This window comes from Takifugu flavidus, chromosome 13 (genome assembly GCF_003711565.1).
Source record: "Takifugu flavidus isolate HTHZ2018 chromosome 13, ASM371156v2, whole genome shotgun sequence".
NCBI lineage: Eukaryota > Metazoa > Chordata > Actinopteri > Tetraodontiformes > Tetraodontidae > Takifugu > Takifugu flavidus.
Window position 1 is genome coordinate 5,457,532 of NC_079532.1, and position 144,179 is coordinate 5,601,710.

The 144,179-nt window shown below is 45.5% G+C and overlaps 1 protein-coding gene and 1 long non-coding RNA gene across 4 annotated transcripts; one reads left to right on the top strand and one right to left on the bottom strand.

The window, feature by feature from the left end:
- The first annotated feature begins 15,995 nt into the window (after nt 1-15,995).
- On the top strand, nt 15,996-79,854 carry lingo1a (leucine rich repeat and Ig domain containing 1a). 3 transcript variants are annotated; one of them, XM_057052238.1, is made up of 3 exons: nt 15,996-16,362; nt 45,089-45,234; nt 76,127-79,854. In XM_057052238.1, exon 3 carries the CDS (start codon nt 76,139-76,141, stop codon nt 77,984-77,986), a length of 1,848 nt encoding a protein of 615 aa, XP_056908218.1. In that variant the 5' UTR covers nt 15,996-16,362; nt 45,089-45,234; nt 76,127-76,138; the 3' UTR covers nt 77,987-79,854. The 3 variants fall into 3 exon arrangements, with proteins under 3 accessions (XP_056908218.1, XP_056908217.1, XP_056908219.1); XM_057052237.1 differs by lacking the exons at nt 15,996-16,362; nt 45,089-45,234 and adding an exon at nt 62,069-62,562; XM_057052239.1 differs by lacking the exons at nt 15,996-16,362; nt 45,089-45,234 and adding an exon at nt 62,806-62,830.
- Nucleotides 79,855-118,296: 38,442 nt separating this feature from the next.
- LOC130536542 (uncharacterized) lies at nt 118,297-119,247 on the bottom strand. The gene is made up of 2 exons (XR_008953403.1): nt 118,544-119,247; nt 118,297-118,445 (listed from the first exon to the last, which is right to left on the bottom strand). It is a non-coding gene; the product is annotated as an uncharacterized LOC130536542 (long non-coding RNA).
- Between the last annotated feature and the right edge of the window lie 24,932 nt (nt 119,248-144,179).

The window sequence follows — 144,179 nt, forward strand, 5'->3', positions numbered from 1 at the left end:
TCACATTAACCTGCAGAAGAAGCTAAAGCTTCCTGACCAGATTAATTGCGCCGATTTCCTCTCTGCTCCCACCACTCCAGCGACACACAGACCATCATCGTGCTCTGATGAGATTGAAAGGCCTTTTGCTTTTTGACTAAACATGATTTGTGAGGCGCAGATGAAAGCGATGCCTCGGCTGAATGTGAGGAAACGCGCGCGGAGCCCCTCGACAACGGCATCCAATCTTAACTAATCCCTGGAGTGAAGGAGATTAGAGAAGTCGACGGTTTTACTCCGCAAATGACGCCGCCGACAAAAACAGCAAAGCCCCGTGAATCCCAGATTTTCCTTGGGAAACAATGGCAAGGTCATGTGTCGTCCGCTGCTCGCTCCCCCGTTAGTGCCGCGCTTCCTGCGGCAACAGGAAGTCACGCCACTTGAAAAAGCGCCGCAATTTAACCTCAGCGTTGAATTATTAGCTGATTTCCGAAGAGCTGCTTCCTGAAGCCGTTGGTCTATTCAAAACAAACGGAAAGCTGCCGCTTGGAGGACATTAACGCGGTCACGCACGGCCGCCCGGGGAGCCAACAACGTTCCACGCTAGCATCATGCAGAGCGTTTATCTCCTTTATGGCGTGCACGCCGGCTCTTTGGTGAGCGGTAATTTAGAGCGGGGCCTGTGACAGGCAGAAAAACACCTCACATGTTTTCAAAGCTGATACGGCCGAGCTCGCCGAAGCTCCCCTGTTCTCCATCTGTTTCCAGTGGCCTTTCGATATGCACAACCCAATCTCTTTATCCAGGGCTCCCTGGCACTGGCGTTCTGCAGATGTCCCCATAGGCAGGCAGGCGGGAGCTCTTCACATCCTCCCACACTCATCCACATATTGGAGTGGTGGGATGTGGCCAAGGAGATGCGCGGCGGGACGGATCATTTCGGAGCGTTGCATCTGGAAAAATGGGACAAACTCTGGGAAAAACTCACTATATAAACCAAAAACAGGCCTCGTCGTGTAGCATCAGAATCCAAACAGAGGAGCACGATGTGACATTCACGGGATGAAGGTGCGACCGATCCATCTGAAGCCGAAGTGTCTGCGGGCCGCCATCATCCATCTCCCTGCGGGGCTCACCAGGTCATAGCAGGACACGCCGCTAGCATCAGCGCTAACCGCTGCGCCACCGTTCTGACGGCCATTATCACTTCCAGGCAGGACTTCTCTTCTCTTTCCTCTGTTTCCTTCTGTTTCGCTCGCGAAAGTCCACCGAAGTTGCCGTCACAACCTGTGGGGAAAGACACACGACACGCGCAATGGTCACCGCAAGTGAACATCGTGAAGAAGGAAGCCAGCCTGCCCCTCGGGGCAACAGGCTGAGGCGTGTGTGGATTGTAAGGCAACGACGGCTGCTATCAGCCTTTCTTTGACCGAGCTTCAAATCGAAGCTCTACGGGGGTGTTTGAGTTCTACACGCCTTTGTGTTGTGGGTTGTTGTTCATCCAGATGTGGCTGCTCCGGGTTGTTGGTGCTCACTGGGGCCAGCCACCCTCACAACGGATTCACTGTTAGCGTTGTTAGATGTTTTGGATGAATGCGTCCGCCGCACGGGCTCGGCAGTCATTAGAAAGCTCGGAGCAACGGGGGCTGGGATGTGCTCACTTTGCTTTCTGCTTTAAATGAGTTTGCTGAGATTCGATCGCGGCTGCGATTGTGAGTTTTCTCCTTTGCCAACCCCGCGTGACAACGACGCCGTGTCCAGCGGCTCTTTCCCGCTCTCTGGGCTTTCAGGTCTTCGCCAAAAAAGAAAGAAAGCAGAAATGCTGACGGAGCAGGTCGTGCCGGATGTCTTGGAGTGTTTTTTTAAAATTTGGAATGCATCAACGGCAGCAGGCACGAGGACCCAAAGTGGACAAGGCTTCACCTCCGATGGTGGACAGCAGGGGGACAAGGACACGGCGATACGACGGACGTCTCCCTTCATTTCATGCTTGAAAACGGAGCTGCCCGTGCATGCGACAGTCTCGTCAGGTACCGTCCCAGTTGGTGCCTGATGAAGGGACAGGAAATAATCTCCATCGTTCATCTGAACCTAAAACCGGGGTAAAAGGTTCAACACGTTAAAAAGTTGAACTGGTGCCCCCCGAGCACGTTTCGCGTGTCCCCTGCTGAAGCGTGCGTCCCTGATTGGCTTATTTAAGGGCCAACACACATGGCTGAGTCGGCATGTGCAAACAGGCCTGCAGTCAGCCCCGACTTCCTGTCTCCCTGCATCACCGCAGTGGAAGAAATCGGAATCTTATATAGTGTGTAAATGCAAATTTATGGGCTCCAGTGAGTGTTTTTCCTCATCTGAAGGCCTGGTAACTATGGCAACAAGACACTTGCTCCTTGTTTCTGTGGAAGAACGCAGGTCTAATCTGATGAAATTGCATTTTCTTGATTACTCATCACATCGGCCAGAAATGTTAACGCTCAGAAATGTTCATCAGTTTGATGAAATTCTGTCAGGACACCTCAATATTTTATTCTTCCGCTGTCCACAGGACAGAATTTTAAGGGCTCAATCTAATCCAAACCTATTTGATTCGTCCTAAATGTGCAAATGAATGAATTCCACCCTGGTAACCAGATTATCTAGGTGATGAATGCCTTTATAGGACTGAGGCAGATGATTCTCTGAGAAGTTGATGAGAAGTTCTCTGACATCTGGGAGAACCAATGAGGAATCCAACGCTCCAGCAACACCAAACAGACAGGAGATGAACTCCGCTATTGTTCTGCTTCATCTCCTGTTTGGCTTCACGCTTCGGTTTGGAACCCTGAGGAGCAAGAGCAACAGCCATGATGGAAAAGAAAGAGAGGAGCCTGTCCTGAACATGATGAGGCAATGAGTGTAATTAATAATGTAGAATCATTGCGTGGGCCACAAAAGGGCCTATTTAAGTCCCAGCTTCAAATAAAAACATGACAGGTTCCTGTAAGGTCACGCTTCAGCACCTTCACCTCTGTCGGTGCTTCGGATTCTAAAAAAAAGGTGTCTTCATTATCTGCCGTGTGAAAGTCTGACAAATGGGTTGGAATCGAGCCGCCAACAGTGATGAGCCGGTTCTGATGACAGGGCAGAACTGTGGGAGGCTGATCTGCTCCTGCGGCCCGTTCAGAACCGCAGGCTCCAGAAGCCACGTACAGATCCAAACAAACAAAAAGTGACTTATTTAATGTCATTAGGGGATCTCAACTATAAAATGCTGCGCAGCAAAGCAATTTACATTTAAATTCAGTTCTTATCGGACGACACATACAGAACCCTCTGTAATAGCATGGAAGTAACAGCAGCCATTAATAATTCCTTTAATGGACCATGAAATAGTGCAGGTCTGCTCAGCTGGTAAATCAGCTCCGGACTGGTTCACTGATCACTTCTGTCTCCAGGATATTGATAAGAAAGGTGTGTTTTTTTGTGCTAAAGATAGCATTAGCATTTAAGAAAGTGCTACATCGCAGCTTTTGTTGCAAAGAGAAATGAATTCTTGATTCCACGTCTTCAATACTGCTTCTTTACTCTCGTGTTTGAATGTGTTATTCCGCTACAAGTAGAGAAATAACGGAGCTTTGTGTGAAGTTTGCATACGTAATGAGACGAAACACCCAAGGAAATGTCTGACTCCGGGGGATTCCGGGGGACTGGGAATAACGAATCCATTCCTTTTGGAAACATTGGGGGAAAACACACTCCTTTCAAGCAAGATACCACTTTCTACATCATCCAAACCAACTCAGGAGTTCACACACACACACACACACACACACACACACACACCTCTATAGATGTGAACCAGGAGGATCGGTTCCTATATGGAATCAGCACACTATCAAACACCACTTCCTGGGTAATGAAGGGTGATCTAATTGCTCACAGGCTCCTGAAGCCGTTCTCGGCTTCCTCTGTGATTCCATCCAATTTTCCAGCAGAAGCAGCCAGTAAAGACAGATCGCTGCGCCTCAGGCAGAACACAGATGAAATATACACCGATGTTACCTGTGTGCAGATGGGCTGTTGCTTGACTCTGCGAGCACAGGAAGCTTAAAGAGATGCTGTGGAAGAGTCCAAGACAAACTGAGAGATTTCGTTTTCATAGAACTACAGAAAACAATGATGCAGAGATCTTATTACCATTTATAAACGGGGTGCTATTACTCCTCCGCTGCAGTAGGTGGCGATATGCACTCTCTCAGCTCGGTGTTGGGCCACTTCTGCTGAACTTGTGAAGTCAGAGAGCGCAGCGAAGCTGGCAAACGTCTGATCCTGTTCCGTCCCACTGGTCTGAGCCGCTCAATCGCATCTGGATGTGTTTAAAAGCTCTGAATTCATCAAGCTAAAATGTTTATCTGCAACCTTAAGGTCCCGTTTTAGTTCCTTTGGCTCCTCCGGTGGGAGGTTTGTCTGTTTGGTCTGGAGGATCATTTGTCTGGTCGTCTGTAGCTCCGAAAAAATAATAATAAAAAAGACTTATTAGAAGAATTAGCAAACCCTTGGACTCAGCCCAAGTTAGCATTTTACAATTCAGTCATTCCATTCATTTCTCAGCATGATTCATAAAACACAGTGTGTGTGTGTGTGTGTGTTTGTGTGTGTGTGTGTTTGTGTGTGTGTGTGTGTGTGTGTGTGGTGTGTGTGTGTGTGTGTGTGTGTGAGTGTCTGGGTGGGTGGGTGGGGGGGGGGGTACATGCGATTCATCTAAAGCAAACCTTTTACTGACACATTTGGTATTTCCCATCTTATTATTGGGGCTGATTATAATTCATAGGCTATATTAAATGTCAGAGAAAGGCCAGGGATTGTTATGCAAATGTTAAGCATAGAATGTTCTTTCATTCTCACTTTTTTTCCTCCCTCCTCTTCCTCCCGGGTTGCAAAAGAGAAAGCAGAACACCAGAAACAGTTTAATCGCGAGGACCCTCGGTCGGTCTGGGAGGCGCCCCCCCCCCCAGCCCCCCGACAGGCGTCCGCGTCATTTCACATTATCTGTACAATCAGGTGGAAAAACTGAAACAAACACGCAAAAAAATGAATAAATACAATAATCGCTTCACTGCAACTGCTTTGATGTTTTTAAAAAAAGTCTCATTCTGTAGCTGGCATCAGATTAAATGGAATCCAGTGGATTTATCCCTCAGTGTTGCTGATTCAGAACACAGAACGGTGATGCTGCCAGATGGCATCTGCAGCAGCGGCTCAGACTCGGAGCACTTTGGTTCTCGTGTTCTCCGTTACTGATTATGCACGGACAGGATCCCAACTGTCAAAACAGAACCCTGCGTCAACGCGGGCAGTCGGAACCGCTAGAGAGACACGTTTCCCTGGAAAAGGTCTGGATTCCTCAAACATGAGCCTTGAACGTATGAGGAGCTGCTTTCCTACACGCTGGAAGTGTTTGAGTAGAACAAAGCAGAACAAAACAGATCAAAGAGACCAAAGGGAACAAGGGGCCACGGAACATATTTAACATACTTCTAACTTCGGTGTGAATAACCTCTTGAATCCGGCAACATTCCTCCTCCGAGTTCATCCGTGTGTCTGATCAAGGGGAACGAGCCTGGAGGCTGGGTTCAAAGGTCAGCGCACGTTAGCTCGCTACTGTTTCATTCTCCTCGGCTTCCTGTTCAAAAAGCCCCAAATGTGCTGCTTTTTTTTCTTTTTCCTGCCACCTCCAGCTCAGTTCTTGTCTGTCCTCAACTGAGCTTCCTGTCATCACCGATTCCTAATCTGATCCAGGCTGCAGGGGATCTCATGGCTTAAACCGTTCCGCTTCAGCGTTTGGAGGGTCATGGAGATGCGCTTCGCCCCTTTTTTCGATGGAGGATTTTTTCAAGCGCACAGAAGCCGCACAAGGGGGCGATACCACCAGGACGCTTGATTTAGAAATGCTAGCAGGTGTGTTTTCCTGTGGCGTCAAGGTCGGTAAATTCCCCTCATATACCGTTTGAAGTCACCACCTGCATAATGAGGTCAGGGTTAATAACTGTGTAACTGATGTTTACGAGCCAAGGTTGTTAACATTTCTGTCTTCGCTGACCCGTAACTGCTTGATTGCTATTCAGCTCGCAGAGGTTAGCATCGAGTTAACGTAAAAAGCATCTGCTAACCACCTATAATTTTTCCATCCCTCCAGTTGTGCCCATCTTTTTTATGAAAATGATGATTCCCGCCATGACCTCAGGTGAGTTTCTCATCCTGCGGCTGGGCAGAGATCACCCGATAAACAAAGTCCGAGTAATTGAGGAATTAAAAAGGAGGAATTGGCCACTGACTAGCTGATTAAAGGCCAAGCGGAGAGCTGATTTATTGGCTTTTAATTTCAGCGTCAGGATCATTACCATGAGAGGCAGCCAGTCATCACATAGGGTTACAAGCCTTGTTTGGCTTAGGAGAGGACGGCTTTAGAATAACAATGCTCTTTTGCTACAATTGCTCGCTACTTTCTCCGCATCATTATGAGATCTTAATAGAGCCCAAATGAACAATGAGGGGTTCGGTAGATTTTCAATTAGCGGTGCCGCCAAAAAGGTCTTATGGTTGCCGTTGCACAGCCAGCTGCCCCCTATAATGGCTGGGGAGGGGACAGATGCAGATTGAAGCGCGTGGACTAGGCTGGTGTGGTAAGATGTGATGCTAGTGCAGGCAAACGACTCAAAATGTGCGAGTGTGCTGTTCCATCACAACCCCACCCTCCCCGTGGCATTTAATCCCCTCCCTTTTACCTGGTCACTATTGAGCGCTGCATGCTGCTGCTGCCCCTAACGTTATGCTGTTGTGCTGCTCTGCCTGCTGCTATTTTGCCCCTCTGTGATGTTCTCTAACCCCCCAAACTCCCCAGTGTCCTTCTGTGGGCTCTGTTTCCACGACCTCTGGGGAGGGGGGGCTGATATCTAGGTAGACTATTATCAGGGAATGAACCTGCTCCTTGTTGGTTGAGTTGTCTGACTGACATATAGAGCTTAGCATGCTAAGCTATACTATACTTGTTCACTAGTCAGATATGAAAACAGGATGTACAGATATTTAAGTGGCTGGAACTAAATGATGTTTTTGGTGGATCAGACAGAACATGAAGGATTTATGACATGAATTCCAACTGTCGGATGTGCAAAAATGATTGTGTCTCATTCTGGGGCTAATTTCTAATCATAGCAGCATCGAAGAATCGTCCTTTTGTTTGATGAGCAACCTGTAATTTCTCTGAAACTCACTGAAGGACGTGATCTCTCTCCTCACCAGAAGATGCAGCCGGGGTGAGTGGATAGTTTGTCTGGTGTAGCTACACCAGCAGTTTCATGAGGTAAAGTAACCTGGTGTATAAAAACAAACATCTATTACAAGAATTTATTGTCTTAATATGTTTAACACAGAGCCAGAACCACAGAGAGCAACAGCCGAGCTAATCCCCTTTAAACACTGAGGATAAAGACTGTATTTAACCCAAAGTCAAGGTACACCTAACCCCCCCCCCCCCCCCCCCCCCCCACACACACACACACACACACTTCTGTATGTCACCTATGAATGGAAGCCTGTTTTGATATGTTTATGTAGATACAAAAGACACAACAGGAAGCCTTAATATCCTTCGGAGAACTCTGAGTTGGAGCAGTCTGGAACAAAGCGGCATTCTGATGTGAATAAGGAAGCAAACCTCAGCAGGAGGACCAGCACCGGGTCCAGGCTGACCTCAGAGGAGCCTTGTTGTCATCACTACCTGGACCTAGAACACACCGGCTCTATTTTGGGTGAGGGAAGGATGAGAGGAAATGAAATAGTAATGAACAATAAATGCTAAACCCACGCTGATATCCAACCACCACGAAGCCTCACAGGTGGAGGGTCGATGCCAGAGTGGGTGTTAAACCACTGGGGGGGGGTTGTAATCTCCAGGAGAACATGGGACATCTGTCACTGTTGGGTTCTATATGTATGCAGAATCTATGTATCCGCTATAGAATGAGAGGAAATATGGATAAATGTGTTTACATTAGGCCCTGATGATTAGTCAAACTGTTGCAGGATCTTAAATGTCATTTCCTCTTCCAACTACACAGAGGGTAGCACGTGAAATGGTGCTTAATGTGATTAATGCGGCACAAAAACACACCCAGAGCAGCGGCGTGGGCGCACGTGCACGTTTCTTTACCTCTATAATCAGACAGGAAATGATGGACGACACCTAGAGCTTAATAATATGCAACCGAGCTTTGAGGCCTAATCAATCTGGAATTTTGGGGTCCAGATTATTCTTTTTGATAAATGTAAAATGTCTCTTTTATTGTTAATTTCATCACCGGCTACCTTTTTTGTCATTACAATATTGGAGCGAGAGGCATTAAAATAAATAAATCATTTGTGAGTCTTAATGAAAGCTGGGAAGGCGCCGAACAGCCGCCGCCATCAGTCACTTTCTGTGTGGCTCACACCGACTCGGCCATTACTAATTGATTAGGACATAAAGGATGGGAATGCTTGGTGGCCCCGTCGTTTCCTTCTCCTTCCGTGCAGGCTGATATCCTGTGGGAGGCGTCCACAGCGATGACTGTATAAATTAGCATGTGTGTTCGCGTGTGTACGTCTCTCCCTCGCTGTGCGTGTCCTCCACACCCCGCGACGCTTGAATGTGCCAGGCAACATAACATGAGAAGGCCGTTTGAAGCCAAGCAAGCAGCTATTCCGCAGCTCTGTGACGCAGCGTCGCCAGTTAGCATGTCTGGAATCTGGTGAAAACGTTCAACCTTCATAAAAACTTAACTGGACATTCTTTCGTTTTACACCAATAGTTACCAGACTCAGATTCTTTACTATAAAAGGGAGATTTAGGCTGTTTGGAGGGACTCGAATGCTAACCCGCAGAGCTAAATGTCTAATCTCAGGTAAACACAACCTTAAAATACCTTAATCTGGTTCAGTATTCACTCCTAAACCGCCTTGTAAATTGTGAGGACTCGTCAAATTGTCCTCATTTACCATTAAAATGTGCAGTTCCCACTTTGTAACATGTACAGGAACACACTCACACACACACACGCACGCACACACACACACACACACACACACACACACACACACACACACACACACACACACACGGGTCCAGTTGAAATAATGCCATAATGAGCCATCTGGTACCAAATGAACACGAGCGGTGGATTTAATCTCCTCTCAGTCTGGAGAACATGGGGGAGAGTTTATAGCGTCGCACTAACATGCCTTTAACGTCATTGTCAGCATAATGAGCCCCCCCCCCCCCCCCCACGCCCCCGACATGATGGCTCTGCTGCTGGGGTCTGGGGTTAGCCTTGACCTTCCGTCCTGAGCACTGCAGCACTGACCTCTCGTTGCAACTGGTCGTGAGTGGAAGGACCCCGGAGCACAAGTGGACGCTTGGGAAGAGAGAATCCCCCCCCCCACACCAAAAATCAAGATAAGTCATGGTGGGGTAAATACTAGCCAGCATAACTTTAGCTTAAATGAGTTTCGGTCTCCCTACGTCCCAGGCGGCACCGGTCCAGGGGTTGTGGTTTTAGCGTTGCCATAGGCAACAGCAGCTGATGTAGGCTGTGAATATTAAGCAGTTTTGGAGCTGCTTATATGCAGACGAACTCGTGTGATTCTGTAAATAAACTGGGTCATTCGGGTTCAAATTGAACAGACGGCATTTTGAATAGCAACAAAGGGTTTGGATCTTCCCCGTTCCCAACGCCAAGGCTGACTGGAAAGGTAGCATTTGCTAATTCAACTAAGTAGTTTGTTTATTTGTTGTTATTATTATTAACTGCCATCAAGTTGACTGAATGGAATCATTGAAATGTTTAACATCAGAGACAACTTCCTGTCTCAAGGTTCTCCTCCAGTCCGCCTGATGGCAACGAGCACATCGCATTATTTAAATCCACCTGCGTTAAAATTCAATATTGTTGCTCCTAAAGCCAGAAAAGCTAAATGTAAATGTCAGCTAAATGACATCATCCGTGAACTGTTTCTGCTAATAAAGACACAGAAATCTTTGCCAGAGAGCCAAAGGAGGAGAGATTTACGCATTTAAGTGGTTTTACAGACCCTAATAAAGAACCAGACTTCCATCCAGTCTCATTCAAGGTCAGGAAAGAATATATGATGTGTTTTTGATGAACCAGCACAGAGAATACAAACTTTTATGTGCCAGAAAGTATCCTCAAATTCCCTTAAGACGGCAAACATTAATGAGAATGACCCTTTGATTAGATAGCAATGCTAACGCGCTCCACGCCGCATTAAACACATGACAGGCCGCCTGTAGCAAAGTCACAATGTGCCCGGACAGGCGGGAGAATAACGGCGCCTGGGAGTGGGCGAAATTTGTGATGATCACCGCTGCAAGGACGAGCAGCATCGCAGGGCTGAGCGCCGTCATAATGTCTGCCGCGCCGCACCTGAGAGTGCACTCCGATGCTAGCCCGCAAATGACCGGCCATTAGCGCTTGGCGGCTCCGCCTGCAGCATTTCAATGTAAAAGTGACATTTAAAAGGAAGCACGTGACGCTGCTGACCCTCAGAGAGGCGTAATTAGCTCCCCCTTTAGCATTCGCCGCATAAGGCATTTGATCAGTAAATGTCAATTATCATGGCGGCTTCATTCAGAACGTAACCTTCGGTTATCTCTGTGAGCATTAAACGGAAGGGTGCCTTTAAGAATAGACTGACTTTATCCCCATTCCTGCAGGTCGCTCTAACCTTCAGATGTATCTGCAAAGCATTTCTTCAATACGCAACATAAATGCACTGGGATTATTGGTTAATAAGCCACACATATGGATCAAAAGGACCATCACTGGACTGGGACTGAGTCCAACGTGCGCCTGGCTCTGTTGCTGTCGTGTTTTCCGGTTTGTAACGGCATTAATCTGATCTCAAATAAAGTGCAGTTCTTGCTAATCCACCAGCCACATTTCATTAGCATCTGCACACGGTGGCTGCAGGTCGACAACCTGCAGAACATGTGTGGAGCGCCTGAGGAAGTTTGGGGGCTACTTTGAGTTCCAGCTGGAACATCTTCCCTGTCTTTGCTGTATCCATCACTGGTGATTCTCTTGATTTTCCACCTTTTCCAGTTTATTCCGCTGTTGCCATAACAACAGGGGAGCTATATGATTCTTCCTCCGAAGGTCCCGTATCCCGAACCAGACATTCTGAAGCTATGTTACAGTCAACACAGGCGCTACATTAACCAAACCTCTTCAAAAAGCTTCTTTTGCCTCTGTAGTAGGTGTGTAAGTCAATATCCTTATTTAAAATAAGATGTATTACAATCTTAGCATCACATTACAATGTAATTACAGATTTAAGCTGTCTTCCATGGACGTGCGGCCCACCTCGTCTCTCTGGGTTTAAGCTAATCTGCCTCATGCTCCGCTGATATCTGCGCTCGGCTGTGACGTCGTGGTGACGGCCAACCAGTTGTGGTTCAGACCGGCTGGTCCAGAGTCCAGGAAGAAGATGATTGAGAGGGAACCTTCACACATCTGTTCCAAGCCAGGATCATGTCCTCTGCTATTGGAACTGAAGCTTGCGTCTCTGCTGGGAGAGTCTAAATACACGCTCATCAGCGGAGGGGATGATAATCTGGTTTGTTTTGCTCACTCTGCATTTAAATGTTCCTTCATTTGCTCAGTGGAGAGTGACATCTAAAGTCCCGAAGCGCGTCGATTCCCAAAATTGATTCCCCCGTCACTCTGTTTAACAGACAGCGCCTGAACACCTCACTCAAGCTAACTTTTAGCCATGTTTTCATTGAAATGTGCATGTGAAGTGATATATGGCAGAATTCTTGCCTGTGAAAACAGGAGCAGTTGGAGGAAGTGGGCAGCTGAGAGCTGAGAACATCACACCATGAAGATCCCACAGTGTGGTCATGAATGCGGGTTAGAAGGTTATAATGAGACGGCGGAATATCAGTGGATTCTTCCACCACTGTGTGTGAGCTCTTGCTCAGCTTCACAAACAAAAGCAGCCACTATAACTCCGTTAGCCTGAATACAGACTGAAATATTATCATACTACAGCTGGAAATGCTCCCGTCTGCTGAATTATTAAACATCTGAGTCTGTTGGTATTTGTTGCTCAAAAAGACCCAGAAGTAAAGTTCTCCCCTGAAATGAGCATTTCGGATCTATTTATCTGTTTATTAGAGTCTAACTTTGATGACTGACTTCATTCCCTTTGTGGGAAAAGCCTCTTTATTCAGTTTTATTCAGTAATGTTCTAAATAACAACAATAACAATCACTTTCCCAACATTCTCCCAACTTACATGTGCGCATTAAAAGCAGGTTCAGTCATGAACACTGAGATTTGTGGCACCATTTGATTTGAATTTCAAACTTTCTCGGTTCCTAATGTGACCCCAGCTCCTGCTTCCTCCCCCAGACTGCAGAGGAGCTCATGAGAGGTGGTTTTTACCTCCAGGTTAACACCTCACGTGTTTGCTAACTAGCAGCCACTAGCAGTGTGACTGCTGCTTTAGTTTAGCTTCCCCAGATGTAACATGGGCCGTTTTAGAGTGAGGTAACATAGTAGCAGAGCAGCAAAAAGCCTCATTGTAGATCACAAATTCCTGCACAGCAACGATCTAAGGACATACAGCTGACGGCAGGCAGCCAAGGCTAGCAGAGCATCACGAAATGGAGCAGAATAGACGTAAAAAGACCATAATCAGATCAGAGACGCGCAAACAGAGAGAGCAGCGGGATATATTTAGGCTACAACTGAGATATCTCTGACTTACAGACAAGAGTGAGAATCAGCACAATCAATATTCATCTGGAGGGAAGATCCACGAGCAGAGATGGTTCTCGGAGCAGCTGTGGAGCTGAAAGCGCACGTACGGATGTGAAGGACAGGGAAATTACCGGGGTTGGAGACCTTTTTCCTTCTATTTTAATCAGAATTCCCCCGTCTGTCAAGAGTTTTGCACTCATGTGTTGACGTTAATGTAATCAGTCTTCACGTGCGTCGCCCTTCGCTGTCACCTCTGACCCCCGATGTCAAGGTCAGCTCAGGAGGCACGTTCACGCCGCGTCTGTTGCCATCTCTCGGAGGAACGTCGCGAATCTGTGCGGGAATGATGTGAGCTTGACTGGCGACACGATGGTGTTGAATCGATGCGCGCGGCCATCGGGGGCAGGGATGTTATGGATTATTAAAACTGCAGGGTGAGGGGTCGCGTCGGCGGGCAAGGTGAGGGCTGCGACGCCGACGCGGGGATCCTTCGCTCCACACGCCAGCCTGTTTTCAGACCGTGGAAATCACCCAAACCGACGGGCGCTAATAAGCTGCGAGACAGCGCTAGAGCAGCCGCTAACATTTACAGCGGGGCGAAGTTAAACAGGCGTAAAGATCACGGCTACTTGTGTTTCCAACCTCTTCACAGCGAGCTCAGGTGGGGCCCGACTTTGTTAGCAGACATAAACGAAACCTTCAGCATTTCCTCTGTGGGAATCAGGTTTTCACATGCTAACGCCAGCACTGCAGCTTTAGCCGTACGTAACCATGCAGACGGGCAGCTCTGGATCTGCTCCTTTAATACTCAGTTTTACATGATGACTTGCTTTTATTGTCGTGTTTCAGTCCCTGCTTCAGGTCTCCTCTGCGATGTCGCCCAGCATGAGCTACTTGTTCCGGCGTTGAGGCGTTGGACGTGCATGCAGACGCGCAGGCGGGCTGATCCACGGGGAAATTCAGGGACCGAAGACTTCTGGGGGTCACAAAGAGAGAAATGCTGTCATCCACAGGAGTGGGACCTTGTGCTCGCACTCCCAGGGGGAGCTCTCTGCGAATGCCAAACAAGAGCAGCAGGAATACCTGGACGGCAGCGGGAGTGGGAACGCTGGAAAACTCCCATGTTTGCTGGAGGTCCTGCTCAATAATACATGCTTGTGTGATTGGTAACAAGCGGCAGCTCTGCAGAGGCACCTGTGCGCATCATAGAAGGATATAAAACATTGATATACTGCGTTTATCACACATCCGGTGAGGAAAGAAGCTAAAAGTGCTGTTTAATGGGTGGAGGTATCCATGGAGACACGCTCAGTCCCGCTTCCTGTTGGTAAATATTAACTTCACACTGTGTTGTGCTGTTTATTGGCCATCATTGGGTCTCCGACGTGGACTGATTGGTGGTTCTGCTAAAGCCTGTCGCTCCAGGAAATTTGCTGAATTAGAGAGGAACTCTAATGAGGGACTCACACTCTGAGGAACGTATGCCAGCGTGAGCCTCCCTCCACGTTCCCCTCTTTAATAGAGCGGACAATGAGAGGCGTCTCCCTCAATGTTCTGATCTCATCATCATCTTTGCTTTTGTGGTGGCACTAAAGAGGCGCCGCCGAGTCATTTCCATCCAAATGGCTCCTTTCACACGAGGCTGAAGATTTAATATTTGATCACTGAACCTTCCCAACCACTGTTGCTCCCCTGCAGATGTTAGCGAACAAAAAGGAAGGTGGGGTGAGTAAAGGTGGAGCGACTGGTGCCCTCGCTGTTAAACACGGTGGAGCTGTGCACGGCGGAGGTGCATGTGAGGAGTGACAGGAGCTTTGGTGCTGAATGCTCCAGGGATGCAGATTTCCAGCATGTTGGTGTGAGGTGATGGTGAAAACCTCCGTGAAGGGACGATTCTGGGATGGATCCACTAACAAACCTGTTGTTGTTGAAGAGAGTGGCAGTAAACGACACTGTCAGCGTGGAGACATCATTACTGCGGACAGTAATTAAGTCTGCCTGATGAATTTAGATTAATTAAAACCCCTACAGTCTCTGCCTTCATTACATGCAAAACACTTTTTCTGACAGTTTCAATTAGATGATTCGATTTGGAGGGAATGATTCCTGCCTGTTTGTCACGTGTATCAACCCATGTTGGTTTAAAAAAGCTGTTTTCTCCGTCTCTCCCTCCGCTCGGAGTCCCCGGAGAACGCTGGTGAATCGATACCATTAACACCAACCCGTCGCTGGTGTTACAGCTCGTCTACAGGCAGCGAGACAACCAAAACGGGAACGCTGCGATGGTCTCCACCAGCTCCCACCCTTGAAGAAACAGCATGTGAGCCTGGAGGACGGCCGTCTTCATCCTCTTAGGTCCCCTTGAGGTCCACCCAGAGGACAGATGTCCTCGGACTCCTGCTCACCAGCCTCCCCCTGTTCACCAGCCTCCCCCTGCTCACCAGCCTCCCCCTGTTCACCAGCCTCCCCCTGCTCACCAGCCTCCCCCTGTTCACCAGCCTCCCCCTGTTCACCAGCCTCCCCCTGTTCACCAGCCTCTCCCTGCTCACCAGCCTCCCCCTGCTCACCAGCCTCTCCCTGCTCACCAGCCTCCCCCTGTTCACCAGCCTCCCCCTGACCGCCTGCACCTGGAGGACAAAGGTCACTCAAAGGTCAAAAGAGGTTTAGCCAGAGAAGACGGACGGTTTGAAAGAGGCAAGAGTTGAAAACCAACCTCTGCTGTCGTGGTGTCGCAGCTAACTGGCTAACTGGCTAACTGGCTAACTGGCTAACTGGCTAACTGGCTAACTGGCTAACTTTAAACCCAGTTGCGCTAAGTTAGCTTCGCCACGTACACATTCATTACCGCAGCTTTTTTTCTGATTGCTCTTTGACCCCTGGATGTCATGACACCTGTATGTTCCTGTTCCCGGGGTGGGTTCAACGCACGGCTTCACGTGCACGCGCTGCTGCCCAGATTTAGCTGCTAAGCGTCACCTTTGCGGCGGAAGACAAAGGAAGATCCAGTTTCGCTCGCTGCTACGGTTTGGTGCACATCACACTGCAGATGGGTTTATCTGAGCACGGAGGAGGGAGGGAGGGGGGGGCGCTCTCCGGCTCCCTTCCTCGCTCCCGTCCCTCCGAGTCTCCGGCTCCCTTCCTCGCTCCCGTCCCTCCGAGTCTCGTCATTCCGCGGCTCCTCCCTCCACCTTGCTGTTCTCCAGAACCCGTCCCTTCAGCTGTGACTGTCTGACTCTGTCCTCCTCCCTCCCTCCCTCCTTCCTTCCTTCCTTCCTTCCGCCTCAGTCTCTCAGCCTGGCTGACATCGGATACACCCACCTCGACTCGCTGTGTGAGCCACATGCGTCAGCTTGTGTGCACGTGCGCTCCCTCAGCTGGCAGGAAGGACTAATAAAGTGCTCTGGACTTGGATATCCGATGATTTCTATTTGCCCAGTTGCCATATTTGAGCAACAGTGCAAAACCTAAGTCCCCTCCTCTCTGCGCAGCATCTTGATGGAATCTCCGATCCCTTGGAATTAGTGAGCAGTCGCTGTGGGATCCAGCCGGCAGTTTCAGGATTCCCGTCCCCTCCGTTCTGGTAAGGAAGCGTCTTTCTTCCCTTCATCTTCCCACCTGATCCACGTCTCACAGTGCATCGACAGGCGCCCGGCGTGGAGCTTTTTAGGACGGGGAGAAGAGGAAGACGAGGGTGGGCTGCCCGGGGATGGAGTCTGGAGAAGAGAGGGGAGCGGGAATGTGTGCCAACACCAGCAGCATCGCTCGGGCTGCCCGGGGCTGCAGGGAGAAACGGTCCACTATTGATCTGCCGTTATTTTCAGCTCCCAACCCTCAGAGACAACTTTGTGCGGTCTACCTGACAGAGCAGTGAGTGCGGGCCATCTGCTCAGACACCTCAGGGTGCTTTAAAGCAGCAGATAACTGGATTCATCATGCATGAGGATCCACTCTGGGGGGGGGGGGGGGGGGCTGATGCCGTATTATAATGGGCTCAAGACGCTGTCGCACAGCGGGTGGGGATTACAATCCCTCCTTTGATGCTTCTTTGCATATATGCAGGTATTATCACAGAGTTCACCTCAGCTGAAGTGGAAGGAGAAATTACCCCCCCCCCCCCCCCCCCCCCAATCCTCTGATGGGGCCTCTTGGCGTCCACACTGGCTGATTTCTGAAGCGCTAATGTACAAATTCTCAATTAGACAAAGCTACTTTTGTGGGGACCAAACATGACTGTGCACCTGTCAGGGGTTGTTATCAACCCCGACCCTGAGAATACCCCCCCCCCCCCCTAAAATCCTCTCTTTGTCGGAGGACTGAGGTGAAGTTGCTATTTTCATCACTGCTTTTGCATAACAGATCGGCGCCTCTCCCTTTTATCTTCACCGCTGTCTTGTTATTAATTCTTTGCTCCTCTTGCCTGGTGAACTCTGCAGGGAGACGGTGTTGGGGGGGAGTGGCGGGGGGGGGGGGGGGGTGATCGAGAGGAGTGGGGGCTGGAGGGATGAGATTGGACGGTAGGGACGGGGACAAAGGCACAGAGATGGTTAGCGTGAATAAGATGCCAGAAAGATGTGAGAGCTGCTCTTGTGCTCAGGTTCTTATTGGGGCGGGGCGGGGAAGGGGGGGGGGGGTGCGGGGGACAGGGAGGGGGGTGAGGAGCATGTGATAGGCCGTGGCCTCTGTTTCACACATGCCTGGCTGCGTTTGCTGTGAGCGACATCAATATTTATCACGTTTCCCCTTCCAGAGAGCGTGATAACGGCCGGGGCTGGAAAAATAATAAAAGATAAATCCAATTAGCTCAGCTCGGGTCGACCCTCCGTCTGTTGCGGTTCGAATCCCCTCGCAGCACCTGGGCAAGGTCAGCTGGGTCAGCTGGAGCCGCTGGGTCAGCTGGAGCCGCTGAATATTGAAGGAATGCTTGGTTTTCCCCTAAACTGAAGAGCTTTTCTCATTTATGCGGCATCACTTTGGCTACATTGTTATTGATGTGATATTATTTGCAGATCTGATGAACAGATCAGACATTTTCAGTCAGATTAAGTACAGCAGAGATTTACGGCTTTTGAGCGATTCCTTTAAATTTGACTTCACTTTTATTTAGTGAAAGCTTTATGAGGGTTTTAAGGCAGATTGACTAATAAGTATCCCAGAATGCATCACTCTTAAATTCAGCTATGATAATCCACTTATTGGAATCATTTATTTTGCTAATTAAATAAGTGCACCCCCCCCCCCCCCCACACACACACACACGCACGCGCACACACACACACACACACTCTTTATGTAGACATTGCAGGAACTTGCTTGCGTAGGTGGTCCACCAATGCTGAAGAGGACGTAGCTTCCTTCTGGTCAGTGGTTGTCCTCCTGGAGCCTGCCGGGGGGTCCAGATCAGCATAGAAGCGTCCACAAGCCGTTGTTGGGTTCCTTTCTCCTGGAGGTGTGTGCATCAAGTGCACCAGAGTGGAGGATTTGCTATGGTTGGCTCCATAATGCTGCACTTTATGTTGGACCTCCCCATATGATGGTCTTTGATGTAGTTGATGGTCTTTGATGTAGTTGATGGTCTTTGATGTAGTTGCCCATAAAGCATCTGACAGGGCAGCTGACTGCCAGGCATCTGGATGTGGCCTTTGTTTGGCTCCATGCAGATTTGTCGCTGTGGAGAACACGATCCCGCCAGGTCAACATCCTTCAGCACCGAGGCGGTGGGTCTGACATCGATAAACCTCCCAGGCTCCCGGTGGGACGGGGGGGTAGAGACCTTACGTACGACATGACCTCAGCTTTTTTGTGTGTTGATCAATAGACCTAACGAGCGGTTAATGGAGGACATCTATCTGCATGGTGGATGTTGCTGACCAGTGTCTTGGTCCACTTCTACGTCCATATGGGGGAGACGGGTGCAGTGAAGGTCAGAAGGTTCAACGCAGCAGATGATGGATATGAAACGGAGGTTTTGGGCAGCAGGAGGAGCTCCCCACAGAGAGCACTGCTGAAAGAGACTTTAGCTAAAAGAAATGAAATGTCGCGTGTGAGAGGAAAAGAGACAGAGACATTTTGAAGATGATGATGATGATGATGATGATGGTGGTGGTTAATTATCACCAGAAGGGTCCGAAATGTGAACTTAATATCTCTGGACAGTGATGGAGAGGGGAAATAAACTTTAAGGGCTTTCTGAAGACTTAGTTCGATCCTAATTTTATTCATAAGCCCTAAAAACTCGGCTTAATCGGAGTTTCACGTGGTCCGATTGTGCGTGCGTGAAGACACCTGATGCAGTTACAATTTATGAGTTAACGTGTGTATTCACGCGCCAACGCAAAGCTTAATACGTGTTTTTTTCCTTGTTTGGAAAGTTGTAACAAAACTAAAAATCCAGTCTCATAATCTGGTGAGCTGTGGCAGGATTTACCCCCCCTCCCCCCACCCACTGAAACTGTGTGTGTGTGTTAACACTTTGTAAAGAGTTTGCAACAGTTTGTGAAGGTGTAACTTCAGCATGATGCACATCAAAAGGGGATTCAGTTCTTTCCAGTCATGAAAGTCTGCAGCGTCAAATTCTGCATACGCCCGGAACATCAAGGCTGTTCTTTCAGGATTAAAACGTGGATTTAGCCAAACTCTGCCTCGCCAACCTGTTTGAAGCACCGAGGTGTGGACAGGAGGAGCGGAGACGCCCGCCGTCAGATGTTTGTTGACTGCTGACTGCGGGGGAATCGGGCTTCATAAATGCATTATGGGAGGACAGGAACAGGAAGTTAGAACGGAATGGGGGGGGGGGGGTGAGACTTACATGATCGGAATATTCCATCCCAAAAATTAGCCTTCAATGTCAAGTTCAATTATTTATTGATCAAAACCAAAAGGAAAATCGCTGTTATTTGAAAGTGTGAGGAAAATATCACCCCGCTGCGATATGAGCAATGTACATAAGCACAAGCTGCTGTTAGCGAGGTTAGCAGGAGACGCTCGGGCCTTCGTTCAGTGGGTAAAAGCTGGCGGTGCAGCGGGTGACAGTGGCTGAGTCACGGGGCTTGTGACTGGCGGTCCACCCACAGCCAGGAAGTGTTTCCGCCCATCACCAAATGAGACGTTAACGGCTAATTTTTCCCTCAACCTCTGAGGCAATTATTCTCCAGACAGTTAGCATGTAGCGGCCATTACCGATAGAGGCTCTCGATCCACCGTGATGCATGAAATGAAGTTGGCAAATTTGTCGCGCGGCTGAAGTAGCGTGAGGGGGTTCGTTCAAGAGCCCCCTCACACAGCCTTAAAAGAACCTGATGAACTAACTGTGGTTAGAAATGTTACGGTTTAATAAAGTGGATGTTGTTATTGACGATGCAGGATCATATCACCAGTAATCGCGACATTATTGTGAGGAGGATTCTGTTTGTCTGTGAAGATCTGGAAACATCCGCGGGGACGAGAACATCAAACCTTCTTTAATATATCAAACAGTCCGAACATTGTAATGTGGAGATGCGTCTGGCTAATTTGATCCCTCCTTAACGAACTCTGGCTCCTCTTAAACAGATTCGTGCTTGCTATAAATACGGGGCCTCACCGCTGTGTTGCTTGTATTAATCATCATGTGAGCATCATTATTGGAAAATTCACTTTGATGCACATGAATAATGGATGCCTACACTTCCTGTGCTGTGTGTACACATCCAAAAATGGAGGCACGGCGGCCGACTCCGCTTGCGTTCATTAAAATCCCATTTGGGAAAAGAAAGCATCAGCTTCCTTTCTTGTGCATCACAGGGCGGCGTAACAATGTCGACGCTAGAGCGAAACCAAGCAAAAGCTTCTGACTCGCGGAGGAACGGGAGTGATGTCTGCCACAGAGGAGACGACTGCGCTTGCTAGCAGCCGGCTGCTTTGTTTCATTACCGACGGCTGAAAGGACAGACAATACGGCCGCACTCCAGCTCATTAGACTTTATTTGATTACTGGCACATATCTATATGTGACTATAGAGGAGGCTCTGAGGGAGACGAGGGGGAGGGGCTTGTTTATTTTTAGCTTCAGTCTGAAACTGTAGCTCCTAATGGTCCTGCATGAAACTGGAGGAGGAGGAGCAGGAGGAGGAAGAGGGGGAGGAGGAGGAGGAGGAGCGGAGGAGGAGGAGGAGGAAGAGGAGGGGGAGGAGGAGGAGGAGCGGAGGAGGAGGAGGAGGGGGAGGAGGGGAAGGAGGAAGAGGAGCGGAGGAGGAGGAGGAAGAGGAGGGGGGAGGACCAGGAGCGGAGGAGGAGGAGGAGAGGAGGAGGGGGGGGAGAGGGGGAGGAGGAGGAGGGGGAGAGGAGGAGGAGGGGGAGGAGGAGGAAGAGGAGGAGAGGAGGGGGAGGAGGAAGAGGAAGAAGAAGATGGAAGGAGGAGGAGGAGGAGCGGAGGAGGAGGAGGAGGAGGAGGAGGGAGGAGGGGGAGGAGGAGGAAGAGGGGGAGGAGGAGGAGGAAGAGGAGGAGAGGAGGAGGGGGGAAGAGGGGGAGGAGGTGGAGGAAGAGGAGGGGGAGAAGGAGGGGGAGGAGCAGGAGGAGGAGGAGGAGGATTGCCTCCACCCATCCTCACCTTTAGCCTCTGCCTTCATTTGCTGATGCATAAATCATTCAGATGCTAAACTTGTCAGCAGTTCAAAACTTGCACGTTTATCCACGTCAGTAACTTAAGATGTTTGATCCACCATTTGAAAGAGCCACATTTAGCAGGAACAAAACAGCGCAGGGCTAAAATTTCATATTTAGAGACAGAAAAGTGCAACTTTAAGCTCAATTTGAATCTAATCACATGACATTTTGCCCCCCTCCAGCCGACAGTCAGACCTACGCTGAATAACAAAACATTACATTTAGTTACACGTGTGTGTGTGTGTGTGTGTGTGTGTGTGTGTGTGTGTGTGTGTTGGGGGCGGGTGTTTGGGAGGGACCATCCCCATAATGGCCACCACTGGATTATTTCCCAGCCCTCCCAGTCCTGGAGTGTGAGCCACAATTGCCTGAGAGTGAAAGCACTGACAATATTTATGACTATCATGGATGAATCACCCAGAACTCTATTTTTGGATCCAAGCAGCAGGGAATGGCTGGTGAGAGGGGATCGTGGGAAATTTGTTACTTATAATTCATTATGTGGTTTACTGGAGCTGGAGAGGAAACATGGCCTGAGGTTTCAGAGACATTAAAGAGATCTACAAGAAAACAGTAAAGTCACCGCTTGTGTTGATGATGGAGTGATTATTATCATTATTCTTATTATTATTATGGTGTTTATTAGTGCTCTTAACCTTGATTTGACGCAGAAGTTGTTTTTATTGTCACAGGAATAAAGTTGTGCACAGGTTTTGAAGGCAACATTAGCGGCTTCATGGATCCACGTCTCGTTTGACAGCATCTTTCTGCAGAACGGCGTTTAAACAAAGAGGAGCCTCGCACGCACACGCGTTCACAATGACACTCGTGTTGGGAGGGAAAATATCATGCTGAGGCTTTGTGTTTGTAATTTGGAGTTTTTATCTGCTATCTGCAGCTTTCTGGGAAAACACACTGACACTTCATCTGGTGCCACTTCAGCCGCAGACACAAGGGTACGAGAACCTGACATGCATCTGAACCCAGAGGAGCTCATGGTGACCGTAACAAGTCAGGTGACAACTGCGAGACTGGACAGGAAGTAACAGTTCCAGACTTTTAGGGCACACTAGGCAATCATAGCAGGCCCAAGCACGTTTGGCTAGCAGAGCAGATAATGGAGCACAGCACTGACGCTTGCCCTCTCGAGAGACTGAATGGAGGATCAGTCACATCTATACAGTGGGCGAAGAGGCAACTGCTTGGCTGAAGGACTTTATATCCACTGAATAAATGAATAAATGTAGCTAGCATGAGCACTAGCATGAGCACGAGCCCGGCACCCTTGCCTGGCTCGGTGCGGATGGAGGGGATTTCTCCAGATTTCTTGTATGTTGCTCGTGTGGAACTCTAGGTCCTCTGTCCCGATGACTTCACTGTCGTTCAGGTGAGTCTGCAGGTTAAATTTCTGCTTCTTGTTCATAATAATTAGAAGAAAACCTTCATCCCCGGTTCAGGTCTCAGCGGGGGCTTTGAATTCCCCCTCAGCATCGCAGACGCTCGACAGGAGGCTCCCTGAGATATTTTGTGCCAGTCAGTCTGGACTCATCAGTTGTATCATCGTTATCCTCTTCGGCTTCACTGGTGAAAGTGCAGAGATGGCGGCGGTGGGAGGATCCACCTGATAGCTTATACAGCCTGCTCGCTCAAATGAAATGAGGCAATATGTATGCTGTTTGTAGTCGCCAGCAAGCAGCAGAAAGTGGGTTATTTTATCAGCACATCTTGACTGCATTTGTGTCTGACTCTGTCTATTACCGATAATGTGAGGGAGCAGCGCGGCGTTTTTTGCAGCGCACACAGGTCAGTTTAAAAAGGTGCTTGGCGCTCAGGAAACGCAGACCTGCGCCGCAATCTCCAGCCCGCCTCTCCGTGTGCACACATGAAAGGCGGGCGCGTTCGTCGTAGGTGGCAGTTGGTGACGAGTGCCGCCGCCCGCTGGGATGAAGTGAACCTCGCGGCATTACAAGCACTCAGCCTCTGCTCTGGCAGGAAGGGGGGGCTGTCAGAGGTTAAGAGAGGGGATTACCGCGGGAAAAAGGGGTCCGAGAAGGAGGAGAAACTGCTGTCATCGGCTGTAACAACCTTAAGTAGGCCAGGCTCAGGTGAACTTTCCAAACTAAAGCCAAATTGGAAAAAGGCCCAGAGAGTGGAGAGTAGCCCTTCGCCCATGTGGAGGAGAGAAATGTTACATCAAGGTTCTGGAGATTAATGTTATCCTTTTATTATTATATAACAGGTTAGAGTAGAAAATGACGCACAAATGTGGCACGTCAAAGTAACAGCTCTAGTGGTGTTGGAAAAAAGCTCAGGAAATGAATTATTATATTATTATTCTACATGTACTATCATCAAACTGATTAGCATTAGCATGAAGAGACCATAAATTAATGCTAATTCAACTGCATTCTCATATACAGGTAAAACATCATCATGTGTGCTGTTCCCATTTGAAATATGCAAGTACTACCAAGTACACTCCAAGTGTCCCGATGTGTCCTTACTCCACCCATTTCCTGATGTATTGTGTGGACTCCGGACAGCTAGTTATCCCACAATGCATTGCGTCTTCAAGTGTGTCCTCCAAAAGCTCACAAGTGTGTACTTAAGTCTTAAAAAGTGGGAGGAGAAAATGATGGAATCTGACAGAAAAATGTGTGTTATCCAACACGTTTGACACGTCGGCCTGTTGTCCACGTGGCGGCGTGTCAGTATTCAGAGGAGCCGCCTACTCAACTCTCACTGACGTTTCATTTGCAACCAAAATGAGGCGAACCTTGTGCGAAGGCTTTGCCCCCCAGCTCTTGGACTCGTGCTGTAGGAACAGATCACTCTGTAGGTTTACAGGAGCTACAACCGTTAATCATTCCAACAGTGGCACTTTTACAGCGTGGCACCATCCACCAAGACACTGAATGCTTAAAAAGTTGTCACAAGCAATTAAAAGTCAAATTGGAGCCACCTTTTGAGAGGGTCTTCAGGGTGGAAGCAGGAGGAAATGACAAAAGTCAGGTCCAATTCCTCCAAGTGCAGTTGGATAATGGTTTGGGTCCAACTGAGAGCGGTAGAACCGTCCTGTTTATGAGATAAGAGCCGTAAAAGTGCAGTCAAAACGTACGTTTCACCCGTGAGTTTTCATCTCCTCTGAAACGACTTGACTTAGTTTCAAACAGCTTGTGAGGTCTTCCTGATGTCCTGTCCTCTCCAGAAGCAGCTCCAGCAGTGGCCAAAACTTCAGTTACTGCAAATTGTTTTTCCAGGCTACAAACTGGCAGCATAAAAATGGATTTGTCTCCGCTGGCCGAACGCACTCATTGATTGGGACTTTTGGGGGATTTAAACAAGATCAGCTCCAGCTCAGCTGGTCCCCTAGAAGTGTGACAAACAGCAAACACAACTGATAACTAAATCACTTTAACATTGAAGTTAAGACGTTTCCAACATTTTATTAAAGGTGCAAATTGGTGTTGTAAAGATAAGATAACAAGATTAGGATTAAAGGGTGAGTAAGCAATAAAACAGATTCCCTTAAGAGTATTTTTTTAATCTTTAACAAAACCAGGCTTTATTGTGCAAACTGCAAAATAAAGGACAACTATTTAACCACCACAGGGAATTTTCCTGTTTCAGTTCAACTAATTCTGGCCTTGATATTATTTATGGTTGTGCTGGCTAGTTTAGCACTGCTGACTTTAGTTAGCAGTCTTTAGTTAGCAGCAACTCTTCTGGTCTCTACACGTCATGGGGGTGTAACGCTGATCGGGATTGGTCAGAGAATTTAAGTGGGCGTGGTTAAAGCCGAAAATTGGAGATGTCATGCAGATGTTTACGTGGATAGAGTGAAAATATCGAAGACACTTAAAGTCGAGAAAAGAGGGAAAAAGGTTGAAGATTCCATGTGAACGTTCGAAGCTTTTGCTTCAGAGCCGTAAAGATGAAGTAGATCTACTCCGTTTCATCGGCGCAAGGCTCATGGGGAGGTACTCAGACAACACAGATTTACTATCTAATTGCTTCCCTCAGACAAACAACTCGGCGTGTTCTCCTAAAGCAAATCTGCTGCTGTATTTACTCGCATCTGCGGCTGATGGAAGATAGAACTGGAGGATCTTAAGGCTTCCGGCTGTGTTGCCCACAGCTCGTAGTGAAACTACAGTTAGCTGGAAACGCAAGATGGCATTAACGAGGCGAGGGCGGGCTGTGATTTGAGCTGATGCCACGTTGTTTTTAGGCACTCGGACTGCTCTTCGTAACGATTATGTTCTCATTTAAAGCAAACCACTGAAGAAAGGAAACCAAGTTTGAGCGAGAGGAAGCGTCACTGTGAGATCACGCGTTCATATCATTTTATTCCAAGAAAGAGAAATAAAAATAGAGAAAGACGTCATTTGTCTGCACTAAACACTCGCGTGGGAAGAACAAAAATCCCCTCCTGGTGCGTCAAAGGCAGACGCTGTTTTCATTTGGAGTCACCTTGCTGCGTAGAGAAAACATTAACGCAGCCACGATATTATTACCTCTGCTCAATCTCCCCAAATGTGTCCGTCTTTGGTGATGCTATCACTCCCCCGGTGGATTATCTACCTTTGCCTGTGATCTGGAAGTGCTTTACGATATCAATTTGCCTGCTGTTTCATTTCTGCAGGAGACATTAGCAGCTGCTTAAAACACTCAGGGAAGCTGCTTCTTTATTCATACCAGCCCGGGCGACGCTAGTCGTTTGGTAGGAGAGGGGTATTTTATTGGTGATAAAAGATTTGCACGAGCGAGCGCCTGTGATGGTCTGTCATGTGAAATATTGTAGTCATGGGCAGCCTGACGTGTTGCTGCAACTCAGCGTTGCTCTTCTGGTTCTGGCGTGTTTGGCTGAATATCTTCAAATAAATTATTGGTTTCCATGAAGCTGCACAGAGATGAGCAAATTTAATAGTCTTTTGTGCCTAATAAAGGACAGTATAATCCACCCAAATGTGCTCTTTATGGGATATTTGGGTGTGACAGGCTTGACATTAATTTGATAAAACCCCAAAGCTAATTTCTTTATACCTCTTAACAAAGGAACTTCCTCTTTAGCCCACGCTAACCCCTGATAAGGACACTTGTGTCTGCTCATGTCACATCAAGCTCACTTTTCGTGTCACCTTTTGATGTCATCCTGGATCATGAGGATCAAGGATCAAACCCAACCCGCCGGCCCTTCACGTGATTATACCCCTTGTTGGAAGTTTTGTTTTAGTTTTCTCCTTACCTTAAACGTAGCTTTCACCTCATTATTTGTCTCCTTACTGAGCAAAGATCCTCGACCGGATCTCGGAATTTCTGAAGCTGCCTGAAAAGGACTAGTAAATATTTCAACGCGTACAAGCCCACGTGAGCCTGGTCCTGCTCAGGGTTTCTTCCTGTTCAAATCCTAAATCTGACACGGCCGTATGTGAAGTCATGGCAGGAGCCCTCGATGAGCCTGTTAGAACAAACATGTCATTGTCTCCTCATCTGGACCTGTGGGGTTGTTAATACTGTCAACAATGATGTGGGGGTGGGCGTGGGGGACTAATAGGATGGAGTTATATTGGCTGAGAGGAACCACTCAGCATTCCAGCTGTGTGGGGGCAGCGTGGGATGGCTGATGTTGGCTCCAGCAGCACCGAGTGTCAGCCTCGGCCTACCTGTGGCCGGTTTCATCCTCCTTCCTGCTTATTTATTTATACATCTTGGGTCCACTTCTTATTCTCTGACAGAACCAGAGTCCCAACGAGTGGGAGTTCTGCTGCAGAGGCTTAATTGATTCCTCTTCTAAACAATAAACACTTCTCAGTGACCCACATGTGACTTATTGATTTACACCCCCCCAACCCCCTGTTGAAGCCCCGCCCCCCTTCCTCGGGCCTGAGTTTACTGAATTATCAGGGATCACATGGAGCGCTGCTATCCTTCTGATCTACAGCCCCGACCAAAGGCCCTTGACCTTTGAAGGAGATTTTCATCACAGGGACGTTCATTTTCTCTTTGTGATTGGCTTTGATGTTTACTTAAAGGGATGTGCATTTTATTTAGAAGGCATATAAATATAAAGCACAGATAAACCTGCAGCCGGAGCCCCAAAACAAGCAACGGTGTCAAGAAAACTTCGCTTTGAACAGGAAGAAATCTTAAGCGGGACTGGACTCACATGGGGTTCAAAGGAAAATTAAGACGATGTGATAAAGAAAATCAGCCTTTATATTAGGAGCACTGCGGCTGACTTTAAAACAAATTTTACTTTTTGTGGTTGTTTACAGTTTCCTGTTGTCATGTTGGAAAAAGTTGCACATATTGTCGTTTCCTCCTTAGCGTGATGTTGATGGCTGTCCTCTGGTGAATAAGCGGCCTAACCCCTCCAATCAGCTCCACATGGAGTAATTGCTTTGTCATTTCTCCCCAGAATGATTACACTCAGCGGGTTTCATTCATTCCAATCAGACGCCGCTGCCACAACGGCGTTGGCACGTTGGAGCCCACCGCTCTCCTGATATGTGATTAAAATAAAAAAGAATAAAATTAGAAAGCAAGTAAAATGTTGGATTTTGCCACTTTTGGATACAGATTAAAATAAAACACAAAGTTGCCAAAAACCCATTTCAACTATGTCGTCATGCTGTGTTAACATGAACTACCTTGATTAGAAAGTAATAATAAAAGACCTTTGAGCACATATGGATCAACATGAAGTCATTGCTTCACCCCCCCCAGGGGCTTCCTGGCTCAAGGGGAAATCTGAGGACAGGTTTCTGTGCCTCTGGCATGGTGGCGCCCGGTCCTGGGCTCCGACACAAACCGCACGCTTAATTAGTCACACCTCATTCATCCGGCTGACTCAAGGTCATTGGAGTAATTATGTGCAGGTGGGGACGGTTATGCTAATGCAGCGGCGTGAATGGCGTCTGCCGTCGTTGGGTTCCAACGCTAGTGACAAAGGAGGCTGGATTCAGGCCTCGGCGCCGCCGCTTTCACATATGATGTCTTGTTGTAGGTCGGTGCGAGTTTGCTGAAGCCATTTTAAACAGACTGTACAGGAACAATAAGTGGCTAATGATAAATGTGTGCATCCAAGAACGCGGCCACATATGAGCCAGACGGACTGTGGTGTGTTTCCCCGTCCGACCCCAGGAGATGCAACGCCGGCCTCGTCGACGTCGCTTTCCAATGTCCACACAGCGACTTATCGGAGGGCCCGGTCCATTAGTTCACGGACTGAATTACCAATATTTGCAGCGTTATCTGTGGTTACCGGGACCAAGTTGTTTGTCCTCGCAACTCCCACGTGTTCGGTCACCTTTGGCGAACGCACACATCTCACATTTGGCTGCATATTCCATTTGATGGGGAGGTATGAGGAATCCCACAGGCTCAAAGGTGTCTTGAAAAACAGTGGCAGCCTTAAATCGGACCGTTCACGACAACAATCGGGGAGACAGTGAGCTGGCACCCTCCTCTATAAACGCCAGATATAGATATGAGTCAGTGTTTAGAAAGTTTCCCTTTAAAGTCCCCAAAGCAAAAAATCCTGAAGTGTAAATTTAGACACGGCATATGGTGAGCATCAGATAGTGGGTCCAAAACTAACACAACACACACCAACAGCATTCTGAATGCTAACTGAAGGAGTAGGCACGGAGGCTGCGGGCATCTTTGGACTTTAAAAGGAAAATACCTCTGATGTTCTTGTGTCTCCATTTCACATTCATTATCGTGCAAAAGCTAAGCATTCCCAACATTCACAGGTATCGTTCCAGTGATGCGTGGACTGGCAGCCTCGTCTACCTGAAACTCCGACTCTGCCGCTCTCGTGTTTTAATCGCCGAGGTAATACCCCGAGAAGTGGGGCAACGGGGGTATTTCTCCTCTGTCGCCTCTGAATCGCTCGGCTTTGACATTTTCCAGCACTGAATGGATTCCAGAGGAGAAGGATGATTTCAACTTCAGGGGAATTTAATTTAGAAGCAGCCCCGATATAAGTTTTAGCACAATAAAGCCATTAGCTGACTGGAGCCCTTTTTTCTCTCTCTTGTAGGAACTGGTCTGTAACGGCGCCACTTCACACTACTTTAATCACTCCACTTCTATAGAAGTTCCAGCTGTAGTGCTGCTTTATTGCTGAAGTTTGATTGCGTAATGAAACACTTGTTATGGCATGTCTGACTTTAGTCTCTCTGACGCCGAGCTGCCGGATTAGCAGGTCCGCAGCCTTTTAATTAAAGACTAAAGCAGACAAAGGGAAAAGTGAGGCACAACAGCGGCTTGTCAATTATTTATTGACTTTTGACTCACAAAGTGCCTCTCATCCCTCCTACACACACACACACTCACACACGCACACACACACTGTGCACTATCCACACCCTTGGCCAGCGGCCCTCTGTCCCTAAACACCCCAAACTTTAACCCCTGAAGCCCTAAAGAGGCAATACTGGGAGTGTTTACATTATGAACAGATTATCACCCATGTTCACACAGGCTAAGAGTCATTCTTTGTAGAAAAATCATAAAATAAATATAAATATGAAAAAAAAAAAATATGAAAAAAGAAATAGTGGGATGTTCCTCACTATCAGATTCCATATGGTTCAATAGTGGCAATATTCCATAATGTGCTGTGTATTATGCATGGATATCATTTAATCATGCATAAGATTATATTTGTCATCAATAATTGGATTGATATTCATTCAAATGCCTCAATCAAACATGTCCGCTGCCTGTTGGATGACTTTCTTTGACAAATATACAGTTTTTGACATTCTAGTTCCTTCATGTTGCTTAAAGGTGCAAAATTGGAACTGAAATAACACATCTTAAATATGAATAATTCATATATTGATGATTTAGAGTAGGTTTTCATGTTGCTAAGGGGAGAAGCAAGATCCTACGTGTTTTATTAGTTTTCAATTTCAGAAGTCATCAAGTCTCCTTCTTTCTTTCTGCCAGCATATAATTAGTCAGGACTCCACTCGTCTGCTTTTTTCCCCTAAGAAAATGTACATTTGTGTTCTGTGTACCCTACTTCTGCTGTTTTCTCCTCTAGTTTCCATGGCAACATGGCAGGGAATGAAGGACGAGCTATTGGCTCCAAAGTTTCTCTCTGCACTAATGGAAAGGCTCCAGGAAGTGCACAGCTCTTCATGCTATAGATTAGTAAGGATGCTAAAGAGCAGTCATGCTAACCTTATCTACGTCCACATGCTACGTGTTCTTTTATATTTGCTCAAGAGAAATGAAGCAGTTACTGTGCTGACTGATGTGGCTGGAGGAGTTCAGACCCACGATAATGATCAGTTCTCCACTGTTAGATGTTGTTGTTGTGCTATTTATCAGAGGTGGAGGAGAAACCAAGCTGAAGTAAAGCGGGGCCACAGGTGAACGCGTCGTCCACCTGCTAGGACACAAATGTCGCAGTCCCAGCCGGAGCCTCTTCAGCTCACCATCAACTGTAACACATCTCCTTGTGCTCACTTGACTTCAAAAAGAAGAGGAGTGACCTCCGTGAGCCGTCTGTGCCAACTTTTCATCACAACTTTGGCTCCTGTCTCAGTTTCCCACATCTATATGTCGGCGTCGGTGTTTGTCCACCTGCCCAACGCGTGTTTGCACAGCAGCTTCTTCTGTTCTGCTGATATTGCCGTATGCATATATTGGAACGCGTCCTCTGAACCGGAGCCTGCTGCCGTCTCTGAGCGCATATGGGACATATGAAAATCCTTATTACTTTTTCAATGCCCACATCCGTGGACCTGTGGGATCTTATCGAGGTTCCCAGGATCCTGCAGGAAGCTGCAACGTAAATCTGGTAATAAACACGCCGGGAAACGTCCAGAAGTGCTGATTTTGAGCCTTGCCACAGAATAATAGCATCTGTAAGAGCTATACGTTTCAATTTAATAAAGAACGAGAGGCTGGACGACATCTGCTGCCTCCGACACAAAGGCCCAGTCGAATCTATCGGAGCAGAAAAGAGCAGAAACAACTGTGAGGCAGCGCACGTCCATCAGACGCCGTCACGCCGCCGAATCAATACGAGCCACGTAATCAGAGCCAGCACTCACCGGCGTCGCGAGGAGCAGGTTGGATGTCATCCTCTGCACTGTGGACGCACAGCAGCACTCGTGGCTAAAAGCTATTAAGGATTTAGAGCAGCAATTTGATGCTGTGGGGGAGACAATTTGGCGGGGCGCGCAGGTTAAATATTAGTCAGAGTGGCAGTTTGAAACGAGCTCGAAAAGGACGGAGATGATCAGGAAACATTAATTAAAAGTGATGGATGTCACTGAATTCTGAGGCGATAAATGAACCCAGCGACTCCTCGGGGCGCGTCACACATCCTCAGGGCATGAAAGGAAACACTCCGCTCTCAGAAGAGAACCCGGAGGACCCAGCGAACCAGCAGAAGGCTTGAAAAAATGTTTCTGTGCTGCTGGGTCGGGGCCTTTGTGAGGGTCACCTGACCCCTTAAACAGCACCGATATGAAGACGACAGCCTGCAAACGGCAGAAAACCCTGAATGTAGAAGCCAAATAGAAGCGGTGGAGTCGGATACGTTTTGGAGGCTGTTTTGCAGGATGGGAGAAACTGGAGAGGCGCGGAGGGAATAGAGGGAATTCTTTTACTCTGCTAATGTTTACAGTTTGTGAGTATAAAAGTCCCTCAGATGCTGAGAACTGTCTCACATATTGATTCAAGATTGAAGTCTCCATAAAAACCTGTTTATGTTCTGAAGCAGACCGGGATCCTCCTCTGGTTTGGACTTTTAACGCAGCGAAGTTCCTTTTCAAGGTGAACGTAAACGAACCGCAGCAACAGTTTTTTTTTTTCCTGCCTTTTTAATTGAATTTCTTGGATTTGAAAAGCCTCCCCAGTGTTGGTCTAATTTACCACCTGGATGGTCGAGCGAGCCCTCACCAGGTTTGTGGCTGATCTGATCCGGCGAGAATAAAGAACTTTATCTTTGCTGCAGAACGTTCCAGATGATATCGACGGCGTTCCCTCTTGAGCGTGACATTTTGAGGGAATTTGGCTCGAACGCGACAGTAATGAGAGTGGGAGGGAGGGAGGGGAGGGAGGGGGAGGATTCATTTTAGTCAGAAGCTGTGCCATCGCTTCATCATTCTGCTATGTTTTCCTCTCCTTTGCTGCTCTCCTTTTTTAAAGATATCTTCTAATTTACTGACTTTTTTTTCTTTTTATTTGACTGTACGGCTTTGATCTTGCTCCTACCTTGGAGCCCGTCATTGGGCCAAATCTCAGCATTTTCCTCCTCTCTGTTCGGTCCATGACCTCGTCTTTCTTCCCTTTATATAATAAATTTGCTCTTTTTTTCAGGGCACTGTCAAATCCAACCGCGAATCTTCTGTCTGAGTAGAAAGGCTACATGAAAAGACCAAAAAACGTTTTCCTGGAACAACAACAGTTCATCATTCGAGAGTTTTCTTTTGCTGTGGAACATCTCAGTTGTAGAAACACGTGAAAACTCCTCACAAGTCTTTTTTTTTTGTCACTGCTACTTCAATGCAGGATGTATACTCAAGTTTTTATGAAAAAAGAACCAAAAACTTGCCATTGATGGATCTTAGATCTTATTCCTAAAGTACACTCTTATTAATAATAATTATTATTATTTGTAGTAGTAGTAGTTTTTAACATTTATTGAATTTTGACATTTTTGATTGATACAATAGAACAGAGCGTGTTTCTTGTCATAACACTTTGGGTTTTTGAATTGTTTTATAGCATTAATTACTGTAATGCTTCTATTCATGGTACCTGCTGCTCGCAGATGCAATATAGACCCACTGTGTTTACGAAGGATTACAGTTAGATCATTTTTATTTCTGCTCCTTGCGGGGGAAGGCAAGGTACACCAAGTAATCTACCGTATTAATATCAAACGCAGGTACATAGTCGTATGAAATCTATTACATTTTCGAAGTAACTTGCTCAACACTGCAAAGAAAGTTAACATTTAAGCGTAGCTGGACTATATTACTATATTAGCTGCTCAGAATGATGGCGTTTGTGTCCAGCCTGAAGGGCCAGAACGTGATGGACAACACTGCAACATATGTGGATTGTGCTTAATGCGGATCTTTGCATGCCAGCCTCAGAGTGCCGAGGCTTCCTGCCTGGGAGTTACTGGCAGGATCATCACTCACACTCCCACCTCTTTATTTTCTACCTTAGCTGAGATAAACACATGAGATGTCTGGTGAGTTCAGCTGAGCTTGTGTGATCCAACACTCCAAAGCAAAGTTCAGAAGGTCAAACAGTCATAGGTTATGATGAATAAATGATTCTGGCAGCCGCGGCTGGACTTGTGCTGTATCGACTCGTCTGTCCTTCTTAGTGTTTCCCTGCTTCACATATTTGTTCTTGGTGAGAAAACACAGTAGATCCCATAAATGCAAATGGAAAAGCTGCGGAAAGAACAACAACAGAGAGTTTTGTTAAAAGGTTTTTCTTTTGAGGAGCAGAGTTCTTTCTCTAAAAGAATGTCAGCGGCTGCAGCTGAACTTGCTAACGTCTGCAGGCTGGATTTGTCCCTCTTGCCCTGTCGAACTCGCTCCAGACCTCTTGCTGCCCTCTTGCCTCAGTCAGCATGTCAGTCGGCAGATAAAAAGGCGCCGGCCCACCCGGCAGCGTGTCAGAGCTGATGCTAGCATACTCTGAGAAAATGCTCTTCTCAACTAGCAGCAATGGCTAACATGTCACATCCGCGACAGATCAGCCTCATAGCGGGGTGGCGGACAATTAGCATCCCGATTGAGGATTTAGCTCACGGCGGGGAGGTCAAGATGGCCAAGAGGTTCTCCTCATCACAGGGCAGCAGGCTGAGACATCTTATTTATCCAGAGAGCAACGGCAGCAGCAACTGTGTGCAGGGAAACAGAGACTGGGTCAGCGCGGGCTGACTGCAGTGGCGTGCAGCTACGGCTTGAGTCTCCGGTCGCCCTGAAGCTCCAGCTGCAATTACTGCAATTTTCAACAGTCAGATAAATGACTGTTATTGGAGAAGAGTGGTGCCCAAAGAGCCTGTTGGAAACGAGAGCCCGTCTGGAGCACCAGTCCGGTTTGCTTGTGTGCGGAAGAGACGGATGGTGTCAGAGTTTATAGAGTAAGGCTTTGATTTGAGGGGGTCCGAACAGACAGAGGAGAAAACTCCGCGGGACAAGCGCTGAACCTCCGTGACGGATGATGCTCGTCTCATAATTGTCCTGATCTGCCGGCATCACTTTTGGTCCTCATCACAGGGGATTTGACATTGTTTGGGTGTCTTTAACGCAGCCCCGAGGACGCGCATGTAAAATCCACTCGCCGTCCGACACACACGTCTGACTGACTTGAAAGAGGCGCAAATGAGGATGCTGTGCCGCAGTTACCGTGACGGCGGCGGAGCCAAACAGGATGAAAGCCAGGCAGTTAACATCGCTGACATCACCGTGGAGCGGGGATTGCGTCAGTGCCTTCAAACAGTCCTGACAGGATTCAAACGGAGGGGGTGTTTATTCTGCTCAGGAAACCGCCCTCCTGGGAATCTGGTGACGGTGCAGCAGCAGAAACAGTCCCTCAGTTTTTGGCTTCCTCTCCCACTTCGTTAAGAGCGGGAGTAGGTTTGTGCTAAATCAAGTATTGCTTTGTTATTAGTAAATTGATAAGTGGGGGGTTCAGTCGGAGCCAATGATATTTAAAGATCTGAACGAACCCAGAAGCGATTGTTGTGGGTTCTGCAGTCAGCAAATCCATGCAGTCACTGACCCAACAACTTGTTTGCATGATGTAGGAGTGCCAAAGCATGTAGGCGCTGTGCTGCCTTCAGGTGTCGGTCACTTCTGCGTTCCTCTTCTCTGTTGGCTCTGGTGTTTAAACACACCATAAATGGACTCTACAGGAAGAGGGACAGAGGGGGTGGGTTAAAAAATGATTGATTTTTGTAAAATAGCACATTTCAATGGACTTTTTGAGATTGAAGTCATCAATGGACACCTGAACCAAACAGCAAATCTCAGTTGTGCTTCACTCGAGAGGAGGAGGAGACACTCGAGCCTGAGAGTCACCAAACAAATTAGCATTTGTTGTCTTTTGCAAAAATATGCAAATCTTCATTAAACCCTGAAAATAAACGGTCCACTTGAGGAGATGAGTGTAAAGCCGTCCCTGCTATAGCTCAGTCGCAACATTAAAACGAGGCAATAAGGTGGAATAATTGAATTTGCAACATGCACAGGTGTCACACACTCATTTGTATGTCTGTCTTTGAGTCTTGAGTTGCACACATCTAATCAGTGGGAGTGCAGCTTCCCTCTCTTGAGGCTTTGACGTGAGAACGGTTTAAGACACTTCATCCTGTGACATTCCAACCAAAGATTTGGCTGAGACAGGATCTGAGTTCAAAAGGAGCTGAAGACGTGTTCCTGCTGAACTTCTCCTGTGCCAAAAAGAGTGACGCTTCCCTTCCCACCAGCGTGCTGCTGCAGAGCCGAGCATGTCAGCCCTGCCGGATTTTGGTGATTTTATCCAATTTAAATGTGTTTTAGTTTGAGTAATTGGACGATAACGTTTAATGGGTTCTGTCAGACTGGAACAAATATTCTGTGATTAATCACAGGCAGCGTAATCATCTGGGAATCGCACGTCATTAATATCAGAGAACTCTCACACCTCCTACCAGTGACGACTGAAACATGTTCGCAGTTCTGAACCCTTCAGCTATAATGCTGCGCTCCAGCCCTAAATGTGCAGGTAGATGAGGGTTAAAGTAACATTAATTCGAGCGGGATAATGATCAGTAAATGGGTCCCTAACGAGGATCGTAGTAATGATTCATTTACAGTCAGCTGATGAAAAAGCAGAAGCAACTGATTGATTATTTAATGACCATTAGATTAAGAGTCTAATGTGGAAAATGAAGTGCTGAGATATGATTGATCAATAAGTGTTAATTGAAATCCCTTAACTGTACTGATTAAAGCCTCTCAACTTTTTCCTTTAAATCACAATTCTGGTTTGACCCGTGTTGGAAAAATCTGCCTAATGTAAAATGAGGGAATCTCCTCCTCTTACATGGAGCCACTTTACACCCCCCCAAGCTAATTATTACACTTGGGGGTTAGCCCGAGATAATTAGAAGCACGTTTGATGAATGCACTGACGGAAAGGACGTCCGTCTGCATCTTCATCAGGTGCGATCGTATTGATCGGGGTGGGTCCACTCAGCCGAGCCCAGTTTGATTTGAGCCGATCGATTGGAGGTTTGACGCCTCTGCTGTCCTGCTGAACAGCTCGTCACTATCTGTTCATATCGGCGTGTGTTTTCAGTGACAAATCAAACAGATTAAATTAGAAAACAGTAAAACTATACAGTAGTGAAATAGATAGTGAGTTAGTTAGTTTATTCCTGCTATATTTACTCAGAACTGGAGGTGACAGCTATAAAATGTAACATTGAAATCTGAATTTATCGAGCTTCGTGAGATATTTCATATTGTGTGATGGATTAGCGTGAGGGATAAATGAATAATTCCTGACAGAAAACTACCAAACTGCCAAATTAAGTCGCTGGAACCCATGTCAGAGCGAAAGCCATTCAAAGGCATCAGTGTGTGCTTAGTTTTGGTTGCTGTGGTTTTCTGTTCTCTCTCTCTCATCCAGCTGTTCTTGCTAATCACCTGTTTGGCATTGATCAGCTCTCCTCTACTTAGACCCTCCTTCCTGTGCCTGATCTCCGGTGGCTTCCTTCTGTGGCCTTTTTGCCAACAAATAATAAAGGAAAACCCAAAAACATCCAAAATAAATGAAGGAAAAGCAGTTGAGAAGGAACAATTTGTAGCAGACTATCAAACAAACATGGCGGTAGGACGCGTTTTTTTCCCAACGAATGAATTTTGGAACAAATCTATTCATCTCCGCTGCCTGTGTGCACCATCTGGATTAATTAGAAGGAGACTTCAGCTAGTGCTGGACTAAAACAATCAGGGAAGTCATTAATCTGGAGTAGGATCTGAGTGGGCTTCACCCGTTAAAACACTCTCTTTATGTATTATCCACAGCCCTGAGAGGTCGCTCATTCAGGAGCCGAAGAAAAAGCTGAGGGGATGTTAAATGAATGAAACAAATAAAATGGCAACATTGATGAGACATCTGCAGCGGTCTGCTGGGCGAGGTCTGAATAGGAAACCACTCTGTCGCCCTCTCGACCCTTTCAGAGCCAAAGTAAATACCCAAAACTGGAGCTTCCTTGGATAAAAATTCCAATTTCTTCTCAGTGACTTTGGTTGGCTGGAAACTCCTGAGGGGCGTGAAGGTGACTGCAGAGCAGCTTCTGTTTGGTCGGGCCTCTCCTGCTTTTGATGTATGAATCCCTGCTACCCCCGGGCTGCAGCGTGTACGCCTTGTTTTTCTTGCACCATTTGTTGTGCCTGTTGTAATGTTAAGTAATGTCAAACACACACACAAACACACACACACACACACACACACGCACACACACACACACACACACACCACACACACACACACGTATGCGCGCACTGTCTCGCTGCAATCCAGAAAGTCTGGCTGTCAGCTCCTGTCAGCCGAGCCTCCCAGCAGACGGGTGACAGTGTGCTTAATGTTGCATGCTTCACTATACTCCGATTTTCAGAAATCCATCAGGTGATTAGGCGTCCACGGCGGAGAGGAGGAATGCAGCACAGAACCCCATTAGCCCCTCCATTTCCTGGAGGTATTGTTATGAAACCTCAGCGTTCTCTGGCTAAATAATTGAAGCCTCATTTGCGCAGGGCCAAATGGAGGATAAGGACGTCTGGACAAGCTGCTCTGGTCCTTCTCTCCCCCATTTGCATGCAAGTTGGCCCTGTTTCCGCAGCGTTTCTGATAGCCAAGATGCCCCAGATTTAAATGAACAAAAAAATAAAAACACAACGTGATTAATGAAAAGTTCATATGCAGTTTGTCACTTCTGGGCTTCTGTAGAAAGACGGAAAAAGATCCGCCTGGTCATAAATGCATCACCACCGAATGAAGACGGACCATTTTGATGTGTCATGTTTTTAATCACACTCAGTCCCCAACTGTCCTGGACTTTTAAAGACCTTCTGTCTGATAATAAACGCTCATCTGAAAAACTCTATCGCCAAGACAAATCCTTTTAACGACAGCAGAGGCCGACGTTATTTGATGTGTCAGTCAGGCTGACGGACAGTTCTTATCTGGCAGTGATAGAGGTGCAGGCCGAGCCCCCCCCCATTTGGACCCAGGCAGGAGGAGCAACCCAGAGAGTATTTCAGGGGTTGATCTGTTGCACATCGCAGATAAGACCATTGAGACGGGGGAGGACAAACCTCAGAGGGTCCTGGGTTCACGGCGTGGGTCTCTGTGTACCTTATTAGGTAATTGTTGCTTTTGTTAATGAAACCATTAACCCCACTTGCTCCATCTGTGAGTTCCACATTTGGGTTTTAAATGTGACCTTTCTGCTTCTAAACAAGTCAGGGACGGCCTCGGGACACGGCGGCACCTTCCAATCCCTATCAGAGGGGTTGTGAGGGCTTAATGTGCTGGACTGGTGTTTTTTACCGTAACATAATGATTCGATAATGAGTTTGGAGGGCACGGAAAAGAAAGCGTCACACCAGCGGTGATCGATGACACAGTAGCAGCTCGAGATCCTGAGTCAGCAGAAATCAGTGCGCGTTGCTAACCTGGTTGAGGAGGCTGCTTCATGTCTAGTGATCAAGAAGCACGAAGCAGAAATGCCACATTGTTGGAACCAACGTCATGTTTTGTATCAATGATCTCCGGATTTATCAGAACAAGAATGAATTATTTGATCCCGGTATTGCCCAGCAACCAGGATTCCGACCGGAGGCCACTTGGAATCGCAATATTCTGACTGTGGGTCTGTAATAATGGTCCAGAGTTTTAACGAGTTTGGTTGGTCTCTCGGTGTCCTCGTTAATATTCATGAAGGAGCTGCAAGCCCACAGGAGGACAGGAACTCTGTAGGTTTCTTCTGTCACGACGGAGCGAAACATTCAGTGCAGCGTGCACGGAGAGGACGCATTAATGAGCAGAATTACTGTGCACTTTAAATGCATAATCATGTTCTTCCGTGTAATGAATGATCCCAAAGTTCAACATCCCATCTCATTTCCAGCCTGTTTCTAGACAATCACTGTTGCTCCCTGGAAGAATCCGTCCCAGCGGAAAGATGGTCAACTTGGATGAGAAGTCGGGCGATTTGTGTCCTCGGGGTTTTGGTTCTGATGCTGACCCGCCAACACTTCTGTTCTTCAATTTCACCCTAGAATTAGAAACAGGATGTGTGTGTACGTGAGACTTCAGTTGAAATGATTCATGAAATCATTTCGACATCATTTTCGTGGACACCCGCCATCTTAATGATATTATAATTACACATTGAAGATTAATTTGCTTGCGTGAGGTAAATGATTTGATGGATTGCTCGTAAATTGCCATGACAGTGGGAAAATGGTAAAAAATGAAAAGCTCCAATTTTCTTCTTGTGGGCTGAAATGACCAAATGGTCCTGTGACAGGTTTGAGCATCTCGTGACCTTTGACAGAGGCTGCAGGGTAAAACCTGCGGAGCACGATGCACATTAACAGCAAGTACGGTGACACTTAAGATCACATAGAGGATATTGTGTTAATCACAGCCTGCAATTAAGTGATGAATTACTGTTCCCTTTAATTACAATAGAGCCGGAACTCCTTTCACGCCCTCTTGTTGAACTGCTGCTCTCTAATAAGTGACGGAACTACTGTTAAAGGCTTGATCTTCTATTATTAAAATCCCATTTTCACCACCTCTTTTGCTGAATAATTCTATTGTGTTGTGCTTTTAGACCGAGTCAAGTGCAATAATTGGTAGGAGTCATTGATTGATGCGTAAAATATGCATTAAAAAATTAAATAAAAGCCACTTTCCTCCAGGTTCATGGCCCAGTACCTGTTGACCCGAAAATCCCAGGTTACTGATGGAGCCGACTACTGATGGAGCTACTACACTTTTGGTGTCAAGCTCAGTATAGTTGGGTAAGGTCACATAGTAGTTACGCTGCTAGGAAGGGGTTTATTACCATCAATGATGGTTAATATCTAGAGAACGAAAAGTACCAGTATGACTGAAGGTCAAATAAAACCAATTACAGTAATGGAAGTTATTACTGAGGGGGGACTCTCTCTCTCTCTCCCTCTCTCTCTTGTCCAGATATTTTGAGTCTCACTCCTCAATTCAGACAATAAAAGTCTATAAAATTAATCTCAACTCTAATTGTAATCATGCTAAAGTGCTCAGATCCAATAAAACACCCAGTTCCACACACTCTTCAGCAGAACCAGATTCCTGCTATTTTTCCCACTCTTCAGTCTGATGTTTAGATACTGAAACACAGGAAAAAACCTCCCACAGATGTTGTTATTGACCTCTGCTTACCTTGTTATTTCTGATATTGTTGCTCTTTTATATCTTTTTTTTTTTTTGAAGTGCTGCATTCTGGTCAGCACAGTTCACCTTTATTAAAGCACCGACTCATGTTGTTGCTGCATTTTAAAATGGAGTCCACAGGAACCAAAACACCAAATTCGACCCTGGTTCCATCAGAAAGGAACATGCAGAGATTACACCCGTCTGCTGGGTTTGCCAATGGAACAAATCTGGAGCTCTGATTTCATGAGCGACTCAAATTGTTAGTGAATTATTGATAGATTTTTAAAATATGCAAGCCAAAATAATTTCACTGTTGAAACTCTGAATGCACCCTGACAGAGCTGGCTGAAAGAAAATAACAAGCTGCACCGTAGAATGTCAAGGCTGAAGCTATTGCTTTAATGATGGGAGCTGGTGGACCTGCCTGAGAGGTGCTTCACTGGGACCGTGGATACCTTCAGCTCTGGTCATTACTGCTCTGCTCAGAAGAACGGCACAAAATAAGGGGTGAAGAGGGAAAAGACAGACAGTTGAAGGGAGATTTTATTTAGAGAGACTTTCTTCGGTGGATTTTTATCCACTTCTTGTAAGAGCAATGATGAATGAGAATAAAAACGCTATTGTGGAAGCATCGATTCAGAGTAACACTGTCGGATCATATTATATTCACCAAATACAGCTCACATGAGCTTTAAAACAATATTGCTTCAGAGGTCCTGACTGTTAATTTCACACTGCAGGTCAACTATCAGTCCCCGTGGTGCTGTTGGGAGTTCAGTTTCTTGCTCAGAGGCACCTTGAAGCCATTAGAACAGAACCATTGGTGAGAGCATTACAGTTAGAGTAGCAGCTAACATTATTGCCTCACTGTCCCGGGCTCCAATCCCCCAGGACCAGGGGCTTTTCTGTGTGGAGTTTGCAGATTCTCTCTGGCTGCTCAGGTTTTTCCCACAGCCCAAAGATGTCTGTCTGTTATCCCTGTGATGAGCTGCAGCCTTGTCTAGGGTGAACCCCCACCCCGAGCCCAAAAGTAGCTGCTTAGTAACAGGAAAAAGAGTTATAGTTCCCAGTCAGAAGGGAATTACCCCAGTTTCCTCTCACTCCAATTACAGTGCATGTCTCCACGACAGTTGTAGATCAATCACTTTTATTGACGGAACTATGATTAACTGTCTGATCAAAACATGGCTTGATACATTTTTTTACCCATATTGCACGACTGTGTTGTCAACAGTCCAAATAACAGTTTTTACTCAAGTAATTCTTAAAAAAACCTTACTATCTAATAAAAATATATATAATTTTACTTGATTTAAGCAGAGAAGGAGCTCCCTGTAGCTGCTGCTACAGAATGAGTTTGGTTTCCCAGCTCAAATGTAATCAAAGGTAGCAGATTTTGGTTTAATTGGTTGTGCGTTGCCGCCTCTCCTGCAGGTTGCTTTGGTTGCTGCTGCTTCCCACCTCCACCTGTTAAGCCCTTTACCCAAGCATGTTTGCTCATATCCAAACACATCGTTTCTTCAGCAGTTCCATTAAGTTATGTTCTATCCTCAACACTCCCACCACCTCGTATCAGTATTTTGTCGCTCTGCCTCCTGACTGCAGAACACAATGCAGGGCTCTTCTACAAGCCAGATTTAACTTGAAATACTCCGTGAAGCTTTCATGATCCAGAATACGTGACTTCATATACGGTACGAGCTTCGGGTGGAAGTATACAACCCTGCAATATAAAGTTCTGCTTTATGCCTCCAGGATGTGTTCCATATGGGTGAGTCCACCTGTCAGGTACCTTGTGGTGAGAGCTAATCCTGTTGAAAATAGAAAGGTTTTCTGCCTTGGGATGGAAGGTGAGGGTGCAAGAAAGATGTGAGTGACCCAAAGAGTCAGTCATCCATGTGTGCCAAGAGAGATAAGGTAACTTTCCATAGATGTAGGGAACAGAAGGAAAGGGGAGGGGAAGGGCTCCTAGCTTTAGTATCAGACATCTCTTGCATGATGAGAGATGAAGCTGCTTCATGTTCTTTAATAAATGACTACCGTATATACATACACACACACAGACCATTTGTTCTTACTGTCAATGAGCTAAGCAAGAAAAGCGTTGGTAGCTGGTTCCAGATGATGTGCTTATTCCTGCAACTGAGCACTAGCTCCTAAATTTTGATCTTATTATTCTCTGTGTTGATGTGTGAACCTCTGAGCGTTCTCACGTGTTGGATCCACAGCCCAGAAGAAAGGTGTCATCTGGGAGCTATGCTCAGGGCTGAGGGGAGGAGGTCAGAGTACTCTGGTGTGAGGGGTGGGGATGTCAGAAATCTTCACCACCTGCACTCGCTCTGTCTTCACAGGATCAAAATGAAGATTAAAATTATTATTTTATTTTTTTCAAAAGTTTAAAAGTTAAGTGATGCCCAGATGGTGTTTGTTAATGACTCAGAGCACTTGTGAGTGAAGATTTCAACACAAGCTTCAGACATTATTAAAATATGTGAGCTTTGATATGTGAGCTTTTGATTTGTAGAAAAAAAAAAAATAAAATTTCAATGTTGTTAAAGGAGATGACATTGGTTTTGAGGCTATTTTTAAAGACTGTCGTCCCCCGTGGCTCCGTTAATAATACGTCTTTAGCTGCCTTCGGTCTCAGCTACATTTCATCATAAAATGAAATAGCTGTGATACACCAATAGAAAAAACAGTGATGCTCTAAGAAGTGAAATAATCTTTGCATTCCCAAACTGACAGCTTTTAAGTGGAGAAACAATGGGCCAATTCCCTCATCGGGCACCGCTGCGCTGTCAAAATAGCCAGCAGGAGTTTGGATGACAAGTAGCTTCTTGCACATTAGGAAATAAACATGAGAAGAAGAAGAAGAATCAGAAGCTTTTATTTTTTCGCAAGAAAAGCAGCCATGACATCTTCGAATGAGGACTCATTGCAATTCTTCCTCCATATGCGGAGACACAGACGTCTGCTGGCCTTCTCATCACAGGTCCTCCCAAGGGTTACCAGCACTGCTTTTACATGAATAGGCAACCGGGACAAGCTGACTCTACCCGAATGTTATGTAGCTATTCATATGAGACGGGATCTGCTGTAATGTCTGAGGATATCTTCTATTTTAGGGTCCACAGGGGAAGAACCCCGCAACATCTTAGCAGTTGAAGGTGAGGCAGAGCTGACCTGATGCAGGGAAACCTGGATTTCACTCCTAGTCAGCTGCTAGTCAACCACCTGTTGACATCCACAATAACTGACACCCACAGAATTGACCCCATGACTTTGAAAAACTCCGAGATTCACAGGATTTGGGTACTGTTGAGATCAGCTCTGTGTACCATTGGAAATAGCACCTTCTTGTCAGTGTAGCTACTGGATTCTTGCTTATGCACCCTCAAATTGCCACTGCCAACAGGTGGGCAACAAGGTAGCACAATGTATGTGTGTGACATTTGCAAGGACTCCCATTACCATAATGCATCCCCCACTCGCTTGCCCTAACACACTGGGTGTCTAACAGTTGCTCAGGCGATTTGTGTCCTTAATTCTAACCACCCACTCATTTTCTCCCACTTTTCCCTTGACAGGGTCCAACTCTAACCCTAACATTAAAACAAAGTCCTTATTTCACAGAAAGTCCTCAGTGGAGATCTATGTAGTCTGGTCCTCCCAACATAACCTATACAAGAACACACAGACACACGTAAAAGTTAGAACTTCCTCTATCTTCAGGATTGGATATTTTGGCCTTTAACTGGCCACATTTGTCACTAAAACTCCTCCCATGCTAAATAATGTGCTTTAAAACTATGCTTTTCTAAATGTGAATATCAACAATTTCACTCAAAGCTCGTTTTCTTATTTATTTTTCTGTAATGGAGGAACAAATTAACAGACACTAGAGATCGCTATGGCATGTCTGAAATGTGATTATCTCGCACCCACAGAGAAGGAAATGGAAAATGTGGTTATGAGCTGGTCTCGGCAAGCGAAGGGGAGAAATCAGAACGCAAATACAGTTGTGGCCCTTTATTGACTTCATTTACATTCAATATAATGATACATCTAATACAAGAGGCATTTTTATATGAATTACATATCATGTGTACAATCATCATCCTAAACTCATAAACACATTGTACATTTTAATCACTTGTTTTAACAGCAATGACTCCTTTCCCTCTCACAGGTAGCTGGAACATTAAGGCAAGAATGCTGTGAGGGTATGTGGATTAAAGGGAGACGTTACCTACCTCACACCTTCAGCTCCCCACTGTCTGCACTGTAAGCTGCTCCAGAGGCCCTTGGGAATCAGCAGGCCAGCAATCACCACCGGTGAGTGTTATTGCGAAACGTTCCTGCTGATCCCTGCGCAACTTATACTTTAGTGCAATTATTTTGTGAATTTGCAGGGGTTGTGAAACACAGGTAAACTGTAAACACATCTGAGGAGAATGTTAAGGTTGATGCAACAATATTACCAATAAATGTTTCAGATCCATTGCCATGTGAAACCCTGCTTTTTTTTTTTTTTTTTAAAAGGCTTCATTTCTTATTGATGTTCTTTAAAGTGCACATACCTTATTTAAAAGCAGAAGACAGAAAAATAGGCTGTCCTTTCAGACCTGTTTGATAGCCCAAATGATTCTTTACCACCGAACAGAGGCAGACATGCCTGCTGACCACTTGCAGCTCATGCCTCTGAGCCATGGTGTTACTCATCTTGCTGAGCATGTAAAGGTGTTGACATCACAAGTCAAAACAGGGTGCGACCTTTGCCAGGCCTTTGAAGAATCCTAAACATGAAGAATCCTACATGTGGTGAACTGAAGCATTTTCACATCAGTGTTACTGTCTTCCTAGCTCCGATGCACTAATAGCTAAAATAGGAGGGGGGGAGAAGAATGGACCATTATTAAATTTGTGTACATCCATCACACCTCCAATGGGCTGTAGCTCCATGTCCCAGAAGACAACCACACATCTTCCCTGCTCAAGTTGGGAACATTACAGGAAGTGCCATCACTTCAGCTCCTCTGTGTCAATTGCTCCAAAATGGCCAATTTCCTGTCTAGGCTGTGTGTTTTCACATTTTTATCATCCCCTGCTGTAGTTAGTTGCACTCGGCGCCATCAGTCATCGACGCTTCGTCGAAGAGAAGCTGTGGTGCAGTAAAACTGATGGACGGCCTTCCGCATGACTGAAGATGTATGAGATGTACAGACAGGCTTCTGGGACGTTTTATTGTATTTCCAGTGCTGCCATAAGATGCCAGTAGGGAAAAAAAGCTTTGCTAAGTACAGATGTGCACTCTAAGGTTAAAAGAAAGGATAAGAAGCAAGCTGTTTATGTTTTTATTGACATAGGAATGGCAACTGCAAACTCAATTAAATTTTCTTGGCAGTTTTTTCAGTCTGTAAAAACATCAAATGCAAAATTAAACATATATACATTATCTTTCCATCATCGTTGGTTTAGCATAGGTGCTAATATGCATACAAATGGTGCGTGTTGACACAAACCCTCATGAACAGCTATGAGGAAATAACTCCTCATTTGGACTTCAACAATGATGGAACCTCTCTGACGCTCTCTATTTGTTCCACAATGTGCAGAACATGTTGAACAGTTGACCCACACCTTTTGATCTTTTGATTGTGAAACAGCAAAGCTCCTCTCTGCAGCCTTGACAAGTGGAAGATTACTAAACAATATTACACACTTTTATTAAACTGATTCATTAATTCCACAAAACATGCTTGAATGAAGCGGCCTCTTTATTTCTCGGTATCTGCAAAACATAATTGATTTTCCTTGCTTCTGGGCAATGTTTCTTCTTTTGTTCAATTAAAGACAACTTCCACTGCATTCGATACATCATTTCTCAAAGGAAATTTATATCGTATATTATATTATTTCACTACGGGACTCTCACACTAAACTAGAAACTGTTTTTCTTTTGTAAAAGCGTTGACACAGATCAGTTTTAAAGGTTGATGTATTTTTCTTGAAGCATCATTGTTTAAATAGGGCAAAGCTAAATAAACCCCAAGAGAATCGACTCAAACATCCATAATTACAAATGGTAATAGTCAATATATTTTTGTGCGGTTCCTTTACTGGCTCTAACGGCTAATATCCATTTCCTATTGTACTATTCACTGTTGGTGGTGCTCATTTTCTTTTGATCTTGTATAAACCTGTCTCTGACTCAGTACAGCTCCTGTAAACCCGCAGACCAACAGGCAAAACAGCATATTAGACCCAAAAATACATCCTCCTTGTCCATGGTAGTTAGCCTCTGACTGCTGCCAACTCTGTACCACAATTCCATGCTTGACTACATTTTTCGATCGACATAAAATGAACCTAATGGCTTCCCAGGCATCCTTAGGCTGTGTTTTATTGCAGGGAGCTCTTTGTTCAGCCTGTTGCTGAAAGGTTATATCTATCTGTGTGAGGCTATCAGTTTCAGGTAAATACAACATATAAACACCCCCCACTCCTCCACATGTGTTAAACATCTGCCATGTTCCTTCTCTGGAATTCATATATAGGGGCTCTGTAGCCGTTCTCCATACCTCTGGTTATCTAAATTATGACCAACAATAATAACAGAGGCAGCAAATCCCTGACCTTTAGTATCAAGAGGAGAGAGTCGTATTCTTGAATGTGCCATTCATGAATGCACGTAAGATATGAAGAGTATCTGCTGGCATTATCTTACTGTGAGTTGCACAGGGAGAAGCGGGTTCACAGGAAACTGATTTCTTTAAATTCATCCTTCATTTCTGTTTTCAGTCCACTTTGACTCAAGGTGTATCCTTGTATTTATTATATCTGTGAGGAATGCATTAGCTTCCAAGTGTGATATAATAAAAACACATCCTTTACATTTGAACAAGCTGTTCAAACAGCTTGCCGAGTTGTTGAAAGTAATGAAAGCATTTATTCTACTTGGCCCGTTTGCTCCAATGGCTCCAACACAGACTATAGGTTATGCACATTAACACTCTTCGGTGCTTTTGGATCGAAGGTATCGGCACGAGCAGCAAGAGTGGCCGATCTTATTGTCACATGTTTTCATTGACTATAGATGAATTTTATAGTAATGTGATCATGGTGTAAAATAATCTGGAAAAGCGAGCCCACTAAACCAATCATGACTTTAGATTCTAAACAGTTTGGGTTGTTTAAGCTAACATCTATGGAAGAAGGGACAAACCAGTTTACATCAAGGGCACTTTGCTCAAGAATTGAGCTTGACTTATGCAAAGTCTCACAGAAAACTGAGTATCTTTTTCTTCTTGCCTAGCAGGATAACCTACTTTTAGCATTGAAAGAATTTAAAAAGAGAGAGGGGGAAAAAAACAATTGCAAAAGTGCCTTCTCTTTGGTGTCAAACACAGATTGCAAATGTAACCCTGTTTAGCATTTTTAAAATAAAAAGCAGGCGAACTGGACCCGGATCTCTCCGAGCAAAGTGTGTTTGTGGATGATATTCTGTAATCCTCGCTGCAAAACAAGAACCCAAGGTCACTTTTCAGGGACAAAGGCTGGATTCATGTGTGCGGCGCAGCGGTGGTCGTCTATCATTGTGGAACAGTGTTTGACTGTCTGCACAACCCACATATATTAACGTGGCCTCCGGTTTAACTTGAAATATGTGTAAAATATCAAAAAGCAATGTGTAACTAACTAATCATTGCAAATGAGTATTTTTTTTTATCCGGTTGACTACTTTGCTTTTCTGCATAATTAATAGTATGTTTATGTAGCAGAAGTTATTCATTTAACTTTAATCCCTTTCATTTCCCTTTTATTTTATCATTATCTGGAGTGATAGTCATTTCCATATGAGCATATCTCTGGAATGCAGTCGACTACAGAACATCAACGCATTGGAGTTAGATTTATCTATAAATGGAATTTTTTTCACTGTTAGTTTCATTGTTGTGCACTGTCTGTAGACCAAAACAAAGTGTGTAATGAGCCACTTTCCTCTACCTCAGCTCTCCTCCTCCACCCCACCCCTTTGACTCACCTGTGAACAAAGATCCGCAGAATCCTTGTAAATGCAGGGCCAATGTTAATCTGCCTTCTGTGTCTTCATCTGACAACTTCTTAGGCAACGGATGTTGTTTCTAAAGAGGTACTGTCGGATCCTGCTGGATCAGTGCCCCTTTAACATCAGGCAGCGGGAAGCAGACTGTTGTAGAGAAACCAGAGTTGGTTTTGGCTGCTTTACTCACTCTGCTTTTAAGATGATTGTAAAATATTAGGGGTATGAATGTGGGATAATACAACTCAATTTAACAAGAAATTGCTTCTAGTTGATGTAGAACAACGGCAAACTGCTACCCAGTTTGATCTTTAACAAAACTATGGTCCAAACTCTTTTCACCCTTTTTAAAGTGTTTCACTCATCTTTGTCTCCATGGCGATCAGAAAATTGTCAGTGCAGAGATGAAACTGTTGTTCCCTCTTATCAAACCCGGAGTGATTTATTTCAATCACATCCCATCATTTCCTGACAAACTGTGTCATTTTCTGTTGATAACAGTGGTCTCTGTTGTTCTATTTCTGTCACTTGATTATTTCTCTTACACCACAGAGAGAGAACATCATCATTCCCACCACTCTATCATGCGTATTTATTTATTCCTTTAGGCAATTTTGTTTAATTTTAACATTTACTCTCAGGCTTTTAAAAGCGTGTGAGTGTACAACAGGTTTAGCAGTTTCTTCTCCTAATCAAATATGACTGTGGACTGCTTTGCCATTTCTTTAACGGAACGGTGCGGCCTCAGCGGGCTTTAGTGCCACCTGTATGGATGCATCTACACTGAGAGTGTTCAGAAGCTGCTGTGATGGTAGATCACAGGTCAGCTGGCAAAATTTGAAACATAACTTTACACGTTGTGCAACACATTCGTATCTTGAGTGTTGGCGACAAAAATAAGGAAGTCACAAAATAACCTTTGCTAAAAAAAAAGCTAAATTTAGTCTCAAAAATCAAGCATTAGATATTCCACTGCCCTTTCATTGCACTTTATCTTAAATAAAAGTAAAAAAGTGAACAAATATTGAAAAAAGAGACATATTATCTATTATTTAGATGTATTATTGAGTATATTTACTCTGTTTTGCAATGTCTGTAAAAATGCTGCTTCACATGAAGGAAGGCTTTGAAAACAACTCACGTTGGTACCAAATGACAGAAATAAATGTTGCATGTGAGGAAAATAGCATTGATTGCGAAAGACTCATTTACTTCCTACTGAGAGGCAATTTGTTGACTGCTACCAGTGCAGAACGTGAGGGATGGTTTCTAGATACTGCAGGTGCAGGTCGGCTGGCTAACAGATGAGGAACACCGCACAAGTCTTCGGTGCTCTCCAAAGGTGACCACCGTTAAAGGAGCAAAGGGCGAGGACTGGTTTGCCTCCAGAGATGATTCAGAGAGAGATCGAGGACCCTCTGTGTTTAATTTTTTTTTCTCTGCCCACGATAATGCAGCACGAAAATGGTGAGAAGGTGAAAGTGTTTTTAGATAATGGCACCATCATTAGAATTATATTAGGACCCTTGAGAATTCAAAAGGGCTTCTGCACAAAAGCAATTATGGGGACTGTTTGTCTCTGAGGGATTTTAATGCCACAGCATCATGTTGATGGCTTCAAAACTTAAGTACTAAATAGGCCTCAGGAGACCTCATAGAATGTCATCAAGAGGAACCATTCAGGACTTCCTATGGTGCTAGAAAGCTACCAGAAGAACCAAATGTGTCTTCATCAACTGGAGAGTAGGAACTAATAACAAATTCACATTCACAGGAGATCTACCGTGGAGCCACACTTTCATGTTCTCCACTTTTTATTACTAGAATTACCTGCTAATTTAGTTGCTTTTACTTGAAACAATTGTTACTTGCCACAGCTTCTTTCCCAATGCCAGGCAGTCACCACAGTGATTGTACTCACAAATAAAGACAGAAGGTCTTTTCATCCTTTTTATTTCAGGGTGCAGTCCTTTAAGCAGCATTACTAAAAAAAGATATTCCTGAATGTAAAGTATATAGGGCAAACACAAGGTGGCAGTTTAACACATTCAATTTTTGATAGCATCTCTGATTATAGATGTTGATAAACTACCACTATCAAACTATCACTTTTCCCCCGCAAAGATAAATAACAATAATGGTTGAGAAGATGGTAAAATTTCAATTCAGCTCCCCCTGAAACAAAATCAAACTCATCCCCTTAAACCAAGAGTTCATCAGGCCGCCACGATCCTTTCCTGCCATATAAAAAAGGACAAAATGATTCGATGTAAACAAAATGGGGGATTTGTTGTCAGCAAAGTTTTCCATGTCTTGTTGGGTGGCCTAGCATTCAACAGCATGCTTTATACTAGGTGACACAGCCCCTGTCATTGTATGTGCTCTGCCCAGCCTACCTTGCACCCTCAATCGTTCAGAAGACCTTTTAATCTGACTGATTCCCTGAGGCGCTGGCCGATCTCCAGCTGGGAGCAACAAGCATTTATTGGCTCCAGTATCAGTCGGATACCAACAGTGCTTTGCTTCACCTTTTGATACTGAGCCTCATACTGGTGCTGCAGCAGGTTCTTTTTTAACTTTAGCCATCAGCTCAACACTGATACTGACACATGCACGATCAGACGCACAACGCTGTTTACCACCTTCCTGAAGTCAACGAAATGAGCTCACCCGCATTTAAATTGTCCACATACTTGCAATAACTGAAACACAAAATGCATAGAAAAGATAATGTTTACATATTTCAGGGACCTAAAGTGTTTGAATTAGTGATGCACGTTTTTACAATCCCTAGTGGCGCAATAGATGCTGGCAGACTGTTTCACCCTTTAAACCAATCGATCCAACCAGACTGAGTGATTAAAAGGTCATTCTGTCAAAGCCCCGCCCACCTGGTAAATCATGTTTTTGTAACGGTTGGAGTTTGTCACAAACATGCTGCATTTAAATAAATAATTGTCCTATATTCTTAAATTGCTGTTTTCTCATTAGCCCTCATTAGCTTGTTCATCCAAAACAGTTGTATTGCGCTGGTTGCAGATCAGCACATGCAGCAGACTTTAATGTAACATCTACTTTACCATTTCGGTCATCCAGATAAAAAAATCGAAATCCAAAAATAATCAGTTAATTAGTGCATAAAAGAGCAAAGTGTTCATTCTTTCAATGTTTTCCACACAGAAAGCAATCAAAAACAACTTTTTTGCTGCTCATTAAAAATACAGATATGAGGACGAACACACTGCATTAAAGCAACCTTATTGGTCAGTGTAAGTTAAAAAAGTGATCCTGTTCAGCTTGATAGGACACTTAATCTGACTGGGAGGATGTTCTGATCAATCCTGCTGATTTCAGCAGTTCAGATATGCTAACATCTATTTCAAAACTGGCGAGATTCTGTGATGGTTTTATACAAATTTACGACAACGCTTCAATTGCATTCCGTCTCCTTTGATGTCAAATGCAACACACACACACACACACACACTTGTTTATGTGACATTAGGAACCATTTCACACTTTGCTGATGTCCACTGTAGGAACATGTGACCATGTGAAGTCCCCAAAGGCAGAATTCAGTATTTCTTGAGAAAACAATCTCCTTTTCTCCTGTCTTTCTTTTAAAAAATATGAAATTAATTTGCACAAGATTGGAATTGGACACAAAAGCATTGAGAATTGAAAGTGTGTTTTCTTCTCACTCTTGGTGCATAATTAACCTCCAATCATCGTTTCAGTAATTAGCAAGCTATGATTTCATAAATGTAATGAAGAACTGCTCTTGTCTTAATAACAGGTGTTTTGAGAGACACTTAATATGAGTCACGCAATGCAGTCATGGCTCCTTCCTCACCGTCTACTGTAAATTAAGGTGGATATTTTCTATATGTCCGTACTACAAGCAAGAAAATGGGACAAATGGAAACATGACTAAATATCTCTGTACTTAGCTGGGACCAATTTTGGCCATTTCCCTGTTTCCAAAAAACAAATTAAAAGGCTCCTTTTTGAACTTTGTCCCCCAACTCACATATTTATCATGTGTTTGTTGAGAAGGTTGGTAATGATGTCATCGGGCTCCCAAAAGGCAAATGCTGCACACACGCAACAGGGGGTGGGGGGGTGGCTGCCACATTGCATTGTACACTGAGAAACGACCGTAACAAATAACCCCCACCCCCCATCCCCACCTCTTACTGAGCTGTATTGGAATAATGAGATTTTCCTGACATGATGTAATAAATGCAGCAACATACCTCTCCACAGTGGGATTGGTTGGGTCGGTGTGGGTGTGTGTGTGTGTGTGTGGGGGCCAAAACATTTGTGTATTTACTATTTGCCTCCACATGCTCCTTAGATCGAAGGTTAAATAGTTTTATTTGCTCTGCCCATTGGCACCTCTTACCGCACACTCCTGTACGATACATTTAGCGTCATGGCGGTGTTCAGCTACCTGAGGCTTAGGAACAAGGCGCCACTAAGGAAACAGAGGCGATTGCTTTTATAGGGCGTTTAGAAGTAAGCCGGACCAAAACACGGGGATCAGGAGCTGTTTAACACGCTGCCGTTTTGCATTCTGAGTGTGTTCACAAATGTTGGTGGGCGGCGCTCTGTTGGACGCGCAGTGGTGAAAGTCTTTGGATCACAGTGGGCTGTCCACGCTGGAACGGCAGCTGTTGTAAATCAAGCACGACAGATCTGCGGATCTCTCTCAGCTGATGTGGGTCTGCGCTGAACTTGGAGTGCAGCTGGTAGAAACAAGGTTAAAGAAACGAAATGAACTTTTCTCAGCTGCTCCACACAATAAAGAGACACCACGGGTAGAGAACAATTCAAATGTTGCGGCACACGTCTGTTTCAGAGAGAATTATCGTTTTTGATTATAAACACAAATGGTGCTTTTCCCATAAGCCTTTGCAGCGGTCTTGCTGAATACTTCCTTCCTCTATAAATATTGAAATCTGTCCTTGACCCCTGAGGGACCAAGTGATGCTGCTGCTCACAATTTCAATAACAGTGCCGTTACTGATCTAGAACAGAGAGAAGAATGTTTTCAGAGCGCCTCTGTGGTCATGGCAGCCGCCTGCGCAGCGGCAACACTGAAGGCTGTAGGGACAATGGAGTAACCGCCAAAACTATCCTCATTCATACATCTCGTTCAGGCTGCTCTTCCCGCACGTCTGCCTCCAGAAGGAGATCTTCAATGAATTGCAGGTTGCCTCAGCACACTTCAGCTCATATTTGACTGTGTGGATTGACTTATTTATTTTCAATATCCATTTTTGTCTGGTTACACAGTTCAGATGCATTACCTCATAGATTTTCATGCCCTTTGGTGACCAAATTGAATGCGTAAAGGGCGTTAAATGCAAGCTTTCAAATAGAAGCACTGGGCTTCTGTAAGCATTTTATGTGTGCACGACAGCAAAATCCCCGACCATTGACCATCTACGTCATTATGAGAAGCTTTTGTGGAGTGTAAAAGGATTTAATTATACACTGTTCTTCCTGTAAGGTCAATCTTATACATACTGGCTCAGTGATGTGACACTTTTCATAATGGACTCCGTGAATGTGGCATTAATGAAGGTCTCTAAAGCTTTAGCGACTTTAATGATGATTCGTGACGTGTTGCTCGAAAAAAAAGAGATAAAAATCACCTCCTACCTGCCGGTGACTGGAAAAATCTTCCTCTTTGATGCTATAAATAGACAGACCAAGAATTGAATCGACCCAGGAAAAGGAAAATATGCAACACGTGTCTCCTATTCTTGAACATCTGCATCAGATTTTTCTGTAAATCCAATTATCTCTAAAATATTTAAGCGGAGGTCTATTAGATAAAAACAGGGATCAGAGGAGAATCTATGTGGCAATCCTGCAGCACAATGCTCTGGATTAAGCACACTTGGAAGGGAGGGGGTTCGTTTACAGAACACATTTAAAAAGAAAATACTGCAATGCTGCATCCTCCAGTGCAGCTCTAAATGCAGCATCTGTTCATCTACAGGCAAGAAGCTGCAGAGAGAATGAGATTAGACCTTTCGCAGCATGCAATCACTCAAAGGATCCACTTGGATTTGGCCGTCAACAATTTAGTAAATCTCGGTCGGCGGCTGCAAAGTGATTGAAATCTCGCCTCCCTCACTGAATGATGCGCCGTTGAGGAGCGGCGGGGGCGGCAGGTGACCCCAAAACTGCCTGAAATGGTGATTACCTAGCCAGTGTAGCTTTCACCCAGCAGCACTCGCTCTCTAGCCCCGACTGTCTGAAAAACAAAAGGATGGGATTTGATACAGGGGGCAGATTAGATTTGTGCGCGTGAGCGCGTGGGCACGTTGGCGTGTTCCATGCGTGTGGCCTCATCCACTGGAGATCGAGAAATGGCGACATCTTTTACGAGGAGCACTCGTGTCGGGGAGCCATTGTCTGTGCGGCGAGATGACAGGCGGGTAACCCTGGCGATGGATGGCGCCCCGCCGATGAAAAAAAATAAATAAAAAGGCACTCATTGTTTCTGAGGCCATGAGTGGAATATCTGCAGGGGTCTGGGTCCAAAGTGCTCCTCATAATAGCCGGTCTATAGGGTAACACATTTGCTTTGTTGCTTCTGCTAGCAAATACTGTAGAAGAGCCAGATGGATTTCTTTGTGAGATTTTAAAAAAAAGCGTCCTCAGGCGATAGATGTGAGGTTCTGCTTACATACAACTAAAACTGAAACACTTACCTCTTTGGAACGCGAAAGGACCTTTGCTTGCACTGCACTGCGGAATAGACGGTGAAATAAGGGATCCGGGCTAAGGCAGGGTCTTTGTTTTTTGGATCAGGCATAAACGACCCGCGTGATTCACGGTATTTTGACAAGTGTGTCACACTTTCACAAGCCTTTGAGTCACGTTACACCCCCTTAACTCTCGAGGTGTGTGCAAAAAACCTAATCTAGCTCATCAAGTCCCTTTGCCTTCCATCACTGTCTGACATCCACACTAATGGGGGGCTGGTCCTTACACAACAAAAGCTCCAACACAACACCGATTCAATGCTAGCATCAAAAGATGCAGACAGCATCCTCCAGGAACTGTCAACCTTAATTTGTTCAGTTGGACATATTTCCCCCAAGTTGTTAAATTGTTTTGTCAGGATTGACAACTTTCATACAAGTGGAAGCTTCTCTGCTTGGTTTAAAATAATGGAAACAATCCTTTTTTGGCGGCATTTTAGCGGCTTAAGCCTATATCTGGCTTGACTTTTGTGTGAAAAAGAGTGAAAAATTGGGGAAACCTGGTGTTTGAGATCATTATAGATATCCCCAATTGAACACTTTTCTTTCTTTTTTGTCGGTGAGGCCGACACTTGGGTCGACCAATGTATTCTAAATGGGGTCCGACATTTAGCCTCCGCGTCCTTGTGTTTCTAAAACATTTCAATATTTATGTGGCAAATTTGAAGTGTCCTCATTAAAAGTCAACGCTGGGCTGAAGGACATCAGTGTTGAGACATTATTGTGCTAATAATGCTGCGGAGTCATTGATAGACGGCTGATAGCGGCGGATTATGTCGTCTCCTTTGGAAATCAGCGTTCGCCAGTGCCCTGACATTCAAAGGCTGCGCTCTCGTTAGAGGGTTGGAGTGACTTTGCCGTGGAATTTCAAGATAAGAAGCTAACGGTTATTGCTTTTATGGGACCGATATCCCGCCCAGGGCAGTCTGCGCGTGTGTCGGAGGAGCGTTTATTTGTTCACGGAGTCCTTTTAGTTTTTTGCTGCGCGCTGAGTCCAAGTAGCAACAACCTGTTAATTGTTTCATGAGCTTCAAACCACATCACAGCGTTGTTATTGCAATTCTCTTTCCCCGCAAATAATTAACCATCCATTACCTGATTATAGATGTTTGCCAAGCAAGCTGATATTGTTTTATGACTTTTCCAAATTGTTTTTGACTTTTTCTGAGTCGTGTGGGTGCTCATGAAGCCAGATTTTAGGAGAGTTCTGCTGATGAGTGGACGGATGAGAGGACATCTGCCTGTTATGGATGTGGGTGAAATGTCAGCCCTGAAGTGTCTCCTGGTGCGCTGCCATTGTCTACAGCAGACACTGACTGCAGATATTATCGCATCAGTCCGACACATTCGCAACGCTACAGCTCTGAACTGTCAAAAGCCGAGTGTTATCTGTAAAACCTCCCCAGCCTCAGCCTTCCCAGTATGACAGGGTCTGATTAGTGCGGATGACGGATGGAGTTTGAATATAGATTTGTGTAGGTTCTACATTCATCAGGATGACCCAGATGCCCGTGACACCAACTCAAATTCCCTGCTTATTAGGCTGATGTGTGCGAGCCAGGTGTACAATTATTTCGCTTCTTCCCAATTTTAGCTCGTGAAGGTCGTTATCAACTCCAGCACGTCAAATGCGCCATACCGTGCTTCTCGAGAGCATTAGAGGAAAGAAGAGGGGCCAGATGATGGTATGACAGCATGAAAGACTGGCAAAATTTATGAGTCAATATATCAGAGTACATTTATTGAAGGGAGCTGAAAAACAGATGGGGGTCTGCGGGGCTGCATGGAAGAAAGATGAATTCTCTTCAATTTCACTGCTCACTATTGGATCAGCGGGTATATGACCTGTATCTCGCTTATAAATATGTCTTACTGGAGGAGTATTTATTAGATAGATTTGGCTACAGTTGGGTATCACCTAAGGCTAACTAGTCTTGGGTGGGGATATCTGGACTGTGATTGGTTTAGAGTTTCCTTGGCTCTGTATTATACGGCTTCTCCGTCCAGAGACATCTATATCCTCATAAACATCCATTATCCCCTCTCCTTAGGTCTGGGTGTTTAGCTTCGGATTAGCTTGCTCTCCTGTGTCGTAGCATGCTAGTGAAGGATGTAGAGAAGCAACAGTCGTTCAGGTGTTTTGTCAGAGCTTGTTGCTGGGTCTGAAGTGCACAGGGGGGTTCTGCAAACAGTCCTGACGTATGTGTTTTTCTTTCCCTGCCTGAGAGGGAACGCTCCAGCGTTCGGAGTCACAGCGGATCTGGGTTATCAATTAACGTCAGCGTTGAGGCATCTGTCCACCTCAGGCAGCCCAGCACAGTCCCACAATGCTGTCTAATCTCTAGTCCTCTTGGTTGATTTTCTTGTTTTTAAGGTGAAATCTTTTTTCTTTGGTTCTGATTTGGACTTAAGCTGGCAGCTCAGTGGCATCTTACCTCTCAGAGATGACTTTATTTCCATCTCCTCCAAGCAGAGGTTGGCCCATAATGGGAGAAATTGACAATCCCATGGCGCATCAGCGCTGGATATACAACAATGTGAGACAGAGGTCAAGTATGAATTGGATTTTGTCGTGTTGTGTCAGGGCTCCTCACGGTCTCCGCTGGGTCGGAGGATCTTTAAAACTAAAGATTTTTTTGATGAGGGATGAAGTACCTTCAGACAAGAGACCCGTTTCTTTTCATTTAAGCGCTGGAGACCATCGGGGTCTGGACCGACACTCTGTGGCTGCTCATTCATCTCTGCACCCTCATCTCTGTGTTCTCTGCTCTTCCCTCTGATCATGCTGGCTTTTTTTCTTCTTCTTTTTTCACCTGACTCCGCGGAGGAGACGTCCGCGCTCTGCTTCAGTCAACAAGGAGGACCAGAAGTTCAAAACTTTGCAGCCGTGAAATAATTTATGTGCTGTTAAATGGAGCAATGCAGAGTTAGAGAGACTGTTTCTATCATCCATCCATCATTAAAGAGCTGTTAAAAACACAAAGATGTAACATTAAAACACAAAAGATGCTATTTACACTCCTAAATTGCTGTATTTTGCAGATCATACAGAGTTGATTAGGTCTGTATCCTTGACCTTTAGCCTTTAGTGCCCATCTTGAGTGCACGTGAATTTGGCTCTTTAAGTGTAGGATTTATTTAAATGGGGGAACTTTTAGATGCATTATTTTAAGTATAGTAGAACATATGAAGCAAATAGCTTTTGTTGTCTTGTTTCCTTTATTATACATGTTGGAAAAACATGTTAGTTTCTTTTTACAGTTAAATTAAATATGGATGTAAAAACCCGAGCTGCCCTCCGTGACGACGGTCGCAGAACCTTATATCAAATATGAAAGAATTAAACATTTAATGTGGGCCGAATGAACCCTGCAACCTCGACTCATCATTTCAGTTACTGGCACCAAATCAAAGATGGGGACAAAATCGGACGCTTTAGCTTTTTAATTTTATAAAAGGAAATGAAATAAAGGTGCAGTTGTGCTTCCTACTGACCACCCACTAATCTCGTGCGTTCGCACACGTGCAGGCGTGTCAGTCGTCCACTTGTATCGTTGACATCCATCCGCCAGGCCTGAATATTTGCGTTCACCTTTCTGACCTCAGAAAACCATCCTAATACATCCTGGAGGGGCCTGTTGAGGATCTAACCCCCCACTCGCAGTAACAGGACGTCTGGCTCGGCCTCCTGTCTGGGCGGCTGCAGGAGAGAGTGAAGCTACGGTTCTTGGCATGAATAAATAAAGACAGGAGTGGCAGATAATTTGGCTTGGCTGTTTTCTGGGTTGTGTCTCAGCCTCCCCGCGGCTCTGGAAGTGAACACCTCTGACTCTGGCTCCCCTCAGCAGACAGAAAAGCAGGAATAAAAATAAACACACACACACACACACACACACACACAAACACTCTTGTGCTTCTCCTCTAATGCTGCCTGCTCCTCAGCTACAGCAAGTACCCAGAGACTCCTGCTGCACAGCCCCCTGAGGCAGAATTCTACCTACATGTAGAATTTTGAATTTTGGCTTGTTTATTTTCTATAAAATATGATTCCAACTTTGCACTGGGGTGGCATTAAACATCTCTGTCACTTATAGTAACCAGAGCCTTTCTATAGGTCATCATCATCAGCCTGAAGTTCATGTGACGGACAGGCTTCACACCCAGCGGAGCAAAATAGGAAAGGGCGAGCATGCGTGCCAGTGTCGGAAAACACAGCCGAGCAAATGAATAATTAATGGGATGCTTTCAAAGCCTGCAGCGTCACTAGGTATCCATTGTTACCGCTTTTTTGTTTGCAGCTCTTAGCGAGGCAGACGGGAGTGGGGCGAGGCGAGGCACGGGCCAATCCCGTGAACTCTCCGAGCGAATTTACTCCCGAGCTCATCTCCTGTGTTTTTATTTATTAACTCTTTTGTTGGATTCTTCCCGTAATACTCCAGTAGTCCGATGCCAGTGGGAATCTTTAAGGATGCTGGATAAATGTTTCCCAAATGCTAGGAGGAAAATGTTATCTCCGTATAAAACTTTTATTCTTTAAGGTCATTTTCATAGGAAAATCTAATGGTAACTGACATTTAGTCGATGGCGGCTCCTGAGGAACCTCTGCAGCCAACTTTATATCTGATCTAGTGAACTGATCTGGAATAAAAGAAGCCATGTTTCCCCTTAAGGAATAGTTTCACAGGCAGGCAAACAGCTCCATACCTTGTACTGATGGTGATGGTGCCCTGGCCATGCATGAACTGATGCTGATGACATTCACATGTACTGAGATGCCTCAGTGGCTTAAGTTGCTCTGAGGGTCTGTGCAGAGGAGCCGGAGGAGACAAGAAGGGCAGAGATGCGTTTTAACACCGCGAGACAAACACTCCACCGCTAGTTTCTCTGTTGTGGGCGAGTGAAGAGCGGACGGAAATCTACACGCTAGATGATGAGATATTGCAGCAGAGACGCAATTTATTTGTTTGTTTGGTTTAAATCCCTGCGAGTGTTGCATTTAATCTCATGTTCATTTCCATTGTTTTCTGTCCAAACCGCAGAGGACTCTTGGACAAAGACATTAACAATGTGTATTTCGCATAACTATTTTATAAAGTCCGAATAAATGAGATGATTTACATACGTGACTAATAGAAGAGTGAACATCCTCAAAATGACTCTATAATATAGATCTAAAATAGAATAATCTAAAATATTCTCTGCAGTGGCAGAGGCAGTTCAACTCAGTAAAACAGTGGTTAGTCAGTGTCATAGATGTTAAATTCTTGCCCACAACAGCAACCTCTACCTCCCTGTTTCCAAGGGAACAACAAATAAGCAAGAGATTTAAGTTCCAGGCCCAGTACACGTTTGCAGAACCCACCAGACTTCTTTGTTTACACAAGTATTTCCTGGGGAGGATGCAGCCAAACTAAGGGGAGCGTTGTTTAAATTGTGTTTTTATGTCAGCAGCCTACTGTATGACAGGACGGTCTGGTTTGTGTACATTCAGATGCTTCTTGAGAACTTTTGTCTCATCGTTTGCGTCTCTACCACGCTCACAGATGCACCCGCTGGTACACAAGTGGCGGCCGATAAATGTTCATCACTGCAGCCCGATTAAGCTTTGCTGCCATGTACCTGAACGCATCTCACGTTAACTCAAGCACAGAATGTGAGGAATCATCTATTTCTCCGTCAATTAAAACTGCTGATGTAGATTGAAGTGTTTGGATCTTCTGTCCCTTTCAAATCAAAGGATGGAGTTTGCTCCAGTAAAACATTGACTTCTTTCATATATCCTCCTTCAGTCTGTCAGTGAAAGTACCCAAACTTCTTTGAAAACCACAGGAGACAAAGACAAAGGAGCCGACAGACTGAACACTGCAAAGACCTGAGCTGCGCGAGTCTGCTGTAACTGAGAGCCACAGTGCCACCAGGCTGTCAGATGAGGAACTGCACCTTCCCTTTCCGTCTTTATTCCTGATTCCAATCTGTTTTGTTTTTTTTAATTATTATTTTTTTATGTTTTTCCTGTTTCCCAACAGCTTCAGTTATGTGCCTCCTCTAAACTATCATCCATTTTCTCCCGCTTTGCCTGAACTTCTCCCTTGGCCCCGTGCGCGTTTACAAGGAGGACGGGCCGGACAAACAGGAGCAGATAAGCCTGTTTCAGCATCAACAACATAAAAAAAGTGCATATGACGATCAAGCTGATAACCGACGCGCACGACCCCCCACGCACACACACGCTCAGTTTTACCACACGCTGACGCTTGAGCAGGACACGCCGCGCAGGGTGCGTCCGCCGATCCCTCCCTCCCCCCTCCCTCCCTCCAGCAGGCGCATCGCCTGCGCCGCTGACGACAGCCAGTCACACCGCGCTGCGAGTGCAAGGCTGCATGCGGAGAGGCTGCATCAAGGCGAGAGAACTGCGAGCGCTGCGTGGGAGTTCTTCTTTCTTGCTCTCCCTACCTCACCATTTGCGTCCCTCCTTTACTTCCCACACTCGTTCCTGGTCGGGGCGCACCGGGAGTCCCATCGTCGAGGGAGGATCGCGCCGCGCCTGTGAAGGGGGCGCCGGGCTTTTTAACTCCAGCCAGCAGCGGTGCCGCCGTTGTGGAGAAACTAATTGGAAATTCACACAAGCTCTGCTCGGTGCTGTTTTGTTCCTCGGTTTTCCTCCCTCTGCCTCTCTCTTACTATTATTATTATTTTTAAATTGAGCCTTTCAAGGCGATGGACTTGAGATAGTGCGCCTCACTCTGAGTGTTGGTGGCTGGGAGTTGCCGTCGGGGAGACATGCGAAAGGATGTTCGGCATCAGTGACGGACACAGCAGGTGAGTCTCTGCCCCGTGTGGAGAAGCGGGGCGCCGTGTTTGGTTCTGCTTTGTTGGGTTTAGTTCTGGCTGACGCCAATATTTCTGCCCGCGACGCAGCTGAAACCTTTAGGTGGTGGGTTACTTTCCTAAACAGGCGGTTTGCTGGGGTCTGGCTTCTTCCAATGTCAAATCGGGTAAAATGCGCCAGCAAGTCGGCGCTCATTAGCGCGCAATCGGTTGACAGCTGGAAAAGCAGCCTGGGACTCCAAAGGCGCGTCCTCTGCAGGTAAAAGACGCATTTCAGATCCTCGGATAAAATTACAGACGCGTTATCGGCGCGTAAACGCACCGCAGCCTGCTTTCTTTCCCCCCCCCAGACGCGGGTCTGTGTTTGCGTCTGAGAGGAGCTAAAGCCATTAATCAAAATGTAATTGTCTGCGTGTCTGCGAGTGTCTGCGTGTGCGCGTCCGCGCCGCTGCACGCGTGTGTTTGACAGAATGGTAAATGAGCGTGCCCCGGTCGCCCGTTTTGAAAGAAGGGCGAGTGAGTGCGTGCGTGCATGCGTGCGCGCAGGGAGTGAATGGCTAAATGTTATCCTTATCTATCTGGATCGAACCTTCATTTAGTCTCCTCTGCGGCGTGGACGCGCGAGGCGGCGGCGACGCTCCCATGTACCATAGTATTCATCAGCAAAGATGTCTATCAGGTAAATGGGCAGCAGCAGGAAGCCAGCGTTCATGATGCATTCAAATCATCCTCGGAGACTTTGGATTCTTTTTAGTTTTGTTTTGAGCCACTGGATCTATATTTAGCTCCCACTGCGACTCCCCAGCAAGACCCTGGACCAGAGTCGGGGTGCCCATGTGGGGTGCCAAGTACTGTTATTTGTTGTTTAAGGCTGCGGTGTTAGATGGGCCTGAAATCCTCCCTCCCCTCCTTTTATTGTCCAGTTCTCCCTCTCTTGTGGCAGCAGAACACTATCAGAGGAACGTGTGATGCTGCGCCTGCGGACATTCATAGAGTGCTGTCGCTCCGTCGGTTATAAATAGCCAGAGGACAGTTGGGTGGAACAGGAGCAGCCTCCCAAAGCCCGAGCAGCGGCGGAGCCTCCCAGGCTTTATCAGGTGTTTCAATCCAGGATGATAGATGGCGCTCCGAGATATCCCCAGGTGTGTGGCGCCGGGTTTCAGTTACAACACGTGGCGCAGCTCTTGTCGCCTCCCTGCTCGCTCTTTGCGTTTTACGTGCCACCGGGGAGTGACTTCCCAGTGCCCCCGCTCCCAACCAAATGTTTTTCCTTTAATACCTCACTTCCAGGCTTAACGGGCTGTTTCCCCTCCTCCTGTTGTTGCCGCTGGATTTACCGTTGATCCTTTTTTTAAAGCGGGATGCTGTTACTGTAACCAAATCGCGGCCGCTGCAGTGGCGGAGCGGCCTGATCCGCTTTATCTCCGCGCCCCGGCTGCCTTTATCAGACAAATGTGTGGCCGCTGACCTTGACTGCTTTTGAATGGTCAATAGACTTCACCTCCCTGCCCTGCGATGGGCTACAGGACACATGTAAGCAACACCTGCCCCCCTCCCACCCCCACATTATGCTGCCGTTGACACACTGTATTGGATTACGACCCGATGATCAATGTTTGCAATAAGCCGAACCTCCACGTCGTGGCCGATATTATGGAGAGGATCAGATGTCACAGGAAAATCGCGCTCCTCTAACAGCGTTATAGCGCCGCGCGGGATGCTTTACATCTTGGCATGTTTGTAATTTAATCGCACGAGGGAAGAGCGGCGACAGCAAGCCAATAAAAGCGGGGGTGGGGGGGTTGGTAGGGGTGGGGGTGCGTTTAATCACGCGTCCGCGTGAGAAATCGGCCACGCCGCAGATTTATCAGCAGGCCGAGGGCAGAGCAGCGGTCGGGACGGCGTGGGTGGTGACTTATCACGCTCGCAACCCGCTAGTTGACCGGCAGCGTCGGCGAGCGGCGCCGTGACGTGCGCCTGTCTCCTGGAGACGCAGATCCTGGGTGTAAAGCCGACACCTCCTGCATCGACAGGGTGTTTATTAGCTCCCAGTTGTGATGCCTGCATAATAAAGCCGTAGCACTGATGACGGTTTTCACCCGGGACGGCAATTATGTTGTTTTTACAGGGCCACAGCGGCGCCATGCACCGAGGCCAGAAGGTGGCGTGTTGCTCATTCATGCCACACCGTCATCCTTGGTGGTTGCTCTCGCAACTAGCTAATCCTTTCTGCCTCCGAGTGCAACATTTCCAGACAGCAGCTGGTCTGTGACACGTCGTCGCACAGATGGGATCCTTCAGGTTGAGCCTAGGCCGAGTTAACCTGCGTCTCCGATGTTACTGGTGGGCTCTAGGTGTCAGGAAAATGACCTTTGCTGAGTCGATGCGGTCTCTGGAGACCAAAGAGGCCTTAATCAGGCTTCTTTAGTGTTGGCGTATTGATGCAAGCGTCAAGCTTGTGTCAGCGCGGGACACGTGTTTAAGAAAACACCTCCTGGAGTTGATCACAGAAGAACCAACCAACCACCAGAGCAATGGAGGTGCCTCATTCCTGGGACACACTCCCGTTAGCTGGGCCAAATAACACACAGCCGGTAATGGAAGGCCATGCCCATCACACACACACACACACACACCACACACACACACACACACACACACACACACACAGCAGCAGCAGAACAACAGCTGGGCACTGGTCTGCAGCTTTTATACCCACGGCATTTCCACCTTTAATTACAGGTGTCTGCACTCAAGTCAGTTGAGGGCAGAGAGGAGAGGGCACACACACACACACACACGGGGGCGGAATCAAAGCTAACAAACATTCAGTGAGTGAAATCTTATCTCCAAGGCTGACTTCCTGGAGGAGGATATATATAAGGTTCTGCTCATGTTACCGTGTGTTTCTCCGTTACCGCTGGACCATCGATGGGTCTTTAAACACAGCCGAAAGCCTCACGTCAGCCCCCATTATTGGAAGAAAGCAATCGATGCAAATTAAGTTCAAATGAATGAATATTTCTTTCTAATCCGCTGAAATCTTGGTTGATTAGAACGGTTACTTTAAACATTCTAATCAAAATGCAAAGGCCGGCGTGACCCGCCCGCGGGCCCTCGCAGGAGCGCCTCATTAGATGGGAGGTGTTGATGACGGACAAATCTCAGGTCAAGTGTCGCTGTCCTTGCAGAGACCTCTAACGAGGGTTGGGGGAGGGGGGGTATCAGTGAAGGGATCGGGCAGCATCTGCACTCGTGCCCCACGCGTCCACCTTTCAGCTCAATGTTTGCAGGCTGTAGATGTTCTATCAGGAGGTTCCGTCTGTTGAGTGGGTGGTGTCAAACTGGAGGCTTTGAGAAGCACAAAAGCTCCATTTCTGATTTTCAATAAATCGATGGTCCAAATGCTTCTGGTTTTCCTTTGGTAACGTATATAAAATTCATGAGTGTTAGTTCTGGTTCAGGCTTGATTGGGTGCAAAAATAGCAGCGGCGCTACCTTTTGTTGTTTACGATTCAATCTCTGACGGAGAGAAAAGCCCGTCTGCTGTTGTCCCGCGTGATACTGGTGCCTGCATTAATAATCGCCTGAATGGTGGGATGATTGCTATTGTTCAGCAGATACACGACACGTTGCATCTGTTTGCCTGAAAGCATCCATTTAGAAAACGCCAGCGTTCGTTGACGAGACAGCACCACAGCATCTCCACCTGTGATGATTTCCATAAGTGGGGCGGTGCTTCGCGTTAGCGCGCGACCTCGCTCGGTCAACAGCGGATGAAGCGGCGCGGCGAGATCCGAAGGTCGAAGGAGATCAGTCTTTAGATGCAGAACGGGCGGTCTGAGCTAGCCGGAGCGAGCAGGTGCTCCAAGCAAATATGTTAAATATCCTGCAGAATTCCACCGTGGTGCTACAGTGACGGCTAATATGTACATCAGCCAGGGATCTTCCTGCGCCCCGCGCTCGTTATCTCCTCGCCCATCATATACAATTAGTTGCTTCTTGTCTGCTGATTGTCTGTTCAGATAATCATGTTTTCTTTAACGCCATCATCTTACTCTGGAGTACAAGGGCCAGTTGCTTATGCTAATTGCTAACACTTCCTCCATGAGAAGAACCATGAGAAGATGCCGTACCCGGTTTATCTTCTGGATTAGGTCTTTATCTTAGAAATAATAATGAGGGAAAAAAGGAACCTCTGGTTTAATGTGTTCTGGTGAGTTCAGAACCTTCAACGACCAATCAAACAAGCTCTCCCATCTAAAACTGTGGGGGATTTCTTTGTCTTCCTGAAGCCAACAGGAGCAGAGCGTGTTCTTCGTCACGGTTATAAATGACCTGCAAACGGAGAACCGAGAGGATGTCGGGGAGAAAGTGGCCGCGTGACAAGGTTCTCATTTGGTGAGCAGCAAGGAACCTGGATGGCTAATAGCCCGCTAATAACCTTGAGTAGACGTGGTCACCATTGAGAAACTGGCTTGGTCACACGCAGAGGTGAAATAAAAACCTCCAATCACTCAGTTTTAGCCGTCATTTGTTGATAATCTGCGGATTCCTTTGACTCTGCCCTGACTAAAAGCAGATCAAGGCTCCGAGTTTACGACACAAGCGGGTCGATCAATCTGGAATCTTGGGGCGGCCGTTTCCCCAACTAGACGGCGGCGACCGCGGTAGAGCGGGCAGGCTGGGGCTGATGAAGGAGCCAGGCGTGATCAAAGGCGAGAAAATGAAATGGCATTTGACCCCGGTGAACGCTGGCGAGTAACACCCTGCTACGGAAGTGCAAAGTGGCTCAGGAACCTGTGAGAACCTCAAAGCGGGGGCAGCGAGGCGGATCCGGGGACACCGGGTTGCAATCGTTACTGGTTATAAGGTGGGAAACGATTTTCTCCACCTGGTTGTACGTAAATCCTCCACCTTTAAGTGGGCATTAGAATCTTGTTTACGATAAGTGAAGCGCTGTGTGAGGAAACCCTCGGGAGTAATCTCCCTCTGTAACGCTCGCCACCCTCACCCTGGTCCTGAACCTATGGAAGATATGCAAATGCTGGATAAATAATTCACAGCTTGTGCCTTTTTGTGTGCCTGCTGCTGCCATGTTGGCAGTAATGTGTGAAAAAGCTGCGGTGTTTTTATTTACTTGCTGTTTCTTGAGACACAATTGTCACGAGAACTCAGCAGATAACAACAGCAGAGGTTCAATACCCGATCACCTCGGGAGAGCTGCTTTCAAGGCTAGCAACCACGCTAAAACTTAAATCCATGTGTTTTTTATGTACACTGACAGACAGAAGAAGAAAAATCAGAAAACCTTTTATTTTGCTGCCTCCTTTTTTAGCATTTTTTGGGTTTTTTTTCCCACTGCTGGCTTTCATCTCCCCCGTAAATGTCACACATTGTCGAATTACATGACAACGCCACTAACAAGACAAGACCACAAAGGCGAAATCCTAAAATGTGTGTCCGCAAGAATATCACCTGCCAGTCAACTCGGGATCGGAACAAAGGCGTCAAACATGGCGATTGTGTTTAATTAAGACCCGAGAACTGAAGAAGTCTATTTGATGAGCGTTGCCCCGGAGCGGTTTGCGAATTTTTCCCCCTGCGCTAGCTTCCGTAGGCGGTAGAGTTTGTGCATCTGTGCTAAACCCAAAACCATCTTGTGTTAGCATATTGGTTGACCTTGTCATTGATCAGTGTGGCGTTCAAAGACCCTGGATCGCTTTCTTTAAGAGATGTGCTGTTTTTTGTAGGATTAGCGGCGCTCATAGCACTCGAGTCTCGTCTTTTCGGCGTCTATGTGACCTCTCCTCGTGCTGCGGAGAGGCAGAGATAACAAATGGCGAGATACAAGGACGGCTTAGACGAGTAATTTTGCTTTTAATTGCTCAAACATCCCATGAGTGCTATTGCTTAAGCATTTCTAAAACTGTTGTTGTTTTCCCTCCACATAATCTTTGATTATATGAAGGTCAGCGTTTTTTTCTTTAAGCTTCTTACCAGAGACTTCGGAGCAGGTGGAGAGATGAGACAATGATGCCTTGCTGGAGCTGACAGTGAGGGTGGATTGATCAGCCCCCCCCCCCACCCGCAGTCATTTTGTTGCCTCCCAAACGCAGCTCAGCCATTTTACGTACAGCCTTCTTTGTTTCTTCTCCCCCATTTAGCTCTCATTCCCCCGTCTCTATCAATAGAGTTATTACGTGGGGGTTTATCTGGCTAATTAACACTCCATCTTTCTGGGCGATCTCTCAGAGGACATGGATTAAGCGCCCTTATCTTTGCACTGGAGCCATGGTGGCCCGCTCCACCTTCTATAGTGCACAGAGGAGAAAATAATGCAGATGTAGGTCGTTTTTACAGTAAACTGGTGGAAATGAGGGAAATCGGAATGAATCGTGTGACAGGAAGGAGATTTAAGCAAGTTTAGAGGCTCAGAGGTAGCAGAAACGTCCTGATTGGTTGACGGAACCCCAACGTTCAGCAGATATAATAAATTAATATCAGCGCTGCTTCCTGTCAATTGTTGTCACCTAAATGTCAGTCGAATCAATAATCTTTAAAATCACGTCAATGTAACATTGTCAGGTGATGAATAGTCTCAGAGGCCGTGAGCGATCCGGGCTCACTCAGCTGGAGGTCGTGACCCCGGTCGTGCGAAGACGTGGCGAAGGCATCAGCGTTTGGCTGCAGATGGGAAACTAAGTGTTCAGAAGGACCTTTTGTCTCTTCAGCCACTGCAGCGTCGACGAGCATAAACACACGATCTGCCCGGAGCCTCGCTCATGCGCTCTTCTTCTTCTTTTTATGGACTTGTTGTGACTCCAGAGAGAGAGAGAGTGGGGGGATGAGGGGTGGGGGGGTGTGGGGAGGGTTCAGCCTTAAATCATGGAGAGACAAATCAAAGACTTTGTTATTTGGATTTAAAATATGTGATTTGTGGATGAAACGTTGCAATTTGACGTCCTTCTGAAGAGGCCGTTGCACCGAAAAGCCTTAAAAATCTGCAAATCACTTTCAGAATCAGGTTCACCTTTACACACACACACACACACTCACACACACACACACACGCACGCGCGCGCACACACACACACACACACACACACACAAAAGGAACTATGCCGGTTTCAGGAAGTGCAGTGAAAATAACTCAAGGCTGATGTTTGTTTCTGTCCTTTTTGTTCGTGGTTTAGCTGTGAAGCCGTAAAATGGAGCCCGCAGAGGGGTGCACGGCTGTGGGAGGGGCGTGCACGGCTGTGGGAGGGGCGTGCACGGCTGTGGGAGACCTGTGACGTGGTAACTGCTTTATTTAAGGAAGCTGCACTCTTCCCAGTAACCTTCCAGGACTGAGGCTAGGATCATTTAGAACCGATGGTCCTCCCAGGGACGTGTCCTCTCATCTCCGCGTGTCCTCCTCTGTCCTCGCCTCACACGTCTTCTGCTAATTTTGATCTCCGCTCCATTGATCCGAGTCCTTCCAGGAAGACCGGCCCACCGTCTGCTAGTGTGTGACAACATCCACACAGCGGTCCTTGTCCAACGGGCCGCGGCGTCTGCCCTGCTCTTCGCCAGAACCCGCAGCGGCGTCCTCCAGTGTCCAGTCCGGGTGCATTAGTGTGCATTGGGGTCACTTGGCCATCGGCTAATTACAGCTCGTTTCTCTTTAAATGCCTCACAGTGAGCTGGGGGAAAAGCTGAGCGAAGGGGACGTTTTCAACGTCGCGCTGGGAGAAAAGCCTGCAGATGCCAGTCAGAGTTAAAGCCGATGTGGCTCTGAGCCGTCCCGCGCCGGGCCCCCATCACATGTCCTCGTTGCCAATAAGACGTAGCCTGAATTATTCATGGTGAAGGCGCCGTTCCCCTATTTGAGGAGTCAGTGTAGCAGCGTATTATGGCGCATCCTACGGATGCATATGGGTAAGCTGATATAATGGATGTTTCATGAAGTGACATCAGCCAAAACAAGCAGCCCCCCCCCCCACACACACACACCCCAACCCCGCCAGAGGAGACACACGCATTCTAGGCAGATGTCAAACCTTTTCACTGCATATCAGGGAAAAACGTATTCAACGAAAGGCAGAAAAGAGCAATATGTTCAGGCTCATCCCGCAGAACTTCCATTTTTCTTCCACCCTTGAACGGAGGTGAAAGAGATTTCCTTCAAATTAAGAGTTTGGTGATGGGTCAAGATCTCTGTGGGGTCAAACAGCCCGGTGTTGGATGTAATGTGGATAAGTGATGCGTTTAATTATAACAGAGGGAGGAAATTCCAGCTCTGGGCTGACATTGAAGGGGCGCCGCTGATCCCAGGTGCCCACTTTGAGGCAGGGAAGCTTCAGCTGGATTGAAGATGTGCGTGAATGATCTCCATACTGGGATTTATGGTCCCGTTTTATAGCGCCGGGGTCATGAATTCACTAAATCTTCTTTATGACAACGGTCGGGTTCTCAACAGCTGTGTGTGAATGTCGCAGCGTAGGAACCAACGCCGTGCGTCCAATAATTGTTAAAAATGAATTCAACGTGATTTCAAGGCCATTTTGAGTAGAACCCAGGAAGAAAATGACTCCTCCAGATCTAAAAAAAAAGCCCACTTTTGGCTCATAAAAGACAAAATATTAGCTCCCTCTCTCTGGTCCCTTTTATGAACAATTACGAGCGAACCAACAACGGGGAAGGAGACGTTTTTGGAAGGGACTCCGCTTTTGTCGAAATGTCAACACAGCCTGAGGGACTTCTCTGTGTCCCGAAGATCTGAAGTGGAGCTCGAGCACCATGAACAATTAATTTTAAAATAACCTTTAATAAGCTCATTTATCCGGCAGAGATGTGAGCAGCTGAATGTTTTTGGTTTGTGTTTTTTTTACCCTAAATATTAGCATAATTATGCTCCAGCGTAACCCAGTTAGGCCTAATTTCTTTCAATTATTTGTTCCATAAATGTGCCTGACAAACAGTCCAGAGCAGAAATGTATTTTCTTGCAACGGTGGGGGAGGAAAGCAGCCTTTTTCCACCGTCTATATGCTAATGCTTGTCACTCCCGTGTGATGAATCACATTTTGAATTGTGTATTACAGGGTTTTTTTTTTTGTTCCTTCTGTGGTTGTTTCACATCATTATGTTTTGGGACCAGCGTCTTATCATTTTTCATTGTTACAGTATTTGTGATCACACAACACTGTTTTCTGGAACATTTCCTTTTTTAAAAAAAAAAAGAAGAAAAGAAATGAAAATATGATCCTGGTCCTGCTGTTGCAGGCAGGCGGTCAGAGGGCAGCTCTGGGGGTCCTGTTAGACTCAACCTTGGCTTCAGCCCACCTGGTAATGCTCAATTTCTCCAGGTCTGCAATCTTTTTCCACCCCTCCGTCCCTCTGCATTCCCGGCTCCTCGGAGGAGGCTCGGCGTGCAGCTGTGCGCCCTGGTGACACGATTGTGTCCAGAGGGCTGTGTCACAAAGTTTTCCGCCCACCCATGGATGAATGGGACAACGCAAGCGTGTATACGATTTCTAAAAGGGGCCAGCACCCTGGTCTGGGGGGGGGGGGATCGTCTCTCAGCCTGGAGGGAAAAGAAATGAACAGTCATTTCAGCAGCGTTCCTTTAATGCTCCAGAATTTCCGCTTTTATCCTCTTCCTGTTTCCAAATACATGAAATGGCCCGTTGCCCCGACATTATCCTACATGTGTACGCGTGTTTCACATGTTTCCTCATCATTGCCTCTCTTCTTGCTTCGGCTTTGTTATTGTAAATGCTGATCCACGCGGTAACACCTGTTACTTCTGATATGTTAGCGTTGTAAGATTTGGCTAAATCTACAAATGCTGCGCCACTGCAACTGTTTAGACTTGCAGCTTTGTTCGAGCTTGTCAGATCCTTTTTTAGACAGTAAATCAAAGGGGAAATAAAATCAAAATACCGTTTTATTCATCATTGCTTTATTATCATGACGTCCTCTTTCAAAAAGCACACACACATTCATATTTACCCTCTTTTTGGTGAACTTGCTTGTGTGGATACGTCATTTTCATGCTATAGTGCTTGACCGGGCCAATGAGGCATCAAAGAACTCACAATGATCAAAGCCAGATGTTGCATTTCTTGGCAATTGGAAGTTTATTCATTAACGTTTAATTAATGTTTCATCAAAGTTGAAGTGGTTGCTTAACAACAGAATTGTGTTTTCACATATTATACAGTAAATTCAGATACCAGCTAGAAGGACAACATAAACAGCATGAAAACTCGGGCTCAGCCGGGATGTGAACCTTGCACCTCTCGCACAGGAAGAACAAAGCATATCCTTGGACCACCAACCATAGAATTCCCTCCAAACTTTAGGCCAAAATGTTTGCTAGCTTTATTTGACTATAAATGTCCGCGCTCGTCCGATATCATCTGTGTACGGTGCTCGGTATCTTCATTATTCCCAAACTCCTTGAGCATGTAGACAGCTTTTATGAGGACAGCAGCTGGACACTGCGGGAATTCTTAACCTTGATGCACCTAACAGATTCTTCCCCTGGATTAGGCCTTGGCCGTCCATCTGTCGGGCGTCGGCTTATGCTTAAACCCTGCCATTTCACAGGCTCGCCTCTCTCCAGCTATCCCAACAGGCAGCTTAGCATCGCAATGACACAAGGGTAACCTTTGTCTTCAAATTCAAAGAAACACCATTATAGCGGCGGGGCGGCGAACTTACTGTGTGACCTGAAGGCAATTTCTGCCTGTTTAAGCTGGATTTAAGGAAAAAAGTAGCTAAATATCTGATGGTGTAACCCCCAAATTTAAGCCGATCCTGTAAATGAATGATGTTAAAGTATTCAAGGGAAATCTTGAAGTTGGAGATAATTATTTGGGTTTGTAAGCCTGCACACACGGATTCATACTTAAATTGTAAATAATTCTATTTTTATGGATTAGGTTTATTGTTTGGTGGAGAATTAGTGACTTAACTGTAGAAGCTGCAGTTCTCTCTAAATATGCTTTATGTACATTAAGGTCCTGGTGTCTGCTCACTGCAAATCATTTGAGACTGTCAAACTGGTGGAAATACAATAAATAAGACTCTGCTGCTGGTTCCGTCGTGGCAGGATTAGCCTACTAGCTGACTAAGCAGTTTGCAGGGAAATGAGCTTTAAAGGCTTTTAACACTTGGTGCTGCAGATAGCGTCAGCATCATCTCATGGATTTCCAAGAAGCTTACAGGCATTTAACAGGGCTCAGGACTGATGTCTTGTGACAGGTAGAATGAACTCCTCACAATACCCTCTGATTGTGCTTATTGTGAAGACAGACACGTTCCGAAGAGCGGAAGATTTTGGGCGATGATAGCGCGCTAATGTACCTACAAGTCAGAAAATAATGGGGACCCTTCACAATAGGGTGCTTAAGAATTTCAAAAAGACAATCTAAAAAACACGCGCAGCTATGAACTGCCACTGTGTACAAGAGCGCAGATAAAACACAGAAACCAACGCGCTTTCAGAGCCAGTTTCCTCCGTTATTAAAGTGGGTTTGATTTATTTGCGGGTCTCTTGAATAGAAGATGAGCGCACCCAGTACATGCTTCTTCATTTGAGACGTTGCAGTCTATTGACTACTTGATCAATTAGCCATTAGAGGTTCATGTTGTGGTAGTTTAGCCACCACAAATCTGACTCCATATTTAATCAGGCTCGCCTTCTCTCTGGTGGGACGGCCAATGTGAAAAAGCCCAAACAAGAGGAGAGGGTCCCACCTATTTCCTTATGTTAGCATCATCTTCAGGATCCCTGTGGATCGGTAATGGGGGAGGCACTGATCTAAGTATTCATTGATCCAGTTAATACTGGATTTGGACCAGCGGTCCCTCATTTGTCGAGGACTGCCTATTGTCTCGCTTCTCCTCGGCCACAGCTTTTGTTTGGAGTAGAATAGCAGCTCCTCAATTAATGGAATTCTCTGGGCGTTCCGGGGAGCGCTGATTGGAAAGGACTGAATTCAGATGACATGTCTGCGAGGAAACGATAACGCCGACTCATTAGCAAAACCTAGGTGCAAATGTGCGCTCACGGACATCCTTCTCCCGTTATTACTGCTTTTTCTGCTCGCCCGTGGAGGCCAAGAAGCAGCACCCCCCCCCCCCCCCCCCCCCCCCCCCCTTCCCGTTTCATCTTAATGCACTTAAGGAACTATCACACGTGCTGCTGTGGAGGAACCACATTCCATCCTACGTTTCTGTGCGCAAAGGAATAAAAACAAGTGTGAATGTAGTTGCTGGAGTCCATAACCAGAGGAAGCGTTAGCGTTGGGATAATGACTGTATCACCGGGCTGATTGGGTTTCAGCATCAGTAGTAATAGAGTCAGACATAATAACATCTCAGTGAGATCTGATATGATGCAGGTTTATGATAGAAGGTGACAGGTCTGAGGGTGATCAGGTCGCTCCTCGTGAGATGTCTGAGCTCGCTGATACTCTGTCCTGCAGCACTCAGAGCTGAGTCAATCAATGGAACTTCGGCAATAAAAGATGATTAAATAGGACTTCAGGCAGGTTCTGCTGCAGGCCCGCTGATCTCAGATGTCTTTTCATCATTTCGCAGTCCTGGTTGGTCACTCGGTTGCACGCGGCGTCATAAAAGCCCAAGCCTGAACTTTGACCTCGTAGGAAAGCAAAAGAAATTGAGTGGAGTAAATCCACCTCATAAACCTTTCCCTTTCAGCCATTCTCATATCCAGGTTTTTATTGTTTCTTGCGGGAAATGTTATTAGCTGGGTGTCAGCCCATAATTTAATGTGTCAAAACAAATGGAGAAACAGATGTCAGGACTGTTCAGAGAAGAAATGTTCCAAATAATGAGGTCAGAGATGGATAGAACTCTAATACCTTTTATTAAAAGAGGTAGATTACAGAGCATACTTCTGCCTGATACAGATTCAATGCTAAGCTAAAGCCAATAAAGTGGTACTGCAGTGTTGCCTGTACATTTTATTCCCATTCTAACATTTCTGGGGAAACGCATTAAACTTTATTAAACAACATCCAGTAAGTGATTATTTGATTGTGGAAAACTGTAAGGATAAAATTGGATTTTAATTGCGATGTTAGCCGAACAAACACAACGCTGCCCCTCGGCCTTTGCACTGTTTGTGGCGCTCGGCCTGTTTTTAATCATAAAATATTGTGTGAGCTTAGTGTCACCAGCAGCACATACATCACTGCAGCCACCAGCCTTCTTTTTACTGCCTTCTTTCCTTTTTTTGGGTGCGTTTACTGAGTTTGTGTGTGTCTGGCATCTGTAAGAAAGGATGTATCAGATTTCCAGTGAAAAATGACAATAATTCCCACTGATGATTGACTTTATATCAGAGTGGTAGTGCGGAATAATGGATCATCTCCAGAAGATACGATGATGTTGTTTCAGAATTACTTAAGCCTTTTAAGTGGAGTGAGAGATAAATAAATGTAAATATCACGTATAACTCATGTTATATTATGTTATATTATATTATATTACTGTATATTATATTATATTATATTCAGTCTCTTCTCTGTGTCTCTACAGGTAACTGGTAAGATGGCGGCCGGAGAAGCAACTGGGCACAGCTACCTGGTGGCTTGCTGGCAGCCCATCCTGATCCTGTTGCTCGGCACCGTGCTGTCTGGTTCCGCCACAGGCTGCCCATCCCGCTGCGAATGCAATGTTCAAGAGCGCTCTGTGATGTGCCACCGGAAAAAGCTGATGACAGTTCCCGAGGGAATTCCTGCGGAAACCAAGCTGCTGGACCTCAGCAAGAACCGTATCAGAACCATCAACCCGGATGAGTTTGCCGCCTTTCCCAACCTGGAGCACCTGGAGCTGAGTGAAAACACCATCTCCACCATTGAACCCGGAGCGTTCAACAACCTTTACGGCTTGCGGACATTAGGCTTGCGTAGCAACAAGCTCAAGTTGATCCAGCTCGGCGTGTTCACGGGCCTGAGCAACCTCACGCAGCTGGACATCAGTGAGAACAAGATCGTCATTCTGCTGGACTATATGTTCCAGGATCTGTACAACCTCCGTTCTCTAGAAGTGGGCGATAACGACCTGGTTTTCATCTCCCACCGGGCTTTTCACGGCCTGAGCAGCCTTGAGCACCTGAGTCTTGAGAAGTGCAACTTGTCCACGGTGCCGACAGAGGCGTTTACACATCTGCACGGTTTGATCACGCTCAGGCTCCGCCATCTCAATATCAACGTCATCCGGGATTACTCCTTCAAACGGCTCTATCGGCTGAAAGTGTTGGAAATAGCCAATTGGCCGTATCTGGATACGATGACCCCCAATTGCCTTTATGGATTAAACCTAACCTCCCTGACCATTGCTAACGCTAACCTGACCACTATTCCTTATGTTGCCTTGAGGCACCTGGTTTATTTACGCTTCCTCAATCTCTCCTATAATCCCATCCACACCATTGAGGGGAATAAGCTCCACGATCTGCTGCGTCTGCAGGAATTTCACCTGGTAGGCGGCAGACTGTCCATGATTGAGCCCTACTCTTTCCGTGGTCTAAACTACCTGAAAATCCTAAACGTGACTGGAAACTCTCTGACCACTTTGGAGGAGTCCGCTTTCCACTCAGTTGGCAACTTAGAGACCCTGGCCTTGTACGACAACCCCCTGGCCTGCGACTGCAGACTGCTGTGGGTGTTCAGGCGGCGCTGGAGGCTGAATTTCAACAAGCACCAGCCCACCTGTGCCTCCCCTGAGTTCGTCCAAGGCAAAGAGTTCAAAGACTTCCCCGACGTCCTGCAGCCAAACTACTTCACGTGCCGCAAGTCTCGAATCAGGGATCGCAAACCCCAGCAGAAGTTCGTAGACGAGGGGGCCATTGTTCACTTTGCTTGCCAAGCAGACGGCGACCCTGCTCCCGTGATAATGTGGCTCTCCCCACAGAAAAAGTTCATCACCACCAAGACGATCGGCAGGATTTCAGTGTTGCCAGATGGTACCCTTGAGGTGCGCTATGCTCAGATTCAAGACAACGGCACATATATGTGTGTAGCTAGTAACGCGGGAGGGAATGACACCTCCCTCGCTCACCTGCACATTCACAGCTACTCACCCGACTGGCCGCACCAACCGAACAAGACTTTTGCCTTCATCTCCAACCAGCCCATAGAAACTGGTGCTAATGGTACAAGAGACAATGCCCCCTTCCCCTTTGACATAAAGACACTGATCATCGCGACCACGATGGGCTTCATTTCCTTCCTGGGTGTCGTCCTCTTTTGCTTGGTGCTGCTTTTCCTTTGGAGCAGGGGCAAAGGAAACACGAAGCACAACATTGAGATAGAGTACGTGCCGCGGAAATCGGACGCTGGCATGAGCAGCAGCGCAGCGGACGCTCCTCGCAAGTTCAACATGAAGATGATTTAGAGGAGCGGGGTTTGACGGAACGGGAAATGCTGAAAAATGGAAATGGAGACATTGCCTTTCCTCTCAAAAAACCTGTGGGTCCTGGTCTGTTAACATAGAGTAATCTGTTTTTGTTTTGTTTTGTTTTGTTTGTTTTACCTTGACTGGCGTACAGAGGGCGGTTCCTCGCTTTCATAAGTGAGAGGGAACGGAAGCACACGCAGGTCTCCAGACAGTTTCTACTGACAGCAACCTGTGGACAAAACCTTAAAAGAAAAAATGTGCTCGGAGCAGCGGGAGCACGACCGGCACATCACCTTTCAACCATTCTGACTGTATTTTTTTAAACTCTCTGTGACGCTTAATGTTTTCCAAGGGCGGGTGACAGCTTGTAAATGAGATATGTATGGGTTGATGAGCACATTTCTACATTCCATGTACATTAGCACATGTTGTTGTCTCTTTTCCTACAGTGATGCTTTTCTGTCATTGAACAAATGTATATCTGTGCCCTGAAAACAATAAACCCTGGAAATTAGCTCAAAGACACAGTGTAGGGTCCAATTCTAGAATCCTGTAGTTCCTCATTCTGTTAGTTTGGATGTTTCAGAAGAACCTCAATACATTAGCAGAGTAATCCTCAAAAACAGTTGTTCTCTGGTTCCCCCTACAGTCCAAAAACTTTCCCATTAGGAGACTTGAAATTTGCCTCATTAGCATGTGAATGGCTTGTGTGTTCTGCAATGGCGACTCGTCCAGCACCCCCCATGACCCTGGTGAGGAGTGGTGCTTAACAGAAAGTGGAGATAGATGTGTTGTGAAAGACATCTTTCTGGTTATTTAAGAGCAGTTGCACTTTTGGTAGAAGCAAAGGTAATAGGTAGTGTTCCAAAAGTAGCAGAAAAGCCTGATTGTGAGGCTTCATATTGAACCCAGACACTGGGGCACACTCTGGGGGCGCTGTAAAAAGAATAGGTCTGTAATCGCCACAGATTTTACAGTCAGGCAGAAGCAACAAAACAGCTGGCGTAGGAACCCTGGCACTGTTAGCATTTAACTCGAAGCGATTCCATCGGTTAGAATGATGTTCTGCCCTTCACAAAAGTTGTTGATTCATCATATTTTTGAATATAATGTGCTCCTCAAGCTGTAGAATATGTCTGTCATTGTTATTTTTCTGGATTGTCTTATTAACGGTTCATTTTTAGCCCAGACTCTCCCACAGTCCAGCCATTGAAACATGTCTATCCTGGATCAGTTGTCCCAAAATATCCGATTTCTTTCGGAGGGGGAACGGAACTGACGCTATCCTGCGTAAAATGTCGGAGGTTACGGCCTCACCCTCCCCAGCAGTGGACAGCTGGTCTCCGCAGACGCGTGTGAGAATAAATGTTAAGTTATTTATGACGGACAATATCGCACAGAAGTACGGATGGAACGCGCAGAAAGGGAGGGGTGACAGATGGTTTCACCCGTGGAACAGTCTGAAGCAGCTTTGGTGTAATCTGTTTTACATAAAAGAAAAAAAAAACTGGATAACGGTCCCGATTTTCCCTCTCGCTGATTATGAATGCTCTCATCGTTCAAAGTGTGGCTAAATGTACCTAGCCTTTATTGGTCCCAAGTGATCCGGGGATACTGTTTTTATTTTTCCTTTTGGTTCTTTTTTAATTAGTTTGACCTTGGACGACGTTGACCATGTACAGTCCAAGCCAACTTTTTACAAAAAAAAGGCACTAAAAATAAATATATGGTAAATACATAAAAAATTGTTCTGTGCAATAAAGGTAATATGCAGATTTTCTTTTTTTTAATTAACAAGATTTTGTTGATGTTCAATTGTCAAGAATATGGTATGTTGTATTAAACAATCTATGGAATTTTTTAAACCTCATGGTCTCAACTTTCTTTGTAAGTTGTGGTACTTTATTACTAGTGTTAATGACGGGCGTGGGCGGGTCGTTACTCGGCAGCAGCTCCAGTCATCTGAACAATCACCGCTTCATCTTTTTTAGAACCATAAAATAGATTTGTTGTTTAAGTTCATGGATTGGATACTTCACATGACGGCCGACTTCATGTCTGTGCTAATTGCTGCATTCAGGGATGCTTATTCACTTTGCCCGCCTTCAAACATTAACATGAAGCAGCAACATTGATGGTGTTTGTTAACTTAAAATAAATTAATTGCTTCTCCTGGGTTACAGCCGTGTAATTTTCTAAAATGCAGGCTTGCTCTGAGTTACTGTTGGGCCGCTCTCATTCCTTTTCCCTCCATGTTGCTGCTTTCCTTCCCTTCGTTAGGACTTCCTTCTCTCTCCTCCAGCTATATCAAAGCAAGCTCATTTATCTTGTCACTTGAAAAGAGACGGGCAGAACAGAAGAGGAGTGAAGATATTCTGGAGTCTGAGGGGCTTTGGGGAGTTCCGGAGTCAGCCGTTGTTTTGGGATGTTTGATCTGTGCTTAGAAATTCTGGGTCAGGAACCGGCTGATGGATTCTGACACAGCGCGACACGCCGCCTCTCCTAACCGAGCGTGAAAATGCAGAAACGCCTCTGGCTGTTCTCTCCACCCATTCAAATCCGTGTGTTAAAGTGCATTTGGGAACTTTTCTGTTGCTCAAATGTAGAAGAAAACAAGTTGCTTGTTTTTAGATGGGATCTAAACTCACAGCGGAAGGTTGTTTTTCAAATTCAAGCTTCTGTTCTGAGCTGGATGCAAATCGATGCACTTTTAATGAGAGGGCTTTATTCAAATTGATTTTTTTGTTTAGAAAGCTATTGTTTAAAAGGATCTTTTGTTATGTTTTCATATTTAAAAGAGGCTAAAATGTTAGCAGCAGGCTAACAGGAAATCAAACTGTGTGCTCAGTCTATGATGCAGATTCAACACTTTAACATGAATAAATTATAATAATATAATGATTCAAGAGCTTCTCCACTGATTAAGATTGAAATGAGTCTTTTTTAGTGGTATCACACTGGTATTCTCCCACAGGCGATTTAGAGGGACCAGTTTAGCTGACATTAATTACCGTGTAATACTTACAGTCACACGTGGACGCAGTCTCTCCCAACAGAAATCAGACTTTATAAGCGCAACATTTACATCTTTAGAGGTTTATTTATCCCACAGCAGATCTCAGGCACAGAGACTGTATGTGCACATGCATTAATAACATGATCATTTAATGTCAGCAACAGCCAAAGATCTGCTTCATCCATAAACGTCTCATAAACAGTGGATACATTTTTCATGGTATTGCTGTTATATGGCTGCTGCATTATGTATTAAGCGTGTAATAAATCATTTAATAGCATCTATAGATGAGGAATATTTATTTGTAAATGTTACCTGGCACTGTGAATTATCATCAGTGTTTTTCCTGTTGAGCTAATGGAGATTAATACTCACACGGGTTCTAATGAGATTTGTAAAATGGCCATATCTATGGACATTAAGGTCATTATCATTTCAAATGTGTCCTAAACTACATTTGGTTATGGGCCTGGTGTAATAACATGAACAATATAAAACCACCGCTATCATAAGCAGAAACATGCGCGATGCCAATAATATATTACAACTCAACAGGCAATCAGTGCGATATGATTTGAGCTTCAATAAAACTGTCAGAAGCCAAACTGAGATCCGTTTCCTCTCATAATAAAGTAAATTTACCCTTTATGGAAATCTGAATATATCACAGTGGTTTATATTTCCTTCGGAAGCAGCGTATTGATTAAATCTATCTGACAGACTGCTTTCTTACATCACATGCCTGTGGTTTCACAATCCTACATTAGTCCCACATTATTAATTTGGCACATCTTTGGTTATAGCATTATCAGAACAGACCCAAACACTCGGCTACCATTTAACAAAGTTCAAGCTCTGCCTGTTGAAATGTTTTTCTTGTTTTCAATAAATTGGGTGTAGCAAATGATGAAAATCCAGCCAGTGAATAATAAAGAGACAGTTAGTGCTGGCTAATGCTACATTAGCCACGGGTGAGACAGAACCCATCGTCCCTACGTCAACTTTTCCTCCAATGTTGAGCATTGCTGAAAGGTTAATTTTAGGTTTGGGGTTCATACAAAATATCCACAATGCTTGATCGTGATGTGCAAAATCTTTAGGCAGCAAAGTGTCATTTTTGTGGAATATTTAAATGTGTTCAATGTGCTGTAATTTAATTGATGGTGGGGCTTTGATCCCTCGGTAAACACGTCCCGAGGTCCCTGCTGCTCACCCTTGACTCATTAGCCTCTGTTTTACCGTCTCGGCCTGCCTAGTTCCTGAACGGTGGCGGTGGTGGCTAACACGTCTGTAGGCAAACAGTCTCCTCCTGATTTATTCAACAATCCCATAAAACAGTCATGAGTTCCCAATTCAGAAGAGGAGAGGCTGCAAGGCTACATCTGTCCACCATCAACATGGTCTTTTCCCAACAGTCTCTCTCTCTGACCCACTAATAAATGCTCGCTATGGTGTGGTTTGTTTGCAGGCGCACATCTTCCAGGTAATTGTAATCAAGTTAAGCAGCTACTTAGTTAAGGCTGTAGTACCACAGGTCCTTTCTGTCTGCAGTTCCTGCTTAGAAGCAGGAACAAGAAATGATTAATTCCTCACATGTTGCTCTGCCTCGAAGGGGCTAACCAGTCTGCAAATAATTTGGCATCTGCCTTCTCGCCTCGAGGACAGTTTGATGAAGGGAGCTGAAGCACGTGGCGCCGTGTGACGGGATCTGATGAAAACAGCCCAGCGAGACGGCTTCTCCTATTTGTCAGTGGCATTCCAAGATGTACAGCTTTCATTCCCCTCAACTCCCAGTTTGATTTTTCATCCGCTCCCCGCCTGGGGTTTAGTCTGTCTGGGTTGTTTTATGATTTGAACAGCAAGAGTCTTTTATGTTTGTGTGATTATTGCACATTTTACATACACACACACACACACACAAATGTTTTTTGAGAAATTATGAATAAGATGAATCAACTATCTAATATGACATGTTGAAAAAACTCAATAAAAGTCAGTGATAACGTGCCTCACATTAGCGATGAAAGGAACGCCTTCGTAACTCTCGAACCCCGACCACAGAGACGAGCTGTTCTGGAGCCTTTAGGTTGGATCTTTCAGCAACATCTTGGCGTTTACACACACCGTATAGGAAAGAAAGCAAGTGTTTAACTCCATGTTGCTCAGTCATTAGCACAGCTCAGAGACTCTCCAAACCCTGGCGGCTCACATCGCGGAAGTAATTCCCAAAACACAGCTGTGCCAATCAAAGGCATGTTTTCCAAATTGAGTACATTCATCCATTCATTAAAATAATGATGTGCTATATTAAAAAGTCTGCCGTCATTACAGGAGCTGTGCTTCGCAGACTCGTATCAGCTCTGATTAGACGACAGCGGGCTCCAGGCTGATTCAGGGTCTGCTCTCAGACATCTTGAGCATGTGATGATTACCACATTAAGAGTGGAAGCACATTGAGAATGTCTGACAGAGTTATTTCACGTCAGAAAAAGGGGCCGCGGTCGTAGTTCCACGGGACTCAAATCCTGCAGAGAAACAGTGTAGATGTCAAAAAGCAGCTGAATGCCTCAGTGAATGACTTTCTCTTTGCAAAGCCCCGGGGATGAGCGATGCAACAATGGCGAGGCGCCACACAGAGGTAGAGATATTACAAATCTAAGCCCCCCCCTTTTTTTATTTTCCCAGCGTCTCACTACAGGAGCCCAATGAAGAATTTTCTCTCATTCGGTGGGACAGAATTGCTCGGCTTTGCTCAGCTTTCAATTATTTAAAAAGAGTCACGAGGAGGAAGATGAGGGTGAGAAAATTCAGGGTTTTTTTTCTCTCACTTCGCGCCGCTGACAGGAGCCCTCGAGATTCCTGGGTTGTCTTCGAAAATAATGCTTTTTTCCCACTTTTCCTCTGCTTTCAATCACCTCTCGTCTGCAGCATTGCCTGGTGTTGCTGGGGATCAAAACCAGACAGGCTGCTGAGTATTAAACAGTGCAAAACACCTCAAACCGCGTATTTAAAATGAAAAATGATCCATCACAGCTGATATTTAACTTCAGTCTCAAAGCAGAGTGTGAGATGGCAGTAAAAAGATCGATCTTTAAGCAGACGTCCCAAAAAAGATACAGCAAAGTAACTTTTTGTGTGTTCCTGAGGAAACTTTCAGGGATCCAGTCCACAGGAGGAGCAAAAACATTGTGATTCTACCCAAACATGACCGATTCCTCATCCTCTTTATCTACCAGCATCTCCAGGCAGCCAGAAGCTCTAAACGTAAAATGTGGGCAGTTTAAAAGGCAAACATTTTAGTTTGTGGAACATAAATATACACCAATTTAATTAGTTTCAACACTGCCAAGACGCTTCCACATCGTGTACACATGATTTATTTTATCACCTGGATTTTGCAGCCAATTTCTGATGAAGACATTGAAAAGAACTGAATATCTGGAGATAAACAGGGAAATAAACAGCAACATGTGTCAGGCATGGAAATAAAAGGATGGAAATAAACAGATCAAAGAAACAGGAAGCAGATTCCTTCAAGAAAAGTAAGGGTGAAAACCTCTATTTGTTGGCGTAGCAGCATTCTTTGTGTCCTCTGCCCTTCCAGGTGGTAACATGAAAGGGTTCGTTGAAGAAGAGTGGAGGTGCTGAATGTGGCTTCGAAGAACGCAGGAAGAGGCAGCAGGTCAAAGCCCATTAAATAGTTACAGTACAATGAACCGGGAGGCTCAACATCGACTTTGTATCCTATAATTACCGAAACAGCACAGAGCAACCTGGAAAAAGGCTCCGCACCAGTTGGTTCTGCATGTTGGACAAACACAATCCGAGCCTCTTACCACCACGTGGCCTTGTGATCCTTGGCGGAATTCAATTTAATGACCGGTGGGTTCTAGTTTCTCTCGCGCACAAAGCGGTTCAAACTTCTCGTTCACTAACTTTGGGGTCACCGTCGACAGGCGCTGACGCAGGCGTGGAGGAACCACCTGCTGTTGTCACCTATAATTGCTGGTTTTCTGTAACAAACGGACAATTTTTTTGGATTAAAACAGCTGCTGATGTTTTATGGATCCTCCTGGGATTTTGGGGGTGGCTGGAGAAAAGAAACCACGAGTCTTACACATGTTCTACTAAAGGGGGTGTTAGAGGTGAAACTGTCAGAATGGTTCTTCTCATTATATATATATTCACACCGATTTCCTTCCTTTTCTTTATTTGTATTAACTTTGGGGTGTTCTTTGGCCTGATTGAGGTTTTAGGAAGTCTGATTTGTGAAAGCTTTATTTACAACTGCTAAACAATTGATTATTCATTGGTAATGCAATGAGTTTTGGGATTAAATACACATCCGGGTTGCTGAGAATACCAAGAAAAATAAAGAAAAGTAACTGTTTGGGACGCAAGGTTATGCGGAGAGAAGTGGGAGGTAATGGTCAGAAATCCATCCAAGGAAGGCAGGAGGCGGATGGAGAAAGTAGTCCCACGGGGCTTTTGTCTGGTACTATATGCATTCAAGCTTTGGTGTCTGAACACGTAAGAGGCATAAAAACATGATGGTATGAGGCCATCTGGGAATAAAAAGTCTAGTCTAGTATAGTCAAGAGTCTAGTGGTCGTCCCTGAGGTTACTGAAGCTCCAGCAAATCGTTTCCAGACTCATTGAAAATGGAAGGAATTATAAAGTCTTCCTCTTTTTTCTTGATTGTTTCGTTGAATTGAACTGTAATAATGAAATGAAAGGTATTCCCATTGTTCGGCTGCCATGTTTATGGGACATATATACAATTTCCAACCATCTTTCTGCTTTTCTGAACATCAGGTGTCCTGAATCCTCAACAGGAGCAGGTGCAGAAGGCACCCTTGGAAAGGGATAAGGTAGCTCAACAATGTTTCATTAATTGCTTTGGAAAGAACTTCTGGATGTCACAGCAACTTCAGTGTTTTTATTAAACAATTTTAATGCGTTTGATTCCATAATGCGGCTTTGGAGCTGATTCAAATGCGAGGTTTTGTTATTTGGAGGTTTTATTGGTTTCCCCATTCAGAGATCTCCGACATTAAAGAGCCTTTTTGGCATTTTCTGTATTTTCTGTCCTCAAAACAAACCAAGAGAGTGACATGAGAAATGATAAATGATGAGAAATGATACCAATCATACTAATTCTCACATTTGTACTTTGCAGTGAATTTCTGATGTGTTGAGGGAAAAACAGGCACCAGAGGCGACGGCTCCAGCTCCAAGAGCAGCAGGATTCTATTGATGGTTGATTACATTTACCTCACAGCATCGCATCAAATCAACATATTTATTTTTTATAGGATCAGAGAGACACTGACACACCCGGAACATTCAGTGTTTTATTGAATTAAAATAAGATCCCAAAATCATCTGATTAGTGTGATAACAAAGTGAGACAAATTCATATCAAAACAGGTTCTTGTAGAGTTCTGCCTACTTCTGTCCCTGTTTCCATGGATACCGTATATACTTATTACACGAATGGTCAGGCTACACTGGGGACAGACAAACAGCTTGTTCTTGTTTTTGCACTTGTTAATAAGCTTGAGGGAGCTCCTGCTGCATGGATTCAAAAGGCAGGAAGATGGACGTGATTTATGCTAATAAACCCGTCGGAAGAGATTCGCGATACGATTGTGATGACACAATGAGCGGCTAATTGCGCCGACAGAAGTCCATTACGTAGTCAGTATGTGAGATGATAATCAGAGTGGAAATTCTAATTCTATCAGTGTGGGGATGATGTGTAAATAAAGCAGCATCGGTGGTCAGGCGGTGAGTTTGCAGATACTACACATTTTTGATAGTTAATGCACCTCATTGAACACTGTGACAAGCTAAATGCTAATTTATGGGGACAGAAACTTTGAGGAGGTAAAAAAAAGGGTGCATGAATTACAACACCTGTGTTTGTGTTACTGTCCAAATCTGAGTCTCAGAAAGCTTATGAGGCGTTCAAGACTCAGCAGCGCTTCTCGTAAACGACACTGCAGGTGACTTTTTACCCAAACCTGCTTATTAGGCTGCACCCAGCAGCTCACCGAGCTAATAAGATGATGTGACTCGTTATATTGTCTTTCCCTTTCCCTCTAAACTATCACCAGTAAGATTTGATTGCTTACAGACAAGTTAATTGGTAAGAAGTCCTGTTGGGAAATGCTTCAGTTTAGACTAGATCAGATCTGGACCATCTTCAGACGGCGCCCAGCAGCAACCTACTACGCTTTTTATTGGACAATTTCCTCAATGTGTAAAACAAAACCAAAGCACCCATGAATCAAATAGACTTATATTCTTCTAACCCTCCTAAATACAAATGATATTGTTGAATCAAGGCAAGTTAGTGATTCACATTCAGTAAGTAAAGACTGATAAGGACTTAGAAGATTGGTTGCAGTAGATTTAAGGTCTGACAAGCTGGCTCAGAATCTCCTAAACTGCAGCTCTTGGGTGTCTCCAGGGGTCAGGATCTACCAAAGGTGGTCAAAGAAAGTAGTGAACCAGACATGACTGGCCGTGCCGGGCCGAGTATGAAGGAGACTGAAAGAAACAAACACCTGCCAAAGTCAGTCAGTGAGTTTATTTGAAAAAAACAAACTCAACAGCAAGGTTAGACAACTTTAAAAAGAAGAGAAAGCCTGGAGGCACGGCTCTGGTTCTGGCACTGATGCTAACATGTAGCATGAGCCACCAGCAGCCTTTTAAAGTGGGCTGACTGGTAATTGGCCACAGCCGGTTCAGGTGTGCCGCCGGGCTCTTGCCCAGATGAGCCTAATGAAGGTGACAGAGGGAGGGAACAAAAACAAGACACCGGTTCCACAGGAAACCCAGGACCAGGTCAAGGCTCGTGCAGGCGGTCTGGTATCAAGCTGCAACTTTCATGGTCGATGTTGACCAGTCGGTCCACTACCGAGAGCAACAATGCTGGAAACACGAGCACCAGAGCTGGACCACGGGGACCTGGGGGGCACATGGCACCGGGGTGCACTGTGGGAAGAACTGCTCTGGTCAGAGTTCTGCTGGGAAACCTTTGGTCCTGCCGTCCATGGAAACCATATTCCCGATGGCTCTGGCACCACCTGCGACAAGAAAATTGGTTCTGGAATCTAATGCCGGGGTGGGATACGCTGGGCCAGAAGCGGGGCATGTGTCAAAAAAATGCAAACGGATATAGAGTTTAAGTAAATAAAGCACAACAAGTCATTATTCCGGGTTTAAACGCTGCAGTGTTTACATGCCAAAAGCCCTGGTTTCTAGCCAGACCTTCCCCTGTAATGAATGTGTGAGGGATGGACCTTGTTTCTCTCCAGATATGCAGAGCCTGACTCCGCCATTAGAGATAATTAAAGTGGCTCAAAGAAATGAGTTGTGTGGAGGTCTGATTGCCTGAACCCCAAGTTATATAAGTTTAATTTGAAACTAATCTGTGCAAGGTAAATGCATTTGCTCGAAACTTAAGGCCAAAAAAAAAAAAGTTGCATTCTGCCATCAATTATACCTCCACCAACAAGGCCGCTACAACAAGATTGTGTTAAGTGTGGAAATAATGGGAAGCTGGGATGGAAGCGGTGCAGTGTTTAAATGACCGATGCTACAGGGAGCTATGGTAACGCTGAGAGAGGGCTTGATGCTAAAGTCAGCCGTTTCCTGGATTTGGATATGAAATGAAAGAGAAACTTAACAATGATTTTCATGGTTTAGGATTCATAGATCGAGTAGAAGTAACTGATCAGATGTTATTATTAAAGGGGGGGGGGGGGGGGGGTTCAGAGATATTAGGTGTTGTGTTTCCAAAGTTTTGGTCTCATGCTGTTCTATTTTATTTCTTCTGTTTGCCTTGGTCATGCTCACGGCCGCGTTCGCCTTCATTTGCTTTGTTTTCCTGCCAGCTGCTCCTTCCTCGTGTTCCGGGGTGCTGCTTTCTCTTCCCGTCTGTTTTGTCTGGTTATTTGTGTGGCCTTTCTCCACCGTTCCTGGTTTCCAGCAGCGCACTTTTGTGCGCACACCGGCAGACTTGTTATCCCTGCCCTATCCCCTGTATGGTCCTCTTTTGTTCTCTTATTTATGATTCCACCTTCTTCTGTGTACCTTTCCCGCGGTTTCTCTGGCCCTGCATCTTCCCTCCATCTCTCAGGACCTCTGTTTGTGTTTCGGGGCAGGTTTGATTTCAGATATTGGCCGTGTTTTGATTGTCTCTTTGGAAAACTCTTCAATCGGTGGTCTAAACTGGGTTCTTCCCGTTGCCTCCTGCTAAAACTTCAAAAGGTCGGTCAAGTTGTTTTGTTGGCTTTTCCATTAATTTTTTAGAGGTTTTTCTTACATAAAGTTATAGTTCTGCCCATTCTTTAAAGACTATATAGTCATGGAACTGCGTTTAATTACATCTATGTTAATTGCACTTATGTGTGTTGGAGACATTCTCAAACTAAGTTCTTTTTTATTTCCCACTGAATAAAATCTTCAGCCTTGTGCAGGTCTGGAACAAGACGCCACAGAGAGTGTGTGTAGGTGGGTGTTTCTATAAGGGATCCATATGGTAAAAATGTATGGGCCTAGTGTTCCAGGCTCAGCAGGAAGTCCACAAAATAGGAGGATGTTGACAAAAGATGGAGAAATCTATCATTCCGATATTTCATCCGACAGATATTTCATTCAAAGGCTGCATCATTAAAAGTAATTAAAAAAACCATGAGAAATTGAATTGCTCACAAGTGACTGTTAACACCAGAGGTTGTAGCTTTACGTTAATGACAATGACCTGAAATATGAAACAAATTATAGGTTGTGGGCGGTGATAAAGCCTTTTAAATGTATATAAAGCACCTGTCTAGGCGTATTTGCCTCTTTCTGTGTCAGAATACTGACTCGATCCCAAAGAATGGCACCTCAAATAAACTTCAGTGGTGCCGATTTTTTCATTTCGGCTTTGAGCCGCTTTTGTCAATTGTGTGTTGTGTAGGTTTTATCACACCGAGCCGCTGCTCATTTTTCAGGGGGAAATACAAATGCTTCCTTTCCTCCACGATGTTGCTCGAGGCAATGCTTTCAAATGTGTGTGCAAAGGTGCTTCTCATCCCTCTGAGTCTCTCTCTGAGACATGATGTGTCCCTAATTTGTGTGAAATGTGGAAGAAGAAAAAAAGAAGAATCTAGAAAAAAAGAATCCATCAGAGTAGAGAAAAAAGGAGGAATATGAATGAGAATGTGAGACCGTAGCATCAAGCTAAAGCCTGATGATTTTATTTAAGTCAGAAGGTCCAGCTTTCAAAGGCAGTTGAGCTGCTTTGATCCCAAAAAGCACAGCAATGGAAAAATGGTGGCATGTGTAGAAATACAATGTGATATTCCAGAGACTTTGAGGGAAAATGGGCTCAGTATAAATAGATATAAAACCATTTCGCAATAGTCCCAGTTATAAAAGCAGTCATGCAGCTGATGCGCTAATCTGTAGCTCCAAACCACAAAATAAAGTTAATTCGTTGACAGTCACAATAGGTGTCAGGGCTAAAATGAAAAGATTTAAGACCTTAATTAGCCATTTTTAACCAGGACTTGTAACCTTTATCTCGTTCACGCAACATCATATTAAAAAAGGACATTTAAAAGCCGCAGTAGTGACCTGAACACACCGATGAACGGCAGGCCCCAGAGCTGTGGGCTTTAATCCAAGTGTCTCACAAACAGGCAAAAGGCAGAAACCTGGAGTGCGCCAGATATTTTCCAGTACTTCCTCGGACGCTGTGGCTCCTCTGAACGTCTGTAAACATGCTCAAACAGCATGAGCAGACCCAAAACTGGACTGGTGGTTTACTGAGCGCAGCGTCTGCGTCGCCCTGTCGCAGCGTAGGTGGACTCGGCTGATGCCAGGGGGAGGATTACTCCCTCCTCTCCGTGCTCACACTAATTCACAGCTCAAAAGCTCTCTATTAGATTAAAATGCTCAGTCTGTGCCGGCGTGAGCCAGATCGAGAGGGTTGTTCTACCACCGTGTGTTTCCTGCTGACCAGATCCTCCTCCGATCCCTTTGCACAGGCTTCCGTACTTCGAGCACCGAACCCAGAGTCCTGGCCCAGCGGTCCATAATGAGTCGATGCAAACCCCGACGAGTTCCTCAAAGCAATCATTTGATATTTTGAAATATTTGTCAAATGGCCTCAGCTACAGCACAGGGCCTGTTTACCCGGCCAGAAATATCCAATAAGTCTCTTTGTCTGATTTCATCCGGGCAACTTACGTGTGGGCCAACCCGAGACTCCCTGTTTGCTGTCTCTTGTCGACTGCTCAAGTGCAACGTTCTGTCGCCCTTTTTTCTGCAGGGATGCGAGAATGCAACAAATCAAATAACTGGTTTTCATGCTCAAAGACATCAGAGCATTGTGGAGGATTCTGGACGCAATAATCCAATATCTCACCATCAGATCATATTCACATCGTGCTGTTTACACGATCAGGTGAATAATCTGACAACTCCAGAAATCTGATAAACATCAGTTCACTAAAATCAGCCTCATTATACGGAAGGTTCTGGAGTTCGACTTTGATCCAAGTTAGAGTAAATGGACCATAAATGGACTGGTGACGTACATTTAAAGGCTGCATTCACTATAATTGAGGGGAAATTATTCACAGCCAAGCATGTGTAGAGGCTGGAAGTCTCTTACTTCTTCTTTCTTCAGGCATACTTCCTACATCCAAGTGTGTAACATTACTGACTTTAGTGTAGCTCTGAGTCCCTCAGTGCTATTAGCATGGACGGAGTGTTTGTACGTTATTAGCTCATTCAGAATTCCCACTAAGATCCTGTTTTTCTGTTCTAGCGGTGCCACATTCCCTCCAAATGTCCTTTCTTTCATTAAAGTGCCATATTTTAAGCTATTATCATTAAATCACACGCAGACTGCGGCTTTTAGAACGTCAACGCATCTGTAAACAACGTCGTTCTGTTCGGATTACAGGGAACATCTGATAAGGATAAACCCGCCGACCAACGCAAACAAGTTATCAGGCGAGTGAAACACGGTGTGAGGCTGTAATCACCCCGTTGTTGGTGCTCGTTGTTGCTTTGTTTGCTGAGCAGGCCCGTTAGTGTGTGGAGCAACGGCACGCTGGCAAAAACGTTCAGCACCGTTTGGACTCAGCTGTGATCTGAGATGTAGAGTCAAGCCCAGGATGTGGCCCGCGTCTTCAAACGGTCCTGATTCTGCTACTGCTGAGGAGTTTGATCTTCTTCTGCGGTTGTGTTATTGGCAGCTTCATGTGTTTGGTGGCTGGATCAGAAACCAGGAATTACAATTTAGCATCCCATCCAAGCTAACTATGCTAATCTAGGTTCATTGTGTGGAACTTTCACGGGCTTCGGCTGCTCTCACCAGCCGGATCTGATCATCCAATAGATTTAACGCAGCACCTCCCCCAGAACCTCCAGCCAATCATCATTAAGCCTTTTTGAATCCCTTCTTGTTCTCCTTTTCATGGTTTTTCGTCATAGAATGCTGTTTCTTTTCATGTCTTCACATAGTTCAGCGTGTCTGAGCTCCTTAAACGTGGCCTTTACATTCATGGAGTGATCAGCTGCTTCTACAGCTTTCCATACGTGCACTGGTTATCTAACCTGTCAAGCACTGCAGGTGAAGAGCGCCTCCATTGTGCACCGTCTCTTTAACGACCCTATCACCTCATTTGTATTCCCCATCTCATCCGTGTTGGATTGAATTATACGCATTCACTGAACCGTCTATATGCTGAACACATTCACCCATGTTTTCATCATATATAGGTAAGAATTTATATTTTGCCGGTATGAATTGATATGAAAAATAAAAAAAAATCAATGAACGTTTCAAGAGGCAGAAATAATGGAGCAGTGATTTAATTGAAATCAGTCCCAGTTGAGGTCCGAACGGAGCCACAGTTCAGCCAGGTTGATGCTTCATGAAGGCAGCACCAAAACAAATAACGTCATTATTTATTTGTGGTCATTTTGAAATGCTTTTGATCAAATCTTAAGAAAATAAAGCCCATCAGTTTAAAGTTCATCTATTAATGCTGCCTCTCTCTGTGCCCTGTTAATATGGTGTGCACTGTCATTTACCCCTAAACGCTCCCGAGAACAAGCTCAGACAAGCAAATTCTGCTCTCAGCTCTTCAGTGACTCGTTTGGAGGCGCGTTCTTTTTACTCCTCCTCATCCTCCTCTTCCTCTCCCATTTTTTTTTGCTGGAATTCAGGAAAAACCGCCCTGAGCTGTTGGAATGCCTGAGTGGAGGATGTGGTGGGAGTAGAGCCTGGGAGATGCTTCACGTGGGTGTGAACACATTCATTCAAGGCTGCTCCTCCACAGCGAGGCCGGGGTTAACCTCTGTCTGTCTGTCTGTCTGTCTGTCTGTCTGTCTGTCTGTCTGTCTGTCTGGGGGGTGGGGGGTGGGGGGGGCGCTGAAATAAAGAGGTGGACCTTTGTGTCAATCACACTGGAGGCTCTGATGCCTCATTATGGAGGCTCAGTCTTCCAGAGGCCTCCTGCTGCTGGCATAAATCTCGTTACCGCACAGGCTTCCGTGGTAACAACGGGAGACACGCGGCGCCACCTTGGCTCCCGTAATCACCCGTTTGCACGATTTGCATCCCAAGAATCCACCAGCTTCACAATAAGGCTGAGAAGCTACATTCCTCTGAGTCTCAGTTGAAGAAAGTATCACCTGAACTTCAACTTTCCTCTGCTTTTATCTTTCTAATCAGGATAAGACGTCGATTGGTATCGATTATGTGTGACTGCCTGCACACAACGTCATCATTCCGTGACTCCCACGCAGCAGGCCGGGATCGTGTTGCATAACCACGCGCTCATTACCACGCGTGTTTATGCATTTCTTAATATTTACATGCCTCTTTTTGAGTTTGCGCACGAGCCAGCTAAAGCGGTGCGCTCGTTCGAGCACATGCCGTTCCTTCGCTGCCATAAATAACCAAAAAAGAAGCTGCAATCTTCCCATTTACCGAGATGAAAGCCGGGAAAGTTGAACTGGAATGATGATTATCGTAGCAGCCATAATAATCCTTTTATGGGCTAATCAATGAAGAGAGTTGGCGGCTGCAGTGTCACTGTGCAGGATGTGCTGACAGCGCGTTGTCATCCACCCACAGTGGACTTCTAAAACCGGAGCAAGTCCAAATATGATGAGGAGGCAGAAAGAGAAGAGGCTGCTCCACACTCGGAGACGCCTCGCCTGCTCGGAGATAATCTCATATCGGACACAATAAAACTCAGGCTACATCAGAGCTGATGAGGCAATTCATGGAGAATAAAGGCAACATTTCCTCATCTGGCGAGCGCCTGCTGCGACTGCGTCGAGCAAATGGGGAGGAAAAAGGCAAGAAGCGCAAGGTTTCGTTGAAAATTTGAACTGTGACGAGGATAAACGTAAATAAGATGCATGTATGTAATGTGTAGGCTGAGTGTTGCAACAACGAGGACCCAAAACAGACATTTAGCTAGATTAATGATTAATGATTAATGATTAAAGAGGCTCCCTGTGGAGGCTTGAGTGACTGATTGTCTTTGTTGCGTCATCGTTAAGCAGTCGCCCGATTGGCCGACTCCAGTCGCTCTCAGGCAGATTTACACATCACATGCAGACAGATCTTACAGCCGGGGCAGCACAGATGTTCCAGCTGCAGCACCTGCAGCACTGGTCTCCCTCAGACCACTCACTGGCTCTACTGGGATAAAACACGGTTTCATTGATATTAGTGAGCATTAAACGCTGAGCTGTCGGTGCAGTACGAGAACATGGCGAGGAGAGGTTTGAGTGGGCCAAGAGAAGCTAAATTAAGCTCTCACGGATAAGAGGGGGCACAGGATGAACACGGGCTTTTTACCTGGAAATGGGATGTAACAATCAGCCGTATGGACAGACGCACAGCATCGCTTTTTTTAACCTGGATGAATACCAGGCTGCTTTTGGTTGCATCTGTCTGTGTCCAGCCCCCCCCCCCCCCCCCCCCCACTCTTATTCTTCATCCTCTTCCCCCAGTTAATAAAGCCGCATGTTATTTCCAGTGCAGATAGGCACAGAGCATGAAACCAATTTAAGCGCGCAGCAGCATGAGAGGAAACTCGTCAGAGAGGACTGTCGGAATTTTAAGGATTTCTTGATTGAATAAAGCGATTTAATAAACAGTGTACAGGAAGGTGGTGGCGTGGGGGGGATGGGGGGGTGTCATAACACGATTTTGTGTCATTGTTCAGGGTGGAGACGAGTTCGAGGTTTCTGAGTTCTTGTTAGAATAAGAACACGTCTGCATGACACAAGACTGCAGCACGTGAGGCCCGGCTGGTGCTGAGGTCCTCGCAGTCCCACAGGCCTGGATTACGGGCAAAGCCTCACTGCGAAGTGAGTTGTTAGATGAGATTATCTCTCATTTTAATCTTTGCTGTGTGTTCAGTTACTGAGATCTAAAAATAGCGTCAGATTTACAAAATAGGACCATTCAGATGCCGCCTGTAACATTAGGGGGGATAAAGAAAACACTTTAGTCAGCCTGCGTTCTTTCTTTGACAGATTAGGATGGTTAATACCTGATAAAGAGCCACATATTTATCCTTTAAAAGTTCAGAGAGGTTCATGGCAGGACAGCCACGCGTAAAGCTGATGTCCCCTGAGGTCCTCGTTCAGCTTCCTCCAAAGCTTAAAACATTGTGCTCGGGACAAACATGCACATATAACGTCATGAGAAATGATGGACGTGGCTTCAGAAGTCCTCATGGACCAGGGATTGTGTTCTCTTCCCTCTCTTTGACTGGATTAGCCTGCAGCACAGTGCGCCGTCGATACTCGACACGGAACGAGCAGGTAGAACCTGATCAATCCCCTTTCTTCTCCTCCTCCTCCGATTGGATTCTTCTGCCCTGCCCCTCCCTCACGGATCCGACTGCGGCGAAATCATCGGCTGCCTTCTTTTTGAAGCTTCGCGGTGCAAATGTTGAACTTTGTGTAGTCGTGGTAACAGCCAATATGGTTCTGCTCGTGGGCCATGGGATGCCTTTGAGGAGAGTTCGACTGACAACTTTACTGATGTGGAGCTGCACAAGCGTGTGGGTTATTAATACTGTTGGGAGATGTTATTATTCCATAGCCGGGGCAGGTTCTACAGCAGATTTATAGTTTTAAACCACCCGGGACAGAGATGCTAATAAACTGCTATTTAGCCTCTTTCTATGACAACAATGGGAAGTTAATACTTTTCTTTCCCAGGATAGTTAAACTGCAAATGATAAAATATAGAAAAATATAAAGTTTGACACATTTCTGCAGTTGCTAAAGCTAACATTGCTTTCCTGTGAGAGACAGAGGCCAGTGGTGGTTTCGTTAGCGGCAAAATTAACAAATAAGCACAGGCGCGCTAAGACAAGAACTCACGACGGTTCTCCATCACTAGTATCAACCCGGTGACCCTGAGTCCATAAAGGCTGGAATGGATCTTCTGCCTGCTTCCACTCAGCTGCCCACAGCTCCTCCACTTCAATCAATCATGTCAATCACACGAGGGGCTGCACAATATTTGAACATGCTATGAGTCAATATCGCAGTTGACCTTTATTTTTCCTGGGACATCCCCGCTGGGATTCTAGATTTTTCTAAAAGGTTGACTTAAGAAAACAAAGAGTTGACTTGTTTAACTAAAGGAACAGAATTAGAACCGGTTCAGTGGTCCGATACTCATCAGCCATGTCCGTCCTCGCTGGGATATGAAGACAGGCAGCGCGCTTGTCAAAACCAGGAGCAGAAAACCTGAGTATTTGCTGTTAAATTAAAACAGGAGCAGGAGCCTCCTTGTATGTGGCGTCCCGCGGGCCGAGCTGCGGACAGACGTCTGCTGGTACCGGACACGTCTGACAGCATGATTGTTTTATACGTTCCGGCTGTAAGTTTCATCCGCGAACGGCCGAGAGCAGCGTCTGCCTCTCTCCGCACACACTTGACAGCTCAGACAGACAGATTCCCAACTCGGCCTGGGATGAGCGTTCCCCTGATCTCCAGGATGCCTCCAGCTCGCTCCGATCCTGCAGTAAGGGAGCCGAGTCATTAAGCTTCAGAGCGCGCGGAGCCGTTTTTCTTTATTTCATTTCTGACATTAATATCCTCCTGACAACAATGAGCGACTGATCTGCATTCTTTTAATGAAGCTTAGAAACGATCCCTTCAGGCAGGGTTTCCATGTTTCTGCAGCACATGCAAACACACAGAAACAGGCTACAGATTCTCCTCTATAGATTCTTTCATATGTACAGAAGAGCTATGTGGCCTTTGTTGCACCTTTTCATGTGTGACATATGTGTAAGTGTAACAAAACCCTATTGTGCCATCCATCCATCAATCACTTTTGCCCTTCACAGGGTCCTGGGGGTGGGGTGGGGGGGCTGGAGCCTTTCCCAGCTGACCGTGGACATGTCACCCGCTGATCACAGGCCCACCACACAAAGACAAACAACCCTTCACGCTCACAATCGCACCTTAGGTCAATTCACAGTCGAGTACAGCCTTCCTGATATCTGGACTGTACAAACTTCACAGGGAAAAGCCTCTGGCTGCCCCAAGGGGACTGAAAACCTGACACTCCCCCCTCATAATAATGTGCAATGACTCTTTTTGCAGATGCTCAGTAGCCAAACTCCACACCACTGACCTTTCCTCCAGGAGAAACAGTGCAGCCGCAGCAGAAAGCGATGTTGAATGTTTAATGTTCCATATAGTCAATATTAAAAAGGACATCTCAAGTGTTATTAAATTCCAACAGGAGAAAATAGCTAAAAATTAGGTGGCCATTTTACTAAAACCAACCCGAGGAGCAGCAAATAAACCACGGAGATGTGACTGTTAAAACTGTAATTACCAATGTGTCAGCATGAGTGAGCGCAGAGCTCTGACATTCTATATATTCATCTTCGATTGGTTTGACATGAATAAGTCAGCTCAGGCCTCCCCCATCTTATCGCTGCTGGTTAAGTGATGGAATAGAGGTCAACATGTGCAGCAGGCAAGACGTGAGATGTTTCTCTGCCAGGGGATAATAAGCACCGGCAATTGAGTCTGAATGTTGTCAGGGAGTCACTATCTGCCTTCCGCTGGATAACGAGAGGGGATCAGAGCGCCGCTGTTCCAGGGCGGCCGGGAAGGCAAGTTTAATGTCGCTCTCCAAAAGCTATTTCCAAGGGCTCACCTAACATGTCCTCTTGAAGGTCAGGACACCGGAGGACATGGCCGAGCCGCGTCCACGTGCTGGCTTCAAGACAATCCAATTTCCCCAAATCAGGAAGGATTTGTCACCTTGAGGGAGTGTTTTTTTTGTTTTAATTATTTTATAACAGATGCATTTGAATCATGTTCACTTCCTGTTTCTATTCTCAAAATCCTTTTGTCTGTGTTTTATTTTTTTAAGCTTTTCTTTTCACTGACTTACTGAGATACAGCAGCAGCATGAAGTTGGAGGATTTTCAGGACCAAACAACAACAACAAAATAAAAAGCCTTTTACAAATATATATTTTTTGCTGCATTTTCTGCCAGAATCAATAAAAGTGAGCTGAAATGCTCGCACTGAACCATGAAGGAGAATCATTTTCCTCTTAAAAACATATCAGAGAAATACAAATATGGGAGAACAAAAGGGAACGTGATGGGGTGGGAGGCTGGGATCTGGCTCACGTTTATTAAGACTGAAAATGATTAGCAGCTTGGTGGCCGACACCTGCACACCTGTCGCCACTCCCATCACCAGGGGAGGGGGCAGATGATCCAAGAACAGGGGCAGAAGCAAACGTCTCCCCTCACATGTGCCAAAGTGAATGTCTCAGGTTTCAAAGGAGATCTGATAGAAACCTTTAAGCTAACCGGGATGTGGTTAGTTTTCCCTGCCCCAACACGGAGAAAAGCTCGGGCTGTTCGTGGTGATGATGACTTAGGAACCCTGTGGAGCTCTCCAATGAGCAGCGCTACACACATACGCAGATTTATGAGGACAGAGGCCTCATTCCGATCTTCATCTGCCAGTTTTGTGGTGAATGGTCCATTTGTGCTGAATGGGAACGGAGGATCTGATGCCGAAAACTCGCCCAGCACATCGGATGGAAAATGGATCGGGAGCGATTCTCCGCCTTAAGAGAACCGCTGGACATGTTTCAGGAACAGTTGGTGACGTCCATTAGCCCCGCTTTAATGTCCTGCAGGGCTGGTGGAGTTTTACCAATGACAAGGACAGATCCAGATGTGAACAGTGGTTGGATTGTAAGAAAATGTACTGAGTAATCAGTTATTTTTATGGTAGTCGTGATGAGCTACGCTATGGTGAGCTGGCACCACCCAACCACAGGGTCAATAATCATTTACTCCCTCAGCAGCTGCGACTTGTTTTGGTGTCTGGCTCATGTGAATACTCCATTAACCAAGAGCACATTTTGGAGTTCTACCGTCGAAGAAAACCCCCTTAATAATTGAAAGTATCTGTCAAATATTTAAAAATCCTGACCATCTGCAGAGGGGTCAGCCTGTCTGATGGATGAATCTCTGCATTCCCTCATCGGACGGTTCCTTCAGTGTCCTGTCATTCCGAAAGATGAGACGCTAAATGCGAAATACATTTCCCATAATAGTCCGAACATCTTTATTACGAATAATTTCACACTTTACAGCACACAGCATTCGTTCCTCACACCCCATTAAGTGGGATAGTTGCTGGGTTATTAGCTTACTTTGGCTGCATATATGCCGGTGATGGTATGCACATTTCTGCTTACCATTACCGGAGCTGCCAGTGAAGACACGATCCGAGCCAATTCCACTGGTTTTACCGAAAAAGAAAAGGAACTGGGCAAGCACAGACCCATACAGAGTTCTTATTAAAAGAAATGAATGGCTAGTTCTAAAAACACTTCAAATGCTACATGAATAAGAGGGATAAGAAATTCATACTTCCATGGCAACGGTGCCCTGACGGCAAAAATAATCACGAGCTAAAAAGACGGGCAGCGCGCGAAGCCTTCAAAATAATCAGAAAATTGAATTGCATAATGAGCCGCAGAGACAGGTCCCGCTAATGTTCCTCTTGTGCTTTCAGTATCGCGGAGTCGGACTCGTGTTTCACGAGGGTTTCTGTCTTTGACACAGACGCACATTCTTGAAATAAAAGTCAAGACGTTGGAGTATTTAAAACCTTAATCCTGCCGTCATCACGGCGCTTTCATTAGCATCAAAGCTACAGCAGATCAAAGCAATCTGAGAATCTTCATAACAGAGAGCTTATTTTTTTCCCCCTTCCCTCCTGGAGCAAATAGATGACAAATGATCAAATGTTTAGCTTCTTAGAACATGTCTGATGAAAAGAAATCATGTAGGAAACTTCAACAAACTAAGACTGAATATAAATATATATATATATATTTAGTCCACTATCTAAGACTTGTGTGTCCTCTCATCACAACAGAGCTCCCAGCAGACACGGAGGTGAATATTGGAATCTGTCAGGACCTCCTGCAGGTCGGAGCGTCGATACTGCTCACGGATCGTGTTATTAAAGCGCACGCCCGCTAAAAAGGATGCAAACGAAGGTTGGCTTCATCAGCTCAGCAACCCGGCCGCCGTGACGACCACCCCTGGCTCTCCCTCGTGGAGAGCCTTTCATTGTGTCGCGCTGAATGGGAGAGGCTACAGATGTTCCCCTTCGAACACATCTGTTTAACGGGGCGGAAGGGAGCGGATGCCGTGTTTCCCAGTTGCTTTGGTGGGACCGTTCAGCACTCTGCTCGTCTGGAGTGGATAAAAATGGAAACATCTCCACAGGCCTCCTCCAGGGCCACATATCGCCTGCAGTGATGTTGGATTCCCTCAGGTCAGGATATATTTGTAGTACTTTAATGTTGAGTGTAAAATATATTCATAGAATATCATAACTTTGATGCGGGATGGGGCACGCTTGTGTCCACACGAGACTTGGGACAGGCACGTCCACCTCATGAATATCGAGGAACGCTTTGGAGAATTTCCAGACGTAATTAGATCCACTTCTGCTTGGTGGCCTGTATGGAAACACAGGTGGGTAAACACCAAAACTGGGATTTTTCGACCAGAATATTCGGCTTTGTGACTCCAAACTGAAGAACTGGTGGAGTGATTTGAATTTGGTTTGCGGGGTTTCGATGTTCTCCAGCCGGTTAAACGTTCCGAGGCTTTTGATCTGCATTCTGTGTCTCATAATTACTTGAGGACGTCGTCGTGAAGCCAGCTCAGTCGATTTGCTCCTTTAAGCTTCAGGCGATTAGTTCTGCACAAAGTTCCGCGGCTCCTCATGATTCATCTGGGCTCCTCTTAGAAAGTACTGACCCTACAGTTTGGACCTCATTAGAGAGCAGACCTTTAAAGCTTTTAATTTTAAAAACATAACGGGCCTTTTTTGGCCCGAATCCCAATGCTACAACTCTGGATAATTTATTTCAAAGACTCGACAGCAACGCCCAAACTTCCCTGACATCCGTATACACCAGAACACTTTAACCGGCTGACCCTAATTGCACTATTAATCGTTTAATTTGTCCTAATAAAATGATAGCAGAAAACCTTATTTCGACATATTTGATGTGATTTAAATGACTCGATATCACATCAGCATTACTTTATGTCAGCGGTATCGATTGGGTCTTTTTGTCTTTAAAAAGAAAAGCAGGGGTGTCATTAAAAAATCAGGCGGGAGGGTGGGGGTGTGGGGTGGGGGGGTCCTATTCTTCAATTCATTTACATTCAGCTCGGGGCGCTAGAGATCTATGGCTGCCACTGAATTATGTGCATAATCTGGAGCCGTTAAGAGGCCTCTGAGTTCTGGAACGCTGATAAATACCACGGCGAGGACGCCATCCGTGGTCGCACTGAGCGATCAGGACGTGGTTCGATTCGGAAGCAGCTGTTGTTCTTGTCGGGGAGTTTCTCCTCTTGGTCCTCAAGTTTCCCTGACAGCTGGACTGAGATCAGCCATGTGCATCACAACACACCTGGGTTGAATCGATCAATATCTGCCTTCAGTTCAGGCAGATCGGCCCGTCTGGCCGGTGATTAATTACATTAATTGTGGCTGCATTTCTGCATTTGGCTGCAAACTGGTGAGGATGCATGAAACTGTCATTTAGAGTGATTGGGGTTTTTTCCTCGGTGTTTCTTACAGGCACTGGGTTTGAAGCATGATCTGTTTATTTATTTAACCTTTATTACATCCATACATCTGTGCTTCCAGTTTTTATTCCCTGCTCTCTCTATCCGTGTTCCCTGCCGGCTTCCTACTTTTGGCTTTAAATTCCACTTGCCAGAGTTGTGCAGAATAGTTGATTTGCTGAGGAAGTACCGAGGCAGCTTCAGTAATCCCAGGTTTGTGAGTGCCACTTTAATATTTTAATCCACAGTATATTTCTCTCGTGTTTAAATTCTGCTTTTAAAATAAATCTATACCTGAATATCCGTATTTTATATATAAATTTATGTTTTTAATACTAAGCTGAGTAGTTTTGCATTTAAAAAAACCCAAAATATTGGCTATAAAATATAAAGACCCTCTCCATATCTCTATCTCTGTCCTCCCAGTTGTATCTCATATAGCACAGGCCATAAATTACATATGTGTTTATTTTAGCATCCACCCTCCAAAATGTGTGCTCCCACTCTCAGCTTAAATTACTGGAGTAAATCTCCTCAGCCGGAGAGAGTCAGAGGGGCTGTGCTGGTGATCCTCGCTGCAAAGCCGCTCTGTATCGGTCATTAGCTTCCCACTGGGTGCAGCAGCATGCCTGGCCTCTCACGCAGCCGCGCCGCAGCCGCCGCCGGACTGCCTTCCTCCAGTAAGCACCTCTCCATGAACCATGAAATGGCTCAACAAAACTCATACATTTAATCCAGCCTATTAAAGCTCCCCATATGGAAACCAATCTAAATCCTGATGGTTCCCCATTTAACGCCAAAACAAAAGCATGTTAGCTGAAATCCTCTCCTCTCTGATTAGCCGCAAGTGCTGTTTTAACAATAACGAACACAATTTAGCAGCTCTTAAAAGCGCCGTGTTTCCATTTTATGTGTTTTGAGTTAAATGGAGGTTTGAGCAGATTACAGACACCAGTTGGCTCCCTAGTGTTATCTGACATTCCAGGCAGAAGATTGCATCAGCACATTCAGCCAAACCATGGAATGTGGGAAATAAGGCATGCATGGGCTTCCGAGTGGTCTCTTTGTGGAGCTAAAGCCTCGGTATAAGCTTTACTTTGTCGAGTGCAAGGTCACGGCTGTCTGTCACTGTCTTTACATCCTAATAGACTTTTTTATGGTAAAATGTAAAAGAAAGACACACCATACTTGGTGCATCCGGGCAAGCGGAGAGGGACTTTTTGTCTGAATTCCACCCTCAGGATGTATGAATCTTACCTCGGGTAGGGTAACATTCATTTTCCTCCGTTTTTCAATAAAGGCTTTTGGAAAATGAGGAGGAAAATCTGAACATGTGAACCGACAGTAGAGAACATGTGCAGAAAGCAAGAACAAACACCTTTCAGCTGGCAGCAGCTCTACTGAAGTTATGTTGATTGAAGTTCAAATAATTCCTTGTTTTAGTCTCACCGGCAATAAACCACCAAAATGCACATTTCAATAAAATATATATTGGTGATAATAATAAAATCTAAATGGCCATTTTACAAATTCATGCCCAGGGTCCCTGGCAGCACAGTTTTGTCACCCGCTATCATTTAAAAATAATTACCATTTGTTCTGGCTTCTGTTCTTGTGCATTTCGTCAGAGTGAAATTAGTTTCACGGCGCAAGAGAGAGACCTAATATTTGTCTGCGAGCGACGGTGACGATACATCAGCCGTCGCCTGCAGAGCACTCCCAAAAGTTTGGGCCTTTGAAGAGCAACGGCCAGACACTCCGATCTTTCGCATTTGCCAGAGTGACAAATTGTCCCCTCCAGGTGATGGTTGGGAACCCGAAAAAAAAGGAAGAACAACTGGGCAGCCTGCAGCCAGATGTGCCGCATCACCATCGGCGTGAAGAACATCTGTTGTAGAGAGCTTAATGGGGGAGGAGGGACGACTCTATCAGCGACGGTGCCGCCATTCATTCCTCATCGTTATGAATTATTAACGTAATAAATGTGGACATTTGGATATGGCGTCCACGTGTTCTCTCCCAGATACACAAATCTATAATTGTTTGTGTAAAAACTGCCCGTCATTAATGAAAGTGTGTAACATGGGGGTGTAATGGTGGGTGGATGATTCTCTCCATGGCCTGTTCAGAAATCAGCTGAGCGTTAATTTATTGTTTTGCGAACACATTCATACATTTAACGCTGATTAAATCATCCCGATTAACGAACCCGCAGTATGCATCTGCGGAGGACGTCAGGACCGAGATCCATTGCTAATAAACATACACGTGGCAGCACAATACGATATACAATTATATATGATGACTCGCGTAAAAAAGGAAGCAGATGCCAGAGGAAGCAGGTGCCACAAGACACTCCGGCAGCTTGATGGGCAATTTCCCCTTTGTCGCTTTTCAAACACTTCAAGCACAAAACAAACGCTGCGTGTCAGAGAGAATGGCAGATTGATTTGATCTCAGGGCGAACAATCCATTAATGGAAGTTATAAATGCCGAGCACTGAGGTGAAACTGCTACAGGAATGGAAAACCTGGGGGAACGCGAGGGTGGGTGCACAGCTTTCCCACTGTAATCAAAACTGCAATGTATCTTGAGCGGGTGTGCCACCAACAGGTTAATTATCTTTTTCCCTAGAAGAATATTTCAGCGCTCAGACTGGTGAAAAGTCACATGGTCCCTGTGCGCTACACTGTTTTAGACAATGTTAGATTTATATGAGACATTTTTGTCACCATGGGAACAAACTTGGCTACACTGTTCGCAGAGGCTCGGTTGGTTCTCGGGACAAGAGTCACAATTATTTTTGCCATTTGCGCGGCACTCTTGTCTGCCTGATGGACATGTGGCCCGTGGTCTCTCTGTGGACTCCAGAAGCCTAAAAGGTTCCATCAGAGAAACAGACAACACCTCTGCCGCCTTTGAGTTTATGCTTGGGGCTGTTTACAGTTTTTTTTCTAATTGCTAATTCATTAAAATGACATTAATGTCACAATTATAGAGGAAGGGGAGAGCTGATAGATGAGTTCATGCCCAAAGAAGACAGCAACTTCCAAATGGGATCACAGCAACCTTTGTTGATCGTGTCAGCACCCACGAGCTGACAATGCCAGAGGCAGGACAGTGAGTCCAGCCCAGATGTCCCTGTTGTCTCTGACAACTGGACACAGACTGGAATACGGGTGTGTCACCAAAACTTTCACACTATGTAGTAGCATCAGTTGGGAGATGCCATTTTAGTGACATCATCAACTGCACTAGTTTCCTGGACTGTGGGGAGATTATATTTATGCTGCAATGTCCAAGTCCAACATACAGTATTGATTGAGATTGAGACCCGGAACCACAGTTAAAGAAGGAGCCAGTGTTCACTGGGCTACAGGAAGCTGCCATCGTACGCTTGGCTTTGGGAACTGATGAAACCAGATTAGGAGCTGGACTCAAGGAGAAGAAGCCCCAAAGCCGTTACAGATGTTTCTGGCCAGCGTGGTGGGGAAGTCGTGACGTGCGCTGCCTCCTCCCGTACACACTCATGTGGAACTTGGACCATACAACACAGCATATATTCACGTCTCTGTACAGACTCCACAACATTCTCCTCCATCAGCATTCCTCTACCTCCCACCATACTCACCATTCCTGAGCCCCATAGAAGAGTTCTTTTCAGCATGGCGGTGGAAGGTATATGACAGGCAGCCTCTTGGAAGAGGAATGTGATGAAATCGATGTGGGCACCATTCAGGGATGGATGAGACACTCAAGGCGATTCTTCCCTCGATCTCCGGCCAGGGAAGATATTGCCCGTGATGTGGCCAGACCCAGCTGTGCAGTGAGATGCCGTCTGATTATTTTTCTTACCGCAAATATTTCTGCACGTTTGAACAATCTAAAGAATGTTCTCCATGTTAAACTATTTCAGTGGTATGGCAAAGCAAAATACAGATGACGGGGCTTTTCGTCATGTAGGGGGTTGGACCAAAATCTGGCAATGTGAATGAGGTGTGAGTGAGCAGCTCTCTTGGGTGGGTATGATTCACAAGGTGTGCAGTCTCTTTTGAGCCTCATGTTGCAAAACGGATGACTATAAATGATTAATTACAATAGAAAGATGATTGAGATAAAAATACATCCAGTGTTGCCTCTACCACTATGGAGACACACAGAAGGATCTTTGAATGACATGTCGAGGTCAGTGAGATCTAATCATCCAATCAGAAGGATGTATTTTCGCTTGCATGCAGCAGGACTGCCCTCACCTATGATGTATAACTGCGTATCCACCGCAGTGTGAACTCAAAACATCCAGGTACAGAGGAATGAAAGCTCAAATATATACTCCCCATGTGAGCCTGGTTCTCTTGAGGGTTTCTTCCTGTTAAAAGGCAGTGTTTCCTCCTCACTGCCGCTTGTTTGTTGGGGGAGGGTAGGGGCCAGGCTCCAGGTTTGTGTCAAGCACCTGCTGACAGTCTAGATTCTAACAGATGCTGTTTAAATTGAGTTGTAGGCTGGGCAGCACAGTGGTGCAGTAATTAGCACTGTTGCATCGCAGCGAGAAGGTCCCAGGTTTGAATTCTCCAGAGTAGGAGCTCTAGAAAACATGTAAACTGGTGAAAAGTAACCTTAAATGGGAATTGCTGTCCTATATTTTAGCCCAGCAATGAGCTGTTGAGCCATGTCTCCACCAAACGACCGCATTATGGAATAAAACTGGAAGAAATGGAGGGGTTTTTAAAACCTCTAATGACAGATTGTGTTACATTTTTGATCAAAAAAATGTATTTTATTACCCTTCAAGGACAAACATGGTTCTTCAGAGCAGTGGTTCGAGGATTATTGGGGTTTATTGCCTCAGTTTTATGTTAGTTTTGTCCACAACAGATGAACGTGAACGTGCACACTGTGGTGTGCAGTGGAGACTTTAAAACAAACTCCGTCTTTCATAGAACCAAAGAAATCCAAATGTGCTGCGCAGGATGGACGAGCGTCGCAATACTACTTCTTCTTCTCTGTTCACACACACACATGTGCCTTTATTAATCAGTGTTGCCTCCTAGTGGCATTCTGATGTAAAACCAATGCAGAACTCAAGACACGTCACATCTGCAGAAACAAAGATTCCAAATCCAGCAGTTTAATTATAACTTTTGCTCCATGAGAGAGTTCATGGCTGACTTTAAGATGCAGTTCTGTTTGTTGGGCTCATTAAGCGGGCATTTTTCTTTTCCTTTTTGGTTTTCTGTGGTAATTTTCCTCAGTGGTGATTAAATTGGAAAAATAAAACCAGAAGCAAATTTCCTAAATATAATTTCAACGACCTCGGTACCAGCAGTGAGGAGCAGGATATGGGAACAATGCCGGCAGCACTCACGATATGTATGAAGGTTATTTCGCTCAAAAACGAATTTATACTTTAATACTGTTTGTAATCAGGAAGAGCAGAAATAATTCTTCTTGATAAGATTCCGCCAGAAACGTGTTCTCACAAGGCATATGGCACAAGCAGTGCTCACAGGGTGCCTTTGCTATTTTTAGAAATCTTTTCAATTTTTCATAAATCGTTTGCTACGTATGTTCCCTGTTTTCCCGTCACTGGTGCAGCAGTGTAAACAGCCTGAAATTCCCATTATTGATGACGTGGAATTAATTATTTTAGCTGATAACCAAAAAAACCTGAAGCTAAGGAGCTACGGTGGTTCGTCCTCCGAGTCGGTTTTGTGTGGAAAATAGGTTGTAATGAGTGAATCTGGAATAAAGTATGAATATTGTTTGATTTTCATTTTTGCTTCCAAGGTAAAATGAATGTCTTTTTATGTTGTAGTGTATTATAAACCAGGTTTTTCATCATATTGAATCTTATTGAATTATAGTATAGTACCTATATAGTTTGTGTGTGTGCATGTGTTCTTGTAACCATTACATAGTAAGACAATACAAATTTACCTATCAATGTAAGGACATATGTGTTTAGATTTAGGGTTAAAGGTCGGAACCAGACTCAGGATCAGTGTTAGGGTAAAGCATCTAATTGTGAGGAGTTAGATTAAAGAGCCGGGGAATGAATTGTGCCACTCAAAGTCCTCACAAAGGCTGTGTGTGAATAGATCAACTGGATACTGTCATGTCCCGTCTCTCGACCTTGTTGTCTCTGAAGCATTGTGAGTGCTACTGCCTCCACCAGATTGCTCTCTTTGTATCGGTTTGTCCTCCAGTAGTTCTCTTTCTACCTTTTCTCTATTTTGCTGCATTCTTTTTTCTGTCCTTCTTTAGAGGCTCTCCAGAACAGCAAAAGCCAGCTGCTGCCTCATCATTCAGTGGTGGAGGTTCTGTCTTGTGATGGTTGCCGTCTTCCGATCATATCTAACCCGATGCTTCTAATTTCATTAGACCAAAGTGTTCTTCAAGGTGACGCTAGACGTCGGTGCAGCTTGTGTTCCTGTGTGTCGCCTCCTCATGATGGTCTGACTGGTGAAGACCCACAGCCACAGTTGCATGCAGAGTCTGTCCCATCTCTGCTGCTGAATCTTTTATCTCTTCCAGATGGTCATAAATGCCTTTGAAGGCTTCACTCACAAGTCTCCTCTTAGCATGATCGCTCAATTTGTGAGGATTACCAGCTCCAGGCAGATTCACATGTGACATACTCCCTCAGATTGTTAATAATGGATTTAATTAAAGTCCAGGACCCCCCCATCCCCTTTGGACTGGGTCAGATCATCTCCCTGTTTTCATGGTGTAATTGTCTCAGGAATATTGACTAACCTGTGATACCAGAGTATATTAACCTCCATAATAACATTCCTTCTGGCATTTATTTCCTTATATATAGTGGAAGAAATGGGTCATAAATTATTATTATTATTATTATTATTCCGATTCTTATCCCATCGTTCTCACAATGACAAAGAGTGGAAATAAGGCACATGTCTACATTTACAGCAACCTCAGTGTCCATCCAGTCTCCAGTGGAATCAGGCCTGTGTGTGTGTGTGTGTGTGTGTGTGTGTGTGTGTTCATCTACAGGTTTGACAGACCTCCATTCTGGTCAGAAAGTAGGACATCAAAAAAAAAAAAAAACACCAGAAAGAGGCCAACAGCTGACTAGCCTGTGGCTGAACATCCTGCACATGGTGGGCTGCACTCCTGCTGCAGGATGAGGGACGGGGGGAGCGGAATGGCTCGGTGGGCAGAGTAGCACATCATTTGAAAAAATGTGACCTTGAGTTTGCTTTCACAATCAGATTTCTTTATTTCTGACAGCTAATATACAACTGTACGTTGGTATTAAATCAATTATTGAATGTTCTGTATATATGTATATTTGTACACACACACACACATACACACACACACACACAGAGTAAACGTAACAGTACAGAGTGATTCGTCTATAATAAAATCCCTCAGAAGACCTAACATCTCCGGTACATTTTCCTCTTCATTCAAAGGAATAGATGGTTCAAGGACTCGGAACATGAAGGTAAAAAGAATTTTGACTCACTTTCAATGAGGGATAAAATAGTTATCCCTGCTTTTGAAGTTTCATCTCTTTCATAATTCTGACCAAAGGCTCTCGCTTTACCTTTTGGCATTTCTTTCAAATATTAAACGTGGGTTATTTTGTTAAGATGTGTTGATGGGACCACAGAGTCCATCATATTCGAGGATTTTGAGGTCGCCCCATCATGAAGGCGTTGAATGTCATTTCTCAAAATAATTTGACACCAGAGTCTAAAACAAGCAGGGAAACATGTGCTCTTGTGTGGCACTATTTTCTTCTGTGGAATTCTACATACTCAAAGTCCTATTAAAATGTAAATCTTGTACAGGCACTGATATTTGTAAACCTTTAATAAAAATGAAAGCCTTCTTTAGGGTTTCTTTTGTCAAAATAAAGTAGCATTTAGCCTGAGTGACAGTTTTATTGCTGTTATCTTTCTAAAGGATCCACCGTGGTTCACGCGGATAAGAACCTCAACGCTTGACTCAGGTAACTAAGACAAGAGTGACAGTGAGAGGAGAAAAGCTTTTGTCCATCTATATTTAAATAAGGAAAATCATGAGCATTATCGCCTTCCTGGGCTGAGCCTCTTACACATGATAGAGTCAGAGTGGTGATCTCCAAAGCTTCACATAAATGCTTCTCAGCCCAGAGTGACACAACACAATTATCATGCCACTGAGCGAGAAGGCTGTTTTAATAAACCCAACATTTAAGGTGAAGGAAAGAGTCAAAATGTGACAGCCAGGTTGGACAAATAGGTGCCGAGTTCTGTTCAGACGCAGTCCCAAAGGTTCAATAGCAAATGAAGAATCCATTAAAAACGACTGTCTCACTCGGTTGGCCTGCAAAAAGGAGAAGTAATCTGAGTTGAGAACATTTCACAAGCATTTCTTTGTGGATTTAGTTCAACTAGAAGCTTCCAGTGGTTGGGGCACCCAGAAAGTGGCTGCAGTGCTGATCACTAGTGATTGATCAAAGCAATCAGCACCATTTTAATTCAATCACATCATTCCCACTGCAGAATCACACAAAATCAGTCATCCACACATGATGATCAAGAGTTTTGATGCCCGCGTTGGAATAAAACCAAACTCAACTGAATTTCTGTGTCCGGAAGCTGACCGTGAGCAGAGGATGCTAATATTTTATTCACATGTTGAAAAGCACTGCCTGGTGCTTAACAAACTTTATTCTCTTTTTTTCCAGTTGCTTTCCGGGCCATCATTTTTAAAAGCGACTATAACTGTTGTGTCAAATTTATGGCATCATGAGCAGGAACGCTGACGCGTAAATGAAAATATAATTCACTTTGTTTTTGCAGAGGGTGATGGATAACAGCCTGCGCTGAATGCGGCTCATCTTAACAAAAAAACAGGGATTTAAATGGAAATACCAAGCAAATCTGCTGTAGTATAATAATATAATGGACTCCTGCCAGTTGACATAAATATCCACTGACTAAAAACAGCGATAGAAGCTTTTTCCGAGCTGTTATTAGATTTCCTGTCAAATAAACCACCAGGCCCAGAACATGATTGTGTTTACATGTGAGACCGAGCAGAGAAATGATGAGTATCCAATTAATGTTGTTTCTTTTGCCCTTCAACACGGGAAAAAAAACATATTTCGTTAAATACAACACTGATTAAATGCAGAGGAAAACAATACAGCTGCTGATTACACTATAATAAATTGAATCCATGTTTAAAATTCATCATTTATCTTGTGTGTAATCAGCAGACGTATTGTTGCTCAACATTTTATACATTAGCAACTTCAGTCCTGTTGCTCCAGTCACTAAAGGCTCCGGGATCTGTAATTATGTGGCTGTTTTGTGGAAAGCTGATAAGTTGGAGGAGGGGGGAAGTGGGAAAAAAATGAATTACTTCTCCATTATGGAAGCAAAAGCTCGACATCACGCCTGCCGTTCAGTTTGCCCACTGCCAACGCTGCAAACGCCACAGAGCAAATGCAAAGTGTGCAGAGGCGCAGCGGCCCTTTGGCCCCGCAGGTGACAACATCGGTATGCAGCGCTGCTGATCAGCACTGTTGGCAAATTCTCTAATAACGTACAATATTTCCCAGCAGCGCTCACATTTCAATTTTTTAATATGAAACGCATAATTCAGTCCAATAACAGTGGGGTTTCTTGCATATTTGTCTCCAGAGTTGGAGTTCCACCACCGCAACCTGTCATCAGGCCCGGGGTCAGGGTTCGCCCCGACGTTGACTTTGACACTCCGTATTCACCTAAAACAGCTACGCCTTAATCTAAGTTAAACCAGACAACGCCTGCGCGCTCTCTTCCTGCCTCACCGTCTTGTCACTGGCAGTTTATTTGAGCTGGACTTAAGCACTTTAACGTTGTTTAGTAGCTTTATGAGTTTGCATAAAGCTTGAGCAATGCTGCAGGGATGTGAGCTGCGTCTGAGGCCGGAGCAGAGGAGGACGTGATGCGTCTGAATAGCTCTAAAATGGCGACGCGGCAGAGAAGTTCAGCAACGCGAATCGTGGGGAGGTATCGGATGTTGCCCAGGTGACGGCGCACAGCGCAGGTCGTGCGTCGGCCCTTTATGTGGTATTTGATATTTACGTGGTATTCTACACTGCTGAGGACGTTTCCAATCCCGACTTTTTAGTTCACGGATAATGTTCCATTTTCTCTGAATGTCCGTGGTGTTTTAGTGCTGATGAGTAGATAAAAGCACCCAAAGACTGTTCAGTATTCACCGATTAGCATCAGACATCCCAGAGAATCGAGCATGAATGCACAGACTCTTTATGACAGCCGGGATGGTTGATTGATACATCTGCAAACATCTGCACTTTACAGCTTATTTATTCAGTCCATGTTCGACCAGCGTCCAAGGATGAGGACAGCCTTGTCTCTGCTGACGGGGAGCCATCTTTGTCTGCCCCGGTTTGCCTGCATCTGTGTCAGGCTTCGCCGGTTCCTGGCGGGCCGGATTCAGATGATGCTGCTCTCTTTAATTGGGAGCCGACGAGTTGACAATGAAGCAACACTTCCAGCAGGGAACATAAAAAAAAGATAAAAGACGTGATCGTCTCTTCGCGTGTTTCCGTGCGACAGTCCATTAGTGGGAGAGGAACACGGGTTGGTGAGAAACAAGCAGATCTGAGAGGCGTTATTATTGTCCCCTGTGCAGGGAACAGCATCCAGCCATGTGTTTACTTCTTTATTCATATGGTCGCTGCCCAGTAATGCAATAGGGTGCAGCTGCACACACCAAACGCTGGCTCGTGCCTGCGCACGTGCAGAGATGTGCCGCTTATTTGCATTTGAGCGTCATTCATATTTCAACATCAAAGGCTTATAAATCCAATTGGATGTCGAGGTTGGCTGATTTAATCCGCGGTGTGGTGACCTACAGATGCCCCCCGCTGAGCTTGACACAGGTGCATCACCGCCGCTTTGATTTATCCTGCTGTCAGGAGAAATTGATTTAAATTGGAGGCTGTTTTGAAGATTTTAGCATTATTTTACACACGGACAAATACACACATCCTCTTATTTTTGTTTTCATTTCTTTGTGGGGACTTTGACAGACATCATCATCACCATCATCACCATCCCAACTAACCCCCTTTACCCTAACCTAAACCCAATTCTAACCGCAGCCTTAAATCCAAACCCTCCTCATATAACTATCTGGATGCTCCGTATACGGCACACACACACACACACACACACACACACACACACAGAGGAAGCGCCATCTCTCTGAGTCCTGATCAGTTCTGTCTCTGTCTCCTCCTGCCTGTCTGGGTCTCTCATGCTGCCAGGGTGGGTTACAAAAATACAATATTTCATTGTTCCCCACCTTCTGTACTGCCAGGATTTAACGTCCGAGCGCCACGATATTGGGTTTTCCTCCAAGTGGCACTCATTCCAAGTGGATGTAAGTGGGCTAATTATCACCCCGCTCTTTGTTCTATGGGAGTTGTGTTTAACGAGGAGCAAAGTTATCTGGCTCTCTTTCACTACCCTTCCAGCTGAAAGTGAGGAAATTCTGAGCGCCAGTGAAGTACTCATAATCCCATTTTCTAAGACTCAAGGTTATTAATTACTGGAATACTACAACCCCTCGTCTCTAAGGAGATCACGTCCTCGCTGCTGGTTTAACTGATGTGATATTGATCATTTCTTTGGACTTAGCTTTTAAATTATTTTGTCTCATTGGTAATTTAGGGCTGCTCTTAATAGGTTTGACTTTTATTGTGAGGCTGTGGACAAGATTGGCAGATTCCCTCCTGTTTCTTCTCTTTTGGTTCAACCTTGTCTCTCGGGTTGCACAGCAGGAGCTGTTTTAAAGTTCAACCACAAATTGCAGTCGGAGCCTTGACTGTGATGCATTCGCGTCTGTGATTTTTCTATTCACGGCAGCACGGCGATGGGGGCCGGGGGCTGTTCTGTGTGTTTGGATGTCCTCCCTGTGGCCTTGTGGGGTTTTCTCACGCACTCCAAAGACTTGCATTGGGGGGACAGTTGAACCGGTGACCCTAAATTGACCTGAATGTGAGCAGCTAGAATAGGCTCCACCCCCACCTCCTGGGATAAGGCCAAAGTGGTAGAAGATGGATGATGGATGGATTTCTGTGTACCCGTCTGTGCCTCTGCTCTCATGCAGATCAGAACGGACTCCATAATTCATCTGTAGTTGTTTCATCGTCTGCGTTTCCAAGCCTTCCTGGACCTGCTGCACTGGAGGCATCAGCACACATCGGCGTGTCCATTGTCCACCAAACGAGCCGTCAAAACTGACGGTAGCACACATAAAAAGTGGAAAAGCACTCAGATAACAGCGTTGATACAAGCAAGTTTTTAATGATTCCACTTCACGGTCCTCAGTTGTGCTTTTTCCTTGTGAGAATCACCTCACCAGAATCCTAAATGGCTCACAGAGGGTGAAAAATAAAGATTATGGCCTTTAACGACCAGCGCAGCTGCTCCACCACAAGGACTGTTGTTATCGTCGCTGTCGAACATGCTCGGAGACGTTCAAGTTCAACCCTTCCAACCTCTCCCTGTATGGATTTACTCTACAAAGCTCCGATTCATGATAAGAATTCATCCAGGCGGTAGCTATAGCAACAATATGGTCGACTACAAAGGTGCACCGAGCACATTTACTGTAGACCAATCCCCACTTTTTTATCCCCGAAGAGCAAAAACCGACACGTAAAAGCTTTTATCTGTCCAGTAGATGTATATTTGCTATTAAAATATCAGGTTTCATTCATGACTAAACCATCACGGCACATTTAGTTCAAAATGTTGTGTCAGCCACTTCGCTAACTGGTTCCTGTTGAGCAGGGTGGATGTGTTTCCTGAGGACAACAGCACGCGCCTTCGGATAATGACTAGAAATGGGATACTTAGCAGACAAAATCTGGCGTGTTGCTGCTTCGTTGAGACTCACGAGCAACAAGAGTTGAGTATAAAAGTGCATCTCCAGAGCAGAAACAGCATCAGGCCCCGTCAAGTGCAGAGTGCCAGTGTTCACAGTCGACTCACCACCCATTGGGTTTTAATCCCATGAATCCTGCTAACCTCTGTGTTCTGGGAATGAAGACAGCTCGTACGGCGCAGCAGAGGCTAGGATTATGTTACCTTCCACTGATGCTAAATAGTCCAAATTTCTACCTGACAATTCTGAGAGATTATGAAGTTTCACGTGGGCCACAGAGGATTAGACGGAGGCTTCACTTCAAGTCCTGACCAGCATTTATTTCTCTAATTTCCAGCAGGTAGAAGAGCTGTGAGGGTGTTGTAATCTTTCAGGGCTTCCCAGCAGGTGGTCCGGTGGATTTGACAGCCTAAATGTGCAGCTGAAGCCCTCAGAGCTGTCGCACTTCCAGGAAAAAACCCAACTTACTACTTAAGTTTATAACTGTGTGTTGGGGAGCACGAATATATGACACCAAAGAAGTTCACATATTTTATGGTCTGTTGCTTACAGAATGATGTTTGACAGTTGCTAAGCTAAAGCTAATAATGTATCTGAACCTCCTCAAAGTGTTTCCACCTTCATTTGTCATAACCAGTAACATGCTGCTAGCAATGCTTAGAAAAGGAAAACTGAAGTGATTGATAGAGAAATTGTGTATTACTCAGGAATTAGCTAGCAACACAGATAGGAAGAAGCCTGCTCTTTATTTTTGTCACATTCCAAACATGTGCAGCAGGCTTAGCAAGAACACTGCAATGCAACGTCTCCCTCTGCTCGTGCCAGGTGCTTCACATGCGGCGTCCTCGAGCCTGTCAACGCAGCTTCAGAGCTAATGAAATGCCAATGTGGCGGGAAAGATATATATGTAATGAGATGCGCTGTGATGTACTCACGCCCTGGCTCTCTATTCGCTGCACATATGTCGCGCTGGCCTGTACCTGAGAAAAATTCATATGACTGCCGATGCGGGTTAGCGGGGCTTTGCGCAACGTGGCGCGAGAAAGGTGATGAGGGTGACAGTGGCGTGATGCAAGCACGGCAAATGAGGTATGGCCCTGGCAAAAAGTGGAGCCGAGTAAAAGCAGCATTCATACTTGAAAGTGGATTGGCCTTATTTCCTTCTTCTAAATCACATTTGATGGGTGGGATCATTGCTCTTAGATCATTAAAGTCACTGACTCACACTGGCGTTCGGGCTTATAGGTGGGCTGTGTTCTCTAGCTAGAACAATAATGTAGCACATTTAATAAAACAAACTAAACATAGTTGGAATTAAAAAGGTTCAAACGAGGTGAATAATATCCCTCTGGACAGTGTTGATGAGCTACAGCAGCTCATAAAACTACAGCACCCACAGAGGGCCAATATACTGATATCCACTTTGTCTTTCAAAAATTCTTTTAAAAACAAACAAACAAAACTTCACTCTTGTTGGTTGCGGAAAGAAACTTTCCACAGTATTTGGAAAGTGTTTGGTGAAGGGATTCGAACCATGAGGAACAAAGTAAACATTGTGAGGAAAACGAATATAAATGCAGGAGGTGCTTAATTTGCAGAAGTTGGCTCCATCTCGTTCCTTATTAGAAGCAGCCTGGACGGGTCACAGGACACGCGCTCAAATTCAGGGACAATTAAGAGCCCCCATTCTAATGAAAAGTTTTTGGATTGTAGGAAGAAACCAGAGTAACAGTAAAAACCCAGTATCTATGGGGAGAATTCTTGTTAGCGTAGCGGCTAATTGTGCGTTGACCCACTGGCGGTGTGGAGGGGGTGAGAAGGGAGTTCCAGTGCACGGCAGCATGGCGACGGATGCCTGTACACACACTTCTATCGTCAACACTGTAATAATAAGCTTTGTTTCCACGTAGACCAGTTGGGGACGGGGGCATGCTGGTTTCAGCTAGCTCTCTCTGAATCTTAAAGCTGCCGTGTACAGGACATATAAGCTTTTTATGTTCTTATAGAAACAAAATAAAATGGATGACATCATTTTGGGCTGAAGTGAGTTGTAGTGGGAGGTTTTATTAGTTAGCAGGCAAATAGCTGGTAGCTGCTTTAAATACTGCGGTTCCTAAATTTGCTCCCATTCTCTGCTCCGCTATGTTGATATTTCTCTTCTGAACAATGAGTCCTTGTGCTGGAGGAATAAATCTGAGTCTCCTAATGGTGAACAGACTAGAGGATGAGTTCAACGTCCCTCTTATCTCCCTGCTTTGTAACTGTGAGGTCTGCGGCACTTTGTACTAATGAAGTTCATTAAGATCCCTCCGCTGTCCTTGTGCGCGTGGCCTCCATCACCTCTTTGAATTGTCAGTGTTTTTATAGCCAAACACGATAAAGCAGCATTAGAAAATATTGTGGCTGTCTTATCAAACCCGTATAGAAAGGAGAGGATTATGGAGATAAATATGCCTCACTGAGCACAAAGACAAAGCTCCAAGTTGGACTAATTACAGAGAGAGTGGTTCTAAAACCCCAGCAGAGCTCTTTGGGTCCTGAGGATGCGTTTACACGGCGTTGGTTCCTTGTGCTGTACAAGCATAATGGAGAATCTGCTGAATATGGTTCAGCTGTTTAATGAGGAGCCTCATCTTCCGGAGAGTGATGGGAAATATCAATAGTCCTGAAGACCTCTGCATTCCAGAGGAGATGAAGGTGAGGTGATCTTAATAAGTAGAAGTTAGCTAGCTAATAGTGAAGGACGTCTTCTCGACTGCTGATAGATGATATAAATGACTGTTGCTTGTCGCCATCTCGGAATGCTGCTCCTGCCCTCCAGGTCACGAGACTGAAAACTATGAATAGAAATGGATTTTTCTTTTTTTTTATGTGACCAGCGACAAAGTCAGAGGGAAGTCAGGGGGGTTCAGTAAAGGTGTTGCCATGCCAACAAGATGAATAACACCGAGACAGGCTGTAGAACCGGGCTGATGGTTGATATGTCAAACTTATATGCAACAAACGTCGATGCAAAGCTTCCACGGACACAAAAGTAGGAATATTGAACCGACACGCCGATGCTAAAGATCTCCAAAGGTCCAAAATGAACTTCTGCTTCTGCTGCTCTCTGGTCAGGTCTGTCCGCCCCCAGTAGCCGAAATTAAAGTTTACCACTACGCTAACGACAAGCAAAGAAAACAGTTTAATTAAGCCACATTTGTCAAATGTAATGAAATTAAATGGATCAAACAGCCTAATGAATCTAATTAAGCGTCCGAGGCGTCGCCGCGGCGGCCCGGTCTCCGAGCAGGTGCAGATGTTTCCATCCCTGATGAAGAGAAATGCGGTTTCAGCTGCGTTGGCGAAGGGACGCCGGGATTAAATCAAAACATTTTGAGCGGCGCTGCTCAAATGTGCGGGAGTCACCTCTGATGAGGAGACACATGCATCATTCCGGCTTCTTGCTGCCAGTATTTCAATTATTTTTGTCCTCATTAATGATGCAATAATTCACCCATCTGCGATATTAATCAATGTGATCATTCATCAACATGTTTGTGGTCGTGATGCGCGAGGTGGACCTCCTCCTGGGTCTCGGCGGGCGCCACACGGGCCTGCTGGTCCAGCGAAGGGACCGCCGCCGAGCGAATAGCAATAGGGTTCCCAGGGGGCGGCGTTTTTTTATTAAAGGAAATGAGCGGTGACTCGCTGATTGGTTTTATTGACGGGGGACTCAAAACGGATCAATGAATAATTAAGAGAATAAATACAGGCTCAGTGCGCATTAACCCGCTCCCTAATAACGCTCCGATTCAGCAGGATTCAAGCAAACGTGCTGCATTTCCATCCGACTCCGGAGCCAATACGCTTCCGTGTCGCATTTCACTAGAACCACCGAAGGCGGGGGGGTTGATATCCTTTTAGCCCTCTTCGTTTACCCCCTCCCCCCCCCTTCCTTGAGCAGGTCTAATTGATTTTCTGGAGCGATGTTGGGAATCACAATGGCTCTTGAAAAAGTGCCGGCGTTCGACATTTCAGATGGGTGAAACAAGGTTCAGATCAGCTCGGGGGGGCCCAGCCAGCACACCCGGGTCCGAGTCCATTGAGATCACACCCGAGCAGGAACCACGACGAGCTTTTCTCATTGTTGACTGAAGACAAGTGAGAACTGCCTGACTCTCCTGGAGCTCCACTGCTGAAGAACCCTGCACTGAGAGCCGCTCTTCATCTTCTCTGTCCCTGGGACATCCGATCACTGATCAACTGCCCCCCCCGGGCATTAATTCCATATCATCCGTGGACAGTTTGCAGCTATTTTTTATGTTCTTACTGCAGTGGAAGGTCTGAATTACCTCTGATTCCCTGAGCCGCGTGCACGGCGTGCACAGTTTATAGCGAAGGATGTAGCTTTAATGGCACAGATGTAATCGGAGGTCCTGAAACTAATAAATATAATGAGAGACCGTCGCAATCTGGGCGATTTCTTCTTTGGCATTTGATGCCAGTGGACTCATTTACATACAAGCCCAGTAAATCTCCAAATCGTTATGGATGATCCCAGTGACATCCCCCCACCCCCCACCCTCCCCTCCCCAACGCATGACAGATTAGGCTCTCTGGTGAATTGGACAGTGGAAATGGTTGCAGGTTCTGGGGGGGGGAGGGGTCTGGCCAGGAGCAGTGAAAGAACGCTCCTCCTGGTGAGGTCCACTGCAGCCAAATGAGCAGCTGGAGTCAACTCCACTCAGGTGGGGGGGGTGGGGGTGGGGGTGGGAGACAGACTGCCAATGGCTCTGCATGCAGGTCAACACAAGCGTGTAAATAAACCGATTTAAATAAAGCGATTTATGGCGCCGTGCTCTGCGGTGATAAAGTCGGTACTTTAAATCTGTATTATTTAGCTGTTAAAGACTCCAACATCCCTCCCTCACCCCCCACCCCCCACCCCGGCTCCCTGAGCACTGGTATTATTTATCAATTCAGCGATGCACTTTAGGACGAATAATGCAAACATTTCAAGGTGATAAAAGAATAATAAAGAATTGTCGCTGCAGGTACAGACGCCACTCTGGTCGATGCCAAATCTTTACTTTTCCTGCTGCTGTGAGTCGGATCGCCGTTGTTATTTTGCTTTTCTTTATTAACATGTGAGGATTTAAAGGAGCAGTTTGTCATGTCTGTGCGGCTAAATCACTAGCATTCATTAGCATCTGCCCCTCTGTCAAACTGAGCTGATCTCTTCTTATTTCTCAGTCAAGTCCAGTTTGGACCTGAATTTTTTTCAGTTAAAATTCTAAATGACTACTAGAAATCCCACTTTACAGCATCAGATCTCAATGCTCAATATTAACTGTGTTCTGAAAAGACTTGTCAAATCTCCACCGTGGCACCAGGATAACTGTGGATTTTATCTTGTCTGATCTTCTAACGGGCCGACACTTTAGGTTTTTCTTTGCCCCAAATCAAACAGCAACAAACGTCAAGCCACGCAGCAGAAAAGATGCACGAGACGTGCAACTAAAAGTGTGTTTTATGACAAGCAAAGTGAGAAGTGGGCAGAATCCTGGTAAACGGTGACAGTCCTGACGTGCTTGCCTGAGTGGCCCAGGTTTAGGTTCAATTCCTCCTCAGAAGATGGCCTAAACGGCCCGGTTTGCTGGAGGGACTGACGGGAAAATAGAGGATTCTGTCGGAGATGATGCCCGACAGGTAGAAACAGATGGATTTCATGGATGTTTTCATGCCAACAACAGGTGTGTGGAGTGTCTAATTCAGCTCACGTGCTGTTTTGGCAGTATATTTTATGTTATTTGCTAGCTTTATAAACCAAAGCACAATGTCCGCCTACACATTCTGTCAGTCAGAGCTAAAGGACTCTGACAGCGCTAATAAAATTCCACTTTCATTTATTACCGTGATTATTACCCGGTACAAAACAACACTAAATGACTGTCAGCTTAATTAGCCTGACTGTCGCTATATTTCGATACTTTACAGCCTGAATAATTGTCTCAGTCCAACTCGAGTTGACCCCAGAGGTCCCAACTCACAGAGACTCCCAGAAGGTTGTGGAACTGACACCATGATGTGATGTGGTCATAAAAACAACGGTGGGGGCTGTTCAGCATATCAATCCATCCTCTTCCTTCTGCTCGATCTAAAATAGCCCCAAAGGCTGTAAAGCGCCCCGTGACTCCTGAAGGTCACTCTGACATGTTTCCTTTCAGCGATCGCATTGACTCCCAGCTAAAGTGGTCCCGTATCTCTGTTCACACTCCTGTAGAAATAGCAACAGCGCTTAGCGCATCGATTGATTATGATCAATGTCCTGAATATCAAGTTTCAGGAAAATGTGCACCTTCGCCAGAGCTCCCCCAAAAAGAGGCAAAATGAGGATGAAATGAATAGCGGAGTGGTGCAAGTCAATGATTCACGTCATCATTTTGTGTGTGCAGTGATCAAGCTATTCGTTTACTCCTGACAACACATGAAAAGCGTCGTTAATAACAGGGCTGCCGGTCTAAAGTGGCTGCCTGCGAGGTGCCAAAATAAGAGAATGGAAGAGTTCAAGATGGACACTTGAACCCCAACTGTATTTGCTGGACTTGTTGATTGAATGTGCTCTTTAAAAGGATAGTTTGGGTGTGTGTGGGGGGGGGAATCCGCCGAGGTTTTAGCAGTAGGGGATGGACGTGCTTTTGACCTGTCAGCTGAGAATAGGTTCCAAGTGGCTGCGTGGCACTTATGGCAGGAAAGGCTCAGCAATCTCCTTAAATGGAAGCTGCTCATGCTGAAACACATTGTCTTCAGCCCCTCTCGATGTGTCAAAACATCTTCGAGTTCTGGGATCGTGACGGCCGTTTAGGTGGCTGAGATTCAGAGTGTGCAGCTATGAATACATTAGTCTCCCATAGTTCAGTTGGAGCGTTCCATTAGGAATTACTGTATTTGTGGGGTTGAATCAGTGAACAGGAGGATTCAATCACTCTATTTTAGGGGTTCCAGCACCTGAGTCCAGTTTGTTGGATGGTTTTTTCTTGCTCAGTCTGACATCTGTTTAGTGCTAAAGCAGCAAATTGACTAAATGCTGTATCACAATGGCCCTGAAGGCAACGTGAAGCTGATGTAATTAGCCACAGTCGGAATGGGCCGCGACTTACCTGCTTGTGTATTCCTCCCACTCTCCTGTCGCCACAGGCTGCACCTGCGCTGCTCAGCACCAAAATACCCCCAAACAGGATGCCACTTCCAAAAGGTCCACCGCCCGGCGCACGCAAAAGTGCCCAGATTGTCCTATTTCACATGCCATTGGCTGCTGGAGTGGCAATCAAGTCGGTTTCACCGTGGGAATTTTGATCAGGCTCATAAACGCCTGCAACACCTGGATGAGATTTTAGGTCCCGTAATTTCTTTTCATATCTTCTTTGATTAACTGGTATTGAAATACTGCCAGAGTCCATAGTGTGTTTCATTTAATGTTCCTTAATATCTGTCTTCTTTTATTTCATCACTTTCCCCGATGGCCTGCTTTGTGCTACTTTCTCTCCTTCTTTTCTGTTCTTCTTCCCCCTTTTCTTTTTCGTAATCAACAAAATTTAAACCAAAATATTCCCCAAACACTCAGATTATTCTTCTTCTCCTGTATATTATTATTATTGTTGTTGTTGTTGTTGTTGTTAACTTCTGAACCTTTTCAAATCAGCTCCCTCCTTTGATTTTGTGGGAAGCCACTTCCTGTTCGGGTCACATGACTGTCACCTAATCACCATGACCAGATGTTTAGTATATAATACTCGGTAATTTAATATCAACTTCAACCAAGAACACTGATAAGTTTGAGTTTAAGGTTCTTTAGGGGTTGAATGACAAATTCATCTGTTCAATTCAACTTTATTTTTAAGCACGTTACAATCAAATTTGTCTCCAGGTGCTTTTCGTTGATCAAGAAGAAATCTGGTAGAGGGCCAGGCTTTTATTTATTTGTTTATTATTTACTGAGAAGGAACGTACACGTTCATGGACGTTGCAGTAGATGTGCCAGTGTTAGCCAAAGGCCCATTTTCAATTTTAGTCCTCCTGTGTGGTGTTTGAAGGACCTCGGGTAATTAAAATACATAAAACAAAGACATAAAGGTCAAGACATCCATAAAAACACAACATATTCATGTAGAAAGCAGAACCAATCTCATGTAGGGGGACCCTCCAGCTGATGGGGGGACCCTCCAGCTGATGGGGGGACCCTCAGCTGATGGGGGGACCCTCAGCTGATGGGGGGACCCTCCCTCCGGCTCTTAGCCACATCTACCTCCTCTTACTGGAGTCAAACCAGTCCACCCAGCAGTTCCTCTGTGTTTCTGATGAACGTTAGGGATAATCTGCCTAACAAGTTCTGGTTCTTCACAGTTCTCACACCACAAATACCACAAGAAACACCTGGAAACATTTGGAGTTACTGGACAGACTTTGCTGTCTCCAACTGCTGGACTGGACCCCCATTTACCACCACTGGGGATCATGTTGCCCCGGGGATCATGTTGTCACCTGCCCCCCAGTTCCTTAATGAATCAATCGGTGTGATTAAGTAGCCTCTCTGAGTGAGACTTAATGAGCTCCTGAATAAAATCAGTCAACACAACCAAGGCTGGAATACGGCCCCAACTAAAGGATAATTGTTATAAAGTAATCAGCTTTTCCTTCAGATTCCACTGGAAATCCACATTTTAGTTATTAGTCGAGCTAATGAGAGTAAATGCGCGAGATTAAAAATGTACATTCCAAAGATAACAAATGCATATGCATTAGATAACAGATAAGAGATCTTATTATAGGAAATATATATATATTCAAAATAAGATCTTGGTAGGCTGCTGTAAATGAATAAGCGGCTGCAGAATTCAAATTTGCAGTTCTTAAAATACTCTGCGGCTCATTGTTCATTTCCTTTTAAGAGAGTTCGCTCATTGAGGTCTCACAAAAGGACTGATGCAAGAGGCATGAGTATAAAGCACATTCAAAGACTTAATTCATCTCCATCAGAGGGATACATTCAATCACCGGAGACAGGAACTGAGTCTAGACAGATGTTTGTATGGGCCAAAGCTCCAAACAGGGGAGATGAATCAAGAAACCAGGCGCCCTAACCTGTTACGGCTCAAAACGTGGATGAGAGTCGGATTCAGACCTCTTTCTTCCTCAGCCGAAGGTCCCGTGTCTGCGGGGATAAAGCACACAAATGTGTTAAAGGAAGCAGCCTCGGGGGAACGTGCTTCCGAAATTGTTTCTGTTGAGCCTGACGTCTTTATTATAGCGCTGCTCCCATCTATACATCTCCACGTGGTTCGTTGGCCACAGACTGCACCAAGATGCTAACCCTGCTCGCCTAAAATAACACCGAGGCCGAGTTGGGGGACAGATATTCCACATATAAATGTGTTTTTGGAAGCCACTGCTGCTCCTGCGGAACGTCAATGGAACACAATGATGAGACCCGATCGACAGGAGGAAGTGTGCTCATGCAGATCAGCGATCAGTCGGCCCCCCTCCACTCCGCTGACCCCGCAGCACGAGCTGTCCTCCTGGACCGTGAGCCTTCCTCCAAACGTCTGACCCCCACCCGACCCCTGGGGTTTGCTTAAGTTCCACTATTGTTCTGCGGACAAACGTGGGGCTTTACCAGCTGATTCCTTAGTGTGAAATATCGATGAGTCCTCAGCTCAGGTGTGCTCCGACACCCCCACTCTGTCCCTTTGCCCTTGCAGCACAATGGGCGGCTCTGATGCTGGAGTCCAGGGTCCAGGTTGTGTTGGTTTATTTCCTCTGCAGTCACAGCCGAACATGCGAGCACAGCCAGGGACTCTATTTATAGATCCTCGTATTTTAGAGCCTGACTTTTCGTCCCTCTGCCATCAGAGCTGTGCGTTGGCCCCTCTCACCCAGCCCCCAGACTATTACAGACCAGGAATATGAGGAGGAACCCTGAAGTGAACAGCGTCTAAGCCGTTTGCTCCAAATACAGCCTGGGAGCATCCTGAGGGCCTCCGAGTAGCCCCTCCCCCTTCCCCATTTTCATTTCCTCAAAGGAAATTGGGGAAAAGACGGATTGTGTGGTTTCCTGCGCACCCCAGATCAGCAAAAGAAAATGGTCAAGTGAATGTACCGTGTTATTGATTGGTGGCACATTAGCATTCTGCTGGGGGGAGGGGGGGGTTGCATTTTCCCTTCCTGTCATCCAAGTGTCATGTATTCATTCCTTTCTTTGCTCGCAGGCATGATCCCGGCTCAGTAACCACCACTGAAAACAATGCAACATCCATTCTGAGCTTCCATTGTCGCCCCCTCCCCCCAAAAAAAGGTTATATGTGGTACTAAGGAAGTGCGTTAGCAGTGTATCCATATATGCTGATCATGCAGGGTGTCCCGTGACGACAGTTAAATGTCTTTTTATCTAAAATTACACCTCAGTTATGAAAAAGGCAAAATTGATTTATTCAAAAGTGACATTTTCAAGGTCAGAATAAAAAATGTAAAAAAAAAAAGAAAGAAAAAGAAAACTATTTCCAACCTTATACCTGTTTTCTTGAGGTCAGAGGTTCCTTTTTATGCACAGCATCCCTGGTGTGTCCAAAACATCCAAAATGGCCTCATTGGGATGATAGTCCACCTTAGCAAGGAGTTTTACCAAGTTGAAAGTAGAAAACACCCACATTTCCATCAATGTAAGGAGGTTTACCACTGAACTTCAGTAACAAAAGGCTTCCAGAAGACAACACACACTTATGTGAACAGGTGTGTTTCCATTTGTTGTTGCAGCAAATGATAGGGGAGCAAAAATTACAGAGGGCGCCAACAGCCGCAGACAAAGGCTAACCTCGTTCAGCACAAAGGTTCATTTTCTGGCTTCATTGAGTCCGACAGCAGTTTCGGTTTTTGTTTTTTTTCTGTCTTCTTGTGTTAATGTTGCTCCTCAGGAGGGTTGAGGTTGAATCTTGTCAAAAAGCACATCCCACAAGGGTTTCAGGATTTATTTCTTTCGTTCAGTTTCATGTCGGGTTCTTTCTTCTCTGCTGTTTATCAAGGTTAGCCTTGGAAGAAAGAAGAAGTTGGTCTGCAGGTCTGCGCTTCTTGTGTTTAACAAGTCTCTGCTTGGTCTTTCTGCTTGTAGCGTCACTTTGCCAACCGCCATGAAATATATTATGCTAATATTAAGAGGTGGTATTGGTAGAACTGTTGAAATATATAATATTTGTCCGTATTGTGTATAAATCAGCATGGCTGCATCAATGTCTTTGCAAAGCAAAAATGTAGTTTTATGTTATTTTTAGCTTTGTGTTGTATATAACTTCATAACCCAACTTAAATGTTCTGCAAACCACCACAGTTTATGAAGGTGTTTGTGTGTTTATTTGCCAGTTTATTTGCTTTTCTTTTAAACTTACTTTTGTGTCAAATGCATCGTGGTCTGGACCCACTAAAAAGAACATTAAGCTCTTCCAAATGTAAAAGGAAAAATGTTCTGCAACGGAGAAATTCCTCCGGAATGTCCTTAAAAATGGGGGCCGCCGCAGCTTGCACACTGTTGGGAACCGGAATCAGTCAGAATAAAGAGACAGTGCAAATGAGACACTGATTCCACACGTGGGCGTACCTGTCAGGCTACGGATCATCTCCTGCTTTATAAATGGCGCAGTAACGCCGCCTTCCTACAGACGTCTCTGAACTTGCCGGGACCATTTGCATTCAGCGTGCAGCTCCGTGATGACAGCTCCCAGTTATGACAGATAGTGGAGTTGGCATTCCTTGCAAAGCGACACAGTGTTCTGTAGTCGGAGCTTTAATAGATTCCCAGCAATCAGATCCTTGTGATGCATCCGCGAGGCCCATCGCCGCCGACACCGGAGGAAGAGCACCTTAAAAATGAATGAACTTGAAAATGAGAAGGTTAACATGATTTATGCGGAAACACAGCGAGGGGGAAGCTCATTGAGATGATGAGGAGCGCCCTTGGAATCCATTTCTGCTGAGCGACGTTCGACGGGATGGGATGCCATTCGTCTTCATCATTCATCATCGCTCTATTGTCTACCGATCTGTGAATGGCAGGAGAGCCGGCGCCATTTGTGCGCTTATAACCTCACCTGCACACATGAAGCACTGACGCACGAAGCGCTCCTCCAAGCAGACATCCAGGAAGTCCGCCCGTTTGGGAGTTTTAATATCCTTCCCCACTATTGTCGTTTTTGAGGGGATATTTGTGACTACTGGTGATTTGGAACCAAGCGATTTTCAGCGATTTTGTGTGTCCATCAGCTCGTAAGCTCCTCTGTGCAAATGGAGGTTTGCCACCAGGCATTGAAGAGGGGGATTTGAACATTTTAACCCCTTTTTAAAATCAGATATTTGTGCAACTTTCTGTTGGGATTAAGAAAAGTGAAACTTAAAATGAGAAAAAGCAAGATTTCCAGCTACAATGATTTATCACAAAATTCTAGTTTTATAGCACAGCAGGCAATCGTTTTCAGGTTCTTGTGCTTTTGCTGAAAGAAATTTGATCAGAATCCTGATAATTAAGTTCTGACACAATCGCTGGCGCCCTGTTCGTCACCTTCACGGCTGCACCAATCACGTGAGGCTATAGGTTCCCTTCCAACACGTCTGCGGTGTTTTCACAGTCTAAAAACGACACGCTGATCACGCTAAACAAGTTTCCATTTCTGAAAAAAAAACTCGTCAGAAGGAGTCAGAGGGAGACGGCGAAGGTCCTAATTATCAGCGAGGCAATTAAACGGCATCGGCCAGACTGTTTGCCCTCAGGGGCAAGTTCAGTAGACGAATATCTAATAAAGTGGAGGAAAATATAAACAAGAATGTTTATTTGAAGGTACTCCAGTGCAGAATCTGAGGAATATTGGTTTAATTGGGCATGTTTTCCTGGATTAAAGGAAGGGAGGTTTCTAACTTTTTCTGAGGAACCTGATTATTTCTTAGGTCCTGACACATCAACGATCGTCCCTCTCACCCCTGAGGTTCTGCACCATGACCCACTTGCAGCGGGACGACCTTGACTTTCAGGGGAGCAACCAAACCAGCACCCCATCAGGTCGTGCTGGTCAAAGTCATGAAAAAAGAAACATTAGGTCACAACTCGGGCTAGCTTGGCTTCTCACTCTCCCAAGAGAAGACTGCTTATAGCAAAATAACTCTTGAAATTGGGGTGGGGGGGTAAGAAAACAGGAACGAGGATGATAAATCAACTGAAATATGGCTACTTTTACGATGATAAAAGGTTTTTAATGTGAAATCTTCAACATAAAACTGTGGCATTAAATCCCCCTCTGCAGCGCGTCGGCGTGTATCTATTTTGGCAGCGTTTATTCGTTGGAGTCACCTTGGCGGTGGTCTCGCGTGCCATAAAAAAAATAGACAGTTGTGATGTTGCACACTCGACTCTTCCATCTCATCTTCTGGCAAGTGGCCATTCTCTCAAGTCCACCAGTTAATGAGCCTGTCAGTCACATCCAACACCGGAAAACGCTGACTTCCTGGTTCCCAGGACCTGTTTGGGAATGTTCAGATCCTGGCTGAGGTCTCTCTGGACCTTAGTGGGCCGTGGCAATTGGCCCATGTTTTTTTCTCAGGTCATTACGTGGTGACATTTTGTTGATGTTCTACGCCGAGCCAGATGACCCAGGGTGCATCTGGCGCCCGTGACTGATGGCAGCTGATGGAAACACCCAAAAATGTGATCTTTGGTTGGGAAAGACAAAAAGCAAACACAAAAGACAGAGGCAGCCTGCGTGTCCCAGCTGGGCAGACAGGGAGCGGGATCCCAGTCTGTCTCTAATCCTCTGACCGTTGCCTTCAGAGAGCAGGCAGAAAATTGGCCAGGCTTGACTGGACGTGCATATTGAGCGTCTGTCGCCACACTAACAAGCTGCCCTTTGTTGGCATCTGCACTTAATCCTGCAGCCGTGTGAACAAAGCAACTGTGATTGGGACTAAATCTTAAGTAACAGGACTCATTAGAAAGGTTCCGATCGAGGAACCAACTTTATGAGGCCGCCATGTTTGTGCAGATATTTTTGACTTTGGCTGTGAAATAATCCTTAGGTGTTTTTGGGATTAGAATCTTCTGTTCTACAAACACCCCAGAACGAGCTTGAGTGGCACCGTCGTCTGGAATGTGACGTCAAAGGCGCCTTTTCTGTGTTTCTGTCTTTTAGTCCTACGTCGTATGACTGCAGGTGCTTTAACACCAGGAAAGTCAGCAGGTCTCAGCTCACTTGGTTTGTTTTGGTTCGATTTAACACTTTAGAAAATGGAACAACCCACCGGGACAGCCCCACCAGTTACAAAAGCAGGCAGAAAACTAAAGTGCATGTACCTTCGCACCTCTCCACATCTTCCCACAAGGCATTTTCTAATTTTTTTCCATCTGTGCTGGTCTTCAGACACCTGCTCCTGTTGTGCTGTGCCACGTCCTCTCTTCGGTTCCCTTCTTCCTTTTGGCTCACTTCCTGCCTTTGATTCACTTCATGGTCGTCTGTAAGGGAACAGCACCGGGAAGCTGTTTCAAGCTAAATGTGACTTTGAGGACTACAGTGGGGTGTTTTATATTCACACCTCACACCTGACCACCCAAACCGGACTAAACTTAAAATGGGTAAGGACAGTAAATTTACAGTTTATCTATTTAAAGTGCATCATTTCTTGAGCACGTTTAATGGTAAAGTTCAGATTACCAGTTAAATGTTACACTCATTGTGATCCCCCCATCCCCAACTGACCTCTAAGCACAACCACAGTGCACGAAGTCTGTTAGCATTACTCACCGTTGTTGAACGCAGCCTGACTCAGCTCGCTCAGATTTCAGCAATGGCAAACGACCCGTTCCAACGTTCTGCTTCCTTAAACACAAACTGTCTTCAAGCTCGTTCTGCTGTGACGTGCAGAGCTCAGAGAGGCTGAACTCCATAGGTGTCCCGCGTTGTAATGTACCCCCCATTAATGTCGCTCCCGAAGACATCATGTAATAACAGGCCTCATCCTGCAGAATGTGCACAGGGCTAAGAGGAAAATGAGGAAATGGGCCTGAATCTCGCATGAACATACAGAGGCATTACTTTAAACATGTGAGTGGTAGCCCTCAATTGGGCTTTATATTGGATTATCTGAGAGCTTTATGATGGTCCATAAATGCAGGTTTCCACTAAGGTGGACCCCAGCTGGGACATTGATGCAAAACCCTGCTCAGCTCCAGTTCTCTACATGGGTATCAAATTAGGGAACGGCATCGACCAGGTCCATTGTGGCTCATTCATATCTGTTAGCTCCTGCTGCAGATGTGCACGTGAGACCCAACTGGATGCCAATTATAAATGGATTTTAAAAATCCTTTTGCTTGTTTAATCTCTAATTTTATTATTTTCTGGGCTAAAGCTAGAGTTCCAGCACTCAAACACTATAAGTCTCTTTACACAAAAGCATCTGCTAAAATGTAAACAGTATGTTAAGGATGATAGCCTATTGACAGTCTGTCACACTGCACGTCAACCTACCAACACCTTTAGCTAAGTTAGCTAAGTAGCGACTCATACAGGCAAACATGTGAGAATATGGTACTCACTTTGCCAGCTTGTATTTATGTATGTTCTGCATATTATTCTATGCATTTTCCCCTAAGCATTGACACATATGGCAGGTTACTGAGGCTATGGATAATATTATGCATTTTTTCCCCCCTCGGGGTTTCTTATAGCAAAAACATACTGCTGCATGTGTGAAGCAGATGGAGCGAAATATCGTATTCTGGAGTTCTCGTCCTGACTGATAGTCAAATGTGGCTCTGTACGTCCAATCTGAGACAAACTTTGATTGATTCGACGGACTTTGATTGATTCGTGCTCGGGGACGGCCGTCCTGGCATGCTTAAACTAAAAGAGAGGAACTGTAAGGCGGGTTAGTCAAGTGGGTGATATATGGTTGACCTCTGCTGGAAGTCACACACATGCTTGTGATTTTAAAGATGATTAGTCTGACCTCTGACCTCCAGGTGTCATTGACAAGTGGGCGGAACTGATCACCACAAAGTTATGGGTTAATCTTAGCAGATGTTTGTCATATTTCCCCTCATTTGTTAATCAGAATCATTCGATGGGCTGATATCTTTTTCTAAGGGTTGTTATGATCCAGGGATTAATATTTTGATGTTCATAGATTATTATATATTTAATTGCAAGAACTGTGCTGTAAACATGGCGGAGCCTCATGTGTCTATAAGTCAGGGGCGGAGCTTATGTCGCAGCTCAAACGCGGCAATTAGTCAAGAACCTTCTCTGACAGAACAGCATTTCTAAGCTGAGGTGATTCTGGCATCATTGGCTGATATTCAGGCAGCCAAATGGGAGAAGAGCCTGGAGCAAACCCAGCACCCACTGGCCTGAATGGACTTCCTGCCCAGAGGGAAGGAGAATTCATGGTGGAACTGAATCAGAGGCTTTTGGGAGGGAAAATAACATAATCTACTTCTATGAACATTTTTCTGGCTGTATTTTAAAGCGCAGATTTATGGGTAAATTTGTTATATTCGAATTGCTCTAATGACATGTTAGAGATGGGTAGAGGGATTGTCAGTGCCGACAAAGGTGTAATCTGAGGTTTCTTGGAAAGTTAAGTATGGAAGAATGAACATTATAATGAATATGTGTCATTTATTTTGGTTTCTTATTCATTCTTGGCAATTATATGATGAAAATAAGGTGCAAGGTAACATGAAAAGAAGCTGAAACACACAAAAGTCATTAAGCTGGTTGTGCTGCAATAATGAGAAATGCAGAAGGTGACAGGAATGTCATAAATATACTCCCACTTGGTTACACAAGTAAACTACTCATCTATTTCCAACACTTTCAACACATATACAACTTAAACAGGCTCTGCTCAGAATTGGACTCCGACGTCTCGTCAGATTAGTTCCTTGTTCTGAAGCAATAGAGAAAGTGACTGGAACATGCTGTCCTCCTCAACACTAGGTGGCAGCATTCGTCCTTTCAGCTTTTCATAATATGCATAATGTACGCTTTCTTTGCAGCTTTCTTAAACGTTTGAGGTCCAGGGTCATGCAGAGCAGGGTTTGCAAAACATGTGCACGTGCATTGTCCTGTTTTAAAAGATTAAGGCGTGTACACGTTGGAGCAAATCGATCTCCAATGGCATTATCTTCCCGTCTTAGTCAGACAGGAAGAGCACCGATATCAGTCAGGCTGACGCGTTTACATGCACTTTGGTTGTCCAGTTATAGTCGGATTGAGTAATTAGCTTTTCAAAGTGTCATCGAAAGGTACTGACCATTTCTTGTAGAACAGAAGAAAACAATTACGCTGTCACCGAGATTGGGACTCTCGAACACGCGGTGAGAAAAACAACCTCTCGTTACTGAGACAGTTAACTGTGACAGTAAAATTACAGAGCACTAAAATCAGCAAACAGGGACGGGAGAGTGCTGGAAGGGACACGGAAGCAGCACAGGTTTCAGACAGGAGACAGGCGTAGAGGTGCGCCGACGTCTCCGATGTGTCATGGCTCGTCGAGTGCTGAATGCGCTTCCATGTCGCGGGTGTCAGTTCGTACCTGTTCTGTTTTCTTCCTCAGTTTGACCCAGTTTTCAATTGACTCGAGACTCGGGAAAAGTTGGCGTGAGGTAAAACTGAACTAGCAATTTTTTATTTGTACAAAACAGAAGAATTGACGCGAGAAACGGCCTTTGATGGTGCGAGATCAATAAATTTGCTGCTCAAATGTGGACAGATATGACAATGATTTTGAAGGGTGGGTTTGTAGAGACCCTCCATGGACAGAGCGCTGCGCTACCGAAGTTTCCCTCCCAAATCCCTGAATGGAAACAAGTCCAAAAACAAACGAGAGAAATCCTTGAACTTTCTCTGGCAGCTGTGAGAGAGGTGCTTGGCATCACAGAGCGTTTGCCCGAGGTGAACATCCCAGAGAGTATCACGGTGTTGCTCCGTCGGCCCGCTCACCTCCGCGAGCTGTTTTCAACCCATTTGAAGTGCAGCGCAGGGTTTTAACAGCTATCAGACGCTGGTGTGCATCGCCTCCCAGGGTCCTCTCGCTCTGTTTGGAGGTTGAAATGGCTTCTCCTCTCAGCTGAGCATTGATAGATCCCGATGTGAGTGTTTACGTCAAAGCAAGGCTAATCCAACACTGGCGCGATGTTTAGCGTCTTTGGCTTTATCATTATCTTTCTTTGATGTGATCACATCGGGCTGGACAAATTACAACGCTCGTGAAGTTTGGTCGCTTCTCGGCTCTGTTCTTTTATTATCTAATCTCGCTCTGACAGATACCTCAGCCGTTCATTGTCGCCTTGGGTCGCAGTGAGATTCAAACCCCCCTACATGTGATTGAGAAGGCTCATAAACTGCACAGCGCTCGGAAACATCCCTTTGGTCTTCCAAAGAGCTCGCTCCAGAGGACAGGGGGTGTCTAATTCACTTTGCAATATCAACCAGTCACTTTGGTGGTTCCCGGCTCCTGGCTCCCTCATCGGGCGGGATTTTTACGGCTTTTTTAAAGACGGAGGAGAGTTTTTAAGGAGGAGAGCTTCCGTAGATGCAGCGCGAAGGTGATGCCACCCGGAGTGAATGTTTGCCTACAGGTCATTGAGCCATAATGAGTGTTATCAAGCAGCTGCCAGAAGACAAGTATCGCCGGTGGGATTTATGGGAGGCCTTGCAGGATGACCCCAGGTGGGAGAAGCCATTCTTTACCTGAGACAGGGGGAGGGCGAGGGACAGACTAATATGGCAGGACCGGGATTATAAAGGCCCCCCCAATGCCGACGGGTCTCTGCCATTAAGCAAGGAACCTGAAACCTTACTGTTAAACAGGAGAATAGAATCTTTTAATAGTGGTTCGGGAGACCAGACGCACCCTGAGCATCGTTTACCTGAGATTACAGAACAATCGGAGATGCCTAAAGTTTTCTTTGTCATCTTTGCCAGTGACCCACCAGAACCACCAGAACCGCCAGGACTATGGCAGGTTTAGAAATTAAGATTTGTGATGTAAATGGTGGGGAGGGGGGGGCCGTTGAGTTTTCCTGAACTGTTTGTAGCTATTACATTTAAATACAGCTGTAGGCAACAGCTGGGGCACCTTAAAATAAATGGACGTTTGCATTCAGCTTATCAAAATTCCCTAATTTCTGAAACGGGAGCATTTGTTATTTTACTGTTATTTTACTGAAATCCTGTCATTTAGCATTTTACCACAAATTTGAGCAGAAATGAAAAACAGAGAGCTGAAGTGAATTTTGAACATTTCCTTTCTCATTAATGGTAACAAATCTCTCTCTCTCTCTCTCTCTGAATCACTTTTCCAGTGAGGAAGATGATAAAATGTGCAGTATTCTTTAGACCATCAGTCTCCAATACAAATTGATAACATGTGAAATAAGTCTTCAGAAGGCCCATTTATTCTGGATATCTGCATATACATTTCGATCCTGCGAAGGCTAACGGAAAAGCCGAGAATTTTCTGCTTTTGCTGGAATTTTCCAAAATCTGTGGTCATCACAATCAAACTTCTGCCCTCAACAACTCTCTACACTCAAGACTGAAGTAATGAGAGCCAGAAAAAGTTTCAAAGACATGCAGACCGTCAGTATTTGTTAGCAAACGTCAGCTTGCGGCATCATTAAGCACTTCCACAGCTGATGGACCAAACACTAGTACATTACTCACACCATGAGAAATAATGGAGGGACTCTGTCACGACTGTTTAAGATATCCATTATATTTCAGCCCTCCAGACGGTTCACAGAGTCATCGAGCCGTGGCGTTGATGCGAAGCCTTCACTCGCCCTGTGTTTGCCTTAAAGTCCTCCTCTTATTAGAAGAGTCAACTTCTTGCCACGCTGCTTGTTTGACACTCGTGTGGCGTTAGCAACAGCAGCGGCCACAGCTGTTTTCCTCAGGATCTAATAGAGCGTTTTCCACTGGCCCATTGTATGGCGGCACAATGTATAATGATTAAAAGTTAATTTCCATATTCATGATGTAAAAGAGGGTTGAAGGGATAGATTAGCTGTCTCCCACCTGTGGCCCTGTTCTCATTCACAGTGATTAACAGCTGCCGCACAAACACGGGAGACCCAAGTGACACTCGACTTGCAGATGAGATGCTTGATGGTGTTTGTTCTCTTATCTCGCTGAAGAGCCGACACGATCGGGATACGCCTCGCGGGACTGGAGACGTGATATTATTCCCTGCCAGATCAAAGCAACATGGACTGACCAGTGTTCTTGTTGGGAATATATACCTCTGGTCACGGAAATGTGAGCCCACCACGAGTTAATTCATCAAGAGCAGCCAAGAAACAGCCTTCTACAAATAAGAGGTAACCATGAGTGTTAGCAATTATAGCATTAGCGTCTACAAAACTTGGTGGCACTACACCAATCGCACAAACACGCGTGCACACCTCCTCGAGTCTCAGTGTTAATCAAAGCCTAATCAGTAATCAGGCCGCTGAAAGTCTTTCCTCTTCAGGTGGCTCTGAGCATCAGAACATGGAGCCAACTCAAATCACTCGGTTCCTCAGACCACCCGCGCTGAAAACAGCTCAGGCGCTCCACGGAAACCATGGTCACATGTTAACCTGACGCTAACGCGTAATGGCATTAAAATGGCGTGCATGCCGAGGTCCTAATTTTGATTGATGGCTGCTCAGATGAACCTCTGTCCTAAGCAATGTTAGCAGCTACGCTAATGCACAGCGTTACTGCTACTTAACCCCAAACAAGATGTTCGTGTTTGCAAACTATGAAACATTCTATCGCAACCATCTCTCTCCCGAAACAGCTGTCGCCCATCACGTCAGCGGTCGTTACGGGGGCTCGTGCACCGATGTGTACGGTCAGACTTGAGGCTCACGTTTCCCTTGTCGAACGGTTGTCAGCTTTGATTTTACATGACGGATTAATCTGCAGGGAGAATTGTTCAGTCTGACACTGTCATCGGGAAATGAGGCTGGCAGCGACTGTGGTCGACAATTCTCAGGTTTTGTATCACAGAAAAACGAAATTTAAACCTAAATCTAGAATCAGTGGCTCCTGCATTGATCAGTGGTCTCGAGGCGTACATCCCTGCCTTTAGCATGCAGTAGCAGCACTTGTGTCTGAAGCTAGGCTCCTAATAACTCGCATGAGTAGAACAGGGACCCTGGTCCTGCTCAAGGTTTCCTCCAGTTAAAAGGTTCTTAAAGGTAAACGGTTGTTTTTGGGTCGCGACTCAAAGCTCCTAAAGACGTTCTCGATTCGAACAGAGACTATAAATTTGGTCGAGCACACGTTGACGTACAGAATATTACAGCAAACGGACACACTTGTTGCAGCTGCAATCAAATTAGTCACGAAAGTGATAAAAGGAACCAGTGAGAAGGAACGACATGAAACTTCTCTGTTTTCTGAAACCTTAATTAGACAAAGTGTTTGTGTGCGTTCCGTTATTTATCCTCTCAAACGACTCTCTAATACGAGGCGAGTGAGCGCGTCGCGCTTTCATTTGTAATCCCATTCATTTGATTCCAGATGAAACACGAGTCCCTTTGACTGAGCGTCAACTGACTGATGGAGTGTAAATATTTAAAACTCCAGAGTATAAAGGTTTATTTGCTTGTTTATGTATTTATTTATTCATAAGCCCAGTGCTGTGTGGGGGTTACATTTCCAAATTCATATGAAGCTTCCAGTTTTACATATTGTTAGTACATGAGAATTTTTCAGAAACTGGGATTAGTTGTTCTTGGCAGTCACACACACACACACACACACACACACACACACACACACACACACACACACACACACACACACTCAAAGATATGATTCATGACACATCCTAATCCCACATCCATCATCCATCCAGCATAAATACAAATGCACCCGCACCACTGTGGGTCATTTGCAGTTTGTTTTCCACAAGATTCAGGTTTTGGTCCTGAGAGTCGACGTGTCTGAGCGACACACAAGCCAGATGTCGTCAGCGAGATCATTTAATCTGAATGGTCTTGGTTTAATCTTAGATTTTCCTGTCTGGTGGGCCTGGTGGAGGAGTGAGCTACACGAGCCTGCCGCACTCATAAACATGTACGTGTCTATTTGCCATCAGGCCAAAGGTCAAAGGTCTCTGATGAAGATCAGACCTTTAATGTCCGACCTTGGCAAATATAACCGATGATGTTTCGTTAATTCTACGATCCACAGAGTTTCAGACCCGCCAGAACCTGCAGCTAGTCTGAAGCTAATGTTGGACCCTGAGAGAGGAGAAATGAAATGGAGCAGAAAAGTCAACCTGAACATCTAAACTGTCTCTTCCGGAGACGTTTTGTCGACAATGTTGTGCTGTCACAGAGGTTTCCTGTGATGTTTGAAACACATTAAAACAAGCGAACACATTTGACTCCACCTGCCAACTGGTGTGACTGGTTCCAAGTATCACCGCCGTTTGCTCCGGGCTGTAGCCGAGTTATGAGGCTTCAGAGGGTTTCAGGTTTAAAGGCTCCTGGGGGGGCAATGAAGCAGCTCCTAAATGTTGTCATATGTGCGTGGGTCCTCCTGTGATGTGCACGATGAAACACAACAGGAGGGAGGGAGCAAAGCTGATGAAAATAACACTTTGAAACACTTTGTACAGTGTTCTAATAAAAAAACAGGGGTCCAATCAATCAGTTGCATTTAGTTATATGTTATATAAATATTGAGCAGGGGCGACGACGGGAAAGAAGCAGGAGTGTCTGTTGGTTGGAGGGTATCTCAGGATGAACTAAAGCACATCATCAGCGTAGAGATGTCAGCAGCCTGTCCTGTCATTGCAGCAGACAGCTAAATGTCTGCAGCGTGTGAGACATCCTGCTTGTGTTTGTAGCAGCACCTCATGTCAGGAAGAAGTCTGACTTCTCCCTCAGTCATCTTTGAACTTTTCTGTGTGTATGTGTGTGTGTGGTCAGGTAGAACTGTTGTCATGCTTCACAAAGCGATCCGCTTCTGAAGGAGACGTCTTCTTGATAAGGGAGCTGCAGCAGAGTGAATAGGAGCGCTGTTGTCTCTCCGTGAGGATTCATAAAGTTTGAAGCCAGGAGGTCGACCTGACCCTGACATTACTGAAAGTCATTTCAAAACACAGACATTCACTGACACAAGAATTATGGACTTGAGAGTCAAATCAAAGTCTGGAAAGCTCTGTTTAGGTGCTGTGAAATAAAGAGAAGCTATCATTAGCATAGGATGGTTGACGGGCTCTCACCCCATGTCCTGTGTGATTTGGTAACTCCAGTGCTTCCGTTGGATCCCTCACCCACCTTTTTCTGTAAACCGGCCCCATACAGCAGTAAATCTGCAGCAGTAACAATTAACCTTCCACCGTGATGCATTTTTGAAGAGTAAATTGAGTGTGAACCAGACAGCTGCTTCCATCAACACGACGTACACTGATTGGCTCCTGGCCAAGTCCTGATCAGTGGAGCAAATCTATTTTCTGCCCCAAACCCACTAATGTCAAATCCCAGCGAGGAACCTGCCTCACTGAGGGAGAAGAACGACCTCTTAGCGACCTTAAACACTCGTAGCCGGTAATGTCAGGTAATAACAGGCTTTTAATTTTTTCGTATTGAGAATTGTCCTTCAAAGTCAGATTTACCAATTCTAGGCAGATTTTGCTGACCTCATCTACAATTCAAACTTTCAACTTAACTACCAGCCTAAATAAGCTCAGTTTGGCTTTTATGAAATGTAGCTATTTTCAATTATGCTAACTGTTAGCTAACTGTTGCCACGCCAACGCCAACATGGCTCCCTGACACCTCGCCACTGACGACCACAACAGTAACGGCGTGCTCTTAAGGTTCCAGGTATCAGTGATACTTATGGTCCAGGCTGATCGTTTCTTTTCGCCCTTCATGTAGCGATGCTTCTGATAAGGAAACCAAAAGTGACCGGAGCCTCTGCTCCCAATCCCCACCCTGCAGGCAGTGATTCAGTGGGGAGAATGATTCCCCGCCCCCCCCCCCAGATCATGTGACATTACTTGTGTGTCACGGTGTGCGCTTACAAGCTAGCTGCACTCTTGATACCATCTGTGATAACATTGAGCTAGCCTGTTGGCAGTAAAAAAGCATTTCACATATATATTTTATGTACGTGCGTGTGTGTGTGTGTGTGTGTGTGTGTGTGTGCACGCACAATCATTTCAACGAGGGATAAAACTTGTTCTAATGCAAATGAGCAGATTTGCTGTAAATGAGCCTCATCTATAGTGACACTGCAGACTAATGACTGAGGGACACATCCAAAGACGAAGCTTCGGCTTGCCAGACCGCATTTAATAATTTATTTGTCAAAGGCGAGGGGACAAAGCAATGATAGCCAAAGGCTGCTAAATGATACAAGGCATCTTTCTGGAGCTTGTGTGTGGTGTTGGGTGGTGCTGATAAGCCATGATCGCCCCGAGCGACATCATCACAAGGATTTTCCTACATTATTGTGGTGACGGTGATAATAGACGAGGTCGTGGTTGAAGTGAAAACCCACAATGTCAGAATGAACGAGTTTTTTGGCAGTAATGCACCCTGAGACATGATTTCTACCCAAACTTCATATTTATACCTGTTAAATATCCAGATTTCCATTAGTGGACTAAAAAATAAAAGCATTTTGATTTGAAAAATGGATTTTTCCTCCAATTCAAAGTCACTCACTGAGGCTTTTTCCAAGGTTTTTTTTCTTTTTATATATTTATAATTTGTAATAGGATTTTAATCAACCCACTCCCAGATTCTCCGTTCCCTTGTGACATCATTGAAGTGAATTTGAAAGTCGCTGAGCCATAAAGCAGCCTCCTGTCCCGAGCCCCTTTTTCCAGACAAAACCTGCCACAGAGGGAGGTGCAACCCCTCCTTCTTTGTATCTGGTCCGTCGCACATTCACCAAAGGACGGTGACAGCAACGCAGAACCATCCCACCACCCTCCCTGGATCTGGGCTCATCTTGAAGTTCATTCCTCGAAACCTGGAGCATTAAAAAGCCACCCAGATGCACAAGTTAGCCATCGCCGCTGAAGTCATGTGGCGAGAGCTTTAAAGAGCTTTCATAGCACCCGTTCAGGCATTAAACATCTATCATCCGCTTGAGTCACGTGACTCCGACACGCACGGTTTTATCCTGCAGGTAAATCAGCCAGCACGCCATTCCGAAGGCTTTGGATTCCTTACAAAAGGCAAAGGGGTCATTACTGATCATAAATTCAGGTCATGGAAGATAATTACAGGTTTTCTGTGCTTAACACGCCCAATCGAACTTATTTCCTGTAATCACTTAAAGCCACGGTTGTTTTTCAAACATCTGCTGCTGCTCTACGACCCTAACGGGAACGACGTCACATCGGATGAGCAGTCGGGGTAAAGCCTTCTAATAATAAATGATCCTCTGTCTGTTTGGGTTATGGTATGTGGAGGATGCTGCCGTATCAATGGAGCAGGCTCGGCTCGCTTCAGGGCACTTACATATGAGGGCGCCGAGGGTATTCCACCGCACGCGTGACGCACGCCTCCATCTGAGAGCGCCTGTGTGGTGTCTCGGCCTGAGGCTGAAGCCGGTCCAGAGCGCGATGGTGTCAGCCATGGTGCTTCTTTGAGAATTGAGGAACGGAGGCATGAAATGAGCCGGTTTGTCCCCTCCCAGCTCGCCGCCACCGCCTCAGAAAAGGGGACAGAACGGACGCCAAAAATGGCAAAAAGGAGGGTTTCCTCCTCATTTGCATTCGCTCGCCTTTGAGCGCGATTGATCCCGCTCGAAACTGTCAGCTGTCACTTGGGAAGGCGGCCTGACCTGCGCACGCTCTGCTGGTTTTGAGGTCGGCCCACGCGGCAAAGGTTTAATGGAGGGGAAAGGTGAGCGAGGCGAGCACAACTGGGTGGGGGACAAGGCCAGCTGGTAATATTCTGGGGTCAAATATGTCATCTGTGATCGGCTGACAAATGTGTTATAAAAAAAAACAACCTTTAATGTCGGTATTATTGAGTGTAATAGACAAAAACAACTCGAGCTCAGGGTTAATATCAGATGCCAGAAGAAGGAAAAATAGGAAGTTTCCCGACATGATGGAGATGTTCCGATCAGATCCTGGCTCCTGTCACTCGGGGGCGTGGAAAAATCTTTTCTGACTCCAGATTTTAATTGTTTCCACCTCCGGGGGAGCGACTTCAGTCAGCATCCGTCACCCGGGTTGGTGCCGCAGCGGCGTGTCCGGAAGTTTGGGAAGAAAGTGCAAACCCAACAAGTCAAAGCAGTTTGGACGGCAGTGACCCCATCGGGGGGGAAGTTTCCTCTAATGTGAGCCGACATGTGCAGTGATGACCCCCTGATTACTGATTACCCGGCCGATTGATCACAGCTTGAACGCGAGCGACTGGAACATTCTGTCCATCTCTGTTTTATTTAATATTCAACACATGTTAGATTTAGAACCAGACTCGGATTTGAAGCTTCTTCTCCTCAGCGTGAACACAGACGAAACAGCAAGCAAATGCAAGTTAGCGCTTTGTTGTTCAAGTGGTTCTAGCACACAGCATCTGGAGGTTTTTCCATTATTTGTTTGATCTTGTTTAATCTTGCTGGGCTACAAAAAACTAAATCTAAATTTTAAAAAACCCGCGTGGCGCCTAAAGTGCACAGCGGGTGAAAATGTTTCCCTGTGAACTTTGCGAAAGAGATTTAATCAAATCAACAATAAAGATCAATTATAGTGAGCTATGTGAAACAGGCGCCACATTTGCAAGGTTGAAAGATATAAACGCTTTTCAATTACATTGTTCTATACACACGAGATGTTCCACTATAGCGACTGATTAAATCCAACTTGTCCTCATTTCACTCCGTGGAGATGTTTCAGCATTTACTGGTGATTAAATGTAAATTTCATTTGTTTAGCCGGAGTGACAAAGTGTTTTAAGTGTCTTTTCAGGCTAATGAGCAAATACATGCTTGATTTAGTCACTTCATATTGATTTAATAAGATGCGCTGTGGGCGTCAGCTGCCACTTAGAGAATCAGAGACCAGCCGCAACGTGAGCATTAGCATAAATGTGCCGCATCGGAAAAGTTTATCCGACAACTTTCAAACAGTTGTTTTCAATTACGAGGGTGCGTTCCAGATCCTGCTACCAGAACCGATGCGTCACATGACAGTGAAACCACCAACTGTGAACATTGTTCCTCATTGGTCAAGCAGGAATCAACCTGTTTGGTCCACTTCCAACCCAACCCAACCCAACCCAACCCAACCCAACCCAACCCAACCCAACTCAACTCAACTCAACTCAACTCAACCCAACCCAACCCAACCCAACCCAACTCAAATTCTGTGTTTTCTTTTTCACGTTGTCACAATCATATGTGAACTTTATACTCTTGCGTGCGCACACACTACCTGTTATTCGATGTATCCACATGGGGTGGGCGACCCAGTCCGTCAGGAGAGAAAACCCCTTAAATGATGATACACAAATCTGGGACAGGATGCTGGTCAAACCCACAAACCACAGCCTGGTGGAGGAGCGAGAGGCAAAAGTTCAGCGTCTATCAGAAGTTCAGTTCAGTGATTTATTATTTGGAGGAAACCTGCAGGTCTGAGGGCAGACACAGGTCAAGACAGCAGTCGGTCCAATCAAGCAGCGAATCCACCAAAGAAGAAGAAAAAGCCCCAAACAAACAAGGCCTCGGCCAACGGAGACACTTTAGAACATCCCAGAAATTTTCAATCATTTCTCACTTACAGTCAACACCACAGGATTTATTTTTTTAAAACCATATGTCCCAGTTTTACAAATTTGGGAATCAGGTGGGACACACGTGCGCGTGCCAGCAGAACTAGATGATATCTTTGGATGTGTTTCTCTATTTACACTTCCTGATCTTTACTTGTGCCTTTTCTGGCTGATTTCTCTGTGGAACGTTAGCTGCCGGTGGCTTCGTAGCAGCTCGCCTCATTTGCCAGAGTCGCTGACATTTGCATTAGGAATCATAATTCTATTATGTTACGTTCTGCTGCTTTTATGGCTCCGGAGAAGAAAAAAAACAAGGAGTGAGCATAATTCTTGTGGAGGTGCTGTCACGCTGGTGACCGGGTTGCATTTGTGTTAGTAATAGAAGTTCTCTGGCATGGAATCATAGAGGCGAAGGAGTGAGACGTCCTTTTATATCTACTATCTATAAAAACGTGAGAAGCAGCCTCCTTAAATCACTGCAGACACTGACGGCCTGGTTGTTGTCAGCAGTTATTGATCACGCGGGATATTTACAGCCCATCTTAAATTGTCACCATGCAGCTGTCCGCTCAGGCCTTCGTCTCCTCCTCCTCCTCTTCCTCCAGGTTTTTGGAGGAAGAGGCCAGAGCTCTGCAGGATTCCTCTGACTGATTAACATGGCGGCGTCTAATCCTCCGACTGGCTGCAGAGGCAACGATCCGAGCGTCTGAGAACTGCCCTTTCCTGAAGGTGAGCCTGAAATTTGTCCAGACTTTTTAATCTCGGGAGCCCTGTCAGGGAGGCGCTTTAATTATGACTGATGCCGCAGTGTGTGTCTGACTGGGCCATGGAAAATAGGTGACGGTTCAGGCGCCCCCCTGCCAGTGTGTGTGTGTGTGGGGGGGGGGGGGGGGTAGAGGCGATCGGGGCTTCTTGGTGGACATAAACCTGATCTACATACTGTTAAAGAAACAACATACAGTGTTGAAGCTGCCCTAAGATGATCTACATGGTCCAGTTGTGATCCATGAGTGGTGTCACGTGTGTTACATCCCACTCTGTCGCTGCGGCGCTCTTCTTCTTTTTCTTTTTTGAGTTGAAAATGGCAAAATCTCCTTTTTAAAGTGCTGCACCTGCCTCTGAGTGCCCCTTGCTCTCTGTGATAAAACCTATCTTCCTCTCCTTCTTTGTCCTTTCAAAACAGAAGATACCATGGAGAGGGTCCGCTGTTCCGCCCAGACCACTCAG

Bases quoted from the DNA above. Each gene is read 5' to 3' on its own strand.
- lingo1a (XM_057052238.1), top strand. From the start codon at position 76,139: ATGGCGGCCGGAGAAGCAACTGGGCACAGCTACCTGGTGGCTTGCTGG.